Genomic DNA, 124,058 nt, shown 5'->3' on the forward strand with positions numbered 1-124,058 from the left:
TCGGGGCCCGAACCCGTTGGGAGCAGGCAGACTCCCAACCACTGCGCCACCAGAGAAGCCCGTCGGAGGTCTTTTTTGATCAATACATTATCGCACGTGTGTGAGAACTCTCAAATGTGTTATTCTACAAATGGCATTATAATTAATAGAAATTTACCAAAATAAATAATGGAGTCAATTTTCTTAAAGCACCGTATCCATTCATTACAGATATGAAAAACTGTAGTAAGCACAGAGGTGTAAACGGGTGGTTAAGTCAAGTACTGACTTTTTTCCCCTATGCTGCTCCGTCAAGTTTAAGCATTTGGAATTCAAAAATTGTTTTAAACCCTTTACAGAATTGGAAGAAGTAGCTTTTCAGACCGTGAAGTGAGTAACTGACCAGTTGTGAATATCTCATATCTTAAGCTACCTTTTTTATCCGTCTTGCGCGGATCTTCCAAGAGCCGAACTGCCAACGCTCCCAAGTTCTAGGCTGCAGAAGCACTTCCGGTCCTCGGCCCGGAGGCGAGCGGATAAGGAGCCTGCCACGCATGCGCGCCCAGGAGCAGCTTCTGCTGATCGCCCCGCCTCCTTACGTCCCCTCCAACCTCGCTAGAACGGCAACCGGCGGGAGTTTTTCAAAATGGGAGCGCGGAGGCGCCGCCCAGGCCTCGGAAGGTGCCCGGGACACCTTTCGGTGGCTGTGGTGTCGTCGCCGGGAGCGGCGGCCTAGAGAGCCGAGCCTGATGGACGCCAAGACACGCTGCCTACTTGGAGCGCTGCCTCGAAAGGACTGCGTAAAGGGAGTTAATCCAGGGAGCACGGACCGCGGCCTGGAAATATGGCGACCTGCATCGGGGAGAAGATCGAGGTGAAAAGACTCGGCAGTCCTCAGTAGGGCGGGTGGGAGTCGGAGTGCCGGGACTCGTCGAGACCCTGGCAGGAAGGGGATAGAGCGCAGCTAACGGCTGCAGGTTGGACGCCGAAGTGCTTTGGGAGGGTCCCAACCGCCGGGGGCCCGGCTGTTTGAGGGCGGAGCGGCCCGCCCCTCTGAGACGCGGGGATGGTGGGACAGGTGTGTTGCTCGCGGCCCCGCCCTTCTGTCCCTAGACACCGCGGCTTCAGGTCAGCGATCCCGCCGGAGCTGCCGCGCTAGAGCAGGGCAAGGCTATCTTCCCCTTCTCCAAGGGGATGGCGGTTACCTCCGGCGGGAGTTGCGGCGGGATTCCGTTCAGGGTCTTAGCTCTCGGGGGCAGGCTGGGGGTGGGACGAGGATGCTGAGGCTACGCTGAGGCTGAGGAACCAGACCATTAGGGTGCTCTATCCAGAGACCAGCCTGGAAGCTCAGAGACCCGCAAGGCGTCAACATGCTGTCCACCCCAGACACCTGCTGTATCGAGGTGTGATACCTGCTTGAATTTTGAATGCAAATAATCCTCCCGATCCATTTTAGCCTCTTTTTTCCAGCCCCTTCCTATTTTTTCTTCCTTTCTGCGTCGAAAATCATTACACATATTCTTTAATTTTAACTTTTAAGGATTTTAAAGTTGGAAATCTGCTTGGTAAAGGATCATTTGCTGGTGTCTATAGAGCTGAGTCCATTCACACTGGTTTGGAAGTTGCAATCAAAATGGTAAGAATATGTTAATCAGTTTCTCACTTCTACTTTGCAAGTAACTAGAGAGGTTTGCTACTTGAGATGTTAGAAACTCCTTACCTGCCAGCCTTTTCTTTATGCTGTAAAAAACCCATTGCTTGGGCAGAAGACAGTAGTTCCAACAGTTAAACTTAAGGATCTCTTAGGAGATCCTTAACCATGCTTAAATAAGTGTTCTGTCTTTACTCATGTTCATTAGATTTGGTATCTGTTCTAATTATATGTACTTAGAGTAATTGGTAGCAGTAAAAGAACAAACAATTTGTTTATAATAAGAAGAATACACTGTGCATAGTTCTGTATTACACTGTAAAAAGCTAAAATACTATTCTTGATTGTTAGAAGTCAGTCTAATAGGGGTAACATAAGGAAATTAAGAAACACCTAAACCAGTAGGAAAAGGGAAGATTTGTTTTAAAGCTTTGCTAAATTTTATTTGTTGTTAATGATGGTTGAGCTATTAAATTCTTTAAGTTGGTAGAGTGTATTAGAATGCATTGGGCAAGTTTATTGAACGTCCACCCTGTCAAGCACTTTGCTAGGTGCATGGGGAAAATAGACAACGAAATAAATTGATCTCAAAAAGAAGATAAAAGGACTTCAGAATATTTTATAGTATACTTTCTCTTTTCAAAGTTAACATGACAACTTCACATTTGAAAGTCTATCATCAACATTTAAACCTCTCATGTTATTTTTAGATAGATAAGAAAGCCATGTACAAAGCTGGAATGGTACAGAGAGTCCAAAATGAGGTGAAAATACATTGCCAATTGAAACATCCTTCTATCTTGGAGGTAAGATACAAATTTTATAAAAGTGGCCAAGGGCATTGAATTTTTCTGTATTATAATTTATTATGCCCTTTTACATTTCAGCTGTATAACTATTTTGAAGATAACAATTATGTGTACCTAGTATTAGAAATGTGCCATAATGGAGAAATGAACAGGTATCTAAAAAACAGAAGAAAACCATTCTCAGAAAATGAAGGTAGGCTGTGCTTCTTTTTTTCTTTCTTTCATTTTTCTTAAAAAAAATTGTTTTTGGAAAATACAAATTTTACTCTTTGTAGTTTTGAAGAATGTACTGTTTTATAATATTTAGTAAAACTGTTTCAATTATTACTTTGGGCTATAAAAAGAGATTTTCCCCCCCCAAATTAAGAAAGTTGTTAATTCATATAAATAATTCAGGCATTACAGAAATAAAGTAGAAGAAGAAATTTGCTATCCATCTTTTGCCAAAACAACATTTTAAATTAAGTCATTGGTCACAGTTGAATGTGTATCTTTTCAAATTTAGAAAAAGCTTTTTAGGATGCTGTTGATGACTATAAAGTAGTTTCTAAGTCAAACACAGTACCTGTTGAAACCATTTATTTTAGAAAATGTCAAACACTTAAGACAGTAATATAATGAGCCCCTATGAACTTACCACTGAGCTTCCAAAACTATCAACTCATTGTTTCATCTGTACCCTTCTTATTCCCCCAGTTCCTCAGAGTATATTGAAGCAAATCATAGACATCTTTTTATCTTTAAACAATGCACTTTAAAAAAAAAACAAAAAACGTAAGCACAAAGTCACTATCACACCTAATAATTCCTTACTGTCAAACACATTGTCAGTTTCAGCTTCCCTAGTTTCTTATAAGTAACTTTTTTTACAGTTCAGATCAGGATCAAGTGTAAGGTCCATATATCATCACACAAATGATTGTTTTCAAATTATCTTACCCTGCTAACTGACATTGCAGGCTAAGATTGAAAGCTAAGAAAGGTGGTTGCTGATAGGCTTTTTGTCCATTTGATCTATATTTAACCCATTTGGAAAACAATTTGGTCATATGTGTTAAGAGTTAAGGAAATGTTCATATCCTTAGACTGAAAATAAGAACATAATACATAATAAGAAAATAAATTCATATACATATTGATGATGAGTACTGCATTTTTCATAATACTGTATAATAGTAAGGCCTTCTTAAATAAGACAACTTGCAAAAGATAGGAAGGAAATGAATTACCAATTTGACTAATTAAAATTAAGAATGTGTATGACAAAGGATACTGTCAACAAATTTAAAAGTTAAAGATAGGAAGAAAATATTTGTATAACAAATGGCTGTCCAATTAATATTTAAAATATAAGGCATGCCTTAAAAGAAAAGATAATTGTATAGGAAAATGGACAGGGGATGTAAGCAGACTGTTCACAGAAGAGAAAGTATAATTGGCCAATAAACATACGAAAAGATGCTCAAAATCAGTAGTAATCATAAGAATGCCAACTAAAATAACGAGTACCATATTTTTACCCATTGGATTGAGACTACCTAATTTCAACAAGGATATGCTTGAAAATAACAGCCTTTTGGAGGGCGATTGGCAAGGTATTAAAATACTAAATTTTATCTTTGAACCCAGTGATTCTACTTCTTGAATTTACCATAATGAAGCACCCCATTTATATGCACAAGAAAACAAGCATGTACAAGAATGTTTATTGCTATATTTTTTTATAATCTTGAAATGACCCAAATATTAATCAATAGCAATTTAATAAGATGGCGATCTATGTGTACTGACATAGAAATATCTCCAAGAAATATTGTGAAGTGGCAAAAAAAAAGTAATAAACTATATTTTTATACCATTTTTATATTTTAAAAACATTTATTACAGTGTATTTCTATAGATTTAAGTATACATAAGCACATGGAAGAAAAGTTTAAAAGAATATATATAAACTGTTAATAGTGACTACTTTTTAGGAGGGTTTGGGAGAACATCAAAGGAAATTCAGCTTGCTTTTCTTTTTTCTCTTGTTTACAATTTGAATTATTTATGAATTGTTTATAAATATTTTCTCTTTCTATGGACTTCTGGTTACCCTAGTTAACTCTGGTCACTCCCAGTTCCTAATAAAATTAAGCTTCCCTTAACTGTATTTAGAAAACTCATTAGTTGGAAAGGACAGAGTTTAAAAGGAGTGCCTAGTTGTCTTAATAGGAATTATTAAAGAATATTATGAAATTATCAGAGTGGTATTTTGGCTGGTAAAACTAAGCTACAAACCAGTTTACTAATTGTCATACTGGCATATGTACTTGGGTTTCATAATGTATTCTAAATACTGAATCTTCAGATTTTCTAAATTGTAAGTTTTAATTTTTGCATTCTAATAGCTCGACACTTCATGCACCAGATCATCACAGGAATGCTGTATCTCCATTCTCATGGTATATTACACCGGGACCTCACACTTTCTAACCTCTTACTTACGCATAATATGAACATCAAGATCGCTGATTTTGGGCTGGCCACTCAATTGAAAATGCCACACGAAAAGCACTATACTTTATGTGGAACTCCTAATTACATTTCCCCAGAAATTGCAACTCGAAGTGCACATGGACTTGAATCTGATATTTGGTCCTTGGGCTGTATGTTTTATACGTTACTTATTGGAAGACCACCTTTTGACACTGACACCATCAAGAACACGTTAAATAAAGTTGTATTGGCAGATTATGAAATGCCAACTTTTTTGTCAAGAGAAGCCAAGGACCTTATTCACCAGTTACTTCGTAGAAATCCAGCAGATCGTTTAAGTCTGTCTTCAGTATTAGACCATCCTTTTATGTCCCGAAATTCTTCAACAAAAAGTAAAGATTTAGGAACTGTAGAAGACTCGATTGATAGTGGACATGCCACAATTTCTACTGCAATTACGGCTTCTTCCAGTACCAGTATGAGTGGTAGTTTATTTGACAGAAGAAGACTTTTGATTGACCAGCCACTCCCAAATAAAATGACTATATTTCCAAAGAATAAAAATTCAAGTGATTTTTCTTCAGGAGATGGAAGCAGCCTTTATACTCAGTGGGGAAATCAAGAACAAGAAACCAGTAATAGTGGAAGGGGAAGAGCAATCCAAGAGGCAGAAGAAAGGCCACATTCTCGATACCTTCGTAGAGCCCATTCCTCTGATAGATCTGGCATCTCTATTAGTCAGTCACGAGTGAAAACGTATACAATGGAACGATGTTACTCAGCAGAAATGCTTTCAAAATCCAAAAGATCAGGAGTAGATGAAAATGAAGAAAGATACTCACCCACAAACAGCAATGCTAATATTCTTCACTTCTTTAAAGAAAAGACATCCAATGGTTCTGGATCTTTTGAAAGACCTGATAACAATCAAGCACTGTAAGAATAATTCTATCAAAAAGCATTTTACTTTTCAATAAACATTGTATTAGCACAAACATGAAGCTGCATCTAACTAAGGGTGACCTTTTTTCTAACCTTGTCAGATACTCCTGGGGCACTTTTAACTATGACTTCTGTTTTTTAATAGGAAGAGAATCAGAATGATTTTGAATTGTGGTTAAGAATCTCTTAAAATGAGTGTATCTGCTCATGAATGTATTTGTAGTATGTGTTTAATACTTGGGAATTTCTAGTGTCATTTTAAATTTTATATGAAGCAGGTCTCCAGTGCAATGTATCATATATTAAACATGTCTGATTCCTAAAGTACTCTTAACAGTAACTGTACACACACACACACACACACACACACACACACACACACACAAATAGAGAAAGAGAAGTTGACCCTAAGTGATGAGTAATCATATTGACTGCTTCTCACATGAAGGCAAGTTTTTAGTGACTAGTGTTTTTCTTTTTCTGATCTTTGATTTTTACGTTTAAATTAAAAGAGGACAGTAGCCATATAGAAATGTTGTCACAGTGCCATGGGCATTTTGGCATGGGAATTTAGCTTCATAGACACAATTTAGTTATGCAAATGTTGGGTTCTACAGTTAATGTAAAAATTTTTAGGTATTCATATCAGAAGAGCGCTCCCTTTTTTAGTGTTTTTTTATCTTAAAAGGTTTCTACCTTTTAATTTTTCATTAGTTTATGGGAAATTTTTTTTCTTTGTTTAGCTCCAATCATCTTTGTCCAAAAAATGGAAAAACTCCTTTTCCATTTCCAGACCAGACAGCTCAGACTGAAATGATGCAACAGTGGTTTGGGAATCTGCAAATAAATGGTGAGTTTTTAATGGACTATTTAATAAAAAGTTAATGACTTGGCCACTTACCAAGCATTGCAGTTTTCTATTTGGGTTTTCTTAAGAAAATAGTACATTTTCAATAAACTGTTACAATAATAGTAATAATTACTGTTAACACAGTTTGAGTATTTACTGTATCAGCCACTGTCCTTAATGCTTAACATGTATTATTAACTTATTAATAATTCTCACAAAAACCATATGAGGAAGATACTATTATTAGCCCTGTCTTACAAATGAGGAAATAGTAGTACGCAAAGGTTAATTTGCCAAGCTGCACTGTCCATAAATACAAGAGAGAGGAGTCTAACCCAAGCAGTCTGGCTCAGAGACTTTACTCTTAACCCCTCCTCTCTTGCAGCCTCTCTGTAATAAGTACCTACTATCAGTGCCTATAAAATAATCAAAAGATGGTTGACTTTATTTTTAAGTAGAAGGTGATGTGGACCATCATAGTGTACCAATGGGACCTCACATACACTAAAATACACAGCTACTAAAACCTAAATATTTTTAAACAGCTTTCATCCAAGTCATTATTTATAGATACAGAGTTTGAAAGTTAAACATTTCTCATTATTGAACATGACATTCACAGAAGGTGGGTTGGAAAATAATGATGGAAGAAAGAGAATAAAAAAGAAACATATGGAGAGGAGGAGAGAATTTTTTACTAAGTATCATGTTACCTCAGACAAGTGCGTAATATGGCTGTAATTTAAGCAGAGTTGTTATGTCACCTCAAGAGTCTATTTTTTTCATGTATATTATTTTCAAGGGCCCAAAAGAGAATTAATCTTCTCATGTGTACTTGTTAAAGATGATAATTCAAGTTTATGTTTTTTAAAACTACAGAACTGCCATGTGCTTAATCTTACACTTAACCTTCTATTGTGTTTATAGATACTTTTATTTGGTAAACATGGACATGTCTGAAGTAACTTTGTTTATAATACTCTAGTAGTGCTGCTACAATTTTAAAGTATATTATTTGATGTAGGATATTTTCTGTCATAATGGGAGTTATGGAGGGAGGCACTTAAAAGTTATTTAAGGGGAAAGCTGAGATAAGATTTTTATAGTTTAGCATTGAAAAATTGCCTTACAAAGTTTTATATAGTCTAATCATTTTAAGGGCTTTAAAAAAAATAATGTTCCCATGTGAACGCTAAAACTGTATAAAATTTAAATGGATAAAGTTCAAGAACTGTTTTAGAAATGTGGGTACAAATACATTTATAATATTAAGTATTAATAATAAACCTATTTCATATATTTTAGAGTGTTTTGGTTTTAGTTGCATATTTTGTAAGTAAAGATGAAATAGTCCGTAGCTTAAAGAGAGTGAATTTACATGTTATGTAGAATGATTACCTGGGAACTCCTCTCAAATCTATTATTTGTTGCAGCATTGGCAGTTGCTTTAGTATTAGTAGGTGACCCTAGGTGACTAGTTTTTGCTTTGATTGAAACATTAATTTCATATTAATATCTTTTCTTTCTTAGTCTTAGACTAAAGGTATTCCTTTGCAGTCTGGCTTAAAATGTCCTTTTAAAGTCACTATTTTATTATGCCATATCTTTTTGTTGTTTTCTTTTTTGGCCAAGCCGTGCAGCTTGTGGTATCTTATTTCCCCAACCAGGGATTGAACCTGGGCCCTTGGCAGTGAAAGCGCCAAATCCTAACCACTAGACCACCAGGGAATTCCCTTATGCCGTATCTTAAACTGAAAAATTACAAGCTTTTTTTTAAAACTAGATTTATTTTGTTCCTCAGGAAAAAAGAATGCTATTGTAACCAGCATGACATTGTTTTGTGTAGACTTGACTTCTTAATTATTCACTAAATTGCGTTATTCTATGTATATTATAGCTCATTTAAGAGAAACTACTGAGTGCAACAGCATTAGCCCAAACAGAGATTTCCAGGGCCATCCAGATTTGCAGGACACATCAGGAAATGCCTGGACTGATATAAGAGCCAAAAAGAGCCCTGATGCTTCTGATAATGCGCATTCTGCAAAACAGTTGAATACCATGAAATATATGACTGCATTTCACAGTAAACCTGAGATAATTCAACAAGAATCTATTTTTGGCTTAGATCCTTCTTCTGAACAAAGCAAGACGAGGGGTGTGGAGCCACCATTGGGTTATCAGAAACATACATTACGAAGCATTACATCTCCTTTGACTGCTTACAGGTTAAAACCAATCAGACAGAAAACGAAGAAGGCTGTGGTATGTCTATTATTTTTCTAAATCACTGGATGATATTTTCCTTGAGTATATGGTTTCTGGTATCAAACATAATAATATCTTTTCAGTTCCCTATAATGTCCCTGTATTTTTGATACGTACTTGATAAACTCACTTAAAAGAGACTGGGTATTTATGGAAAAATAGCTATTGTTTCCTTCTGGGTACTTTAAGAATGGTGAATTGATAGTAATTTTTGAATTTTGAATTATTGATAATGAAAAACATTTAAAAGTAATGCTGGCTAAATACTGTGTTAAATATTATCCACAATCCTAATAACTAAGTTAATATTTAATACTATCTTTTGCTTTTGTTTTCATTGTTTCTACATTTAATCTAGTCTCAAAAAGATAAACTAGAAAATATCACTTTTTTTAACATCTGAAACTATTTAAATAAAAGGAGTATGCACAAAATTAAGTATAGCATTTTTTTTAAATATCATGTGTGCATTGGGAATGGTGATTTTGATTTTTTAATTCTGTCTTCATCCTGTTTGTCCCTGTTTTCCCTTTCACCCAGTCTTGCCTTTATTTGGCGTGCTATTGTCTTTTCAAGCCCTTAAATTCTCCACCCTACCTTCTGCTTTCTTTCTGTTCACTGGTTATCATTTCACACTTCATTATACCTTCTTTCCTTTGCTCCTTATGTTTCACAGTTGTGCTGAAATACACCTGTGGTCTAGACAATTGTAGTGAAGCGGCTATTTGATTTTTACTTTAATTTTTGTTTCTGCCATGGTTAAGTACTTTTCTCTTAACTAATATGTATGTCAGAACTGTTCTGGTAAATAAGAGAATTGTTACTGATTTTAGTTTTGTTTTTTTTTTAGGTGAGCATACTTGATTCAGAGGAGGTATGTGTGGAGCTTCTAAAGGAGTATGCATCTCAAGAATATGTGAAAGAAGTTCTTCATATATCTAGTGATGGAAATATGGTAATGTGGATTTCCTTTATTATCTTGCAGCTTCATCACTTAAGCATTTATCATTCCATTCGTTCTATAACGATATTTAAAAAACAATTTTTAGTCGCTTTTCCTGATATGATAGTATCTCTGGAATTCAAAAACTAAAATAGTATACTACATACCTTTAAATAAATTAGTGTGGTGTAAAAAATAATTATAACCAGGAACAAAATCTAAACTTTAGCCTTAAGTTTAAAAAACAAAAAAATTACTTTTAGAGAACATTTAGCATTTTCAATAAAAATAATATACATGTGAGCTCTTTTTATAATTTTAGTAACAAAATATAGTGCTCTAACTTAATGGCATATAATCAGAATTCTTAAAAATTTTTTGCCAGATCACTATTTATTATCCAAATGACGGAAGAGGTTTTCCTCTTGCAGATAGACCGCCCTCACCTACTGACAACATCAGTAGGTACAGTTTTGACAATTTACCAGGTATGTAAATTTACCAGGGAATAAGTTTAGATAATGGATTTATATATACATAAACTCTATACTGTGGGTATCATAAATTGTAAATATTTTGGCTTCAGTTGGGATGCAGGTTATGTTCTTATAACTTTATATCTGGTGAGATGTGCTATACCTTACTAATCCAATATTTAGTCATATTCTGTGTTATAATGGTATTTTATTGTTTACTTAAGTAAAAACTAACTCTAGAATATTAGTCATGTGTCACACAAATTTAATTTGTACACTTGTATAGTTACAATTTGTCTAGAATCATGTTAAAAATTCAACATGAAGTATCTGGTTTTTGACTTTTGAAATCATTACTGTGCTACATAATGATCACTTGTAATTGTGGTTAACCAAATTTGGCTCCCGGTTTAGCTTCTGGATATTATGAATTGGGAAATTACCTACTGAGTAGTAAGACTTCCCTAAGGTAACTTAGAAGCAAATAAGAGAACCTATCTAATCTAACTCTGTTAGAAATTAAGACACATAGACAAGACTATCAAAATTATAAATGACCATAGTTACAGGGAACTGCTAAAATTTACTACTCTATGTTTTACTAATATAAAAAGTGCTACATTTCTTTTCCTAAAGTCATTTGGTTCTGATATCTCAGGTAGAACTCTTTTCATTTCATTTATTAAAACTTTCCTGGAGTCATTATCTTACTTTTAATAAGGAGTCAGTGATTCAAAGTAAGAGATTTTTAAAATAATCATGAGACTGGGACTTCCCTGGCGGTCCAGTGGTTAAGACTTCACCTTCCAACGCAGGGGGTGCGGGTTCTATCTCCTGGTCGAGGAGCTAAGATCTCACATGCCTCATGGCCAAAAAACCAAAACAGAACAGAAGCAATGTTGCAACGAATTCAATAAAGACTTTAAAAATGGTCCACATCAAAAAAATCTTTAATAAATAATCATGATACTAATCATCAGATTTTGTTATATACTTCTTAGGAATTTTATTATACTGTCTTTAGTTTTCATTAAAATAGTAGGCTTACATCTCTAAAATATTTTTATTTGGGTAATGGAACTGTTAACTTTGGGTAATGGGATTCTTAACTTTCAACTTGAATTTTTGAGGAAGAGTAGAAATAAATGTTAGACTGTTATGGAATTTATGTCAACACTTTATTCCCTAATGTTAGGTAACTTTTTTGTTTTCTCTCCTTAGAAAAGTACTGGCGAAAATATCAATATGCTTCCAGATTTGTGCAGCTTGTAAGATCTAAATCTCCCAAAATCACTTATTTTACAAGATATGCTAAATGTGTTTTGATGGAGAATTCCCCTGGTGCTGATTTTGAGGTTTGGTTTTATGATGGTAAGTGCCATTTAGAAATGGTAATTTTTTTCCCTTTAGTTTGTAACTTAGTAGTTGTGGGGGTTTTTGTTTTTTTGTTTTTTGTAAACTCAACACAATGAGATTTATTTATTTTATTTATGGCTGCGCTGCATGGCTTGCGGGGTCTCAGTTCCCCGACCAGGGATTGAACCCAGGCCACAGCAGTGAAAGCTCTGAATCCTAACCACTAGACCACCAGGGAACTCCCCAACACAGCGAGGTGTGTGTGTGTGTATCCATACATAAAAATTACACAGCACAGTATATGATATGTCAAATGTTAATCAAAATTTATATATACTTGCTTGTAAACAATTTATTTTCTAATACGTATATTAATTCTCTTTCCCCTTTTGGCTCCAGTTTAACAACATTCTGATTGATATTATAAAAAAATAACATGAAATAAATAATATTCTGTTTCTTACTAGAAATTTAAACGGACACATACCAAATTTTTAGGATAATAAATATCACAAAAGGATAAGGTTGAACCAGAGAATTTTATTTTCTAAATCTATAAAGATGTTTACTTTTTAATCTGTAAAGTTTCCTTCTTTAAGGGACACATAGTACATACACTCACACAGTACACATAATTATAGCTGTCTTTCACTTATGTTTTTGTATGAGAGTAGTGGTTTTTTAAAAATATAAAAGTATCAAACTTAAGCCAGTTATATATGGAAAAGAAAAATGGCCTATATTTTTTGAATACTACTTTGAGAGCCTCATTTTATTAATGGCCAATAAGTGAATATAAATGTTACCTTGATCTGGGAGTCATTATGTACTGGGTATGATAATGAATATAAATCTAGTAATATTTAAAGAAATAATAAAGGGTTTTCTGCTTAATTTTTAAGGAGCAAAGATACACAAAACAGAAGATTTAATTCAGGTGATCGAAAAGACTGGCAAATCTTACACCTTAAAAGGTGAAAGTGAAGTTAATAGCTTGAAAGAGGAAATAAAAATATATATGAACCATGCTAATGAGGTATGTACCGACTTTTAGTAGGTTTTTTCTTACCAATTAATAATAATACAAATGACATAGATGAAGTAATGACAGAAAGCACTCTTTTGAAATAGGGCCACCGTATTTGTTTAGCACTGGAATCCATAATTTCAGAAGAGGAAAAGAAAAGTGGAAGTGCTCCCTTTTTCCCAATAATTGTAGGAAGGTAAATGTTTGAAAATTTATTAAATATGGCTAAAATGTGTAGAAATGTTTTTTTTAAAAAACAGTTTAATGTTTACATTATGAACATTCTTTTGTTTTCTATAAATTGAAAGCTTTAAAAGAATGTATTTGACATATCTTTCTCCTTCAGAAAACCTAGTAGTACTAGTTCACCTAAGGCCTTAACACCTCCTCCTTCTGTGGATCCAAACTACCCAATGAGAGAGACACCATCTCTGAATAGAATGATCATAAATAGTGCAACTTCTCCAAAACAGGCACCAATACTTAATCCTTCTGTAAGTAAATATATGTCACTTCTGTACTTTAAACTCTTCAATGATTGCCTAATGTCCTTGATATCAAACTAAAACACCCTACTGTGGCCTTACTATCACCTACCTACTTTTCCAGTCTCATCCTGAGCTACCCCACACTCTCTGTGCCTAGTTCCTTGATTAAGCCAAACTCTCAGGGCCTTTTCACATGCTCTTCACTTGACCTGGAACTCTTTTCCTGAACGTCTTAATGGCTAATTCTTTCTCATCTTTCAGGACTCAGTTTAAATATTACCTCAGCAAGGCCTAACCTGACTCCTCTGGGAAAAAGCTAAATATATTAACATATATATTGTTTTATTTTTACTAGTAAAATATCATTAACTGCCTTAATATCCATGATAGAATCATGGTTAAACAAACTTATATTTTTACTCAATGAACTATCATGCCAATAAAAACTATATAGCAATGTAATAAAATGCAAGATTAAAGAAATAGATCTGTTTGTGTATATGGGTATGTGTGTATTCACACACACAAACATACATACTATAATTGAAGCTATGAAAAATTATACCTTGGGAAAAAAAGACAAAAGAAATCTACCAAAATCAAAACAGTAGTTCTGTGATTTTTTTCCCTATTTTATACTTTTCCAATTTTCTGTAATGTGATTGTATTTTTTTTAATTTTTGTCTTTTAAAAATTAATTTAAGATAATGAAAATCTGGTCATCATCTACTTTTGCTGAAGTTGGCTTATTAGAATGCTAAGGAATAATATCTTTCTTTCTTTTATTGTTTGTAGATGGTTACAAATGAAGGACTTGGCCTTGCAGGTGCAGCTTCTGGAACTAACAGCTCTCCTAGTAGTCTAAAAGATTGTCTCCCTAAATCAGCACAACTTTTCAAGTCTGTTTTTGTGAAAAATGTCGGTTGGGCTACACAGGTGAGAAGTTAGATTTCTCTTTGCAAGACAGTTTTTACACTTTTTGCATTGATTATATCATTAATAATTTTCACATTTTTTTATTTGTATACAGATGGAAAGCTCTAGATATTGTTGGTAACAAATTGCCTGCTAGGGCCTAGGTGACCTGTTCTTGCCATTTTTTTTTTAATTAATTTATTTTTGGCTGTGTTGGGTCTTCATTTCTGTGTGAGGGCTTTCTCTAGTTGTGGCAAGCGGGGGCCACTCTTCATCGCGATGCGTGGGCCTCTCACTATCGCGGCCTCTCTTGTTGCGGAGCACAGACTCCAGACGCACAGGCTCAGTAGTTGTGGCTCACGGGCCTAGTTGCTCCACGGCATGTGGGATCTTCCCAGACCAGGGCTCGAACCCGTGTCCCCAGCAGTGGCAGGCAGATATTCAACCACTGCGCCACCAGGAGAGCCCTTGCCATTTGTTTTTAAAGTAGAGGTCATGATGATGGCTAAACATTAGGATTTGAGAATGCCCAGGGCATCGTGGGAAAGTATTTGTAATCTATATTAATAGAGTAATTTTTATTTGGCAGAAAAGAATTTTTGCATTTAAAAATTAGGTCTACATTGAGTTTCAAACTTAAAGAATTTTATGTAGGTGTAAACTTAGATTTGTATATTTTCTGAAAGCTTGAACTTTGGAGATGTTTGAGCACAGCACATGTAATTTTTACTTACCAGTGAAGTAAAATATAGCCTAGTTCTTTATGGGGGGTAGGAAATATTGGGAAGGGAACTCAGCATTTGTTGAGTACATGCCATGTGGTACCATGTTTTCCACATACATTGTCTCATTTCCCAGAATAAAACCTAGTAAAGTTGATGCTATCTCCTTTCATAGATAGTAAAATTATGGCTCATAATGGATGGTTGACTTGCACATTCCTACTAGTTAGTTTGCAGAATCTGGATGTAAACCCAGGTCTATTTGATTCCAGTGTCCATGTCTTCTCTGTACTCTGTTTGGAGTGGCACATTGTAAACATCAGTGACTAAAGAAACCAATTTCAAAAGCAAAGATGTAACATTCTCAAGCAGAATAGAAATTCTTTTGGCCTAAGAACAAAGAATAGAGGGAAATTCTAATTTAAGAAAGTGTTGCTTGGTTATTTCCTAAATCTCTTCTTGGTTAGAAATACTATGGGAAAGGAAAAAAAAAAAAGGTTGCTCAGATATCCTAGTGGAAACGAATGGGAAACAGGATTTATGTAGAATAATTTTAATTTATGATGCCCTATCCATTAAAGGAATAATCTGAAAAAGATACTAATATTCTCAAATGTTACTACCATCACAGCCCCAAATTTGTAGTTACCTGAAGGGTTGTTTTGTTTTCTTTTTAAACTATATGAAAATCCTTTTAAACATGAGTACCTTTTAAGAACTTCATATCCTCTGTAGTAATTTTGCTTGCTTATTACTTTTCTAGTTAACTAGTGGAGCTGTGTGGGTTCAGTTTAATGATGGGTCCCAGTTGGTCGTGCAAGCAGGAGTATCTTCTATTAGTTATACATCTCCAGATGGTCAAGCAACTAGGTAAGTTCTTAAAATACTGGTTGAGATTCAGCTCTTTGCTCTAATTTTGTTTTATCTATATGATGAAATAAATGACTTAATAAAGTTACTGTTTTCATGTTGACAAAGTTCATATTATTATTTAAACTGTTAAATATTCATAGCAGCTCATATAGTCTAATGCATATTTTATGAGTATTTACAGGAATGCAGGGTAATTGGTATGGATTATCCACTCCAAGTGGTTAGACTCCTTTAGCCTTCTTATTCCTTCAGTCTAACTAGGTTGGCCCTTTTCATAAGTAATGGACTTCTAAGTTCAAATATACTTAGACAATTTACATAAAAGAACATAGAAACAAGGAAGCTTTCTTTTAAAAGGTAACCAGATTATTTTTCCCAAGTGAAAGGCTGTATCCCCTGATCTAATGTAAAGTGATTAATGTTAAAAGACTTTTTTGAATGTATATATTCATTCTAAATGAGGATGTATGCCAGGCTAATAAGTATGCTAACAAGGAGGATCTGGGAATAGTAACAATAAGCAGTAGTTTGGTCTCCATATTTCAAACCATAACTTACTGAAAAGAGGTAGGGTGCCGACAGTGCCAGTACAAACACGCTACTTTATGAAAAGTGCATATTGTAGAGAAAATACTTGGTACAAATATAACTTGTGGATATCTACCAACTGCTTTTGTGTGTATATATGCAGTACCATCATTTAAAGAACTCATAAAGTGAGAGGTTTTGTTAAATCAGCTCTTTCAAATGATCCAGAAAGTGGAAAGGTACAGATATAAAATGGGTAGAACCCATGTTCAGAAGATAAAAGTTCAGATTTTACTTGATATGGTCATTTGGAAATTTTTAATATTTAATAGAAATGTATTTATAATGTGTTTAGCTTAGTATTTTCTTTAAATTAGGGTCTTCAATTTAATGAAGAATCCAGATTTTCAGCTTGCTTTAGAAATTATAAAGTCTGTTCAAGTTTTTTGACCTAATTTTCTTTTTATTATTTAAATACATTTAGAAATTGGTCTATTTTAAAAGGAAACAGGGACTTCCCTGGCGGTCCAGTGGTTAAGACTTCACCTTCCAATGCAGGGAGCTGTAGGTTCAATCCCTGGTCGGGGAGCTGGGATCTCACATACCTCGCAGCCAAAGAATAAAAACATAAAACAGAAGCAGTGTTGTAGCAAATTCAATAAAGACTTTTAAAAAATGGTCCTCTTTAAAAAATAAGTAAAGGAAACAAATTGAGTATGCTTAATTTAAGTATCTAATAATTTTGTATGATCTCTCTGAAGTGCCTTTGCCATTGAAGAATTACTGAAAAATATAATGTGACTTTTGGTACTCTTACAAACCAAGTGACTAAGTTATAATTTTATCTTTTTCTCTTTTGCTTCACTTAGGTATGGAGAAAATGAAAAATTACCAGAATACATCAGACAGAAATTACAGTGTCTTTCTTCCATCCTTTTGATGTTTTCTAATCCAACTCCTAGTCTTCATTGATTAAAGCTCCTTTTAGATATATATATGTTTAATAAATAACGTTTTTGTTGGCTTTCAAGTAAAGTGACTTTTTTCATTTTAAAAAACTTCTTCAGAAAGCCTTTCTATAAAAGAGAATTTTAATCTATACCATAACAGATGTATTCTAATGAGAGAACAAAGCAGAATGAAACTTGAGTCACTTACAAAATGTGGTCGTAGACTAAAATAGGATACCTAACTTTGCTCTTAGAACATATACTCCTAAAATTACTGTGTTGACATATTTGTATTGAACAATCTTTTAAAGCAAAAATATAAATGGTGTGTGGTATATTTGTGCTTTTATTTTTTTCCCTACTTCTTAGACATGTTAAGAATCATGGACAAAACGTGCTGGAGTTTCTGAATTTTGAACATGTAAATAATGTGTATTTATGTTACAAGTAACATATGTAAACATGTATATTTGTTTTATATTTATTTTTGTAGCACTAGTTTGTGATGAAACATTTCTGAAAATGCATTTTATTAAAAAATAATAAATACAGTGTTACTTTATCTTTTGATTTATTTAATTAAATACTTAATATAGGGACTTCCCTGGTGGTGCAGTGGTTAAGAACCCACCTGCCAATGCAGGGGACATGGGGTTCAATCCCTGGTCCATGAAGATCCCACATGCTGCGGAGCAATTAAGCCCGTTCACCACAACTACTGAGCCTGCGCTCTAGAGCCCACAAGCCACAACTACTGAGCCCACGTGCTGCAACTGCTGAAGCCTGCACGCCTAGAGCCCGTGCTCTGCAACGAGAGAAGCCACCGCAATGAGAGGCCTGCACACCGCAACGAGTAGTAGCCCCCGCTTGCTGCAACTAGAGAAAGCCTGCGTGCAGCAATGAAGACCCAACGCAGCCAAAAGTTTTTTTTAAAAAAGAAAAATATATAATTTAAAATAATTTACATAGTAAACTCATTTTTAGTTTTTTTGCCTGTTTAAGACCCAATTAAATTTTTTTAATTAATTTTTCAAATGGTAAGTACATTGTTTCTCTACCTTTATCTGAAAATATCTGTATATTTTAATGATAAACATTTTAACACTGAAGACCTCAACAATGCAATTAACTAACATGAGGAAAAAGAATATTTGATAGTGGGACAGCAATTCTTAATGAAATACTCAAGGTAAAATAGGAATAGAATGAAACTACTTAAATATAAAGACTGTTAATGCTTCCTGCTGATTTTTATAATCAGAGAAATATTGGAGCCAATTCCATTAAATAGTCAGGAATACCCAATGTCACAATTATTCAGCATTGTTTTGGAGGCTGTTACCTACAGCAGTGAGAAGAAAAATAATAATTTGTAACATAAGTTGCACAGTTAATAAGAAAAAGACAACCCAATAAAAAAATAGGCAAAAGATATGAACAGATAATTCACAAAGGAGAAAATCCATATAATGAATCAAAATCCATATAATATACTCAACCACAACTGTAGTTGGAGAAATACAAGATTAAAACAAAAATCATTTCCCTTTATGAAAGATTAGTAAAAAATAATAATAGTGGTACAATGAGCAGGGCTTTCTCAGGTGGTGTTGATTACGGTGTAAATGATAAAGCAATTTGGCAATATCTATTAGAATTATTTTAATACATAGGTAATCCAACTTTGAGGAGGAAAATTATGTAAACCCTTCTCTTAGGGATAAAAATATGATTAGAAGAAAGAATTTCCTCTTAAAAATGGAAATAATTCAAGGAAGTCCTAGCTTAATTTTGAAAGCTAAAGACTCAAATACATTTTGCTTTGACAGAATTTAGGTGTATTTTTTTTATCATCTCCTTAATAAGTCTTAATGTGTCTATGTTTCAGGTATTTCTCTTATATATACTATACAGCTGAGTTTTTTCAATCCAATGTAATAAGCTCTGTAGTCTACTTTGTTTACATTTATTATCATTTCTGATTTATTTTCACTGTTTGTCATTACAGTTCTATTGCATTTACTTCCCATCTTATTCTGTGTTTTCTACTAACCATACTTCTTTGCTTTTATTTTCCTTTCCTCCCTTCTTTCACTTTGAATTTCCTTTTCATATGCATATTTAAATTTTCTTTCAGCAGATTTTTCTTGAATTAAAGTTTTTAGAATTTGTTCTGTTTCATTGCTTTTGGTTTTCTTCTTCAAGGACTTCTGCTATATGTATGTTAAATCACCTGTGCCTAATTTTTATATCCATCACTTTCTCCACATCATTTTTTTCTCTTTATTTTAATTTTCCTCCATCTTTAATTTCCCTTAAGAAGTTATCTATGGCATCTTATTTACTCTTGTGTTCCTTCTAATTTGTTCTTCATATCTGAAATTATTTTTTAAGTTTTGTATTCTTTCCTGAGCTCGGCCAGCAATATTTTCATACCTTCCTATTATCTTCTCTAGTTCATTGGGAAATTTTCCCATTTCTCAGTTTTTCAAATTACAATGTTATTTTTTAATCTTTCCATTACTTCATAATTTCTTTCATCTCATTTTATAACACATTCTGTTTTTATCTGTTTTATGGGCATATCTGTCTGGCATGCCTTTGTTGTCTATGACAACATTAGTTCAACTGCACTTTTCCTGTTTCTCCTCAGTACTTATTCCAGTAAATGGCATCTGCATCACTAGCTGTTCATGTCAGAATCCTGGAACTCATTCTTAACACCTTCTTTTACCTCATCTAATCACCAGTTAATCCAAGTCTACCTCTAAAATATATTTTACATGCTTTAAATTCCCAATTCCACTGTCAGTTCCCTAATTCAAGTCACCAGCATCACTCATCTGAACTACTGCAATAGCCTCCTGCTCGTCTCTAAACATCTATGCCTCCTATATGAGTCAGGGTTTTTACTTGCAAACATCAAAATCTAACCTAGTTAGTTTACACAGAGAATATATTTATTAAAGGATATCAGCTCACAGACCTTCGAGGAGGGAAAGAGATTCAGGCTTTGCAGCTAAAAACAATGGCTGAATCATAACGTAGGAGCTTCCCCAGAAGAAGACATCCTAACAACGCTGCTCAGCACAGATCCCACAGCCATGCTGATGAAGCTAGGGGACTAGGTTCTGGGAGCTCTGACGGCTTTCTCGAGAATTTAGCCACTGACCTTGCTCCCTCACTAAAGTAAGTTTTGCTTATGTTGCTCACTTCCTCCTTTTGCTCAGTTCCTTATGAAGTTTCACATTGGAGGAGTGTACTGGCAGAGCCAGAAACACAAGCTCATGGCCTGGCTGCAAAGGTAGAGAGAACAAATGCATTTTGGCTTCTATCTAAAAGGAGAGGCTCAATGTGAGAAATTCTCCAAATGTAGAAGGGTCTGCAGGAAGTGAAGAGTGGTCACATACATGATAAATGTCCTCCACATCCATTCCAATTCATACTTCACACTGCAGCCAGCTCATTCTAAAATACACAGCTGATTATGTTATTAACTTACGTTAAATTAATTGTGGAAATTTAAAAACAGAAGTACAGATATACCAGGATAAGGAACCTCCATGTGTCTCCCACCCAACTTCAACAAATATTTTGCCAATCCTGTTACATCTCTCTTACTGATATCCTTCCCCCACTGGAGTATTTTGAGGCAAATCCCAGAAATCATATAATTTCTATCATAAACTCTTTAGTACCTTTAACAGATAAGGAGCTTTTAAAAGCATAACCAATAACACACATCTCAGAATTTACAGTAATTCCTTAATATTTAATGGTAAGTCCAGTTTCAAATTTCTCCAGTTACCTCAAAAATACCCTTTTACATTTGACTTAAAACAAGATCCAAAATAAGATCTATATAATGCATTTGATTTATATATCTCTGAAGTTTCTTTTCATCTATGACTGCTGATCTCTCAACTTTTATTTTTTCCACGGCATTTTTTTTTTTTAATTTTAAGAAACTGGACCATTTGTCTATAGAATATATCATCTTCTGGGCTTAGATGATTACTTCCTAGAGGTGGCTTTTAGTTGTATCTTTCGTATTTCCTATAAACTGGTAGTTTACATCTACAGGCTTGATTAGATTCTGACTCAATGTTTTTCGGCAGGAACGCTTTCATAGGTGGTGCTGAGTACTTGCTGCATCAAATCAGGAGGCACGTAACGCTTACCCACTTTTAATGATGTTAAGAGTGGTCAGTGCGTTCAGGTGTTGGCTTCATCCATCCTTTGGAAAGTTCCTCAATAATCTTCCACCTCACTAGTTTTATCATTCACTGATGAATGGTGCCCATATCTATAATATTATTTCACTAAAGGATGCTAGATGGGGGTTTTTCTAATTCTATTATTCCCTTGTATTTATTAGCTTGGATTATTCTATAGGAAATAACTTTCCCTCATCAATATTTTATTACCCTGAAGTTTAGATACAGGAAAGGCAGAAGAGAAGCTTAAGTCTTTATTTCCTGGTTTTTAGAGTAAAGAGTTAAAGCCCTAGCAACCTCCAAAGGTGACCAGTGTGTTTCTTACTTTTAATATCATTATGAACTCACAGATTTTCACACATTTGATGTGTTTAAATTGGCTGCAGTTATTATTCTTCTCAATGCTTTAATTGTCCCATTTTTGGCTAGTATAAGTCCCTTTATTTGATTCCTGGGTCCTTTTGGCAAGACAAGCCACAAAATGGAGAATGCCTAAAAATAAAGTCAAACAGAGGTACACAATGAAATATATCACCTCACGCTTGTTAAAATGGCTATCAAAAAGATACAAATAACAACTGTTTGCAAGTATGTAGAGAAAGGGAACCCTCATGTCCTGTTGATAGGAATGTAAATTGGTGTAGCCACCATGGAAAACAGTATAGAGGGTCCTCAAAAAATTAAGAACTACCATGTGATCCAGCAATTCCACTTCTGGGTATATATCCAAAGAAGATGAAGGCAGGATCTCAAAGAGATATCTGCACTCTCATGTTCATTGCAGCATTATTCACAACAGCCAAGATATGATGCACAACCTAGGTGTCCATCACCAGATGAATGGATAAGGAAAATGTAAGTAAGTGTGTGTGTATGAATATTATTCGGCCATAAGAAAGGAGACCCTGCCATTTGTGACAAGATGGATGGACCCTGAGGCATTATGCTAAGTGAAGTAAGTCAGAAAGAAAGGGACAAATACTATATGATATGACTTGTATGTGGAATCTAAAAGAGACAAACTATTAGAGGCAGAGAGTGGAATGACAGTTGCCAGTGGCTAGGCCGTGAAGGAAATGGGGAGATGTTGGTCAAAGAGTATAAACTTCCTGTTATAAGATGAATAAGTTCTAGGGATCTATTGTACAGCATGGTGATTATAGTTAATAACACTGTATTATATACTTAAAAGTTGTTAAGAGAGTAGATAGATCTTAAATGTTCGCACCACGAAAAAAGAAACAGTAATTATGTGATATGATGGAGGTGTTACCTAAAGCTATGGTGGTTATCATTTTGCAATACGTAAGTATCAAATCAATATGTTGTACACCTTAAACGTATACAATGTCATATGTCAATTATATGTCAATAAAGCTGGAAAAAAACAAATGACAAAGGGAAAAGATAACCATCTACAAACCAAGGCGAGGCCTCAGAAAAAAATCAACCCTGCTGACAACTTGATCTCAAGCCTTCTAGCTTCCAGAACTATGAAAAATAAATTTTTGTTATTCAAGCCACCTCCCCCAAAAAAGGTACAACAAACAACATAAAGTGCAAATTATAGTGTTTACTCTTAGATTTGAAATATTTATAACTTAGCGTAGGAAACATTTGGAAAAGTATTTAGAAATATTTTTGCATTTTTGGATAATACTGATTATCCATATAGATAGTTCTGTACTAGTCCCTTTTAGCAGCATTCAACTTATGTGAGGTAGTAAAGTGTACATAATGTGATTTAGCCAATTTCTAGTAAACTCGGTAAACTGTTAGATTACAGCTATTTTACCTCAGATTTATTAGCCTGCCTATATTGGGGCTGTCGGGCTTATCCAAATTTAAAATTCTGCAGTTCTGAGTAGCTATGCAGACACAGATTGAAAACCATTGGGTCTTCCCTACCACTACTGAGAGAGAAAAAATAAATAAGGTAATAGTTTTTCTCTAGAATTTAAGGGAATTAGAAAATGCCAATAATTTTAAGTTTGCTGTTCAGTATATGTATAAAATAACATATATCTGGCTTATGTTTCTAAAGTGAATTATTTATTAGGACTTGAAAGAAAAAAGTAGTTATCTGTACTACAGGTAGCAAAATCCATCTTAATCTCTTAATCCTTTTTATTGCTCAAATATGAGCATTATTCATACATATCCATTAACTTAGGGGTTAATTAGTAAGATCCTGAACTAAAATAAGACGGAAAGTGTAGTATTAAAAATCATGACTTATAGAAGCTAAGGGAAGATGGCAGGCATGGTAAGTATAAAATTTAAGTCATGATTTTACTTCATAAGGAAAACTTTATAATAACAGAAAATGCATTTTTTAATAAATAAAAAGGAGATAGCTGTGAATAAAAGTACCTCTATTAGGTAAAAGATTTCTATAATTTCATTCTATTACAGGTAATTCATACAGAACTCTCCTTATGATTTCACTGCATATTCTCTTGTTATTTTAATGACGCCTCTGCAGTTTGACTTGAGTATAACTTCACATTTATAGACCACTGTCTATTCACTCATGACTTTATGCCACCCCCCAAAAAATGTCATATGAAGACTATTTCTTTTTTGAGATAAGGAAACTATGATCCAGAATTTTTATATTATCTTGCTATTCATAATTACACACAGAATTTCCTATTTTATTCAATATATGTTCTTGTTATTCAACATATGCAATATCTACAACCTGACTTTAGGAAACTGACTCTTAGCAATCATCTAGCAGAGCCTTAAAAGAGAAAGTTCCACACAGCAAGTACTTTCCACCACAGTCTTAGCTAGGTTATTCTTGAATCCTTCCATGCCTTACAGAAAAAGCAATGAGTCTTCTGTAAACCACACCCAGGAGTGTGATGGCGAGCACCACCATTCCACACACCAGGCTGAAAGCCCATCGTGGACCCCAGGCAGCGTACACTTGGCTGATGAAGACAGGTCCAAGGATCCGTGCTGCACTTCCAGACGCTGTTAACCAGCCCATGTACACACCCTGTTGGGGGAGAAGCAAACTGATACTCAGGTGTAGTTATTTTAAAAGCAAGGATGATGCTAATATTACCAAACTATGACAAACACAAGAATCACTTCCTCTGTTATTTTTAAATTAAAGTACCTCTCTATAAATACAGCAAATAATGAGCAATAAACTTATCTGATATACTGTTTAGGAAAATAAAAGTATAAAAGAACGAACACTGTCTGCTGAAATGATTCATAAATTTACTTTTTAAGGCTACCATTTATTCTGTACTTGCTATTTTCCAGACACTGTGTCAGGTGCTCTACATATATTGTTTCCAACGTTCACAAATTTCTATGATTGGTTTTATACCCACTTAACAAATGTGGAAGCTAAAGCTCAGAAAATTCAAGTAACTTATCCAAGAGATATGAAGCCCTGTTTGGCTGACTCCACTGTAGTAATTTCCACTATACCACAATGTCACTGCTCCAACTACTGTATCCAAAACTATAGCCCATACAATATACCCAAGAACGTGCAATGCAGCATTACTTTTAATATCCTCCAATTGTAAATAACCTGTCAAGCGTGGATTAAGTAAATAGACTATGGTACATTTAATAAATGGAATGCTAAACAGTTGCTTAAAAGAATATGGTCTTATACAGAATAAGATCTTATAACAAGAATAACATCTCTATACACATTGACATGGAAAGAAGACCACGGTATATTAAGGGGAAAAAAAAATCCAAGGTGTAAAAAAGGTTTATATACATGAGATATAATTCATTTTATCTTTTTTTAAAAAGGCATGAGGGTGGATATGTTTGAAAAGGCATAAAAAATATCATGACGTGTACAAATGAAGTAAATAGTGGTTGACTTTAGTGTGATGGAGGTAAGGAGAGCCTTCCTTTTCTGCTATATACATTTCAAATTACTTGAATTTTGTTACAACCATCATATATTGTTTTTGTAATTAATATGCTTTTATTCTTGATTTTGAAAATGTGAAAATATAACTTTATAGATTAAAAAACCCAGAAATTACCAAATGTTTTACCTATTATTATAGCTTTAATACACTGATGTTAAAATATTTTTCTTTGCTTTATTTCAATAAACATTAATTTCTACCTTGAAAATGTAAAACTATCAATTTAATTTTTATAAAGAACAAGATACTATTTTCATTTTGTTGCCATTTAAATAACTGCTACTAAAAAGAAAAGTCAGAAGTAAAACCTGGAAATAAGCTAAATATATAATAATAGGAAAATGACTAAATAAATGATGGTACATACATAAGATAGAATATGTCTCCATTAAAAATAATTCCCTAAAAGAAAATTAAATGTCATGGGAGAATATTTACAGCATATTGTTATATTTCTTTAAAAAAGCAGATTACACGGACTTCCCTGGTAGCACAGTGGTTAAGAATCTGCCTGCCAATGCAGGGGACACGGGTTCAAGCCCTGGTCCCAGAAGATCCCACGTGCCGCGGAGCAACTAAGCCCATGCGCTGCAACTACTGAGCCTGCACTCTAAAGCCTGTGAGCCACAACTACTGAGCCCATGCGCCTAGATCCCATGCTCCACAACAGGAGAAGCCACCCAGTGAGAAACCCGCACACCACAACCAAGAGTAGCCCCCACTCGCAGCAACCAGAGAAAGCCCACGCAACAAAGACCTAACACGGCCAAAAACAAAACAAAGAAATACAGAATGGTCACAAAAAATGTGAGTGCTTACAAGTATACCTCATGCAATTGCAGTTTCATGCTAGCTGACTCACCTGAGGTTTTGGCCCCAGAATTTTTGAATATAATGTATATGACATAACATTGCAGGATGGATAGCCTATTCCAATTAGCACAGCTGATGTGAGGAACTGGGCCAGATGGATCATGGGGGTGTAGAGGCACCAGGCTTGTTCAACTGGGCAACCAGTTGGTCCTTCATTGTGATCTTCTCTTGGAATCTTCCAAAGAGTAATAATTATTTCTCCAAATGTGGTATTAGGGATTGAATTATTATGTAAATCTGTAAGAACAAAATCAGTACAGTGTATTACTTGTTAATTTAAATGAATAACAGGGGCTAACATTATAGAATTATGTATAGCTATACCTTCCCACTGTATTTTGGGAAACTGATGTCCCCAAGGTAACAAGATAAAGAAGCCAACCCATACAACAATGAGTCCTCCCAGCAGAATAGCACGCTCGCCAACCCTGTTAAAGGAGAGAAACTGTTACTAAAAAATGAAACATTGTATTATAACATAGCTTCATTACTTTTAGAATTTTTAAGACTATAAATAAAATAATATCTTGATACTTTTAGTGATATACTAATTAAAACGAATGCAAAATATAATTTCCCACTAAAAGGAACCAGGACTCCTCTGAAAACTGGCTGATATCAGGTCTGGGACAGAAAATATATAAGATGAGCCTGGACATCTTATCATAACAGGAAGAACAGAAATTACCAGTGACTACTAGGTTATGATTACAAGGACTCAGAGGGAATTCCCTGGAGGTCCAGTGGTTAGGGCTGTGAGCTTCTACTGTAGGGGGCACGGGTTCAATCCCTGGTCGGGGAACTAAGATCCTGCAGACCTCACGGCGTGGCCCCCCACCAAAAAAAAGGACTCAGAGCCAATTTGAGGAAGCTGGCTAAGAATATGACAACATGAACACCAAAAAGAACAGTAATGACAATGGCTTGAAACACATCACAATGTTATTTATAAATTCATACTATATTAAAATAAAATACTCTTGGTCATTTTTAGAGGATGTTAGGGAACCCACTCAGTATTTTAAAAATCAGTTAATAAAAGAAAAGGATCACCCTATCTCTCCTACAAAAACTGTACCTCAGGATAACCAAATAGGTAGTGATGGAAAAGTTCTCTTTATAGAAAGTGTTCCAGCAAATAAATAAAGGAATGATAGAATTAAAATACCAGCATTTTACACTGATCTATTAATAAATTAATGGATCTAAGGAATGGTCAATGGCCACTTACATCATAAAAAGAGATAAACAAAACTTTACATTTCTCCTGATGTAAGCACATACCACCACCTATAAAACATTCTTGCCAAAAAACTGAACTCAAATCTCATCAAGCTTCTAGATCTAAGTACCAATTTTCAAGAAATATAGTAAACACAGGAAAATATTAAAAAACAAACAAAGACACCACAGGGATTTATTCAACAAGATCCAAAATGTGGGAAACTATAGGGCAAACATCTTGGTTGCTTCAATTTGTAAGGGAGAAAAAGAGGGAGATGGAAGAGATGGTAAAGAAACTTATAGATTAAAAGAGACTTAAGAAACGTAAGAGCCTGAGTCAAGTGAGTAAGCTGTGAAATAAAACAATATAAAACAAAACAAATTTTTTTTAAAATTTGAGACAGTGGAGAAAATTTGAATACTCCCTGGATATCTGATGATATTTAGAAATCACTGTTAATTTTTTTAGATGTGATAAATGCTGTCATCATTAACTTTTAGAGATACATACTGAAATATTTATGGAAGACATGAAATGATGTCTAACATCAGCTTCAAAATAATCCAGATGTAGGGGATAGGCAGTGTGGAGTAGGTGGAGGTATAGATGAATCAAGATTGTCCAAGGTTATAATTGTTGAAGCTAGGCAATAGATATTAAACATTCAGTACATGATTCTCTCTGTACCTTTGTATATGTTTGAAATTTTCCATAACAAACAATGAAATATACAGGGACTTCCCTGGTGGCACAGTGGTTGGGAATTCAATCCCTGGTCCAGGAGGATCCCACATGATGTGGAGCAGCTGAACCCGCGAGCCACAACTGCTGAGCCTGCGTGCCACAACTACTGAAGCCCATGCGCCTGGAGCCCTTGCTCTGCAACGGGAGAGGCCACTGCAATGAGAGGCCCGTACACCGTGGCAAGGAGTGGCCCCCACTCGCTGCAACTGGAGAGAGCCTGCATGCAGTGACGAGGACCCAATGCAGCCAAGAATGAATGGATTAATTAATTAATTTTTAAAATAAAATATGCAGACAAGAGCAAAGATTCCTAAAACAAAACAAACAAACCCAACACCTCCCATTACCCTCAGAATACCTACAAGGCTTCACATCTTTCCAACCTGATCTTCTCCCATTTGCCATTATTCTCATTCTTCTCTGGCCAAAACGGCCTTTCTGCTTCTTCCTTAAACGTACAAAGCACAGTCTTCTGGGGCAAGAGAGTTTCAGGCCACTGCATGGCTGTTCTCTGACTTCACTGAGGTCTCTGCTTGGATGTAACTTCCGTTTGAGCTGCCCTCCATGAGCAGTCAATCAAAACAACACTTCCCCTCTCTCCCAACCCTGCCTTGCCACTTTTTATTCTCTTCCTCTGCTCTATTCTTCATAGTACTTCCCATGACCTGATTTCACATTTGTTTATTGGCTTTCCCTCCAGTAGAATACAAGCTCTTTGAAGGACATGAAATTGGATCATCTGTAAGAATGCCTATCAGCAGGACCACTCTACTTCTGTAGCAAGATGTAATGCATGTACTATTATTTAACTTTGAATATGAATCTATGTCTATGTCTATATCTTGGCCCCTCTACTTGGCTCTATAAGGATAGGAATCTTCGTAGTATTCCCCATAACACCTAACCCTACACACCGACTCAATATTTGTTAATTGATTTTAGAACTTTATTAAAGTTCTAAAGTATTGTTAAAATATTTTAGGAATAATTAAATCATTAGAACTGTCTAAATTTATCAACTAATGTTCCACTCCAGAATATATGAATGAACTTAATTTTATACAAGTATTTTTCTTAGTGTGCTCTTTACAGTTATACTTTTACAAAATGCTTCTTTTAAAAAGTGTTCTGTGATCAAAGTTACAAAAAACTTTGCGAAATGCTACGTACTCTTGTCATTAAGGTGATATAGTATATATACTGAAGATTTAGAAGTTTTAGAGTAAAGAAGTTTGGTGATTTTAACCAGAATTTTCCACACTTAACCATTAATCTTTCACAGCAGAACAATGTTTTATGAAATACGCTTATAGAAATACTTTAAATAAAACATAATATACAAAAGATACGTTAGAAGACAATTATTCACTTTGTAAAATATCTTGCTTTACCAAAGAATATACTACATGGTACAGAAATATGCTCCCTTAATAAATTTTAAATCTGTTTGCAAACATTCAAGGACTAAAACTCATGCATAATGACAGAAAAGCTTTATATTACTTTACTAATATATTCATTTACATCATTAGGTCTGTTTCATGTTTCACTTTAAAAAAAAAAAAAAGACTTGAAATAAAACCAAAGACAAATAACCTACTTTTTGGAAAGTAATTTTATCCCCATGAAAATAATAACTGCCTCAACTCCAAGAGCAGCAAGTATTATGCCATCATATAACACAGCTTGTTCTCTGGTCCAGGCATACATATCCATTGTTAATGGAGTAACAATTCTAAGAAAAATAAAAAAGAAATTATTCTTCTTTTATTTCAATCATAGGCATTGTTATTTAAAGTTGAAATAGTAAGATTTAATAATGATACCAACACATTCAAGAATCTGCATCCCTTTTAAAAATGACACCAGATCTACAGAAACAAAAATTTTAAGACATTTTAAGTACATTTTGTTGTAACATGCACAAGCTACTAAGTTTGGCTGTTTGCATTTTTATTTTTTAATATTTACTGTAATTATATAAGTAACATGTCCAACACTGCAAAAAGTTTGAAAAACAGGAAAAGGAAACAAACCAACCATAATTCCTACCATTCTAATATAATTAAAAAATCATGGTTGTGTTTTGATTTAAACTGGTCTCTTTTCAATGAAATAATGTTACTATGATTAAGTTATTAACTTACTATGATTAAGTTATTAGAAACTTCTGGGATTTTTTTTCTCTTCTCTGTCTCTTTCATACCTATCTTTGAATGTACATATTTTTCTCCCTACCTCCGAATGCTGCTCTTCCTTTATATGAATATCTGTCTCCTTCCTTGCCAAGCTTCTTTTCCTACTTTCTGTCTCCTTCTGTTAACTGGCTAAAAAAGGAATTTCAAAATATTCATTCTTTTAAAAAAAAATCACCATCTTTAATTTTAAAATCAGATGAGCTGCTTTGGAAGATAGTTCACTCATTTCTCAATAAGTGAAACACAGAATTATCATATGATCCACTTCCTGGTATATACCCAAAAGAACTGAAAGCAGGGACTCAGATACTTGTACACTAATGTTCATAGTAGTATTATTTACAATAGCCAAAAGATGGAAATAACCCACATTTCCACTGACAGATGAATGGATAAACAAAATTGGTATATAAATAACAGTGGAATATTATTCAGCCATAAAAAGGTATAAAATTCTGACACATGCTACAACATGGATGAACCTTGAAAACATCATGCCAAGTGAAACATACAAGACAAAAAATGACAAAAGATGCATGATTCCACTCGTATGAAGTACCTAAAATAGGCAAATTCATAAAGAAAGAAAGGCGAATAGAGCAAACCAGGGGCTGGGTGAGGGGGAATGGGACTTAGTGATAAATGGGTGTAGCACTTCTGTTTGGGATGATAAAAAGGTTCTGGAAACGGGTGGTGGTAATGGTTGCACAACACTGTGAATGTATTTAATGCCACTGAATTGTGCAATTAAAAGTAATTAAAATGGTACATCTGAAACAAATACATTATTATATACAAATCTGGCCTCAATAAAAACAAAAGAAAATATGGCAGAAAAGCTCTAAGAATCATAGCAGACTACAAGTTTAATACATGTCCAATAACATGGTTCAAAAATGGGAAATAAATATACAAGAGAATAAATTATATCCTTTAAATTGAAAAAAGAAGTTAAAATAGTAAGTTTATGTTATGTATATTTACCATAATAAAATAAATACCCCCAAAATCAGATGAGCTAAAAATTCCATGTATCTCAATAATTAAAAAAAAAAAAAAATCAAGTATATCTGGCATAAAATGTACTGGCATAAAAATGTAACAATATATCAAAAAGTGAAAAAAACAAATTGTCAAATGATAATATCACATATTCTTGTTGGTTTAAAGACACACACACACACACACACACACACACATACCCCTTAATACTTACAGTTGTATAGAAAAAAATGTTTCAAAACAACACACACTGAAGTATTAGCAGTGGTTACCTCCAGGGAAAGAAGTGGATGTGGAAATACAGTTGTAGTGTTTGGAATATTTACAAGAATATACTATTTTAATAATGGAAAGGTATTTTAAAAATTAAAAAGCCATATGACAAGGGACGTCCCTGGTGGTCCAGTGGGTAAAACTCTGCATACCCAACGCAGGGGGCCCGGGTTCAATCCCTGGTTAGGGAACTAGATCCCGCAGGCATGCTGCAACTTTTAAGAGTTCGCATGCTGCAACTAAGAGTGCACATGTCGCAACTAAGAAGTCCGTATGCTGCATCTAAAAAGATCCCACATGCTGCAACTAAGACCCAGTACGACCAAAATAAATAAATAAATAAATAAATATTTTTAAAAATAAATAAATATATATTTTTTAAAGCCATATGGTAACTAACAGTCAACAAAGCCTACACGAGGCAGAGATTTTGTAATATACTAGCTTTCTTCAGGATCAGAGCTTAAACAGAGTTAAAATTTCTAGACTGAACCCAACATATATAAGTAGGGTGCTGCAGGACAGAAGGGAGTGGCAGGATATATTTAAAGTGATGAAAGGGAAAAACTTACAACCAAGATTACTCTACCCAGCAAGGATCTCATTCAGATTCAACAGAGAAATCAAAAGCTTTACAGACAAGCAAAAGCTAAGAGAATTCAACACCACCAAACCAGCTCTACAACAAATTCTAAAGAAACTTCTCTAGGAGGGAAACACAAGAGGAGAAAAAGACCCACAAAAACAAACCCAAAACAATTAAGAAAATGGTAATTGGAGCATACATATCGATAATTACCTTGAATGTAAATGGATTAAATGCTCCAACCAAAAGACAAAGACTGGCTGAATGGATACAAAAACAAGACCCATATATAAGCTGTCTACAAGAGGCCCACTTCAGGGATTTTCCTGGTGGCACAATGGTTAAGAATCTGCCTGCCAACACAGGGGACAGGGGTTCGATCCCTGGTCCGGGAAGATCCCACATATTGCTAAGCAACTAAGCCCGTGACCCACAACTACTGAGCCTGCACTCTAAAGCCTGCAAGCCACAACTACTGAGCCCGCATGCCACAACTACTGAGGCCCATGTGCCTAGAGCCCGTGCTCCACAACAAGAGAAGCCACTGCAATGAGAAGCCCACACACCACAATGAAGAATAGCCCTCGCTCGCCACAACTAGAGAAAGCCCAAGCGCAGCAACAAAGACCCAACACAGCCAAAAATAAATTAATTAATTAAAATAATAAAAAAGAGAAGACCCACTTCAGACCTAGGGACACATACAGACTGAAAGTGAGGAGACAGAAAAAGATGTGCCATGCAAATGGAAATCAAAAGAAAGCTGGAGTAGCAAGACTCATATCGGATAAAATAGACTTTAAAATAAAGACTGTTAAAAGAGATAAGGAAGGACACTACATAATGATCAATGGATCAATCCAAGAAGAGGATATAACAATTAAAAATATTTATGCACCCAGCATAGGAGCACCTCAATACATAAGGCAAATGCTAACAGCCATAAAAGGGGAAATCGACAGTAACACAATAATAGTGGGGGACTTTAACACCCCACTTACACCAACAGACAGATCATCCAGACAGAAAATAAATAAGGAAATACAAGCTTTAAATGACACAACAGACCAGATAGATTTAATTGATATTTATAGGACAGCCCACCCGAAAGCGGCAGAATACACTTTCTTCTCAAGTGCACATGGAACATTCTCCAGGATAGATCACATCTTGGATCACAAAACAAGCCTCGGAAAATTTAAGAAAACTGAAATCATATGAAGCATCTTTTCCAACCACAACGCTATGTGATTAGAAATCAATTACAGGAAAAAAACTGTAAAAAACACAAACACATGGAGGGTAAACAATACACTACTAAATGACCAAGAGATCACTGAAGAAATCAAAGTGGAAATTTTTTAAAATACATAGAAACAAATAACATGAAAACATGACAACCCAAAACTCATGGGATGCAGCAAATGCAGTTCTAAGAGGGGAGTTTATAGTAATTCAATCTCACCTCAGGAAACAAGAAAAATCTCAAATACACAATCTAAACTTACACCTAAAGCAACTAGAGAAAGAAGAACAAAAAACACCAAAGTTAGTAGAAAGAAAGAAATCATAAAGATCAGAATAGAAATAAATGAAATAGAAATGAGGAAAACAATAGCAAAGATCAATAAAACTAAAAGTTGGTTCTTTGAGAACAGAAACAAAATTGATAAACCTTTAGCCAGACTCAACAAGAAAAAAGGGAGAGTATTCAAATCAGTAACATTAGAAATGAAAAAGGAGAAATTACAACTGACACCACAGAAATACAATGGCTCAGAAGAGACTACTTCAAGCAACTATATGCCAATAAAATGGACAACCTGGAAGAAATGGACAAATTCATAGAAAGGTACAACATTCCAAGACTGATTCAAGAAGAATTAAAAAATATAAACAGATGAATCACAAGTAATGAAATTCAAACTGTAATTATAAAGCTTGCAGCAAATAAAAGTCCAGAACCAGACGGCTTCACAGGCAAATTCTATCAAACATTTAGAGAAGAGCTAACATCTATCCTTCTCAAACTCTTCCAAAAAATTGCAGAGGAAGGAACACTCCCAAACTCGTTCTACAAGGCCACAATCACCCTGATACTGAAACCAGACAAAGATAACACCAAACAAGGAAATTACAGACCAATATCACTGATGAACATAGACGCAAAAATCCTAAACAAAATTCTAGCAAACAGAAACCAACAACACATTAAAAGGATCACACACCACGATCAAGTGGGATTTATCCCAGGGATGCAAGGATTCTTCAATATATGAAATCAATCAATGTGATACACCATATTAACAAATTAAAGAATAAAAACCATATGATCATATCTCAATAGATGCAGAAAAAGCTTTTGACAAAATTCAACACCTATTTATGATAAAAACTCTCCAGAAAGTGGGCATAGAGGGAACCTATCTCAACATAATAAGGGCCATATATGACAAACCCACAGCAAACATCATTCTCAATGGTGAAAAACAAAGCATTTCCTCTAAGATCAGGAACAAGACAAGGATGTCCACTCTCACCACTAATATTCATCATAGTTTTGGAAGTCCTAGCCATGGCAATCAGAGAACAAAAAGAAATAAAAGCAATACAAATTGGAAAAGAAGTAAAACTGTCACCGTTTGCAGATGACATGATACTATACATAGGTAATCCTAAAGATTCCACCAGAAAACTACTAGAGCTAATCAATGAATTTGGTAAAGTTGCAGGATAAAAATTAAAGCAGAGAAATCTCTTACATTCCTATACACTAAGAACGAAAAATCAGAAAGAGAAATTAAGGAAACAATCTCATTTACCATTGCAACAAAAAAGAATAAGATACCGAGGAATCAACCTACCTAAGGAGGCAAAAGACCTGTACTCAGAAAACTATAAAACACTGATGAAAGAAATCAAAGATGACACAACAGATGGAGAGATATACCATGTTCTTGGATGTGAAGAATCAACCCTGTAAAAATGACTATACTACCCAAAGCAATCTACAGATTCAACTCATTCCCTATCAAATTACCAATGGCATTTTTCACAGAATTAGAACAAAAAATTTTACAATTTATATGGAAACATAAAAGACCCCGAATAGCCAAAGCAATCCTGAGAAAGAAAAATGGAGCTGGAGGAATCAGGCTCCCTGGCTTCAGACTATACTACAAAGCTACAGTAATCAAGACAGTATGGTACTGGCACAAAAACAGAAAAATAGATCAATGGAACAGGATAGAAAGCCCAGAGATAAACCCACACACCTATGGTCACCTAATCTATGACAAATGAGGCAAGAATATACAAGGGTGAAAAGACAGTCTCTTCAATAAGTGGTGCTGGGTAAACGGGATCTCTACAAGTAAAAGAACAAAATTAGAACATTCTCTGACACTATACACAAAAATAAACTCAAAATGGATTAAAAACCTAAATATAAGACCAGACACTATAAAATTCTTAGAGGAAAACATAGAACACTCTATAACATAAATCACAGCAATATCTTTTTGGATCCACCTCCTAGAGTAATGAAAATAAAAACAAAAATAAACAAATGAGACCTAATTAAATTTAAAAGGTTTTGTACAGCAAAGGAAACCATAAACAAAATGAAAAGACAACCCACGGAATGGGAGAAAATATTTGCAAACAAAGTGACGACCAACAAGGGATTAGTCTCCAAAATATACAAACAGCTCATGCAGCTCAATATCAAAAAAAAAAAACCCAATCAAAAAATGGGAAGAAGATCTAAATAGACATTTCTCCAAAGAAGACATACAGATGGCCAAGAGGCACTTGAAAAGACGCTCAACATCACTAATCATTAGAGAAATGCATATCAAAACTACAATGAGCTATCACCTCACACTGGTCAGAATGGCCATCATCAAAAAATCTACAAACAATAAATGCTGGAGAGGGTGTGGAGAAAAGGGAACCCTCTTGCACTGTTGGTGGGAATGTAAATTGATACAGCCACTATGGAGAACAGTATGGACGTTCATTAAAAAACTAAAAATAGAGCTACCATATGACACTGCAGTCCCACTCCTGGGCATATATCTGGAGAAAACCATAATTCAAAGAGACACATGTACCCCAGTGTTCACTGCAGCACTATTTACAATAGCCAGGACATGGAAACAACCTAAATGTCCATCAACAGATGAAAGGATAAAGAAGATGTGGTACATATATACAATGGAATATTACTCAGCCATAAAAAATTGGGTCATGTGTAGAGATGTGGATGGACCCAGAGTATGTCATACAGAGTAAAGTAAGTCAGAAAGGTAAAAACAAATATAGTATATTAACGCAAATATGTGGAATCTAGAAAAATGGTACAGATGAACGTATCTTCAGGGCAGGAATTGAGACGCAGATGTAGAGAACGGATATGTGGACACGGTGGGGAAGGGGAGGGTGGGATGAATTGGGAGATTAGGATTGACATATATATGCTACCATGTGTAAAACAGATAGCTAGTGGAACCTGCTGTATATAGCACAGGGAGCTCAGCTCAATGCTCTGTGATGATCTAGGTGGGTGGGATCGTGGGGGAAGTGGGAGGGACGCCCCAGAGAGAGGAGATGTATGTATACATATAGCTGATTCACTTCGTTGTACAGCAAAAACTAACACAATACTGTAAAGCAACTATACTCCAATTAAAAAACAAAAAAAGCCATATGATAACTAATGGTCAACAAAGCCTACACAAGGCAGAGATTCTGCAATATACTACGTTTTTTCAGGATCAGGGCTTAAACAGAGTTAAAATTTCTAGACTGAACCCAACATACATATGTAGGGAGCTATATAGCTTAAAGTAAATTAAATTAATACACAAAGTTTTATAAGCATATTTATTACAAAACTCAGAAGAAAGGGAGAAAGACTAGTGAAACAGACTCCCTTATAAGGAAGGAAGATAAGGCAGTAAGATTACAGGCAGAGAATTAACTACATTCAAGTTAAAGGCAAAAAATTTATATATGCTTTTTACATCATGATAAGAAAAATATGCCTTACATAAGGATTTTGAGAATATCTATATTCCTGATTAATATTGCATTAAGAAATACAGGTTATTTACACAATCAGATTTAGATGAAAACAGAAAATAACTTACGTTTCAAAAAGGGCAAAGATAAACAGAATCACAAAAAACAGAACATTCGTGGCCACAACAGCAACTTGATCAATATTTCCTTGGGGGACCTGAACTTCATCTGTACTTGCTGTAGTAAACAGAAGAAAAATTATATTACCTACACAACTAATTTTTCTTATGACACTAAAACAGTGTAAAATTATACGTAGCAAATTCAATGACTAAACATTTAAAATCATTTTTTTAGGCTTTCAAAGCAATTTAAAAATTAACAATTTACATAACAGAAATAACTTTTAAATGGCATTTAAAATTAAAGTGAATTTTCTTCCCAGGACATACACTTCAATTCTGTTACCTACAGGAAATACTCAGATTTTCTATTCGGCGTCTCTCAATCAAAAACAGAAATGTATGTCCATAGAATTCTATAAAATGATCTCATACTAAATACTAAATTTGCTTTAAATTTCAGTTGCAGACTTTTTTCTACCTTACCTAAATTTTAAAGTTACACGGATTTCATGAAGACCTCAAATAGTTTATTAAATAAGTTCTCAGTTCTATGATTCACCTCAATGGATATATATTTTGAATTTCAACAGTACGTAGAATTACTATTAGTAAATATCCTTATTTTTTAACCACAATTTTGTTTAAGTTCTTACGTTATCATTTATATGTTTTGCAAAGAACTACCAAGATTTGATGGTGGTTCTATAAATTAGGAAGGCAAATGAGTTAAGATGTTCACTTATCTTGAACTATATAGTTAAGTAACACACTCAATATAAGCTATATCTGATGTAATTGAGAAATGTGAAGCCATATATGTTGATACATGTATGTATACACATCCATCATGCTACTTTATAATTTACCCACTTATTCAGAGTAAACCAGGTAAGTAATACAAGAATGTATTTATGTTATCTTTAAGTGTATGTGTGGCAGAAGTGGGGGCAGGGGGTGATTTTCCTAAGACACAATAAATTTCTATAATTTTTTCATAATAGTGCCTGACTTTATATCTCAGGATTCCTGAGGAGGAGTTCTTCCTCCAATAATAAGTGAGATTTGAAAATAGTCTGCTATAGTTGGGGGCAATTAAGCACCTTGGACACTTGACATAGGGTTATGACCTCCCTTTCACACAAAGAAAAGCAGTCACACCTTTGTCCAGTTCCTTTTCTGGGATAGACTCTGGTCCCTGTGGGCCTCAAATTATTTTGGATAGACCTCCCTGATTCTCAATCACCATCTAGAAGCCAGTCTTTACTCCTTTGAATCAAATATCAACATTGCCCCAAGTTAGACTGGAGTTTACTTTTCTGCAGCCTCCAACCAGTGCTAGCTTTAGTGGGGAGACTCAGAAATGTTGCATCCTAAACTGTGGGAACTGACTAGGTATCCTAATTATAAGAATTTTAATAAAACACTGCATATTGATTAAAAAACTGTAATTGGAAATTAAATCCTATCCCATGATAACATCTTTAATAATAGGAACAACTTGATGTTTTATCTAAACATTTATTGAAATTTAAAAATGATCTTTGTTTTATAAAAATTATTTTGAAGGACCTAGAAATCTTATGAAAGAAAACAGATCTCTCCTTTTTAAACTCCGATTTGTGCTTTAGAGCAGTGTTGTCCAATAGAACTCTGACGTGATGGAAATGTTCTTTCTCTCTACTGTCCAGTACAGCTGGCTGTTAGTCACATATACCCATTAACTAAGCACTTGACATGTAGCTAGTGTGGGAGTTCCCTGGAGGTCCGGTGGCTAGGACTCGGCGCTTTCACTGATGTGGCCCGGGTTCAATCCCTGGTTAGGGAACTAAGATCCTGCAAGCCACGCCACACAGCCAAAAAAAAAAAAAAAAAATGTAGCTAGTGAGATAGTGAGAATGAGGAATTTCTTAAATGTAATTAAGTTTAAACAGCCAAATATGACTAGTGGCTACCACATTTGACAATGTAGCTGTATGTCTTTGCTACTCAAAGTGTGGTTCATAGACCAGCAGCATCAGTTCCCATAGGAGCTTGTTATAAATGTAGATTCTCCCTCTCCAGGCCTACTGAAACAGACTCTGCATTTTAACAAGGTTCCCAGGTGTTTTCTAAGCATATTAAAGTCAATAAAGCAAGGATCTATATGGTTATCCCCTTCAACTTATGAAAGATTTCTTGTGCATCTTCCCTTTCTCAGCCCCTCAACCTCACCCTCTTTAACTCGCTCATTCTCTTTACCTTTAAAGAGGTAGAGAGATAGGTCTGTTAAGTTAGCATCCTATCTTACATCTTTTCAAAACAGTAGCTTAAACCCACTGCCGGCACTTCCTCACCACTCATTGTTTCTTTTTTTCTTTCTTTTTATTTTGAAAACTTTCAAACACATCCTTATCCATCTATGCCCTAGATTCAACAATATTTTGCCACACTTGATTCATCTACCCCTTCCTTTCCTCCTTTCTCTCACTCTCTCTTTGTTGCTGTAGTGTTTTTCACTGGATGATTCCCAAATTTCTATCTCTAGCTTTGATCTCTACTGCCAGAATTACAGATGCCTCTGGAATTTTTTAGTTGTTCTAGGGTAGCATTATATTTGGTTTAAACCAAATTGAAATCACCTTATCTTTTCAGCCAGTGTCCCTTCTTAAATTCTCCTTCTCTCATTCTTTCAATTGTCTAGAATCAAAACCCAGCAGACATCTTCAACAACCCCCTCCATTCCTTAATATTCCCTATCCAACCTGTCAGAATCTTTTTTTTTGTCTTCAAAAGCTCATATCTCATCCCTTCTCCATTCTCAGTTAGTGCTGTAGTTCAGGCCTTTACATATCTGGATTAGCCTCACTTGCAATCTATCGTCATACTTCTCCTTTGTTCAAAATTTGCTATAGCTCCTCACCACTCTGCTCTCCACCCGACTACTTTTAACTTTATCTTCCACCAGTTTTGTTGTAAAAATTAAATAAAATGTCTATCAAAGAACTTGGTAAAAATTAACAGTGTCTTTTCCAAAACTTTATAAACTCCTTGAGGACAAGGACTAAATTGCATTCTTTTGCATGGGGGGACAATCCTCAAGGAGGACATAACTAGGAGTACTTAAATAATAGTTTATTTAGTAAAATATACCTACTTATCAGACTGGGTACCTATTTATAAGTCAGAGAAAGATATGAAGGATGAAAATGGGTATTTGTAGAGTATACCAAAAGAATAAAAATACAAAAGAGAAACCATACTTATTCCCATGATTAAGTGAATAAAGAAATACTTGAAACAGAAAGATACATTTGGTAGCAATAATACTGAAACCATTCCAAAATCTCAAGGATTTTAGGATATTGGCTTTTTGGAAACAAGATGAAGTGATTTTTAGCAATGGTCTTAACCTTACCAATTGTGCACACCAAGTTACTGATATAGGCATGCCTTTAAAAAAAATCAACTTAGCTAACTTTCAACTTTGAAGATCTTCCCCAATTACCCATTGTACTATCCTCAGAGACAAAATTCAAGTGAATATCAAAGAGACAGAATCATTAGAAACACTTTGTAATATTATAGTAATTTAGTCAAACAGGTCAATAGTACCTTCTTCAAAATTAATATTTTTACACTGTCGTCCTGAGTCATCCACACGATGTTCTCTTAAAAGAAAAACATAAATATTGTATCCATGAAAGGCTTAGTATAATAGATAATAGTTTAAATTTATTACTAGCTTTCTATTTTTTCACATTCTGGTATAGTTTCTTTTACTGTCTTCTGAGTAATGAAATTATTATGATATATAACCGATAAAATTTTTAAAATACAAGTTACAATTATTATTATATAATCATATAAAATGAAAAAACCCTCAATTCATCCAAAAGCACAAATGAGCTGCCTTAATCAGTATTTGAAGTTTTCCAATGATTTTTAACATGAGTTATAAACATTTTGGACTCTTGGATAAAACACTCCAAAGAAATATAAAGTAACAAAACTTCTGCAGTTTTATAAAATTTTTTCTAATATATAAAAGAGATACACATTATGAGTAACTTTTGTATCTAAGGTTGAACCTAATCATTAATCTACTTAAAATGTTGCTTTCATGCCATTTCCCCTACTTAGAAATCTATCATTAGTAGACCAAGACCAAACCTTGAATCTTTAAAGACCTTATAATCTGTTCTTATTCATCATCTATTATTTTAGTTGTCAGTACCACATGCGTTAGCTGATAAGAAAATATGAACACAACTAGACATCAAAAACCAAATAAAGACATCATAGAAATAATAATTCTCCAACAATGATAATGCTTATTTAATTTCACAATCTACAAGAGTAGTTTTATCATTTCTATCTAATTACCTTAATACAGTAAGAATCAGAATAATATTTAAAATTCCCAGGAAGGCGCCAAGTAAAACTGGTGCTGTGTACATGTTTATCTGCAGCTTAATGGTAGCCCATGTCACGCCCTTTTCTCCAATGAGTGCGAAACAAGTCTGAAAAACTTATTAAAATAAAATGTATACAGATTAATTATTACATGGGAGGCACAGGCTAAAATAAATGTGAGAAATATTTACCACAGAATTGGAAGTAATAGATGGAATCATCCATCTGCATCAGACATCTCAACAGGGGCAAGAAAATTGGTTCTTGGTGGGGAGAGGCAAAACATTTACTCTTTTTCTGTATAAAGCACAGATATGCATACAGTACATAAAACACATACAATATAGGTCTGTGGTATTAAAATTTCATGGGATGGAGTGATTAGGAAAGAAATGTCTAAAAAGCCTCCTTAGGGAGACAATAACATAAAAAATGGGTGAGAAGCACTGATGTACAGGCATTCACAAGGGATTATACCTAACATAACTTGCCAGTATTTTCTTTTTTTAAAATACATCTCTGTATGAAATTTAAGTTATACAATTTCTTCCATAAGTAAACTATTAAAGTTTAATCAATTTCATTATAAGAAACTGTCACTTTTTTTTTTTTTTGCGGTACGCGGGCCTCTTACTGTTGTGGCCTCTCCCGTTGCAGAGCACAGGCTCCAGACACGCAGGCTCAGCAGCCATGGCTCACGGGCCCAGCCGCTCCGCAGCATGTGGGATCTTCCCAGACCGGGGCACGAACCCACGTCCCCTGCATCAGCAGGCAGACTCTCAACCACTGCGCCACCAGGGAAGCCCGAAACTGTCACATTTTGACTCAATATTTTAAAATATTACTGTGTATATGGTACTTAAATTATATATATTTAATACCACTTTCAATTTGGATCTGTGGCAAAAATCAGATTGGGTAAGTATTGGTCTGCTCTCCTGATTTAGATTCTATTATCTCGTTCTGCCAGGACTTTACATGTAACCTTAGAGTGAGGATTAAGTAAAATACTGCACCTAAAGCACTTAGAACAGCATCTAGCATATGGTTAAGCACTCAATAAATGTTTGTGCTTATTGATGTGTTTATTATTGGAAAAGTCATCTAATCTTTTCAGGCCTACATTTACTCATCTTTAATATAAAATGTTTTAGTGAATAATCTTTTTTTAAAATTTTTATTTACTTATTTATTTATTTTTGGCTGCGTTGGGTCTTCATTGCTGCCAGCGGGCTTTCTCTAATTGAGGCGAGCGTGGGTTTCTCATTGCGGTGGCTTCTCTTGTTGAGGAGCGTGGGCTCCAGGGGCGCAGGCTTCAGTAGTTGTAGCACACGGGCTTAGTTGCTCTGCAGCATGTGGGATCTTCCCAGACCAGGGCTCAAACCCGTGTCCCCTGCATTGGCAGGCAGATCCTTAACCACTACACCACCAGGGAAGCCCCATGAATAATCTTTAAAATAGATGGCCAAAATATTTACTGAGAACCTAAGCCTATACCAGGTACTGTGCTAGAAACTGAGGGTAGAGTGGTAAGCTTAAAAAGACCCAGACTATGCCCTCATGCATATAGTAAGGCAATAGGTTCAATTGTTCTAGATTTCTGCTTATATTTTATTCCAGAACACTGAACTAAAATACTAGATTCTGGTGAATGATGAATTAGGCTTTCTTCTGTTGAAGCAAAGTAATGGAAACTGGAGGTTGGGGTGTTAATGATGAAGTAAACTGAGCTGGATTCAAATTGATTCTATTTATAACTGCAATCTTAAAAGCATGGGCCAATTATATGGTTTTTCAAAGTTATGCTAGGCATAAAAAATTAATTTCTCTACTCATTTAGCAGAAAATTAATCGGCCTTAGGGAAATATTAAATCTCATTAATATATTTTTATATTCATTAAACTATGAAAGCTTGGAAAGAAGAAGAGACTAGTAAATCTTTTTTAAACTCTTTCATTTTCTTCAACCTTAGAAAAGTCTTAAAGGTATGGGCAAAAAGGGGAAAAAACCTCCTATAACTTTCCTCAAATCCTTCAATTAAAAGAATTTTGTTTCTCATAAACAGGAAAAAAAAAGCAAACTCTTGCTGAGATGTCAAGCTAAATGATTATCTGACAGAACGTATACTTTGGAATCAGACAGTGAGGTTTGAATCTCATATTTCCCATTTAATATCAGGGTGACCCTGGATAAGTTACTTAGATTCTCTGTGCCTTGGTGTCCTAATCTGTACAGTGGGACTAATAACATTTGATTTAGGGAACATGAGTTAACACATATAAAGAGCCTAGCCTCACTGCTAGATCAAAAAATATCAGTTTCCCTCCCTTTGCCTTCAGCTATGAGGTTTTATACTTGAATTGCATCTAACATTTGAACCTCAAAAGTTTTCCCAATTCAAATCCAAGTAATGATAAGTGAAGAACACCTACCTGGACCTAGAATAAAACCTAATGCTTGACATGCACTTGTGTTTGCCATGGAACTTGTTCTTTCCTGAAGAGAGGTAGCACCAGCAATATATGATCTAATAACAGCTACATTTCCTAAGAAAAGACACAATAATACAAAGTAAAAGAAAATATTCTCCAGTTTATAAAAATTCGACTTAATTTGGCTCTATACAGAAGAAGAAATATTAATCTACAACATAGTTACTGCTTCCTCTTTATGATTATACAAGGCATGTATAGTGAACAAATGTATCAATTAATGGAAAATATTACTTTTAGTATTGTGAAAACACAGTTAAAGATGTGAATGAATGAAAAAATGGCATACAGGAAACTTAAACTTTTTTCATCATTAAATACCGAGAAAGCATTGAGTGAATGGAGTCCTACTAATTGCTACATTGTTTTAAAAGAAATATGCTACACACTCTACATGTTTATAAAAAAAAAATCCTAAAAATCTGCTGAGCATTTATGTTGAAGACACTCTGCTAGGGGCTAGAGAATATTTTCAAAAGTCATAGATTGCCTCTAATTACACTAAGTTTACTAGCTAGTTGGTGATAAGGGATGAAAACAGTATATAAGCAAATGCCAGAGACATGTTGGAGAAGCAGTAGTGTAGCCTAAGAAAGCTTCATGGAAGAGGTGGAACTTGAGCTGAATCTTGAAGGATGAAGAATCATGGGAACAGAAGAGAGAAACGATAGGTAATGGGAACATCATGAGCAAAGGCAAAATGATAGGAAAGATATTTGCAATGAGACATCTGTATGTTGAATGTCGTATAGGAGATTGAGAAGAGGTGACCCTAGATGAGAGAAGACCATAAATGTCAGGATGAATGTGAGTCCAACACAACCAAAAATATACATGCATGCATATTACCTGCTCCAAATCCCACCAATCCACGAGCAACCAACATGTAGTATTTATTATGAGAAGCTGGAACCTGGACATATGCATAGAGGCAGTTGGCTGCCACCGAAATGAAAATGGAAACAGTAAGAGGCTCTTTTCTTGGTCGATAGTTAGACCACAAACCAAATATAGGTGAAGCTACCATTTGGCCAAGGCTAAAAGAAGCAATAACCCAGCCCAAAAAACTTGCATCAGCAGTGTGATCAATCTGCAGAAAAAAGTACAATGCTTTAAGAATTGTTATCCGAGAAAAGTAAAGTTAAAAATCCAAATACATTTTTTCTGACCAGGTAACATTTCTTATTAAAAAAATAAAAACAATAATTCTAACACATAAGTTTTATAACACCATTACTTACAGTAAGGAATTCAAACTTCTGACATTACAATTAAATGTGTTAACAATTCACTATACACAAGGAAAAATGTTTAGGAAACTTCATCTTTTAGAACAATTATAGAAATTCTGTCATAAAAATCTTGTTAAAAAAATCACATTATATACCTAACAATAACATCATAAAAATAATACGCCATCCTTTAATTCTTGTAAAGTAAATACAGTTATTTACCTTATGCTACTCTATAAACTAAACAACCATTAGCACTGTGAATCTATTTTTTTTAACTGGGCACAATAATCAAATGCTTAAAGACAATAATAAAATTTCTCTCATTAAGCCTACTACTAATTCTTCCTTTCAGCATAGACAATCCAGGATTCTACCAAAGAGGATTTATATATCATTAATACTGAGGTTAAAACCAAATGATTACAACTCAGAAAATACTTTCAGAAAACAGAAAATTTTAGCTTACAAAAGGGACTATGGAATAAATCAACAGATGGGGTTTTTAAAAATATGGTAGGTTATATAATAATTTGGAAAAATAAAAGCCATTAAATTTTAGGACATAAGTTTAAACATATATAGGTTAAGTGGTAGAACAACTTAATAAGGAAAACCATGGCCTTTTCTCTTCCAAAGATATTTTTAAAAAGCTTAAAATGAAGATATTTAGGTACATTTCTGTTTGTGTGGGATGAGAAATAAGAGTGAATAAGTATAATGACGTCATGTCATATAAATTTAAAAATTAATTTTCAAAAAAGCAATGAAAACAATTTTAATATTATATGTCTAGTGGTTTGAAAGCAAAAGGATAAAAGTGTCTTCTCAGGATATCAATTGATCATAATAGTCAAGTGTCCATTTCATGGACAGAAGTGAGCTGACTCTTGAAGATGGCTCTAACAATTTTAACAACATTTGCTATTTTTATTGGATACTATTCTTTACAATGACTGGAAAACTGGAATCTGCTAGAATTGTAACAGGAAAGTAAAATGGTTTGGAAGATACAGGTTCTATGCTACAACAGAAGGTATCAGTTCAGTAATTGAACTGTTATCTGTGCTCCTGTGTGTTTCTCTCTCTCTTATAGTAATAACAGCATGTTGTTTCCAATCCTCTGGCCATCTCTAATGATCTCTATCATATTGTTTTCAGGATAAAGTCTAAACTACTTATTATGTAAAACTAGCTCACAAGCTGGTCATTGTCTCTCCTCTCTAACTTCATCTCTCTGCATGCTCCCTCCCCCCAGTTCTAACTTCCAGCCACACAGAACTTTTTGAAGTTTCCAAAATGAGTCAAGCTCTTTGTTTCCAGGCCTTTGCACAGGATCCTCTACTGCCCCTTCTATCAGGAATGCCTTTCCAAACTCCTACTCCGTGGCCCAGACTGCCCCTTCTAGTGACCAGTTTCTGTAGGCCTTCCAAACTCAGCTCAGATATAACTGCTTTTGGGAAATCTTCCAGGATCTCTTTAGTCTGGATCAGCAACATCTCCCTAACCCCCATGTCTGTCTGTCTGTGTCAATCTGTGTGTATGTCTCTCTCTCCCCGAACCCCCACTCCTTCTGTCTCTCTCTGCCTCTCTGCCTCTCTCCCTCTCCCTCTAGCTCCCTCTCCCCTGTGAACACGCACACACACTCACATATCAAGCTCTTAAGACTTTTACCCACTCATATTGTATGGTCATTATCTGTAAACTTGTTTGGTTTTGCACACCTCAGTGAAAGTTAGATCCATTTCTTCTCTTAAAAAAAAAGCCCACAGTGCGCTGTACTGAATTTCAAAACATTCTTCTCTAAACATGTTAATAATATTGACAAAGTTCTAGAACTCTTAATGCTTCGCTATGGGAGCTGAGATGTGTTCCAAGCCTCCTCAACTATTTACTTATAGATTATTGCTTATTCATCCAATTAACAGTCACTAAGGCCTTCTCTGCGACAAAACCTGTGCGAGGCTATATGAATACAAATTGAATAAACACAGTTCTTGCCATCAAGGAGTTTCCAAACCAGGTTCTACTTAATTGATTCTGAAAAATCCTACATTTTTGAGTAGCTGAGGAAAAAAACCAGCATGCTTTAATTCTTTATCTGTCAAATGGGGGTAACTTCACAGAGTTGTTATGAGAATTATTTAAGCCAAGACATGTATAGTGCCTAGGGTCATGTCTGCCTATAGTATGCACTAAATGAATGTTACCTATATATAAAAAATTAATATTTCTTGGTATTTTGTTTTTACTGATATGTCAGTTTTATTATTACATTTTATTGTAACATGCATGAGTAGTCCCACTATGTCCCTGGGCCTACAGATAACCTATCATTCCAAATCAAAATCTGGGTTTAAGAATATGAGTTTTCCTGGAAATCAATCACAACTCTGGGCAACACAGGCTACGGAATCAATGGGCTGATAGCTGTCTATCAGCCAGGGCCAGAAGCACAAGTCAGCGATTCACAGCAGTGCCAAATTCCTTTCAGACAGATAACTTACTGTTTGGGGGTTTTAGAGGGGTGGTTGGGCCTAGCTTTTTATCTTTCTCACAGATGACTTTTAAGCTAAGTAATATTTGGTAACATATTATCGTAAAAGAGATAGTAGCCTTCAATTAAAAATGAAAATTTTGATAAACAGCAATGACCTACTGTATAGCACAGGGAACTATATTCAGTAGCTTGTAAAAACCTATAATGGAAATGAATCAGAAAAAGAATGTGTGTGTGTGTGTGTGTGTGTGTGTATAACTGAATCACTTTGCTATACACCTGAAACACTGTAAATCAACTATACTTCAATAAAATAAATAAACAAATAACATTTAAAAAAAAGAATGAAAAATCTTAAGACAGTAGGTAACATAGCACTGTAGAGTCAGATTTTGGTTTCAGATAGGCTTGATTCTACCATTTTCTAGCTGTGTGATCTTGGGCAAGCTACCTAACTTCTCTAGTCTGAGTTTCTTTATCTGTTAAACAGGAGTGATAATGACCACCTCACAGAGTTGTTATGAAGATTAAAAGATGATTTAGATGAAAGATTTAGTATTGTGCCTGGCACACAATGAGCTATAATATTATTATGAAATAACTTGAGAAAATTAACTCACAAGGTTTTTGGTGGAAATGTTATGCTTGTTTTGCCAAAGAACTAGTGATATGTTCATGTGCTCTCAATAAATTTACCTTTGAAGAGATTACAAATATCTGGAGAAAGGAGTGTACCTTTTCAAAATTCAACTTATTATGCTGAGTAGACCTAATTTTGTAAATACCTTTCTTTTGAAAATTTTGAGGTTAAACAAACTAGATACAGGGACCATAGAAATCAAGAGTTTTTATACATGGAAATACATATTTTAGCACAGAAGATATTGCTCCAGAATTGTTAAATACTCTGTTCCAATTCTAATAATTCTGCCAGTATGGAAAGAATTTTTAGTGTCATGAGTAATGACTTCATGTAAAATAAATTTTTAATTAGTTTAAATTAATTTTCAAAATGGCAGTGAAAATGTGGCACTAAATCACTAAAAAGTAAAATATGTATTTTTTTCCTATATTTCTTTTAAAAGATAGCATAAGAAAATAGTATTTTTAAGTTAAAAATTATAAAAACTGGGCTTCCCTGGTGGCACAGTGGTTGAGAGTCCGCCTGCCGATGCAGGGGACACAAGTTCGTGCCCCGGTCCGGGAAGATCCCACATGCCGCGGAGCAGCTGGGCCCATGAGCCATGGCCACTGAGCCTGCGCGTCCGGAGCCTGTGCTCTGCAACGGGAGAGGCCACAACAGTGAGAGGCCCGCGTACCGCAAAAAAAAAAAAAAAAAAAAAAAAAAAAATTATAAAAACTAAAAAATCTAAAATGAAATATAAGATGTCAATAAATTTCTTATAAAATAGGTATAATTTTTAAACGCTGTTACAACACTCAATAAGTATTAATGATAAAGGGATATGGAAGCACATAGGAAAACCTTCTAATGCAAACTGGGGTGAGGGACAGTAAGGAAAGGCTTTTCAGAGGAGGTGACATTGGATCAAAGCCTTGAAGAATTAATAAAAAATAGTGGAGAAGAAGGGGAGGAAGGGAATGGCAGAGGAAAGGAGAGATGGAGGGAAGGAAAGCACTCCAGAAAAAAAAGGAGGAAAAAGTGTAAAGATCTGAGGACCTTAGGTTCATCCAAGTACATGATATAATAAATTACTGGCTATAGATCTAATATTGGCCAAGGCTCAGGATCTAGGCTGAAACACACACACACACACACTCTCCCTCTCTCTCTCTCTCTCCTCTGGAGAAAACCAAAATATAAGGGGCAAGTTGATAAAGAAAAATACACAAAATAATTTAAGAATAAAGAGTTAAGAGTAATGTCATGGAAGCTAAGAGAGAGTTTCAAGAAGCAAAGAGAGGACAACAATGTCAAACACTACCCAAATGTCACCTAAAGTAAGGACTGAAAACTATCTACTATTTGGTGAGCGATTAAGTCATTGGAGACCTCATCAAGAGCAGTTGCAGGGTAGCAGAGGAGTTAATCAGATTGTAGCAGGTTAAGGAGTGAAGAGGAGTTAGGAAGCACAGAGGAACTCCTTCAAGAACCTTAACTGAAATATTATTATAGATTAATTATGTCTCTACCTTAAATACTGATTTTTAATAAATTCATTACTGGAATTTTAAGACAGAACTGACAGTTATATGTCAAATATATTTTTTAAAAAGGTAGAATTGACAGGACTTGATCATCAACTGATGATCAATTGATGTTAGAGTACCCACCAAACTTGCATCTTCTTGTCACTCCCTCCTTCCCATGTAGTAACCACAGCATCAAAATACACGTATTGTCTATTCTTTTCACAATGTCACCTGACAACCCAAATTATTCTATCAGAAAGCATCAAGTTATTCCATAGCAATATCATTTATACATTATAGGAATTCAGACTATGTCTAGCTTAGTTTCCTTTTTATTAGGGAAGGGGTATGGATGGGATGGGGAAGTGGCTAATAAGTAGGTGACCATACATCTACATTTGCCTGCGATTGTCTGGATATAATCCTATTTTCCTGCTAACGCACTCTTTTCACTTCAAGAGTGCTCTGGTTTGCACAATCAAGCATACAGTCACCTTACTTATAAGCCTCTTTTGAAGAATTATCTCAAGTTATTTTAGTAAAGATTAACTCAGAATACCAAAGAGATTCTCTAGAAAACTCTTAACTACATAAGAGTTATTACTACTACAGCTACATAAGAGACGAATAAAATGCACAAACCTTTTGGAGATATGGCCATATTGACATTATCACAATAGAAAATCCTGTGAAGAGGCAAATTCTGTTATTTATACTTATAATAATTTCATCACTATAGATACAAATTTTTGAACTATAGCATGGATTTTAAAACATTCTGAATTTACAAATTTATAACCACAAATGTCTAATTTATTAAGCAATGGAGTTTTATTTATCAGAAGGAAAATAAATATTAAAGGCTGGAAAACATATATATAATAATAGTCCCTCACCACAATTAACATAATAAAAGCAGAGGACCTATTTCTCCTTATTCACGTGTCTTTACTGTAAATGAAAATTACTGGAACTTCCCTGGTGGCAGAGTGTTTAAGAATCTGCCTGCCAATGCAGGGGACACGGGTTTGAGTCCTGGTCTGGAAGGATCCCACATGCCATGGAGCAACTAAGCCCGTGCGCCACAACTACTGAGCCTGCGCTCTAGAGCCCACGAGCCACAACTACTGAAACCTGTGCACCTAGAGCCCACGCTCCGCAGCAAGAGAAGCCACCGTAATGAGAAGCCCGTGCACTGCAACGAAGAGTAGCCCCTGCTCACCGCAACTAGAGAAAGCCCATGCACAGAAACGAAGAACCAACGCAGCCAAAAATAAATACATTTATTTTTAAAAAAAAGAAAAGAAAATTACTGAGAGCTTTGTTAAGTTTTTATAGCAGAAATGAATGGAGGTAAGGCTACTTTGTTATAGAGGAATTGCTAGACTTCTAATCTGTGTTGTTTGGGAGAGATAATTCACTGTAGGGAGGACTAAGAAGAAGGAAAATGATCTTTAAAGGGGGCAGTGGCTATAAAGAACCAGAATTTCTCAAGATGGGCATACCTTAAAAGAAAATTATCTCTGCTAGCTTTTATTGCTTGAGAACTGTAATGATAAACTCCAATGTTATTTGTCGATTTTAAATATTAGGCACATCCAATCACAATTCTATCAAGGCTATTTTTAAAAAAAACAGCTCTATTAAGATTGAATTCACAATGAATTCACCCATTTAAAGTGTACAATTCAATGGTTCTTAGCGTGCCAGATATGTGCAACCATGACTACAGTCAATTTTAGAATATTTTAGTCACCTCAAAAAGAAATCCTGGACCCTTTAGCTATACTCTTCTATCCTCTATCATTTCCCCAACAGCCCTAAGCAACCACTAATCTACTTTCAGTCTCTATAGATTTTCCTATTCTGGACCTTCATATGAATAGAACCACACAATACGTGGTCTTTTGTGTCTGGCTTCTTTCTTTGCATAATGCTTTCAAGGTTCATCTATGTTGTTGCAGTATCAGTACTACATTCCTTTTTAAAAGTCTGTTTTAAAAAATAATTTAATTATTAGTTTCATCTTAGTGTATTTTGAATTAACACATTGACTTGATGAAAAGAATCAACTAATGTTTGAAAATAAGACTACTAGCTCACAATCAAGAAGCTTGTAAACAGGTAAAATGTTTCACATGCCAATTAAAATCTAAAGTTAAAAAAATTTTTGTTGTTAAATTTGAAATTATTACTTACATTTTAGATAAATGAGTACAAAAATTAGAAATGCTTTAAATAAAAAAACAATCTGTTGCAGAGATTGTTACCTACACAACATTCATTTGCCCCCTTCCTCCTCTCTGATAGAATCCTGGTTGTATTGAGGTATCCATCACTCCTCCACAAAGCCACAGGCTTTAGAGGACACTGTGTCCACTCCAAATTCCAGAGGGTAGATCCTGATTAGATCTCACCATCCCAGCTGATGATGGGTTTAGAAATTAACAGGTAACCCAATTCTGACCAGTGAGAAATAAGGGGAGGTCTACTTTGGGACCTCCCAGAAACGACTCCTCCTCTCTTTGGAAGTTTAAAAAATAAGTCCCTTTCAATCAATAAAAATTACTGTGGAAGGATGTGGCACGTGGAACTGCTGCTGCATCCCTCCTATAGCCTAAGAATGAAGGCAATATGCAGAAGAGAGCAAAACCAAAAAACTTATTCAGAAGCAGAGCCAGTGAACTTCACCTGGAGTTGTCCCACTATGGATATCTCATAAGAAAATACAAATTACTGTTCAAGCCAATTTGAATCAACATTTTTTCCTGATATTTGTAGAAAGCATAATAATAGATATACAATCCAAAAAACTGTTGAAAATACCCTTTATTTTGTACTTTTCTTTAGTTTTAGCTTTATTTAAAGTCTATTTTTGCTCAATGTTGAATCATAAAGAAGATTGGCAAGAGAGAGAGAACAAGAGGGTGACCTGGGATAAATGGAAAGGATATGGAAAACAACTTAGTCAAATGACCTTCACTAAATCCATCTCAGGAAAGAAACCATTTGTAAAATTAATGCCTATGGACTTAGAGTCCATGATTGGAAAAAAAATTGATTCCCTAAAACATTCCTTTATAAACTATCACAGTATTGAGAATTCCTATATATTTTCATTCCTTACCATTTTTAACATAATTACAGTTCTTAATATTAAAAATTTTTTTCCTCATAAAGGTTAACTTTTTCAGTAAATATATTTTCAGAAATAATGTTAATAGGTTAAAATAAGCTATACAGATTAATATTCTTGGACTTTACTATTGGTATGTGTCAATATAAAAGTTAAATGAGGTTCACAGGCAACAAAAGTAAAAAGCAAATACATTAAACTACATCAAAATTTAAAACTTCTGTGAATAAAAGGGCACAATCAGCAGAGTGAAAAGAAGAGTCACGGAATGGTTGAAAATATTTGCAAATCATATATCTGATCAGGGATTAATATTCAGAATATATAAAGAACTACAACTCAACAACAAAAAACAACCTTATTTAAAAAATGGGCAAAGGACTCGAACAGACATTTCTTCAAAGAAAATATACAAATGGTCAATATGCATGTGAAAAGATGCCTAACGTGAGTAAGGAGAGTAAGTGAGTAAGGAGATACAAACCAAAGTCACAATAAGCTACTACCCGATTAGAATGACTATTGTCAAATAAACATAAAATAAGAGTTGGTGAGGATGTGGAAAAATCTGAACCCTGACTGTTGATTAGAATGTAAAATGCAGCAGCAGCTATGGAAAAAAGTATAGCAGTTCCTCAAAAAGTTAAAAATAGAATTATCATATGATATAGCAATTCCACTTCTGGATATATACCCAAAAGAACTGAAAGCAGGATGTTAAAGAGATATTTGCACACCCATGTTCACAGCAGCTATTTGTAAGAAACAAGATATGGAATCAACCCAAATGTTCATCAACCGATAAATGGATAAACAAAATGTGGTATACTGAAGGGGACCAGAACATTCTACCCCAAAATATGCTGCTTTGGCATATTGATTATTTTGAGCTGAAGGCAACTAACGAACAGCAGACACAGAAGGGCTTTCTGTCTTCCCCCTTTCTGCCTAAAAACTCGGCATAAATTTCCCCTGAGAAATGTGCTCTTCCAGTACCAGGAAGAAGAAAATATTCTTATCACTGCAGATGGAGCATCAATGCTGAGATGAGTCTGCACAAACAAACCTTACTCAAATAACCCTCATCCTCCATTAGTTTCCCCCATGTATTTCCTAGTCACTTTCCCACAATTTACCATCCCTAGAAAGCTAACCCCTTTTCTTTGTCTAGTCACCTCTCCACAATTAGAGACCCTTGTTAAAATAGTATATAAGTCCCTGAGTCTAACCCTTTCTTTGGGGTTTTCACTTTTCTATGAAGCCCCGTATCTCACATAAAAATATTAACATCAAATAAATTTTTATGCTTTTCTCCTGTTGATCTGCCTTTTGTCAGTTTAATTTGCAGGCCCCAAATTAAAAACCTTTCCTTTACTTTCTTAGCTATAAAACCTAAGAAAGTAAAGGAAAAGTTTTCCCTCTCCTACAATTTATACAACAGACTATTATTCAGCCTTAAAAAGGAAGGAAATTCTGACACATGCTACAACATGGATGAACCTTGAGGACATTACGCTAAATGAAATAAATTAATCACAAAATTAAAAATACTGTATGATTTCATTTATATGAACTATCTAGAGTAGCCAAGTTCATAGAAACAGAAAGCAAAATGATGGTTAATGGTGGTTGAGGGAAGGGGAAATGAGTTGTTGTTTAATGGGTATAGAGTTTCAATTTTGCAAGATAAAAAAGTTCTGGAGATTGGTTATACAACCATGTAGAGATATTTAACAACTCTGATCTTAGAAATGGTTAAGATGGTACATTTTATGTTATGTGGTTTTTACCATAATAAAAAAATAATTTTTAATTAAATGACATTAAAATATGATATTTTATCTAAATTTTTAAAATTATGTATAATTTCTAATACTTACCTACACTGCTAAGAAACATAGTAAGATACAGAATCCTAATTGATCTCCATCGGCTCTTATAATGCTCCTCAGTTTCTATAATATCCCATTCTCTAGGTATAAAGAAGAAAAATGTAGTATAAAGTTATCTCAGTACATGCAAATCTTTCTGTGGCATAATTTTATTTTCTCTCTCCTAAAGTCATGAAAATGATATGACAGAGGTATAGTTTACTAATACTGGTTTTTACTATACTAATTCATCTATAAATATTATATCTTTTAATTTCCATGGATTATATTTATGGATCACTGTGCATAGGAAGTTGGGAGACATGAGGCAGCTTAAAAAGGCAAAACATTTTGTGAACCAATTATTTTGCTATTGTTGGCATGCTATAAACTTATGAATCAAGCATGTTTAAATTTGCTAAACTGACAAAATGAATAAAGTATATCAAAATAAATAAAATAAACTAGCTACAACCATTAGATCTCCTACAGGTGGGATATACAACTAGTAACTATTAAACGATAATAACTCTCATCATTATGACATGCTCTACTCGATGACAGCAAATTAACTTTGCTGTAGGAAGCTATTTTAGTTGGGTACTTTCAGCAAAATTAATATAAAAGTGACACCAGGAAGGTTTGATATGACCTAAGACATTCATAGCCCTGGAACCTCCTGAAACATTTGCCTTTGCTCCAACACAGGTTACCAGACAAGCTCTGTTAGTGGACCAAAGAGAGACCAAGGCCCCTCCAGACTGGACTGACCTTTCATTATCACCCTTGACCTGGATTAAGGGCAAGTATGTTAACCACGTAGCCTACCTCTGTCAGGTGATAACATTAGCATGTGTACCCATTACATTTTCACATATGCACACAAAAAGAGTTAACAAATTTACCCTAATATAAGCATTATATGTTTTCAAATAATTAAAACAAGCACAACAGACAAAATGCCATCTTATGTTCCAACATTATTTTCTAAAATAGACTTAGTACTGTTAGTCTTCAAAAAAGAAACTATGTTTTTTTTAAATGTGACATGACTGGCAATGTTAGAGAGGGAATGAAGAAGAGAAATAACATTTATTAGATCTATTATGTGCCAGATAGATCAGTTCCTGATATAATATATATGAAGTGATTAACACTGTATATGCTGTTCCACAAAAATACTGTAATGTCGCGTACCTGAAAAATAGCAGAACCCCAGATGCTCGTATTTGCAAATCAATATATTGAAATTTGGAATACATAATGCAGATACAGGAAGTCCCCTACACACGAACCTTCAAGTTGCAAACTTTCAAAGATGCGAATATGCATTCGCATGTCCAATCACATAAGTTAGTTCACGTGTCTGGCAAACATTGTCACATGTGTGCATCCTCTAAAAGTGGTTGTGCTTTTGTGTACTTTACTGTACAGTACTGTATAGAGTACAGTAGAACAGTATCTTTATTTCAAGCCCAGGATGTCCAGAAGCAAGCGTAAAAGCAGCGGTGATGTGTCTGGTACCGCTAAGAAGTGCCAAGTGATAACGACAGAAACAGAAGTGAAAATAATTGAGAGAGTGGAGCGAGGCAAAAAGATGGTTGACGTCGCTCATTCTTATAACATGAATCGTTCAACCATCAGCACGATTCTAAGAACATGGACGAGATCATGGAATACATGAAGCCTGATGTGCCAATGATGTCGACAATAATATCAAAGAAGTGTGGAAAAATGATGGAGATGGAGAAAGTTCTCAGGGTGTAGATGCAGGATCAGTATCAGTGTTGAGTCCCACTCAGATTAATGCTGATTCAAGTGGAAGCCAAAAGACTTTATGAAGACTTGAAGAAGAAATACGGTGAAGAATCAAAGGGCGCATCTTTTAATGCCAGCCATGGCTGGTTTCATCAGTTCAATGCTACAGCCAACCTTCACAACGTAAAAGTAAGCGGCGAGGCAGCGAGTGCAGATACGGTAGCTGCCTGGGAATTTCCTGAAACGCTTTGAGAAATTATTGATGAAGGCACATACTCACCCAAGCAGGTTTTTAAAGTGGATGAGACAAGACTGTACTGGAAGAGAATGCCAGACCAAAGTTACATCAGTAAGGAGGAAAAGTCAATGGCAGGCTATAGAGCAGCAAAGGATAAGCTAACTCTGTTGTCTGGTGGAAAAATATGACTATAGGCTGTATAGTACATGATATTTTGAATTAGTAGTGTATTTCTAGCTCTGGTAACAGTGACATAGCTGTGTAAAAGAATGTCTATGTTTTGGGGAGATGGAGGCTGCAGACTAAAATGTTTAGGATAAAGTGCCATAATGTCTGCAACCTACTTTTGGGTAGTCTGGCAAAAGAGGGGTGGTTGTGTGTGTGTATGTGTGTGTGTGTGTAGAAAGATTTGAGCAGTGTGGAGAAGGCTAACAATGACAGGGTAATCAGGTATTTATTGCACTGTTTTTTTCAATTTTTCTACGGATTTAAAATGTTTCAAAATAAAAATTTTACTTTTCCTTCTTTTTTAAAATAAATTTATTTATCTATTTATGTATGTATTTATTTTTGGCTGTGTTGGGTCTTTGTTGCTGTGTGCGGGCTTTCTCTAGTTGCGGTGGGGGGGGTTACTCTTTGTTGCAGTGCACGGGCTTCTCATTGTCGTGGCTTCTCTAGTTGTGGAGCACGGGCTCTAGGCACGCAGGCTTCAGTAGTTATGGCACATGGGCTCAGTAGTTGTGGCTTGCGGGCTCTAGAGCTCAGGCTCAGTAGTTGTGGCACACAGGCTTAGTTGCTCCACGGCATGTGGGATCTTCCCAGGCCAGGGATCGAACCTGTGGAGGTTTCCCTGGTGGTGCAGTGGTTAAGACTCCGCCTGCCAATGAAGGGGACACAGGTTCGATCCCTGGTCCGGGAAGATCCCACATGCCGTGGAGCAACTAAGCCCGTGCGCCACAACTACTGAGCCTGCATGCTGCAACTACTGAAGCCCGCGTGCCTAGAGCCCATGCTCTGCAACAAGAAAAGCCACTGCAATAAGAAGCCTGCACACTGCAATGAAGAGTAGCCCACGCTCTCCACAACTAGAGAAAGCCCATGCACAGCAATGAAGATCCAACACAGCCAAAAAAAAATAAAAATTAAAAAAAAAAGTATAACTTTGGTGAAGAAATGTATCTTTCTTCTTTGTTGGAGATAGTAGGAACATAGGAGAATATAACTGTCCTTCAATCAAGTTACCATTTTTATTACATTCCAACATGATTTGTTTAACATTTTGATTCCTTTCTATTATCATTGCTGTATTCTGGTATTAGTTCTCCATTTGAGATTCTCCTTCAAGTAAAGTTGCAATGCTAAAGGGTTTTGTCCTGTCCAAAATTTTCATTACAAACTATAACTCAAATGATAGCATGGGGCTTCCCTGGTGGCGCAGTGGTTGAGAATCTGCCTGCTAATGCAGGGGACACGGGTTCGAGCCCTGGTCTGGGAAGATCCCACATGCCACGGAGCAACTAGGCCCGTGAGCCACAACTACTGAGCCTGCGCGTCTGGAGCCTGTGCTCCGCAACAAGAGAGGCCGCGATAGTGAGAGGCCCGCGCACCGCGATGAAGAGTGGCCCCCGCTTGCCACAACTAGAGAAAGCCGTCGCACAGAAACGAAGACCCAACACAGCCAAAAATAAAATAAATAAATAAATAATAATTTTTAAAAAAATGATAGCATGTTTATCAAAGTTGCGACTCAAAAACTATGAGGAATACACATGGATTTACTGAGGGGAAAAATAAAATTGTACTTTTACCAGAGAGAACATCTGTGAACTACTGAACAGAAAAAAGATCCCATATTGAAAGAGGATAAGAGAAAGCAGTGTGTGGTCACTGACAAAATAGTGTAATGGTATAAAAGTTATAGAAATTAAAAGACAGAAATAAATTGAGAATGTCCTATAAAAGTATCTTGTATACAACCATAAGTTCTAGTAATATTTGTTTTACAGAGACTAGGCTAACGTTGCAAAGAAAAATTTTAAGCACCTATAATACTTTAGGATATTCTAAGAGAGGGATCAGCAAACTACAGTCTAATAGGCCAAATCTGGCCTACCACATGTTTTTGTGTAGCCCATGAGCTAAGAATGGTTTTTACAGTTGAATATTTGTAATCAATTTCATGACAGAAAACATTAACTTTGACAATAACATTGACAATGAACAATAACATTCATTATTAGACTTGTATTACAAAAAATTGTACTCATTTATTATTACATTTTAAATTTCATTACTACAAAATTTTGTGGAAATTTATTTTCTTTCTTGTTATCTAAGTATCTATATAATAACTTTGATTTTGCCTCCTGGCCTGCAAAGCCTAAAATATTTACCATATGGGCCTTTACAGGAAAAGTCTGCCAACCCATGTCTCTTAAATTCTATGGATAAGGTCAGTGGGGATTCCTGAGGACTTGATGAAAGGCTGAGGTTGGTGGTGAACTAGGCTCATCTTTTTGCAATTTACTCAAAGTGAACAGGGCTTGCCAGTTAGTTTTACATATGTTCCCTTTACTAGGGAATCTACGTTTTTAAAGACAGTACACTTATTGAATTATTCTCAAAATACTCCCTTTTTATTTTAAAAATGCTAAATCTAGAAATTAAATTCAGATAGGCAGAACATCTGAATTTAAATGGACCCTAATGAGCATCAATTACTTGAACAAAAGAGAAAGAAAAAAAATCCCCTTTTAAAGTAGGTTTATTTGGACAAAGTGACAGAATGTACCATAAGAATACATCTAACCATAACTCAAGGATTCTGAAATCTATCTGGAAAACAACCAAGAATTAGGAGGAAGCAAAAACAATGCTGAGAAATCCAAAAATCACAAAGTCCATGTACTCAAGCTCATGCACTTGATTAATACGAGAGACCTTTAGCTTTCGGTCAGAGCTTCCATGTTCTAACTCCCTACAATTCTATTAAGCTTAGATACATGATTTCAAAGCCACAGCAAACTAGAAGTCCCAAAGAAAAGTTGGGAGAAGTTTGCAGACAGCAACAAAAACAGAGGCTGCCAACAGATAACAAAAACATGATGAGGAATAGTCTGCCAGAAACAGAATAGGCTGAAAAATGAAAAATAGATGTGAAAAGTATAGCACTGTAGAACAAATCAGTATAGCAGCACATAGTCCCAAATGCTTTATTAGGCCCGGAGGATGTCACTCTTATCACAATATATTTCAGCAGTGACATTAATTTTAATGATCTCAAGATAAAACGTAAACAAAATTACATTCCATATATTCCATTTAGTAAAGCAGGGACCTGACAAATACATTTTCCAAAGGGTTTCAAACAAAGTGATTTTTAAAAAAGGTTTGGTGCTCATACACAGAAATAAACTCAAAGGATTAAGGACCTAAATGTAAGGTTGGATACTACTGTATAAAACTCTTAGAGGAAAATATAGGCAGAATACTCTCTGACGTAAATCACAGGAAGATCTTTTTCTACCATCTCCTAGAGTAATGAAAATAAAAACAAAAATAAACAAATGAGACCTAATTAAACTTAAAAGCTTTTGCACAACAAAAGAAACCATAAACAAAATGAAAAGACAGCCCTCAGAATGGGAGAAAATATTTGCAAACGAAGCATCTGACAAGGGAATAATCTCCAAAATATACCAACTGCACATGCAGCTCAATATCAAAAAAACCCACAAACACCCCAATCAAAACCTGGGCAGAAGACCTAAACAGACATTTCTCCAAAGAAAGCATACAGATGGCCAACAAATACATGAAAAGATGGTCAACATCATTAATTATTAGAGAAACTACAATGAGGTATCACCTCACACTGGTCAGAATGGCCATGAACAAAAATTCTACAAACGATAAATGCTGGAGAGAGTGTGGAGAAAAGAGAACCCTCCTACACAGTTGGTGGGAATGTAAATTGGTACAGCCACTATGGAGAACAGTATGGAGGTTCCTTAAAAAACTAAAAATAGAGCTATTACATGATCCATAAATCCCACTCCTAGGCATACATCCAGAGAAAACCATAATTCGAAATGATGCATGCACCCCGATGTTCACTGCAGCACTATTTACAACAGCCAGGACATGGAAGCAACCTCAATGTCCATCGACAGAGAAAAGGATAAAGAAGACGTGGAACATATATACAATGGAATATTACTCAGCCATAAAAAGAAGGAAACAGTACCACTTGCAGAGACGTGGACAGATCTAGAGATTGTCATACAGAGTGAAGTAAGTCAGAAAGAAAAAAACAAATATCATGATATCACTTATATGTGGAATCTAGAAAAATGGTAGAGATGAACCTATTTGCAAAGCAGAAATAGAGTCTCAGATGTAGAGAACAAACTTATGGTTGGGGAGGCAGTGGGATGAATTGGGATGTTGGGACTGACATATCTCCACATATATACAGCTGTCACAGACAGCTGAAGTTTACCTGGGAATTTAGTTAATTTACTGTAATAATTATATATGTTTAAAATAATACTTAACTTCGTTTTCCTAAAGGTTTAAATACATAACTGCAGAGTAAGAAACAAACTAACAACTCCAGGGTCAAAATAACCAGAATAATAAGGGGCAAAATACACTTCATCCCTTAAATGCTTAAAAATTAGTCTTTATTTATACATTTGACATAGGACAAAGGGGAGCTCATCTTAGGTTTACTTGCAAAAAAGTATCAAGAAGTTATCAGGCAATTAGTTAAGTGAATACTGAGACCGGTACATTCAAGTCTCGAATAAAACTGTGTGAAACGTATAATCAGTTCTGTAAAGGGCCAAACGCAGAGGCTTGGTTGCTGCATCAGTGTTGGTGTAAAGGTACAAGAGGCAATTTCCGTTTCTTCAACACTTTCAACAGAACCCGCCGGCTCAGGGCGCCCCGCGGAAGTGAAAGCGCATCTCCAAGTCTCGCGCAACCTGCCGCCGGCTCCCGCCACCCTGACACCCCTCCTTCGGCCCACAAAGCCTGATGCAGGGAAAGGGACCAGTCCCAATAGCGCAAGAGGGTCAGAAGGCCTTCTCCCAACATCCGCTCACCTGCTTCCGGGTATGCTGTGGCCTAAGAGCGGCTCCTGCTCAGCCTCTACTCCCAAGCTCGCCATAATTACTGCTCCCACAAGGCTTGGGGCCAACTCTCGCGATACCTCCTGCTCCCTCCCATTCCAGGCGGCCTGAAGCTGTCAAAACAGGCCAGCAAGTGCGCGTGCACGCCCAGAGACCAGAGTGGGCGGAGCACCCCAGGTCAGAGGCGGGGGCCCGCGGGAGGAGGGGCGGTGCCGAGAGGATGATGAGTGTTAAGGGCGGGGCCCTAAGTCCTTATCCTCCTCCAGGGTACTCGCCTCTCCGCCTCCAGGAACAAGGCGCGGAAGAGCCGGGGAGGGTTCAGGGGCGTGTCCAAACAGCCACCCCGCCCAGGGTTCGTCCTCCTCCCCAGCTTTCCTGTCAGCTCGCCGTCGCTTCTCAGTTCCTGGAGAGGCTGCTGTAGCTGCGTTTGGGGCTCAGAAAGGAGACGAGTCCCGACAGGCTAGAGAGCCGCGGTGTTCGGAGTCTTGGCCAGCTGGACAGCAGGCGCCCACCAAGCGGCCATTGAGTAAGTAGACGGTCCCAGCCGCGCTTCCCAAGCCTCTTGCCGCGCTTGCCTACGTGCCAGTAGGCAGGACTGAGAGCGCAAGGCTTGGCGGGAGATGCGGGGGTCCCGGACCGAGTGAGGTGGGCAGGCGGGCTGTCCCTTCTCCCTGTGGAAGGTGGAGGTGGCTACGCGCTGTGGTTTTCTTGCTCGGCTAACTACAAAGGCACCTTACCCGTAGTGCCTTATTAGGACCTGGGATGAAGATGATCCTCAAATTCGAACCCACCGCCGCTTGCGTGGACTGAGAGCTTCCGCCGTGCAAGATGCCACTCAGCAGAGCCTGCTGCTGTAACCTGGGGGTTAGAAAAGCCACAGCACCAGTTTGACAATGACCAGATCTTTTCATCACAAGGAAAATGACATTTTTAGAAAATATGTTCTGGGTTGTTTTTGTTTGTTTTCAGTAGATCTTGGTGCTGCTCCTTTCCTGGTGCTTACATATTAACGTCTTACCCCTACAAGCAGGCTTGTAAGCTAATTGGTAGCAGTAGTCATGTGTGTCACAATTACTGTTTTATTAGCACTAGATACATTCTTATGTGATTTCATTTGATCACAACTGTCCTATGACAGGTAAAGCAGACACGTTTCTATTTTACAGAGAACTAAGGCTTAGAAAAGTTAATAACTTACCCAGAATCACTCAGTGTGAAAGTATCAGTTGAGACTCAAATTCAGTTGTTTTCGATCAATATTTAGGAGCACTTATCCTATGCCAGGCACTATACTGGTTATATGTTGTATGGTATATGACATCACTCTGATCTTTGTCTTGTTTGTGACCTTGTGTGTATCCTGTTTGACACATTCCACTGGTGAACAGCTAAACTTGAAGTGTGTTTTCTACTAGTTCAGAATTATCTTCTGAATCCAGACCTGACATTGTATACTTGGATTCAGTCTTGCAAATTTGTTTGTAACAGCTCACAAAAGCATATCAGATTCCTGTGATTGTTTCCAAGAAGGTACATGGGTAAAATTAGTATTTTTTTGTCATAATGTTGCTTTACTGTATCTTCAGCTTCTTTTTAATCTCTGGAGTCTAGCACAGAGTATGGCATATATATATATGTATATTTGGTAAAGGAACTTTTAACCAGTATTGCACCAAGCAGAATGGTTACTAAATAAATATATGTTGAATGAACACTTATTGAATTACCTCATTTCATCCCTACAACAATCCTCTGAGGTGGGATTGTCTCAAGCATACAAGGAAATTGAAAGTATGGAGATTAAGTAATGTGCCTAGGGTCACACCTCCAATTAGCAACAGAGCTAGAATCTAAGAAACACAGGACTCCTGACTGTAAAGCCTGTGCTTTTCACCACCAGCCTTCCTATGAAAAGAATGTCAACATTCTTTCCCCATATCTCTTAAAATATTTCAAAACAAGTAATCAATTTTTATATAAATGAAATAATTTGCTATTATGTATTAGGCCAGCTATTATTCCCCCTTTATAGTTTAATGTGGCTTATTCAAGCCACCTTCACACTGCTCGTGAAGAACCCAGGTCTTCTGACACTGCTATTTTCCATTGTTGCCTCCAAGTGATGACTTCAGATGGCAGAAGTACATGGGATGAATGCATGTACAACTGGTGAAATCTAAATAAGCTCTGTGTATTGTACCAATAAAAAAAAAGGAACAAATCATTTCTTAGAAACATACAACATCCACAGTAAACATTAAAAAAATTTGTTTAAAAACCTAATTATTTCTTTTAAAGCCCATGGAAAAGAAGAACTAAATTTGAAAAGAGATTCGATTATTTGCTAAATGTTTCACATAAGCATATGAGACAGTCCACCTGTGGTATTTCCTTAGATGACTGCTTAGAATAGAATAGATAGATAGACAGCTAGAATAGATACCTCTCCAAACAAATAAACAAAGTTCCTGTTTTCTTATTCTTCTCCAAATTAAGATGGAAGGGAATTAAATTTGTTGAGGTAGGGTAATAGATTTTAATAGTGGATATCGGTGTATCTAAACCCTAATGTAAGTTGCTACTTAAACTTGCATTGAAAATAAGTGATTTAAAAGTGAAGTTATAAGATAAAAATTAGGTCTGCATTTTTGTGGAGTAAAGTTCTTGTACATGGTGGTATTTTTTTAATTTCATATATGCCTTTGAGATATGTATCAACTATATGAGGATAAAAGTCCAGAAACAATTAGTGTTGCACTTAAATGCTTAAGTACTTGAGTGATAGGCGATAAAAGTACTAGATGGCATAAATAGACATTGAGTGTCATTTTAGCAATAGAGCTAATTTCCAAGAAAGACTTTTCATTCCTTGGCACTATACTAGAACTTCTATATTTGTTTCACTTTGTTTTTCTTTTTTGCATTGTCTATATAAAAGTATAGATGACAATTGTGTCAGTTTGGCTTGATACACACTGCAAAAGTGGGTCCTGTTTCTGCAGAAGCTCACTGGTGCCAGTTCAGCTTAATGTGGGGACTTTAAAAAGTATCTGATGTGGCTCCAGATGGGGCTCCCTCTTGGTATATTGGAGTTATCTTTACCCTGGGCTTGGATTATAATCTGTTCATGGTGGCACTGGATAGTAGTTAGCCCTGCCTAGAAAGACCTACATGTTTAGAGCATCCCAGAAAACCTGGTATTATATATCATTCTTGGGGCTGAAATGGAATTTAAGAAGATCCGTGTAACCCAGAACGAAGATTATCATAAGCTATGTGTGTGTTTGATTTGCTTTCTGTTCATGATTGGTCAGTTGTTTACTGTCAGGTAAATGTAGCAAGGAAAATGCTGGCTCTAGATTTGGAGTGCTGACTTTTATGGCCTATATTACATGAAATTAAAGTGATTCAGCATCTTTCCTAGTATAGGTTTGAAAATTAGAAATGCCTAAACGATTTAGGCACCTAATAAATATAGAACTTTACAAAATACTTGAAGAGTTCATTTTTCTCAGGTCTTTTCCTGTTCTCTGGCAACTTTGTACTTTTGCATGTTTGTCTTAGCTTGTTTATCTATTACCACCCCAGAAGAATACTGTGTAGAAAAATGGGTTGTCTCATGAATAGTTTAGTACTTTTCTTCTTACTGTAAAACATGAGTGTTGGGATTTTGTTGTTTTTTACACTAACATGGAATATGCATATTGCTTTTGAAGCCGTGGATGTTACAAGGGAAGATATTGGCCCCCCATTCTTTTCCTACCACTGTAGAGAAAATAAGTAGTCTATAATACTTGCAAAAGATAATGAAGTCCTATGTTGTAATGACATGCCATTGTTCTCCTGCAGTTTAATAAATGTACATGAAAATGTATCAGTGCTATTTTTTGAACAATTCCAGAAAGACCCAAGTGAAACAGGAGGGAAGGGGGCAGAGCACAACCTTTAAAAGAATGACAGAGCCTGAGGACATGACATAAACTGATTAGAACCAAATAGGTCCAAGATGGCAGACTAGTCGACTTCCACTAGACCTTAAGCCTTAGGATACGCTCATTTTACACATCAGCAAGCTAAATGACACACCCACAGGCACCATGACAGTTCCAAGGCCGACCATAAAGGTCAAAAAGTAGGTAGGGGCCCACTTTCTGGAAATCCCCACCCCTTCCCCAAAATAGCTGGAATACTCCTCCCACTCACTAGCCTAAGGAATTACCTACCCTTATAAAAACTGACAACCCCATACCCTGGTGCCTTTCTCACCTTCTGAGATGGCCCACACTCTGTGGATTGTGTTTCTCTCTAAATAAATCCACTTTTTACCTTTCACTTTGTCTCTCCCTGAATTCTTTCTGCAATGAGACATCAAGAACCTGAGCTTCATTAAGTCCTGAGACCAGGTGTGTGATCTCAGTTAAAAGACTGTGGGTTCGAGTCCCAGTCTGGGTTTTGGCTGGGTTCAAGCCCTGGCCCATGGGTTCAAGTCCCAATCTGAGTTGCACAGTTTCACAAAGAGTAAAAAATTAAAATCATCATTCATCACTCGGAATTTTTCCTTATGCTCTAGAACCCCCCTGAATAGAGTTGCATATCTTAATATATAAAAAGAGTTGGTCTCTTATTTGAAATACAGAACACTAATTCAGAATTTTGCTATTTGGGTAAAGAATAAACTGTTCCATTTCTACCACAGCTGGGTATACTCAATTGAACTCTATTGAGTTAATCTATGGGTGATATTAATCACCCATAGATTAACACTACAGGAGTCAGTGCAGATCCCACCAGTTAAAGTTTCAGTTCTCCAGATGCCATTGCTTCTGATGCCAGCCAGATTTTGACTGACTTGGCTACAGATTTGGGGCTTCCTGTAACCTCCTTGGATCAATAATTTGCTAGAACAACTCAGAAGAACTAAGTAGGGCTTCCCTGGTGGCGCAGTGGTTGAGAGTCCGCCTGCCAATGCAGCGGACATGGGTTCGTGCCCCGGTCCGGGAGGATCCCACATGACACGGAGTGGCTGGGCCCGTGAGCCCAGCGCGTCCGGAGCCTGTGCTCCGCGGCGGGAGAGGCCACAGCAGTGAGGGGCCCACGTACCACAAAAAAAAAAAAAAATATATTGATCACGCTTTGTGCCAGGCTGACGAAATGGTGGGGCAGGTACTTGGTGCAGTTGGAGCTTTACCTGAGGTCTTCACAGAATTGGAAATTTCCTATTTCCTGCTTAGACGCCTTCTAGGTGTACTCACTGAAGGAGACAAGAAAGCAGCAAAAGTGCAAAAGCTGTCTAAGAATGAAGTACTTATGGTGAACATAGGATCCCTGTCGACAGAAGGAAGAGTTAGTGCAGTCAAGGCTGATTTGGGCAAAATCGTTTTGACTAATCCTGTGTGCACAGAAGCAGGAGAAAAAATTGCCCTTAGCCGAAGAGTTAAGAAACACTGGCGTTTAATTGGTGGGGGTCAAATAAGAAGAGGAGTGACAATCAAGCCAACAGTAGATGATGACTGAAGAATTAAATAACAGATTTGGATGAAGTCGGAATTTCTCTTAACAACCTAGGGGTATATTTTCAAAGCAATAGTGAGGAATTAATTTCATAGCTCATTACCTTAGGAGTAGCTGTAAGGATATTCTCATTTTTTGGTGATGAAAATTTAACCTCTAGTACTAAAATAGGGTCTACAATAAATGTAAAAATTGGTGTAATGTTAGATTGAATCTACATTTTACCAGAAATTAATCATTCCCAAATAATGTCTAATTTATACATCAGTGCAGGTTTGAAAGGAAACTGCTACAATCAGCCTTTGCTGTAGCACACATACCACTGAACCTGTTTGAAATAAAATTTTTCTTCTTAAAAAAAAAAAAGTACACAGATTTCCTCAGCTTTCACAATCAGTTATAGAGCTATCATTTAAGGATTAGAGATATTAGTATACTTAAAGTTATAAAGATAAGCAGTAAAAAAATATCAACTAAAATTGGGTGGTGGGGAGAAGGGATCAAATATATCTCATTAGTTATCACCAGGAGTTAATAAATATTATATAGAACATGGAAATACAGGTTTGAGTATTAAATAGAGTTATAAGGATAATCAATAATAATGTTGCTATTATTAGTAAGTATAGCACTTAAATTTGCAAAGTGCTGTTTAAGTGCTTCAAGTATAGTAACTCATTTATTTCTCATACCAATCTGAGGTAAGTACTGTCATTATCCCTGTTTTACAGATGGATTACAGAAAGGATAAGTGACTTGCTCAAAGTCACATAGTAAAGGATTCAACCAAGGGAGTTTGCCTCTAGAGTATATGCTTTTAGCTGTTATGATATATTGCATCTTAAATGTATCATTTTCAAATGTACATACACTCAAATGTAAAACAAATATGAAGATAAAAAAACTGAAGTCAATAAAACAAAAAAAATAGAAAAATTATCATAATAACAAAAAATATAAATAGGTTAAACTCACCCATTAATAGAAAAAATGAGGTAGGCCTGTATATCCTGTAATTGAAAGATCTTTGCAGATATTTATAAATAATCAGGGTGAGGAAGAAATGTCAAAAAATACAAATACTGTAGTTGATCTCTTCTGTGTTTAAAGAAACACACCAGGACTTCCCTGGTGGTCCAGTGGTAAAGAATCCGCCTTGCAATGCAGGGGGCGTGGGTTTGATCCCTGGTCAGGGAACTAAGATCCCACATGCCTCAGGGCAACTAAGCCCAGGTGCCACAACTACTGAGCTTGCGCGCCTCAACTAGAGCTTTCATGCTGCAAACTACAGAACCCACGTGCCCTGGAACCTGCGCTCCACAACTAGAGAAGAGAAAACCCCAAACCCGCATGCTGCAACTAGAGAGAAACCCGCACACCACATGAAGACCCTGCACGCTTCAACAAAGATCCCGCGTGCCGCAAATAAGAGCCAACACAGCCAAAAATAAATTAAATAAATAATAAATCTTTTAAAAAATAAAATCGCTAAAAAAAACCCACACACACCAAAATCCCTAAAATATGTGTATGTATATAAATGGATAGAACAAGGGGTCACAAGAGTACAGCATTAACAGCAGTTACCTTTTGGAAAGAGAGGAAGCTTAGCAGAAATGAAGAGAGACTTTTTAGCTTTACTCTGTATTTTTTTTTTTCCTGCGGTATGCGGACCTCTCACTGTTGTGGCCTCTCCCGTTGCGGAGCACAGGCTCCGGACGCTCAGACTCAGCGGCCATGGCTCACGGGCCCAGCCGCTCTGTGGCATGTGGGATCTTCCCGGACCGGGGCATGAACCTGTGTCCCCTACATCGGCAGGCAGACTCAACCACTGCGCCACCAGGGAAACCCATACAGTGAACATTTTTTAACTAGAAAATGAAGAAGAGAATATGTGATCAATGTCACTTGCCTTTCTTCTTGTATAAATTATCTGTTCCTGTGCTTTATTCACTAACTAGATAGTTTTTAACAAATTTCGTTGGAACATAGTACATGAATAGACTTCAGAACTTATATGATTTTAATGAGATTTGCAGTTTAAAGATTTGGCAGCTCTTTTTTGTCATGTAGGTCTTGGTTTAAATGTTACCTCTTTGGTTAAGTGAGGCTTTTTTTGACCATCAAAGGAGCCCTCTGGTCTTTATCATGTTGTCTTGTTATATTATAATAATAATGTTGTCATCATCTAGTCTTGCTTACTTTTTTTCCTAAAAATAATTTGTTTTCTTTCCCTGAGGTATAAGATCCATGAGAGGAAGAACGTGCCTTGATCATCTTGTAGCACAGGACCTAAAATAATTCTTGGCATATAGTAAGCACTTAATAAATACTGTTGCATGAATGAAAAAAGTAATACTCATTCTTAAAAATTCAGAAACTTACATTTAGGCCATCCAATAATGGCTGAGCTATGGTGAACTGATTAATGATAATTCATAGGAATCTAGTAATCAGAATACTAGTTTGTTTATTTATAGTAGTAGATATGAATAGTGTAATAAACAGCTGGATATGCATTATGGGTTTTTTCCTAGCATTATTATGCAAAAAGCAAATTTAATCAAGAATAAAAAATGAATAACACGTGGAAATTGGGGAAAAAGAGAGGTGGGCAGTTTTTAAAAATACTAGATACTATACTCTGGCTACTGATTGTATTGCCTAACACAGGGGTCCCCAACCCCTGGGCTGCGAACCGGTACTGGTCTGAAGCCTGTTAGGAACCAGGCCGCACAGCAGGAGGTGAGCGGCGGGCCAGTGAGCAAAGCTTCATCTGCCGCTCCCCATCGCTCACAGTACCACCTGAACCATTTCTCCTGCTGTCCGTATGTGGAGAAACTCTCTTCCACGAACCGGGTCGCTGGTGCCAAAAAGGTTGAGGACCGCTGGCCTGACAAGTATATTATCTAGTAACTGTTTATTCTTGGTCCTGAGAATCGTAAGAGGCAGTATGAATGATTTGGTTTTGCTGGTCCAGTCATAAAAATAATAAAGTGCCAGTCCGATTGATGGTGGATTAGATCGTACACTTATGCAAACAAAGAAGAGCATTAAGTTAAAGTTGTAGTTTGTTACAAATCAAAGAGTAAAAATATGACATAAATGGTGGTTCCCCAAAAAGCATTCAAAGTAATAGATAAGCCCTTATTAAAGCTCACTGATGGAGCTGCAAATTTCCATTTTCCATTTTTCTAAGTAGAATAAACCCTGAACCTGAATCAGGTTTTGCCTGGAAATCAAAACTACACCATTCAGTTTGAAAAGACAGAGGCAGATATTTTTTTAAAACTTTAGAAATGTTTGGGAAAGGTAGATAAGTGGTACATAAGTAGTAGCACTGATTAATTACTACTTTTCATGCACTGTAGAGTAGAAGACAGGCAGTGTAGTACAGCAGATCTTCAGCCATGTGCCTGAGGTTCAGTCTTAGGTCTGCCCCCCACTTGTTGTGTGACCTTAAGTAAATCATATCCTCTCTGTGCCTCAGTTTCCTTGTCTTGGGGTACTATATCTTCATAAGATTGTTGGGAGGTTTAAGCAAGAACGTACGTGTGTGTGTGTGTGTGTGTGTGTGTGTGTGTGTGTAGTTTTTAAATGGTGCCTGGCAGATAAAATAGTACTACATAGGTATTAGCCACTCCTATTCAACAAATATTGAATATTTACTGTCAGTCACTGTACTGAGGATGGGAAGGTCCTGCCCTAGAGGAATTCAGAGTTTACTGTAGCTCAGGGCTCTACTTCTTCTCTACTTTTATCCGAGTTCTTTTTCCTGTATCTTGTATCTTATTTCCAAGAGAATACATTCAAAGTTCTAGTTTAATCTCATTTTAAAATTTTCCCCCAGTTTTATTGAGATATAATTGATAATGTTGTATTATTTTAAAGTATACCACATAATGGCCTGATATATGTATATACTGTGATGTGTTTACCACAATAAGTTTAGTTAACATCCATCACCTCACATAGTTACAGTTTTTTTTCTTGTAATGAGTACTTTTAAGATCTCTAAGATAAATAAGTCGTGGGGATATAATGTACAGCATGGTAACTATAGTTAACAATACTGTGTTGTGTATTTAAAAGTTGCCAAGAGAGTAGGTCAATGTTTAATTTTTACCTGATATTTGTAGAGGTGGTTAGAAAGTTGACCTGCCGAGTAAAATAAAATGTTTTAAAGTCATTTAAATTTTTGTTTTATAGATGTTTGTTTGCTACTAATGGGTGTGAGCAAGTTAGATATTCTATATCGGAGACTTCTCCTTACAAAACTTTTTATCAGAGGATGGGGAAGGCCAGAGGATCTCAAAAGGTAAGCATTTTTTCTGAATGCCTCTTCTAAATTTGTTGTTTTAGTAAACATTTGAAACTTCATTTCAGTTACAAAGTCCTTTAAACATAAAGTGATTGGTAAATTAAGCATTAACTACTATATAAGAAAGAAATTGTTTCCTTTTCTCTTTTATCTAATTATTGCTCTTAAGTTTTAACCCATATAATCATAAATTGAACTATTTTAAAAGTAATTCAGACTTAAAAATAAAGAGCTCTCAGACATAGATTTTTAACTTTGGTAATTTTTTATCCATTACAGATTTCAGGGACTAAACTTTCTTGGGTAACTTGAATTTGTAATGACTGTAAAACTGTGATATAGTGTAGCTCATGGAAGTATTTGAACTTGTGAAAAATAATTTTAGGGATTTGTGCCTTTAATTTTGAGTCTTGAATATGTTAATTACTTTTGGAGCAATGATATTTCTCATGTTTTTTCTGAGATAAAATGTCAAGCTTGAAAAAAACCAAAGCCTAATTTTTTCTTTAATTATTAAAATTAAATTTTAACATAGTTTATGAACTGGACTTGCTAATTTTTAATTACTTTTCATCAGTCTCAATATAATGGGAATACTGAAGTTTTTTCTTTTTTTCCCCCCTTCCCATAATAGACTCTTTGAATTCAGAAAGATTATTGGAAATCGAGAAAGATGTCAGAATCTGGTTTCAAGTGATTATCCAATATACATCGATAAGGTATTCAGATGAAAGAAATGCAATTATAGAAATTCAGGTTTTATATACTGTGTGGCAAGAGTGGGCTGAATGTTGGAGTATAATAACAATAAACTCTAAAACATGAGTACAATATAGATTTTTCATTTAATATTTTTAAAATGCTATTATGTACCCTAACTGAATGCTTATAGTAACTATATACATGTTTATATGGGAGCATATATTTAATACTTAACTAAATACAAGAAAATATTTAGGGATGGATCTTTTTGAGCCTCATCTTTTATCTTTAGGCTCAAGAGAGTTAAATTATTCAACATTCAGAAGAATTACAAGTTATACAAGGAAGTACTCTACTGAGAGAATCAGCACATGAGAAGTTACTAGCAAAACAACTGTTAAATAACATCAGGGAAATGTTATGGGATATAGTTAATTGCTGAGAGAAGGGTAGAAAGAAAATGCTATAAAATTAGAGAATATGAGAAAATATATTTGAAATAATTTTGTTTTTAAGCAGCCATGTTTTCCTGTAAAACACTTCTAGGCTTATGTAATTGGATACTTGAAGCGCTGTAGGGGAGGGCCTGCAGCTGGGTAGGCTTCACATCCCTCATGGCCTTCAACCACAGTAACTCTACTTTCGTCGCTTTTATATATTGGATGTCTTTAGCAGATTTCATTTTTCAAAAGACTTTCACTGCTAAAAACAGGATCTTATAAATTGGAAATCCCTCCTCTATACCACATAGCTGTTCCTTTTGTATCTTCTGGATTTAGAACATTTCTCCCTCAAATTTTGCTAAATATTTCCATTTTCTCTGTTTTTTTCCTATTAAAAAATCATAGGCTTGAACAAATTTAAAACATACCAAGTAAAGATCAAAACTCTAATTTATGCCACTTTCCACCTCCTAATTCCATTTTCCTCCCAAGGAGGAATTACTGTTAGAATTTTAGAATGCTTTCTTACAGATAACCTTCTTCTCCCCCACCTTCTCTCTCTTGCTCTCTCACTCTCAGTTTTTAAAGATTGAGATATAATTCAAATACAGAAAAATTACCCTTTTAAAATGTACAATTCAGTGTTGTTGTTTTTTATTATTACATTCCCAAGATGTGCAACTATCACTATCTAATTCCAGAACATTTTTATTGCCCCCAGAAGAAACCCTGTACCCATTAGCTGTCACCTCCCACTTCCCCAGCCTCCCACCTTCTGATAATCACTCATCTGTTGTCTCTGTGGATTCACCCATTCTGGACATTACATATAAATGGAATCATCCAACATGTGGCCTTTTGTTTCTGGCTTATTTCATTTAGCAAAATTTTAAGGTTCATCCATGTTGTACCATGTACCACCGCTTCATTCTTTTTTATGGCTAAATAATATCCCATTGTGTATATGTACAACATTTTGTTTATCCATTATTCAGTTGATGGGCATTTGAGTTTCTACTTTTTTTTTTTGGCTCCATTGGATCTTCGTTGAGGCATGTGGGATCTTTTGTTGTGGCATGAGGGCTTCTCTCTAGTTGTGGCATGTGGGTTTTCTCTTCTCTAGTTGTGGCACGCAGGCTCCAGGGCGCGTGGGCTCTGTAGTTGTGGCTCCAGAGTGCGTGGGCTCTGTAGTTTGCGGCACCCGGGCTTCTCTCTAGTTGAGGTGTGCAAGCTCAGTAGTTGTGGGCGCGCAGGTTTAGTTGCCCTGCGGCATGCGGGATCTTAGTTCCCTGACCAGGGATCGAATCTACGTCCCCTGCATTGGAAGGCAGAGTCTTTACCACTGGACCATTAGGGAAGTCCCGAGTTGTTTCTGCTTTTTAACTGTTATGAATAATAATGCTATGAATATTCATGTACTAGTGTTCTTGTGGATATATTTTTTTCACTTCCCTTGGGTATATACCTAGGAGTGGAATTGCTCAGTCACATGGTAACCGTATGCTTAAATTTTTAACAAACTGTCAACTGTTTTCCAAAGTGCACCATTTTACTTTTCCACAAGCAGTGTATAATGCTTTCAATTTCTCCACGTTCTTACTAATATTTCTACTTGCCCTAGCCTTCCTAGTGGGTGTGAAGTATATTTTATTGTGATTTTGATATGTCTTTCCCTAATGACTGTGATGTTGAGCATCCTTTCATGTACTTATTGGCCATTTGTATATCTTCTTTTGAGAAATATCTGTGAAACCCTTGCCCATTTTTAATTGGGTTATTCCTCTTTTTAGTGTTGAGTTGTAGCTTGCTTAATTTTAAAATCTGTCTTATATATGGCTCTGAAAGTGTTTTTTTCTTACCAAATTGCCATTTATCCCAACACTATTTGTTGAATTATTATTCCCTTTCACATTAGTTTGTGCTGCCTCCTTTGTCAAATAATTCTTCTAAAATAGATAAAAGAAAACTTTAAAACTGTAGGAGGGGGCTTCCCTGGTGGCGCAGTGGTTGAGAGTCCGCCTACTGATGCAGGGGATGCGGGTTCGTGCCCAGGTCCGCGAAGATCCCACATGCCGCAGAGCCTGCGCGTCCGGAGCCTGTGCTCCGCAACGGGAGAGGCCACAACAGTGAGAGGCCCGCGTACCACAAAAGAAAAAAAAAAAAAAAAAAAAAAAAAACTGTAGGAGGCACAAAGATGACTAAAATGTAAACACTTCCTGGATTAAAAATTTCGTATTATACACGTTAGGTCTCCTTACCGTTTTCAAAAAATGCAATGCAATCCTAATTAAAATATTCAGTTTAGAGCCAAGGTCCATAAAAGGATCCTAAAATTATTTTGGGAAGAACTCAAATATATATTTGGGAAGTACAGTCAGATCAGGAATACTTGAAAAGGAAGAGTGGTAAGTAAAAACGATCTCAGTCATATATCAATGGGTATTGTAAGGCACAGTATGATCAGCACAGCCTGACACTGGTTTAGAAATAAATGATATGCTAATGAGACCTGATAAATGATTGAAAATAATTTGTAAAATTATTTTCCAAAAAATAATTTTACAAAAAATTTATGGAAAGTTACTTCATGATAAAGTAGTATTTTAAGTCATTTGCAAAGAAAGTGTGGATTATTTAATAAATGATGCTGAAACAACTGGTTAGTATTTGTGTTTTTTAAAGAGGTTGATATATTTAGCTTCTAAAAATACAGTTTTTTGTTTCTGGTTTTAATGAAAATATGTGATGCTTTACTGCTAATTTAATTTTGACTATTGGCCTGATAAAGATTTTTTTATTTAAAAAAATAACTATTTGAGGTGGAAAAAAAAACTTAGGTGTTGAATATTAGTAAATGCCTTTGCTACATATGTAACTATCACATTTCTCCTTATTTAATGTGTTGACGTGACTCATTTCATCAATAGGTTACCTGAAAACAAGCCATTCTAACATATATAATGTCAACCCTTATTTGATTGTGGTAAATTATAATTTGTTTGTAAATTGTTTTTATATTTATATTGTTGAATTCTTGTAACAAATCTTTTATTTTGTTATTGTATGTCATTGTACAAATAAGGTTTACTTATAGTTTGTTTTCCCAAGTAGACTCAAGTAGAGAACATAGAAGGAAATGAAGTGTGTGTAGGAGCCTTTAGAAAGCAGAATGGGGCAAAAGGATACTTAGTAGGCACTAAAAAAAGTTACAATTGAATGGAACTTCTAAACAGAAAACATCTATGATAGACCTAGATACCACTGTCCTTGCGTATGCATCTTGGTTTTGCTTTTTTTTAGATTGAAGAGCAGTCAGACTGTAAGATCCTAGATGGACACTTTGTTTCCCCCATGGCCCACTATGTGCCTGATATCATGCCAGTTGAATCTGTTATTGCAAGGTAAGTATTTTTATTCAGAAAGTTAAAGTAGTAGGTTGTTTACATTCACTTATACAATTACAATAATATCAATGCCATGTTATTTCAAATTACTTATTATTAATTGCAGTAATTACTTAGCATTTTTCCATTAAATGTGGGGTGGGACGGAGTAAAAATACAGAGCTTTAGTATACATTTGAACTTAAGTTGTTATCAGCTTAATGTTCAAAATTTCAAGAAGCAAGACAGTGCTGGGAATGCTAAATGAAGCAGAGTTGTTAACGTTGGTAGTTTTGATTATGAGACTGAAAATTAAGAGTTAGTTTTCATGAGCACAAAACAGATATAATCATTAAACCATCCTAAATTTTCTTGTCTATGTTCTATTCAACAATTTATTGACAATAGATAAGTAGTGATATTTTCCCTTGCCCAGGCAAAGTAAGCTCAGAATTCAGGTTTATGTTGCCTGAGAACACAACCGCCTAAGGTCAAACCTTGAGCTGACAGAGTGCAGTGTTCTACTGTGATAATAATTCCAAAATGTCAACTGCTAAGGAAATTGAAAGGAGAAGTAAATCAGTTTGGGAAGATAAAAAAGTTCTGAAGATGGATGGTGGTAGTGATTGCATAACAATGTAAGTGTACTTAATGTCACTGAACTGTACACTTAAAAATGGTAAAAATGAAAAAAAAAAAATGGTAAATTTTATGTTATATACATTTTACTACAATGATAAAAAAAGAAGTCATATAGGAAAAAACATTAAATGAGAGGACCAAGATACTACGATAAGAAGATGAGAAATAGAGAAGACTATGTTTTTTCTGCTGTGGTTTGCTTTTACCTCCAAACATAAAAGTTTTAATAAATCAAATCCTGTTATACACTCCAAGTTGAAAAAAAGATAACATGAACTATATTATTGATATGAACAGCTTGTACAGCCAAGCATTATTCCTGCAAGGAGAAGTGGAGCTATCTAAAGAATTGTTTTTCTAGGACTTAATCATATATATTGATGTCCTTAAAAATAAGAAAATTTCAAAAAAAAAAAAAAGAAAATTTCTTTATTCATATATAAAGTTGTGGTATTGAATAAGGTAAAAATGATTGCAATAAATTCTGTGCTTATATTGTAATTGAATTTTTAATACCGTTACACCAAGCAAATTTACAGTATCTTTGTTGCCAGTTGGGCAAACATTAGTTTAATCAGTCAATTACAGTTTTTTTTCTACCAAAACATACGTTTATGTTTATTACATTCCCATAACCATTATAACAGAATTTTAATGCATTTTAATAAATAAATGATAATGAAAATTCATCAGTGCCTGAAAACTCAGATTTTTTTAAACTACTAAATGATCATGGTATTTTAAATACACAATTCTACATTGCTAATATCTATTGAAGTAGAATTTATAGATGAATAATCATGCCATAAAGCACCTGTACTTTCATCCAACAGGACATGGAAAACAGCAAGTCAATTACAGTTTGAATGTCAAAATTCTGAATGACCTTTTCTCCCAAATAATTTAATTATGAAACTTTTAAGAATTCAAAGTTTGTATTAAAAGGCTTTTAGTTTCACTGATGTCTTTTATTTTAAATAGGTTCCAATTTATTGTGCCTAAAGAATGGAACAGCAAATATAGACCCGTATGCATTCATCTTGCTGGAACAGGAGATCATGTAAGACTTTATTATAACATCTTAATCCCTAATTTGTTAAGTTACTCTCCTTAACAGATGTGGTTATTATATTTTTTAATTTAATTTAATTTTAATTTTATATTAGACTACAGTTGATTTACAATATTGTGTTAGTTTCAGGTGTACAGCAAAGTGATTCAGTTATACATGTACATATATCCATTCTTTTATAGATTCTTTTCCCATATAGGTTATTACAGAATATTGAGTAGAGTTCCCGATGCTATACAGCAGGTCCTTGTTGTTTACCTATTTTATATATAGTAGTGTGTATGTGTTAATCCCACACTCCTAATTTATTTATTATATTCTTTAAGTACATCATCTTTTCTTTCCTCAGCATTACTGGAGACGACGAACACTAATGGCTCGTCCTATGATTAAAGAAGCCCGAATGGCTTCTTTGCTGTTAGAAAACCCTTATTATATCCTTTTGTGATACCTAGAAATCTTTTCTCTTATTTATTTATTTATAGATTTAGTCATCAAAAGGAATGATAGTAACCAGCTTTTCTAAACCAGTTAAATTTAGTCAGTTCAGAAAATGCTTAAGAATTAAGGAGCAAGAATGAAAAGAAGTGAAAAATTGTTTCATGCCTTTTTAAAAGGCAATTTAAGGATTTTGCTTCTGTTGTATAATGAAGATAAACCACTCTTCTGTTTCTTTTGAGATTTATACTGGATTTTAATATTAATAAGTCAAGTGTTTGACTTATTAAGGAAACCCTCATGTTTTAAATACATTTACATTTAAGTATCAGTTGAGGTTTAGAACAGTTCTTAACTTAATTTTCAAGATTATGTCAGACTATTCCCAGAAGAAGAAATGAAACTGATGCGCAGATATAAAGAAATGTTCAGCGTTGCTGGTAATAAGAGAAATGTAAAGTTAAAAGAGCAGTTACAAAAGATTTAAAAAATAAAACACAGTAGTCATAAGGCTATTGTGAAATGGGCACTGTTATTACTGATGACTGTGAAAATCAGTTCAACCCTTTGGGAAAGCATTTTTACTATATGCATCAGAAACCTTTAAAAATCTCACATCCCTTGACATTTTGATTCTGGGAAGTTTATTCTAAGGATAAAATATTAAGAAAAGAGAAAATGATAGAAAAGAGGAAATATATTTAATAGCTTATAACTTATAATAGTAAAACATTAGAAATAGCTTAAATGTCTAACAATAGAAAAATGGTTAAGTAAATTGTGGTTCATAGCATTGGAAAGTTGTACAGTTGGTTGTGTTATGTTTATTACTTTACTACCTGAATGACCTTGAACCTGTTAGTTAACCTTTTAGTACCTCAACTTTTCCTTGGTAAATGGGAATAATCTCTTAGGTTATTCAGAGTATTAGAATAGTTAATACTGGTAAATAATAAGGATGCAGTAAATTTTAACAGTTATTATTTTAAAAGTTTACAGTAATGAATGAAAAGTATTTATAATGCAAAAAGAGGATATAAAACTCTATGGTATGGCATAGGTATGCAAAAAACCTAAAATAGAAAATCCATTATTTTCTATTTAGAAACTGTGCCTAAGGGAAAATTTTGGAAAGAAATACAAAAAATATTAATATGGTTGTCTGTAGATAAAATAGTTTTTCTTCTAACATGATTTTCTGAATTTTCTAGATTTTTTTATAAGTGAAAAAAGAAACCAATAAACTTCATTTTAAAATTAAGTTGGGGATTACACAACCCTGCTGAATTACTAAAAATATTGAATTGTACACTTTAGATGGGTGAATTGTATGGTATGTGATTATGTCTCAATGAAGCTTTTTAAAAAAAGAAAAATAATTAAGTTGAAAAACCTGAGAACTCCTAAACAGCCTATTTGGAAAATAGTTATTTCAGCATTAAATTGTCTTCAAGTTTAACTATTTTGCTTAAGTTAATGTGTTTTGAGACACAGTGTGTTTAATTATTTAAAAACTTTCTCTTTGACCCACATTCTTAAATGGCTGCAGGAAACCCAAGGACCAAATGTAAGTATGTGTTATCTTCATTTTCCAGTCTTTATACTGAATTTTCAGCCATCTTAAAATTTTTGATAGCCTAACCATTTTTTCTGAAAAACAGAATTCTGGGCCCCTTGCATTCTTGTGGTACCTGGATCTTTGCATATAATTATTCTACATGGTTGTATAATAAATAACCATTGACAAAATGAATTTTTGTACACTTTGGCAAGGTTTCATATAGGAGCTAACTATGTATGTCTTTATGTGAATTAAATTAAAAAAAATAGATTATAGGGACTTCCCTGGCAGTTCAGTGGTTAAGACTTTGCCTTCCAATGCAGGGGGTGTGGGTTCCATCCCTGGTCAAGGAGCTAAGATCCCACATGCCTGGCAGCCAAAAACAAAAGAAAACAAAACAAAACATAAAACAGAAGCAATATTGTAACAAATTCAATAAAGACTTAAAAAAATAGATTGTAACTTGGTCACTTTAGTAATAAAATCATATTTTTTATAATTATATAAGAATAGTTCTGGATTCTAAAAATATATATTTAAGTGCTTCTTATAAAGAAATGTACTTATGTAAAATCAGTTTCTAAAACAGAAAGTTTCAATTGAATTGGTGTGTATTTAAATTAATCAAAACATGTATTATAAAAATGTTCTAACATTATATTCATAAATTATGTATTTTGTGAAAATAAGCAACATTTAAGATTTCGGTAATACATGAACCTAGTATTATTTGAATTCTTTTACATTGCTATTTATTTTATTTTTTGTTGTTGTTGCCTTGTTTCTTTTTTTAAGATTTTAATTTTATTTGAGTATAATTGATTTACAACATTGTGTTAGTTTCTGCTGTACAGCAAAGTGAGTCAGTTATACAAATACATCTATTCACTATTTTTTAGATTCTCTTCTCACATAGGTTATCACAGAATATTGAGTAGAGTTTGCTGTGCTATACAGTAAGTCCTTGTTGGTTATCTATCTTTTTTTCTTAATTTAAATTTATTTATTTTTTTATTTTTGGCTGTGTTGGGTCTTCGTTGCTGCACATGGGCTTTCTCTAGTTGTGGCAAGTGGGGGCTGCTCTTCGTTGCAGTACACGGGCTTCTCATTGCGGTGGCTTCTCTTGTTGCAGAGCACGGGCTCTAGGCTCGTGGGCTCTAGAGTGCAGGCTCAGTAGTTGTGGCACACGGGCCTAGTTGCTCCGTGGCATGTGGGATCTTCCCAGACCAGGGCTCAAACCTGTGTCCCCTGCATTGGCAGGTGGATTCTTAACCTCTACGCCACCACGGAAGCCCTGGCAGGCTGATTCTTAACCACTGAACCACCAGGGAAGTCCCGGTTATCTATCTTATATATAATAGTATGTGTATGTTCATCCCAAGCTCCTGATTTATCCCTCCCCCGCCACATTTCCACTTTGGTAACTGTAAGTGTGTTTTTGATATCTGTAAGTCTGTTTCTGTTTTGTAAATAAGTTTATTTGTATCTTTTTTTAAATTAGATTCCACATATGATTGATACCATATGCTATTTGTCTTTCTCGGTATGACTTACTTCACTTAGTATGATAATCTTGAGGTCCATCCATGTTGCTCCAAATGGCATTATTTCATTTTTATGGCTGAGTAATATTCCATTGTATAGATAGATAGATAGATATACCACATCTTCTTTATCCACTCCTCTGTTGATGGACATTTAGGTTGCTTCCATGTCTTAGCTATTGTAAATAGTGCTGCAGTGAACATTGGGGTGTATGTATCCTTTCAGATTATGGTTTTCTCTGGATATGCCCAGGAGTGGAATTGCTGGATCATATGGTAGTTCTATTTTAAGTTTTTTAAGGAACCTCCATACTGTTCTCCATAGAGGTTGTACCAATTTACATTCCCACCAACAGTGTAGGTGGGTTCCCTTTTCTCCACACCCTCTCCAGCATTTATTGTTTGTAGACTTTTTGCTGATGGCCATTCTGACTGGTGCGAGGTGATACCTCACTGCAGATTTGATTTGCATTTTTCTAATTATTAGTGATGTTGAGCATCTTATCATGTGCTTTTTGGCCATCTGTATGTCTTCTTTGGAGGAATGACTATTTAGATCTTTTGCCCATTTTTTGATTGGGTTGTTTGTTTTTTTGACACAGAGCTGTAAGAGCCATTTATGTATTCTGGAGATTAATCCCTTGTCAGTTGCTTTGTTTGCAAATATTTTCTCCCATTCTGTGGGTTGTCTTTTTGTTTTGTTTATGGTTTCCTTTGCTGTGGAAAAGCTTTTGAGTTTAATTAGGTCCCATTTGTTTATTTTTGTTTTTATTTCCATTACTCTAGGAGATGATAGAAAAAGATATTGCTGTGATTTATGTCAGAGTGTTCTGCCTATGTTTTCCTCCAAGAGTTTTATAGTACCTGGTCTTACATTTAGGTCTTTAATCCATTTTGAGTTTATTTTGGTGTATGGTGTTAGAGAATGTTCTAATTTCATTCTTTTACATGTAGCTGTCCAGTTTTTCCATCACCACTTATTGAAGAGACTGTCTTTTCTCCATTGTATATTCTTGCCTCCCTTGTCATAGATTAAATGACCATAGGTGCATGAGTTTATTTCTGGACTTTCTATCCTATTCCATTGATCTATATTTCTGTTTTTGTGCCAGTACCATACTGTTTTGATTACTGTAGCTTTGTAGTATAGCTACAGTATACTACAGGAATCAGCTGGAGTCTGCTTCCTCCAGCTCCATTTGTCTTTCTCAAGATTGCTTTAGCTATTTGGGGTCTTTTGTGTTTCCATATAAATTAAAAAAAATTTTGCTCTAGTTCTGTGAAAAATGCCTAGTATTAGGTGAATTATTTTACTCTGCTTTAAAAAAATGTGCTTTATGTTCTATTGTAATTATTTTTTTCTTAGAAGGGACAACTATAAATTTTCCTTATATCAATCACGGTAATTTAATGAAAAATTGACAGTATAGAAATATTATTTTCTCATACATATTTTAACAGTTTTAAGTTATATCAAGTAAATAAGACATTCTTTTCTGGACTTCAAAATAGTTTGGTAGTTGAAACTCAAGGAAAATTATATGTTGTAGAGCAGATACAGCTTTTTTTTTTTTTAATTTATTTTTGGCTGCGTTGGGTCTTCCTTGCTGTGCACAGGCTTTCTCTAGTTGCAGCGAGCAGGGGCTACTCTTCGTTGTGGTGTGTGGGCTTCTCACTGCGGTGGCTTCTCTTGTGGAGCACAGGCTCTAGGCACGCAGGCTTCAGTAGTTGTGGCTCACGGGCTCTAGAGCACAGGCTCAGTAGTTGTGGCGCATGGGTTTAGTTGCTCCGCAGCATGTGGGATCTTCCTGGACCAGGGCTCGAACCCATGTCCCCTGCATTGGCAGGCAGATTCTTAACCACTGTACCACCAGAGAAGTCCCTAGATACAGCTTTTTTAAAAAATAAGTTTTAGGTGATTAATATGCAGAACAATGTTAGCAGCATTCCAATTCCATCCATTTATTCCATTGTTTTACTTAGCTATCTGGTCCTTTAAAGGAAAAACATGTATTCTGGCTGCCTGTTGTAAATTTGCATATATTATAATGTAAATACATAAAATAAATAATTTTCTCTTTTGTTTTGTGAGGCTAGAAGGTCCAGCTTAAAAAACGTGTCTGATCTTTTTGTGATGGGAGGAGCTCTTGTTTTAGAATCTGCAGCTCTCTTGCACTGGCTAGAGAGGGAGGGTTATGGACCTCTAGGAATGACCGGAATATCCATGGGAGGACACGTAAGCATTTTCATTTTAACTGATATTTAATTGTGGTTATGTTAATAAAATCTAGGGAATCAAGCAAGGTAATGGATTTATGGCACATCCTCCTCTGTGGGAGTCTCATAGTGTACGCATGCCAGAGAAAATTGCAGCCTTGAACCATTGCCCAGTCTCCTTACCTGTGGGCTGTGAACACTGAAAGGGGTTGTACAGTGTGGGAGGTGGGGGGAAGATCTAGGGAATCTATTTATTTAAAAATTCACTTTAGGTATAGAATTAATTTTAGTTTTGGTAAAAGCAGAAACAGATTCTAAATTTTCATTCCAATTATGAAGTAACGATATTTTTTGTATGATTCATGTAAACACTGATTATACTACTTACTCCACAGCTATATCTCAGGTGTTAGATTTAATATTTTATTAAAAGTTGATTATAAACTTAACTTCAAGTGTCAACTATAAATGCCTTATTTTGCTGTTAAATTGGTGAAGATAGCTAATTTGGAAAACACTTTTCCTTTATCTCTTCTCTCCATCAACCTGTTTTACCTTTGCTTTCTAGAGTGTACTAAAACAGCCCCTAATTGGTTTCTCTGTCTAGTCTTTTCACTCCTTAACCTTATTCTTAAGGCTTTTTCTCCACACTGTTAACTAGAGTGGTCTTCCTAAATCTGATCTCTGCTCTCTCCTGCTTAAAACCTTCCACAGGTTTTGCTATTGAACTGGACACTAGCAATGCCAGGTGCTGGCACCCATCTAGTGCCCCCTCATTCCCTTTCACCTGGCCAAATAAGAGCTTGTCCTCCCGCTTCCAGATTAGAGCTTACTTCCTGTGAGAAACTCTTCCAGATTCCCAGCCTTATCCCAGACTATACTTCGTTTCTCAATAACACGTACTTATTTCATTTTACTGTGATTACTTGTCTAGCAGTCTGTTTTCTCTATAAAGCAATTGATTCAGTGAGGGCCAGGAACATGCTCTGGTTCATTTTCTGGACATATTAGTCATACAGTACATTAAAATATATATATTGTGTAAGTCATTTGAATTATAAAATTAAGTGTAAAACCTTACTCAAATTCAAAACAACTACCAAAGAGTGAAACTAATAAGATTAGCTTCAAAAACTCAAATTCAAAACAACTAAAGACAATGAAACTGAAGAGTGGGAAAGGATTTCTTTTCCTAACTAGTAGTGTTTCCATTGTTATGACCTAGGTCGGGGTGTTATAACTGTCAGCTGGACTACTACCTATAAACTGGTTTCCCTACCTCAAATCTCACCCTCTCTAATCAATGTTATAAAATACTATTTAGCTTCATTGAATCACTTGACAATAACACTCCTTTGCTCAGGTCTCTTTATTAATTCCCCATTATCTACAGAACAAAGCGACCTCTAATCTGATCCTGATCGATCTTCCTTAGCCCTACCTATCTCCCCTACCCCCCATTGGTCACATGTGCCCTACTGACCAGCGTAACTGAAATATATTGGCTTGTTTCCCTACCAGACCCTGTGTTTCTCACCATTTTGCCTTTGATTATACTGTCTCCTTTATATGGAAGACCACACCCCATCTCTCATTTCACCTAAAAGACTCAACCATTTCATGAAGCCTTCTCTGATTCCTCTAGCCAAAAATAACATTTCCCTTCTCTAAACATATTACATCATCTTATATCAGTTTATATCAGTTATACTCTGCTTTGTAGTTCACCAAATTCTTGACATCTTTCAGTCAACCTCGAAAGCCTGAGATTTTATGGTTGAGATTTTGCTCTGAGCAGGTCACTTACATAATGAGTGTGCTTAGCCTACTGCCCAGCATCTACATCCCAGCATGTTTGCTCTATATTTATCAGTAGAAAGTAGCTTTCTGTGATGGGTCTTAAGGTACTTAAAATTTCCTAATACATTTTATTGCTTTTTTAGGGGGCAGTTAGATGTCATTGTTGAGTTTTATGGTTTGGGGAATTTGGAGAGTTTGCTAGACATTCTCATGAGTGTTTAAGAGACTTTGTGTTCATGTCTTATCTCATCAGCTACTATACAAAGTACTTCTTAATATTAAATATTTTTCATTTTGGTGAATGTAAACTTTAAACTGAATCTCTCTGTAATCATGTTACAGATGGCTTCCTTAGCAGTATCCAGCTGGCCTAAGCCCATGCCACTGATTCCATGTCTGTCTTGGTCCACAGCATCTGGGGTCTTCACTACGGTAATTTAATTGCAATTAATGTTTAGATAATTATATATAATTAACGGTAATTGTTTGCAGAGTTCCAAAATCACCCCCAGGCTTGGTGATTCACTGGAAGGAATCGCAGGACTCAGTATATAGCTGTACTCACAACTAAAACTTATTGCAGCAAAATGATACACTACAAAATCAATCAAGGGAAAAGGCACACAAGGCAAAGTCCAGAGGAAACCAGGCATAAACTTCCAGTGGAGTCTCTCATGTTGTATTTAATTCCCTCAGCAATGAGTTATGACAATATATGCAAAGTGTTGTCCATCAGTGAAGCTCATTTGAGCCTAGGAGTCCAGGGTTTATATCAGGGGTCAGTCGCTTAGGCACCCTCTGCCTAGCATGTACTAAATTCCAGAAGGAAATCAGGTGTTCAGTAGAAACTACATTGTTTGTATAAGCAGTTTAGGCACAGTGACCCACTTTATCATTTTGGAAGTTTTATATCAGGGTAAAGAACTGTTTACTAGTCAAGTTACCAGACTCTAGGCAAGGGCCAACCTCACAAGCAGGCTTGTTTAAAGATAGGAAATCTCAAGTCTGCTTTGTTAATTTTTTTCTGCACAGTAATAATAATAAAAACTATTGGACAACATGCTTTATACGTGTGATTTGATCTTAATTTAGTTTGTTATTTCAGGGCGTGCTAAGTAAATCGATTAATTGGAGGGAGCTAGAAAAGCAGTATTATACACAGACAGTTTATGAAGAAGAAATTATTCACATGCTTGAATATTGTGGAGTAAGTATTTTTAACTTCTGCAGAACATTGTGGGGGAAATGTTGATCATGTTTAATGATTCAGATTTTTAAAAAGAATTGCAGTTTTGTTTTGTTTTTTTAACATATATAACTTTTTTTTTGTGACCGCTCCACATGACTTGTGAGATTTTAGTTCCCCAGCCAGGGATTGAACCCAGCCCTCAGCAATGAGAGCACGGAGTCCTAACCACTGGACTGCCAGGGAATTCCCTGAATTGCAGATTTTTAAAAAGCCGTACTATTTTTTACTTAATAAAATTCTTCATTTAAAAATAAAATATAGAAAATCATGCAAAGCAAGTGCATAGCTTACTACATTTATTAAATGGCTAACACATTTGAATAGAACTTGACCACCCAGCTCAGAACTTAGCACCCAACCTACAAACCACTTTCATGTGTCCTAATCAGAAGACCTTTCTCCCCCTACTATTTAGTTATCATTATCCTGATTTTTATAGTGATTACTTCCTTCTGTCAAATATGCATCCCTGGACACTTCAGTTCTTTTATTTTATGGGTCTTTTAAGTGTCTTTTAATCTATAAGTTCCCTTTCATCCTTTTCTTTTCCTTATAATTTATCTATTGAAGAACTTGGGCTATTTACCTGTAGAGTTTCTCACAGTCTAGATTTTTGTTTGCATTCATTTGGTACACTTTAGCATTTTTGCCTGCAAATTGGCAACTAGGTCTAGAGGCTTGATTAAACTCAGTTTATCATTCTTTAGTAAGAGTATAGGAAGCAGATAATGTCTGGCTGCTCATTTTGTGGTGTAAGCAGCTGTTGATGCTTAATGTCTGTGTCTATTATATTGAGTGTTGCAAAATGCTGATACTCTAATTCTATACTCTTTTTTCATTTATTAATTGGAATACTTTGATTTTAAAAAAAGCCACTTCCCTTATCAATTATTTGGTTACCTCATAGTTCATTACATATACCTTAATTTACCAATTATCAGGGAAATGAGTTGGTTCTCTATTATTCTCCTAAGGTGACCAATTCTTTTCAGAAATGTTTTTTTCTTTTCATGAATTTTTAAATTTTGCACATTCAGTTTAAAAGTTACAGAGAACCTCAAGAAACCTCAGGGAAAAATACTCTTTCTACTATCAACGAGGACTTTTTATTTGTAATTCCATCAAAATAAAACTCACTCTTGTAGGGGACTTCTCTGGCAGTCCAGAGGTTAGGACTCTGCATGCCCACTGCAGGCGCACGGGTTTGACCCCTGGTCTGGAAGAAGATCCAGCCTGCAGTGCAGCTTGGTCGGGGAAGGGGGAGAGGGAGGAGGCGGTGGGGGGGCGGGGCGCGGGGGGGGGGCGGTGGGGGGAGGGGAAGGGGGAGGGGGAAGGGAGGCGGGGTGGGGCTCACTCTTGTAAAATAGGTCTATTTTGCGGAGCCTCAAAGGGCAGTTAATTACTTGCCTAAGAACTTTATTACAAAATAGCTCTCCCTGTTAGCTAGTTCCTGTGTCCCACTATACATATAATCAGAAAGATACTTATATTTGAGAGCTTATGAGAAAACCTAACATGCATTTTTTAAGGGAGGTTCATAAATTTTGGCTGTCTGAAATGACAGTGTATTCTTCTCCAGCCCTTTCTCTCTGTGACTCTTGGTGATTGTATACAAGAGTGCTTTTGTCTTAGTTAGAACTAGTTCACAGTTATGAATATTCAAGAAATATCAAGCCAGCTTCCTTTTTTTTTATTTTAAAAACTGTGTTTTCCCAATCAAAAGAAATTAAATTTGTTGATGTACTGCTCTGAATAATTCTAGGATGCTTTGATCTTCCATTTCCTGATGTTACTAAACTTCCTTTCCTTCCTTTTTATATTTCTGTGATCTGGATAGCTTTAGTGATTTGTTCTGCTAACCAGGTTGTTGTGGTTTGTTTGTTTTCCCTTGCCTTCAACCCATTTTTCGTTCTTTTATTTTTTAAATAGGTTGTATGGTCATATAGTTAAAGCATCAAAAAGCATAAAAAGAAATATAGTAAAACGATTCCTACCCTTGTTCCCAGTTTGCCTAGGTCCTATCTCTGTCAACAAATAACCCACTATATTATTTAGTATTTCAAGGAATTTTTCAAACTGAAAGAAATCTCAACTTTTCTCTCTTCCCTTTTCTTATGGACAATACACAAATGTTTCCTTTTTCTTTTTCACTGCTGCATAACAGCCTATTATATGGACAGATGTACCATGATTTATTAACCAGTATCCTGTTGATGGGCATTTATGTTGCTTCTCATCCTTCACTATTAACAAACAGTTCTGCAATGAGTAGCATTGTACATACATCAGTTCACAAGTGCAAATTCCTAGAAATGTTGTTGCTGAGTAGAAGGGTATAAGCAGTTGTAATCTTAGATTTTGTCTAATTCTAGTTGTGTGAATTTACACTACCAGCAGGAACATGTGTGTCTGTTTCCCCATAAGTTCACAAATTCAGTGTGTTATCAGACTTACATGGTTTTTTGGTCAACCAGACAGGGAAATTTGGTATAGTTTTTATTTAATTTACTTAAGTAGGGACTTCCCTGGCGGTGCCGTCCAGTAGTTAGGACTCCACGCTTCTACTGCAGGGGGCATGGGTTCAATCCCTGGTCATGGAACTAAGATCCTGCATCCCTCAGCAAAAAAAAATTACTTAAGGATAAGTGAAATTGAACATGTTTATAAGTTTTTTGTTTTTAATTTATTTATTTTTGGCTGCATTGGGTCTTCGTTGCTGTGTGCGGGCTTTCTCTAGTTGCGGCGAGTGGGGGCTACTGTTTGCTGTGGTGTACGGGCTTCTCATTGCAGTGGCTTCTCTTTTGGGGAGCTTGGGCTCTAGGCGCACGGGCTTCAGTAGCTGTAGCACACGGGCTCAGTAGTTGTGGGTCTTGGTCTCTAGAGCACAGGCTCAGTAGTTGTGGTGGCGCACGGGCTTAGTTGCTCTGCAGCATGTGGAGTCCTCCCAGACCAGGGCTCGAACCCATGTCCCCTGCATTGGCAGGTGGATTCTTAACCATTGCACCACCAGGGATGTCCAACCTTGATAATTTTTAATTTTTCTTAGTTCAGCCTGAGAAAGGGATTTGGGGTGGCTGGTGTATTACTGCCAGGATGCACTCATAAGAATTTTAGAAGTTCTAAGGTTAAAGCAAATCATGGATTTCAAAACTTTGGCAATAAAAAACATGACACAGGCGGGAATTCCCTGGAGGTCCAGTGGTTAGGACTCCGTGCTTCCACTGCTGGGGACCCAGGTTCAATCCCTGGTCAGGGAATTGAGATCCTGCAAGCTGCAAGGTACAGCCAAAACAAAACAAAACACATGTCACAGGCTAAATGATAGTCTTTACTATTTAGTAAGAAACATTCAGCAATAAAGTATCATTTATCTTCATTCTCAGTTAAATTTTGACATCTCTTTTCTCTTTTTGTTTTTATTATGGTAAAATATACACAATATAAAATTTACCATTTTAACCATTTTTAAGTGTACAGTTCAGTAGTATTAAGTATATTTACATTGTTGTGCAACCATCACCACCATCCATCTCCAGAACTTTTTCATCTTCCTAAACTGAAACTCTGTACCCATTAAACAAAACTCTATTCACCCCTCTTCCCATCCCCTGGCAACTACCATTCTACTTTCTATCTGTATGAATTTGAGTACTCTAGGTGCCTCATAAAAATGGAATCATACAATATTGTCCTTTTGTGTCTGGTTTATTCATTTTGCATAATGTCTTCAAAGTTCATCCATGATGTAGCATGTGTCAGAATTTCATTCCCTTTTAAGACTGAATAATAATCTGTTGTATGTATATACTACATTTTGTTTATCCACTGATGGATGTTTGTGTTTTCTCTGTTTTAACAAGGTTGTTAAATAAAATCCTATTTTATATTAAATGACATTTTCTTTTCTTTCATATAATCAGACAGATTCTTTCAAAATGGGACAAGAGTTCCTGAAACACTTCCCTAGCAGTGCAGACAAGCTAACTAACCTTAACCTGGTTTCTAGAACTTTAAATTTAGATATGGCGGACCAAGTTGTGTCCCAAAAAGCTGCTGAGTGCCATAAATCTAGTAAAACATCTATCAGTGCCACATCAGAAGGACTCTTGTTGCAAGATACCTCTAGGATGGGATGCTTCAATCAAACACTTTCAACCAACAAAAGTAGTTATACACGCTGTAATCCTCAGTCATACCACCTACTCAGTAAAGAACAAAGAAGAAACACTCTTCAGAAAGAATCTTTAATATTTATGAAAGGAGTTATGGATGAATGTACTCATGTAGCAAATTTCTCAGGTATTAATTTTTATATGAAATTGAGAATATTTGCTGATGATATGTAAAATATGTGAAATATTTTTAAGGATGCTTTACAAGATAATTTCATATTTTCAAGAATATATTTATTGTTGGCTCTACAATGTGTTTTCTAAGATAAGTTGGTTATGTAAATGTATCATATTTAAATTTTATCCATGAAAATCTAAGATCATTTTATTAGTTCTTTAAAAACATTGGGTTTTGTATCTTCTTTAGAATATTCATCTCAATTTTGTATTAGATAATAATAATCAGAAGTTTAATAATCAGAAGTTTTAGTTCGGCAAATGTTTTACTTATTGCATTGTATGGTGTATTTAATTTTCCAATATGATTACTAGTATTTATATAAAATTCTTAGAGCTTCTTAAAAGTATATATGTTGCATCTTAAAAAAATCCTGTACCTAGTTCCAGTTGACCCAAGCCTCATCATAGTGGTTCAAGCCAAAGAAGATGCCTATATTCCACGAACAGGAGTTCGAAGTCTACAAGAAATTTGGCCTGGTTGTGAAATCCGATATCTAGAAGGGGGTCATATTAGTGCTTATCTTTTTAAACAAGGACTCTTCAGGTAAGATGATTGGTCTAACAGGTGTCTATTTATTTGTTGTTTGTTTTGGGGACTTTTTTGGCTCAACAAATAAAAAGATTGGGTATTTTTATTATACATTTTAGCCCTCTTATTTCCTTCCTGCCTCTCACAATTCTCACACTGTGATACTGTTTCCTATCTTGTCTTTTTATTTTCTTTTCCTTCTAGAGAACTAGGAAATAGCATATGATAGGCATGCTTTGTTGTGTGGTTTTACCCTCTTGAAATATTAATAGCCAGGTGTTTTAGGGTGTAGGGAGGAACATTAGCGTTTGCAAAACTCGCTTTAGCTCATCATGAACTTTTCACTCCACTGTGATGTTCTTCTCTCAGAATGACCTGAGTATCTGTGGAATAATCTAGCAGTGTTTTTCAGTAGCAGGTGAATATTGAACCCTAAAAGAAAAGTGAAATACTGGTTTTATTTTTAATAACCTTGTATGACTCTGGTATTTGATAAAATTTATAAAGACTTTTTGCTATTATTCTAGTTTTTTGATAATTCTGTTTTATTTCTACTTCTATTCAGATTTGATTGTAACAGGTATCATTGGAATATTTATCATTAATGGTTAAATTAGTTCACACGAAGTGCTTAGGCCAGTGCCCTGTGCAGTGTTCCAAAACTGCCAGCTGGATATTGGTATAATAGAAGAATGCGTGTGCTGTATGTTTGACATGTTTTAGTTCTTTTTAACCTAAGGAATAATTCTTTGTATGTTGTTGCTTATGTAGTTCAGTTTATAGATATCACCTTTTTGAGGTACAGTCTAATTCTCCAAGTCTGTAATGTCCTCAAGAATATAGTAACCCTTTCTTTTTATAGTATGATCTTTTAAAAAATACTCATGTATCAAGCATTTGAGTCCCTGTTAGTTGGTGAGTGAGCAGACTACTTATCCAGTACTCAAGTGACCCTCTGGCACAGCAAAACTAAGACAAAAACAAACGAAAATTGTGAGTACTTAGTGTTGCTAGGGTTGCTCAAGAGTCTAAAGTTCTGTTATACATGTGAATGCAGGGAGCGCACATGCTTGTTTTAGTAAATCGTTGTCAAATTTCTTTTACTCTTTTATGTGTCTACGTGGGAGTGTGGCTGAGAGGCATTAGGAAGAATAGAAGTCAGCAGTAAAAACTCATAAGTGCTAATCTGAAGGCTTCATTTGAGAAAGAGATAAATGTTAGCTATCAACATGTGCCAGGTACTAGAGCAATTGCTTCATATGTTATTTTTAATATCACCTTTACACAGAAACACAGGAAACAAAAAAGATTAAATAACATGCTCTGGTGGAGTAACTGCTAAGCCATTTGGCCTCTCCTACTCCCCACTAGTCACTTCAAAACCTAACAAAGTTTAGGGCTTCCCTGGTGGCGCAGTGGTTCAGAGTCTGCCTGCCGATGCAGGGGACATGGGTTCATGCCCCAGTCCGGGAAGATCCCACGTGCTACAGAGCGGCTGGGCCTGTGAGCCATGGCCGCTGAGCCTGCGTGTCCAGAGCCTGTGCTCCGCAACGGGAGAGGCCACAACAGTGAGAGGCCTGCGTACCGCAAAAAAAAAAAAAAAAAAAATGACATTGGAGTAGTAGAATTTTACAAATTCAGGCTTTTCATTCCCCAGATTTAAAAATAAAACAAACCAATCCTTTATGTGCTCTAATAATTTGGGTTAAGTTATTTAGAACTGATTGATAATACAAATGAATAAGAAACTATTCAGATGATTTAAAATGCATATGTATATCTTTACTAACGCTCCTCATACCATGTACACAAGCCCAGATTGCAACCTTAGACCTCATTTTATAGATTTTTGAGCCAAATACACACAAACATTATACAAAGCTTTGTCTTTCCAACAAATTGGGAATCACAGTCTGTAGCAGGTGCCAGTTTTAAAGTTAATATCTTTTTAAGGATGTGGGGAAATGCTTAGTCAAACAAGTATAACACAGGATTATTATGATCTGTTAACATTTAAACTGGGTGAAAATACAGACATAAGCATTTTTTTAAAAAAGCTTGTAGGAAAAGATTAAATGTAGCTATCTTAGAGTGATGGGATTATGACTTTTTTCCCTTTTTCTGAATTTTCTACAATGAAAATGTATTTGACAATAGGGAAAAAAAATAAGCCTTAAAAATAATATCTTATGAACCTGGGCCAGATGAGTTTGACTCTTCCTTTCCAGTTAAAATACTACAATACCTAGTGGAGTTTATGTAGGAAACAAAGGCTTTTTTTTTTTTTTTTTTGCGGTACGCGGGCCTCTCACTGTTGTGGCCTCTCCCGTTGCGGAGCACAGGCTCTGCGGCCATAGCTCACGGTCCCAGCCGCTCCGCGGCATGTGGGATCCTCCCGGACCGGGGCACGAACCCGTGTTCCCTGCATCGGCAGGCGGACTCTCAACCATTGCGCCACCAGGGAAGCCCCGGAAACTAAGGCTTTTATAAGGCTTTTAAGTTCAGTTGCTATATCATAACCTATGCAGTAGATTGAATATTACATTTGAAAAGTTCTATAGCCAGTTAATTTGCAACAAGTAACAGAATAAAAAGAAACCAGTTCCTTTTCATTTTATCATTTCATATTTTATACATAAATGTATACATATATAAATTTAAAGGCACAAAAAAGTGCTTCATGGGAAAAGATGGCATTTATGAACCATCGGTTGGAAGTACATTTGAAGTTTTCCAGTGATGGTGAAGTTACATGGATCCAAACACTCAGCCTCACGTACCTGCCTCTTCCACAGCTATTGATATTTGGAGAGGAGGTCAGCTTGCAAGACACGGGTTATTTGGAAATAACTTATAGTAAAAACACTGTCTGTCACCCTTTTTTTGCTAATTACTTGTAGTTTTTCTTTCATATTTAATTTTAGGCGCGCCATCTATGATGCATTTGAACGCTTCCTCCGTAAATACGCTAACTAATGGGATCACGTATGTAACCAGTGCAGCCATCATGTTTCTTATGGAAGGAGTTTGATCCTTTGATGATGTGAAGAACAAGCAGACAGCACTATATATCTAATTGCTGTCAATTTGGTCTGGAATTCAGTGTTACAGATCAGTCAACTATAATCTTTAAATACATTTGAATAATTGTAAACCAATATTTGGATGAAATAATGCTGAACTATTTTGTACTATTTGTGGGAATCCCATAAAATCAATATCTAGTCTGTTGTTACTATTTATGTAAACTTTACATTTTAACTTATGAATAATTTATTAATTTAAAACAAATTTATTCATAGAAACCCTACTGGTTTTTAAAGAACTGCTAAGTCAAACTTAGTTTGTAATATGTCACCCTATATTGTATATATGACCTTACATGACATTTCTATTATTGATTTGATTCGAGAAACATGTTTATTTCTTTTACAGATCCACAGTGAATTTATAATCTTATTTTCAACTTTAATTTTCTGCCATGGATACTTATCATGTGTAAAATCACTTTTAACTTTGAATACTAAAAAATCCTTTTTGCTTTCTACTTAAGTACTTTTAATAATTAAATTGAATGTGAGAATGCAGATAAGATGCATAAGACTTGGCTAAACTTTAAAACTTTGCCAAATATTAGGTTAGAAAAAAATGCCAAACATTTTTCCGCTACTTGAAAAGATTCAATTCATGAACACTGAAATAATGAAAGACCTATTGCGTTAATTAATAACTGTTTGTTAACATTTTCTTGTATACATACTCTGAATTTGCTAAACATCTAACTTTAGGCCAAGTACTTAACAGCTTTGGTTTTTTAATTTCAGAAATTAATGGCCACATATGAAATTGATCTGTCCGTATAAACTTTATTTTACGAAAAAGATATAATAACTAGTACTTTTTAAAAATATTATATGGCTACACTTGGTGCTTTCTTTTTACTTTATTTTACTTTTAAACTTTTTTGGCTGCACCGCACGGCCTGTGGGATCTTAGTTCCCCAACCAGGGATTGAACCCGGGCCCTCAGCGAGAGTGCAGAGTCCTAACCACTGGACCGCCAGGGAATTCCTGGTGCTTTCTTTTTATGTTAAACTTCTCAAGCCAAGAACTAAAATGTTTTTAAAAGTAGAAAATATTTGGGGTTTAGAAAAAATATATTTGAGTTTTATTTTTTTGAAATGTGTGTTGTCTGTGGGTTATTTTAAAATATGTATTCCTAGTCTAGTAAGGATATTTGAATTATAAGATGCCTTTGTAGCTTTTTAAAGGAGATTTTATTTGGCCCTCTAATGCCTCCATCACCTTAATTTTTTAAAACTATTTTTAAATGATTAATGTGAAGTCACTGATGGCATACAGTGTTGTAAATTCTGTAAAACTACTTTGACATAACAAACAAACATAGTTACAGCCATTTGAGCTATAGCAATTTTACATGTTCAGATTAGAACCTTTACTTTTCACTAAAAGTATGAAATCTACTAAAGTTCTCCAACAAAATACCCTTTAAAGATAAAGTAAACCTTGTTGTTAGCTGAATTACAAGTATTTTCTTATGTATTTAGTGAGGTGATTGCTTTCTGAGCAACGGCTTTAGTGAAACCAGTACTTTATTTTTCACATAAATATTTCCTACTAAGCAATAATGTACTATGGTATGTAACTTTCTATTGGTAAAAGAATGAAATTTCATTTCAGTTTAATTAATTCTTAGGCATAACTAATTTCTCCCAAATAAATGTGAAAGAGGTGTTTTTAACATTTCTTCTCTTATCCAGATGTTCTAAGAATATATGCACACAACTACCTAAAGAAGTGCTGTCTGCCATTTTGAAGATTGGGTACATAAATTGCTAGAAATTCATTTAGCCCAGAGTTGCAAACTGGCAATCAGTACAGGACAGCTTGTCCCACAGTTGTTTTATTCAGTGTGCATAATACCTCCAGCAAAATTTTTGAATTCGAGAAGTCTTTAGACTGGGTATGCATTCCCCAGTTTGCCATAATCCACCAGTCTCCAAGCTCTTGTATTAGACTACTTCACTACTTTGTGTTTCCCACTGAGCCCTGAAGACATCTGAGCCTGACACCCCGACTTAGATCTGTGGTTAAAAAACATTTCTGAATTTCACGATTTGATAATGTTGTAAGTACTATTAAATCATTTTAGCATATGCATTTTAGATTGTTTCTTATGAATGTAAATTTTAAGGTGGTGCTTTCTTTTATAAAGATTATTGAATTATTGACTCTGTAACTGAAATTTTAAAAATAATTTCCAAATATTTTTTACTTCACAATAAAAGTCTTAAAAATTAATTACTTGTTATGTTCAAGACGTATTATTCTAAACGCAGAAAACCCATGTCACATTTGATTAATATAGCCAAACTTGAACTAAGTGTATGTTCCTTCTTAGTAATATTATGACCCAAACAACGTAAGGCAAATATAAGCAAAGGAGTCTCTAGCAAAACAGTATTCAGTATCTACAAGAAGAGCCAAATTTCCCCCCAAAATGTGTGATGTCAGGGAAACCAGCATTCTGACAGACCAATCTAAATGTTGTGTGACTCACTATTAGATATTATTACATTTACACTAGTAAATGTACTGCAAACAATTAAAATCTAGAGATAAGAACTATAGGACTGGGAATAGGGGTCCTGAGCAGAGGCTGCTGTAGAAACTCGGTTTGGAAATAAAAGAAAGGTTATGGCAGATTAGACAAAGGGAAAAGAGGTACATTTTGACCATTTTGCAGGAGCAGAGTAACCTAATTCTAGGAATACTGTTATAGGCAGAATCCTAAGAAACCAATGACTGTGTAAAGGACTTTGAAAACAGTTTTAACTAGAAAATGTTAGACCAAAAATCCAAGGATTTTCCTCAGGACTAAAAGAGCTAATAGGCAGATTCACCAGACTGTGTAAATTAAGAAAAACTGTATAAACAACTGTAAAAAGTTTAATCTGTGTATAAACTAGCTGGGATAAAAGTTTTCCTATATACAGTACCTGGATAAAGTACCTACCTAAAGTACGTACCACTTTACTGCTCTAAGTGTGGTCAGTAGATTTGCAGCATCCTCTGGGAGTTTGTTAGAAACTTAGAATCTCAGGTGCCATCCCAAACTTCCTGAGTCAGAATCTGCATTTGAATAAGATCTCCAGATGGTCCAAATACACATTATGTTTTGAAAATCACCCTTCTAAGGTCAGTGGTTCTCAAATTTTAGCCTGCATAGGAATCACCTGGAGACTTGTTAAAAAGATTTCTGGGCCCCAGTGCCCAGAGTTTCTGATTCAGTGAGTCTGGGGCAGGGCTGGGGAATTTGTAATTCTAACAAGTTTCCTAGGACACTGATGCTGTTATCTAAGGGGTTACACTTGAAGAACCTAAGAGCCATGGCTCTAATTGGATCTCAGGCCTTGGCCGCACATTAGAATCACCTGGTGGGGTGGTCCAGTGGGTAAGACTCTGAGCTCCCAATGCAGAGGGCCCAGGTTGGATCCCTGGTCAGGGAACTAGGTCCCACATGCATGCCACAACTAGGTCCACATGCTGCAACTAAAAACATGCCGCAAACGAAGATATCACATGCTGCGACTAAGACCTGGCACAACCAAAATAATAAAAATAAATAAAAATAAATCACGTGGGGGAGTTTTAAAAACATAGATAAGAATGCTCAGACCTCACCCCAAAGATTCAGATTTAGTTGCCTTGAGGTACCCAAGCTCCCCGGGCAATTCTAAGGTGCAGCCAGGTTTAAGAACCATGTGCTTCAGCAAAGGAAAACATAAACAAGATGAAAAGGCAACCCTCAGAATGGGAGAAAATATTTGCAAACGAAGCAACTGACGAAGGAGTAATCTCCAAAATATACAAGCAGTTCACGCAGCTCAATATCCAAAAAAACAACCAACCCAGGCTTCCCTGGTGGTGCAGTGGTTGAGAGTCCGCCTGCCGATGCAGGGTACACGGGTTCGTGCCACGGTCCGGGAAGATCCTACATGCCGCGGAGCGGCTACGCCCATGAGCCATGGCCGCTGAGCCTGCGCGTCCGGAGCCTGTGCTCCACAACGGGAGAGGCCACGACAGTGAGAGGCCCGCGTACCGCAAAAAAAAACAAAAAAACAAAAAAAACAAACAACCCAATCCAAAAATGGGCAGAAGACCTAAATAGACATTTCTCCAAGGAAGATATACAGATTGCCAACAAACACATGAAAAGATGCTCAACATCACTAATCATTAGAGAAATGCAAATCAAATCTACAATTAGATATCACCTCACACCAGTCAGAATGGCCATGATCAAAAAATCTACAAACAATAAATGCTGGAGAGGGTGTGGAGAAAAGGGAACCCTCTTGCACTGTTAAAATTGATATAGCCACTATGGAGAACAGTAGGGAGTTTCTTAAAAATCTAAAAATAGAACTACCATACGACCCAGCAAATCCACTACTGGGCATATACCCTGAGAAAACCATAATTCAAAGAGGCATGTACCACAATGTTCATTGCAGCTCTATTTACAATAGCCAGGACATGGAAGCAACCTAAGTGTCCATCGACAGGTGAATGGATAAAGAAGATGTGGCACATATATACAATGGAATATTACTCAGCCATAAAAAGAAATGAAATTGAGCTATTTGTAGTGAGGTGGATGGACTTGGAGTCTGTCATACAGAATGAAGTATGTCAGAAAGAGAAAAACAAATACCGTATGGTAACACATATATATGGAATCTTAAAAAAAAAAAAAAGGTTCTGAAGAACCTAGCGGCAGGACAGGAATAAAGATGTAGATGTAGAGAATGGACTTGAGGACACGGGGAGGGGGAAGGGTAAGCTGGGACGAAGTGACAGAGTGACATGGACAGATATACACTACCAAATGTAAAATAGATAGCTAGTGGGAAGCAGCCGCATAACACAGGGAGATCAGCTCGGTGCTTTGTGACCACCTAGAGGAGTGGGATAGGGAGGGTGGGAGGGAGACGCAAGAGGGAGGAGATATGGGGATATATGTTTATGTATGGCTGATTCACTTTGTTATAAAGCAGAAACTAACACACCATTGTAAAGCAATTATACTCCAATAAAGATGTTAAAAAAGAATGATGTGCTTTCAAGGACTCAAGGGAAGAGGAATACTGCTGAAGGAAAGGATATAAAGTCATTAAATCAACATAGATTTTGGAAAAGAATTCCCAATTTCTGGGTGTTATCAGCACCCAAGAGATATTAAAGTAGCCAAGAGGGCCTGTGTCCCTTTTGCTTCTATATTGCTAAGGGTAGATGTGTATTAGAACAGAATGAGCTGAGGGTGCATTTATGCACTTACATGCAGCAAAGCTTCTGTAAACCTTAAACATAAAGCAGAGACAAGTATGAGCAAGGAAGAAATGCTACCCCTTTTGCTTTATTTTCTTCAACCACAAAGATTACATCTTCCCTTCTTTTTAAAAAAAAAATTTATTATTTATTCATTTAATTTATTTTTGACTGCGTCGGGTCTTCGTTGCTGCACGCGGACTCTCTAGTTGAGGCGCGGGGGCTTAGCTGCCCTGAAGCATGTGGAATCCTAGTTCCCTGACCAGGGATCCAACCCACGTCCCCTGCATTGGAAGGCGGATTCTTTACCACTGGACCACCAGGGAAGCTCCACATATTCCCTTCTTAACCACATGAAATTGCTTTTTAAAATGCAAATATGGGTTACCCTGGTGGCGCAGTGGTTGGGACTCCGCCTGCCGATGCAGCGGGCGCGGGTTTGTGCCCGGCCCGGGAGGGTCCCACGTGCTGCGGAGCGGCTGGGCCCGTGGGCCGTGGCCGCTGGGCCTGCGCATCCGGAGCCTGTGCTCCGCGGTGGGAGAGGCCGCGGCGGATGCCCGCGTACTACCAAAAAAAAAAAAAAAAAGTAGATATATTGGCTCTTTGAAAAGTTAAAGCATTTCTTTAGAAAATTTTTGCTTTCACTTCTAGAGCAGTTACTCCTCAAGATTTTTCCATCCATATCAGTCACCAAAATAGATGCCTTTGCTATTGTATGTTTTAGAGACACTTGTCACGAACTCATAGACCTTTGATCCACTTCCCTTGCCCTGTAGATAACAACTGACTTTAACTCCTTACACTCAGGCAAAAGGCAATCACTGATCCTGGTCTGCGTTTTTACTCAAGCTCAACTGTAATCCTATACCAACAGCGTCACCTACTAAGCATTCAGTCCTGAACTAATTCCCCAACCTGCAACTCCTCTACAAAACACCAATTGGCTAGTTGATACACAACGATAACATGGAACTGAATATATTTTCTACTTGGAAATATAAATATGTTTGTACATTTATTATTTCATAGTCTTCCTTCTAGATGTCATTTTATATGTCTTAGGCTGTAAAGTGGGAGAAAATAAATTGGTAATCTGAGAGATGCATTGGGAAGACCTTTTGAGTAATAAAATCTACTTGAGAGGAGATAGGTTTGCTGTCACTTGCAGAACTGTACCGACAGGACTATCTGGGGTTTGCTCTTATTTCTACTTTAGGGTCATATCTTTAATTCACTCTTTGGTATCTCCAAAATGGATGAAGATTCTATGCAGCTGGTCCGGTAATGTGCTCTGTGTCCTGATACCTGCCAGGTCTTCAGGGTTTTTTTATATCAGAAAGTAATCATGACACTTTTGGGAACAAATTCCTCCAGAGAATAGAGCTAAGCCTCTTGCAGCAGTTAGCCAACTTGTGAATTCAAAGGCAAAGTTCTTGGAAGAAACTAAAAGTGCAACTTATCACTTATCACACAAGTGATAAGAAATTGAAACAGTCTTATTGCTGATATGGAGAAAGTCTTGGTGGTCTGGATAGAAGACCAAACCAACTACAATATTCCCTTAAGCCAAAGCCTAATTCAGAGCAAGCCCCTGACTCTTCAGTTCTATGAGACTGAGAGAGGTGAGGAAGCTGCAAAAGAAAAGGTTGAAACTAGCAGAAATTGGTTCATAAGATTTAAGGAAAGAAGCTACCTTCAAAACATGAAAGTACAAGGGGAAGCAGTGAGCGCTCATGCAGAAACTGCAGCAATTTATCCAGATGACCTAGCTAAGATAAGTAATGCAGGTGGCTTCATTAAACAGCAGATTTTCAATGTAAATGAAACATTCTTCCATTGGAATAAGATGCCATCTAGGACTTTTATAGCTAGAGAGAAGAAGTCAATGCCTGCCTGCAAAGCTTCCAAGGACAGGCTGGCTCTCTTGTTAGGGGCTAACGCAGCTGGTGACTTTAAATTGAAGCCAATGCTCATTTACCATTCCAAAAAGTCCTAGGGCCCTTAAGAATAATGCTAAATCTACTCTGCCTGTGTGTTATAAATGGAAAAACAAAGCCTGGGTCACAGCACATCTCTTTATAACATGGCTTACTGAATATTTTAAACCCACTGTTGAGACCTACTGCTCAGAAAAAAAGATTCTCTTCAAAGTATTATTCTCACCAACAATGGACCTGGTCACCCAAGAGATCTGATGAGGATGTACAATGAGATTGTTGTTTTCATGCCTGCTAATACAACATCCATTCTGAGGTCCGAGAATCAAGGAGTCATTTCAACTTTCAGTCTTAGTATTTAAGAAATAGCTTTTGTAAGGCTATAGCTGCCATAGATAGTGATTTATCTGATGGATCTAGGCGGAGTCAATTGAAAACCTTCTGGAAAGGATTCGCCATTCTAGATGCCATTAAGATAATTTGTGATTGATGGAAAGAGGTCAAAATATCAACATTAACAGGAATTTGGAAGAAGTTGATTCCAACCCTCATGGATGTCTTTTAAGTGTTCAAGACTTCAGTGGAGGAAGGAACTGCAGATATGGTAGAATAGAAAGAGAACTGGAATTAGAAGTGGAGCCTGAAGATGTGACTGAATTGCTTCAATCTCATGATAAAACCTGAATGGATACGGAGTTACTTTTTTTTTTTTCCAGCCGCACCACGAGGCATGCGGGCATCTTCACCGACATGGGATTGAACCCGTGCCCCCTGCATTGGGAGTGCAGAGTCATAACCACTGGACCACCAGGGAAGTCCAGGAATTGCTTCTTATGGATAAGCAAAGAAAGTGGTTTCATGAGATGGAATCTACTCCTAGTGAAGATGCCATGAAGATTGTTGAAATAACAATGAAGGATTTAGAATATTACACAAACTTAGTTGGTAAAGCAGTGGTAGGGTTTAACAAGAGGATTGATTCCAATTTTGAAAGAAGTTCTACTGGGGTAAAATGCTATCAAACAGCATTGCATGCTATAGAGAAATTGTTTGTGAAAGGAAGCAGTCAGTTAATGCGGCAACTTCATGGTTGTCTTATTTTAAGAAATGGCCACGCCCACCCCAGCCTTTAGCATCCACCACCCTGATCAGTCAACAACCATCAATATTAAGGCGAGACCTCCAACAGCAGAAAGATTACGACTCACTGAAGGCTCAGATGATGGTTAGCATTTTTTAGCAATAAAATATTTTTTACTTTATGTACTCTTTTAAAAGACATAATGCGGGCTTCCCTGGTGGCGCAGTGGTTGGGAGTCCACCTGCCGATGCAGGGGACACAGGTTCGTGCCCCAGCCCAGGAGGATCCCACGTGCCACAGAGCGGCTGGGCCCGTGAGTCATGGCCGCTGAGCCTGCGCGTCCGGAGCCTGTGCTCTGCAACGGGAGAGGCCACAGCAGTGAGAGGCCCGCGTACCGCAAAAAAAAAAAAAAAAAAGTACATGAAAAGATCAGTAGGGAAATGCAAATCAAAACTACAGTGAGATTGTACTTTACAGCCCTTAGGATGGCTATTAACCAAAAATGGAAAGTAACAACTGTTGGCAAGTTCCACAATTGGAACATTTGTGCATTGATGGTATAAATGTAAAATGGTGCAGCCACTGTGAAAAGCAGTATGGTAGTTCCTCAAAAAGTAAACATAGAATTACCATACAATCTGGCCATTCTGAGACAGGAAGGGGGCAGGGCACAACCTTTAAAAGAATGACATAGCCTAAGGATACGACATAAACTGATTAGCACCAGCTAGGTCCAAGATGGAGGATGAGTCGACTTCCACTAGACCTTGAGCCTCAGTATACACTCTTTGTAACACATCAGCAAGGTAAATGACACAACCACAGGTGCCATGACAGTTCCAAGGCCGACCATAAAGGTCCAAAGTGGGTGGTGGCCCAATTCCTGGAAATCCCCACCCCTTCCCCAAAATAGCCAGAATATTCCTCCCACTCATTAGCCTATGAAATTACCCACTCCTTTAAAAACTGACAACCTCATACACTGATGCCTCTCTCACCTTCTGAGATGGCCCACACTCTGTCAATGGAGTGTGTTTCTCCCTGAATAAGACTTCTTTCTCTTTACTATGGCTTGCTCTTGAATTCTTTCTAGTGGGAAGCCAAGAACCCACACTCAGAGGCTGTCCCAGGGATGTGACTTGGGACGTGACCATCCTCTCGTGCCCCACTCTCTTTCCTGCAACAATTCCACTTTTAAATATCTATTCAAAATAATTGAAAGCAGGAACTCAAACTGATACTTACACATCAATGTTCATAGCAGCATTATTCATGATAGGTAAAAGATGGAAACAACCCAAATGTCCATCGACAGATGGATAAACAAAATGTTGTATTTTTCGGCCCTAAAAAGGAATGAAATGTTGACATATGCTACAACACGGATGCACCTTGGAAAAAATTAAGCTAAGTGAAATAAGCCAGACACAAAAGGACAAATAATGTAATATGCCATTTACAGGAGCTACCTAGAACAGTCAGATTCAGAGACAGAAAGTAGAATGTTGGTTACCAGGGGCTGGGAGGAGGGGGGAATGGGATACTATTGATTGACGAGTATAGAATTTCAGTTTGAGAAGATTAAAAATTTCTAGAAATGGATGGTGATGATGGTGGCACATTGTGAATATATTAATGCCCCTAAACAATACATTTAAAAATAGTTAAAGGGTAATTTCCCTGGTGGTCCAGAGGTTAGGACTCTATGCTTTCACTGCTGAGGGTGCTGCACAGCGAGGCCAAAAATATATATAAATAAAAATAGTTAAAATGGTAAATTTCATCACAATTTTTACAAGAGTGAATGGGGGAAGGGAGGGAGATGCAAGAGGGAAAAGATATATGTATATGTATAAATGATTCACTTTGTTATAAAGCAGAAACTAAAACACCATTGTAAAGCAATTATACTCCAATAAAGATGTTAAAAAAAAAAGAGTGAAAAAAAGAGTGAGTGGGGGAGGGGCTAGGATGTGAAGATAGCAACTATAAGCTTCTCTTTGGAAAGGTATGCTAGAAAGACCAGCAGTGACTGGAGGGGGAAATGGTTTCAAATTAGATTTTGTTTGTTTGACAGTGAACACTAAAGTTTGCCTATATGTTGATGAAAATGATCCAGGAGAGAAGAGACTGTTGTTGATTCAAGAAAGGGGTAATGAGCAAACCAATTCCTTGAATAAGAAAGAATTTCAAATCATATTGTAAAACCAAGTTTCCATAATTGACTGTCTTTAATTTGTCTGATTGATAACTGCATGTTGTTCGAACACTATTAAACAAGAAAACAGGAATATTTTGATTATTTTGTTGTTGAATTATCCATCTTGGAATTATATTTTTTAAATTAGGCATTAAATGTTCTAGGCAGTTTATCTTCTTAAGACGTAGATGTCAACATAACACATAGCCTTCTATGAAGTACATATTTTTCCAAGTGTCCAGTTATAGTACAGTAATGTCATATGTTATAGTAAATCCTTACACTGTCACCCAGGTTTTAAAATTAACTTGGACAAAGTTCTCAAATTAACTACATTATCTAATCATATATACTTAAAGAGATACTCTAAAATATAGTGAGTATGATTTCACTTCCTATTTATTTCTCAAAATGACTAAGGACTTTTATCTGATCTTCCCATATTTCTTACTTAGATTTAACTGACAAACGGTTGAAATCTTAAAACTTTATGTCTAAATTGTTTGAAACAAAAGGAAATTTTTAAAAATGAGTTTTCACACTATTATTCAACAAAAACAGCTAAGAAAAATTTCCCTCAAGATTTCCTAAGATTTTTGAGAAAAGATTGAACCTGAAAATTTCAAGTGAGGAGGTAGAGATTATATCAGTAAGTAAATAACCAAGAAACAGGAGATAATGGAAAATGTCTGGAGACCTATATATTTACTCCTATGAATATCATTCATTCTCATTAAACTCCAGGTACTACAAGGCAAATAATAGATTGACGTTAATTACATTATAAAAACAATTTTGTAATGGTTTTGTGAGTCACCAAAAGAAGTATTTTTATTTACTATTTTTTTTTTTTTTTTTTTTTTTATGCGTTACGCGGGCCTCTCACTGTTGTGGCCTCTCCCGTTGCGGAGGACAGGCTCCGGACGCGCAGGCTCAGCGGCCATGGCTCACGGGCCCAGCCGCTCCGCGGCATGCGGGACCCTCCCAGACCGGGGCACGAACCCGTGTCCCCCGCATCGGCAGGCGGACTCTCAACCACTGCGCCACCAGGGAAGCCCCCTATTTACTATTTTTAAATGGACAAAATTTTTACGATTTTGATTGACTTATGAACAGTACCCATTTGTCAATTTCTTTTTTTTTGTTTTTTTTAGTAGTTCATTCCTTTTTATTGTTAAATAGTATTACATTGTACAGATATACCATAGTTTGTTTATCCATTTACCTATTGATGGACATTTGGATTGTTTCCAGTTTTTGACTATTACTAATAAAGCTGTTGTGAACATTTGTATACAGGTCTTTGCATGAACACAAGTTTTCATTTCTTTTGAGTAAACACCTAGGTATAGAATGGCTGGGTCATATGGGAAGTGCTTGTTAAGAAATTGCCAAACTGCTTTCCAAAGAGGCTGCACCATTTTACATTCCCACCATTTGCCCTACATTCTGACGATACTTGGTTTGGTCTGTCTTTTTGATTTTAGCCAATTTAGTGGGTGTGGCTTTCATTTGCATTTCCCTGATGAGTAATGATGTTGAGCATCTTTTCATGTGCTTATTGATCATTTGCGTACCTTCTTTGGAGAAATAGCTTATCAAATCTTTAGCCCTTTTTTTTTTCACACACACACTGTATTTTATTTTTACAAGAGATAAATAAACTGACACTAAGCATTGTAAATGGATGACGTTTGTCAATTTCTAAATGATCCAACTGCTACAGAAGAACCATAGCATGGGGACTTCCCTTGTGGTCCAGTGGGTAAGACTCCACGATCCCAATGCAGGGGGCTCAGGTTCGATCCCTGGTTGGGGAACTAGTTCCCACATGCATGCCACAACTAAGAAGTCCGCATGCTGCAACGAAGATACTGAGTGCTGCAACTAAGACCAGGTGCAGCCAAAAAAAAAAAAAAAAGAAAGATAAAAAGGAACCATAGCGTGATCTACATACTCCCTTGATCACAGATGTTATATTAGGTCAACAATAATAAAGTTGAACAATGGCACTAATAGAACAAATTATTCTTACTGGGAATGTGTTTTGGTACTTCCATCTGGATACATATGAATTCACCTCACAAAAAATGAGGGAGGAACTCAGATTCAAAACCACTTAGTAGGGTCTAGAAATCTTTAGTTTTTTATTAGTAGTTTTATCTTTACACTGATATGTAAAGATATCCAAGAGTTATTGAAATAATATACAGTATGCAAAGAAAAAGGATATATAAACATGCATAGAAAAAATTGGAAGGATATAATATACAAGGAACTATGACTATTTCTGGGGAGTGAATAGAAGGGAAAACTTAAACTTTTCAATTAATGACATTGTTGTTTAAAAATTTTACCATTGCATGTATGATTTCAAACATAAAAAACAGACAGTCATTTTTTAAATTTTCTTTGAGATTAATGGCTTATGATAAATTTCTAGCAGTGGAATAATTAGGCTGAAATACCTAAGAATTTCTATGGTGCAAATCTTGTGCCAAATTGGAAAAGATGCTTCAAATGTTGCAGATACAGCACATCTTAAAGTGTTTATAATTTCAGCACACAGTCTGGAATTCTGATAAACCTTCTTCCTATAAAGAAGTGGCAGAGCCCTTTTTCACAATATAGCTGATCTGCCCTGTTTTCAGCCACCTACCTTCTTATAGCAGGTGAAACTCAGATGTATTAGAAAATGCATTAAATAGAGAAATAAACTGATGTACCCATTTAAAAAAGCTTCCTTAAAGCCATGACAAACCAATCTATAATTTAAGATTAAAAAAAAAAGCAAGTTGCAGATATGGTTTTATAGTATTATATAATATTAAGAAAAACCTTAGAAAAGAATATATATTTACAAAGCAAAATGTTATGATGCTGAGAATGTTCTTTATACCCTCAAGGAATTGGAAGAATTTTGAGAGTGGTAAAGGAGTTTGATAATAGAACAATCCTGAACTACATAAAGGAGACAGCTCATTAGTTAAAGAATAAATACTAATCATCTGTAAATAAATTACTTATAGAAATAAACAACAGAAAACAAAACTAAGGATAGGTACAGTCATACAGGTCAAATATAAATGAAGAATCATATTTTCTTGATAATATTTTTAATGCAAATTAACCAAGGAAATATCAGATTATACAGAAATAACTAATCACTCTAAAGTCAAACACAGCTAAAGTGAAAAAAGTTATGAATGTATCAAAATTTCTTGACGAAATTTAGAACTGCAAATTTGACCTAGGAAACTCAGTCAAAACAAAGGTCTTCAGGGAGTTCCCTGGCGGCCTAGTGGTTAGGATTTCAGGCTTTCACTGGCATGGCCTGGGTTCAATCCCTGGTTGGGAAACTGAGATCCTGCAAGCACTTGGCACAGCCAGAAAGAAAATGAAAGAGAAAGAAAGGAAAAAAAAAGTCTTCAAAGAACATTCACAATATAAAATTAAGAGGGACAAGAATTGGCCTCCCATTATTTTAGTTAAAAATTAACATAAAAATGAAACTAGCTTAACTGCTCTATAGAAAAATTGATCAAAGAGTCAATTTTGTTTAGTGGAATTTGCTCCTGAAAATATTTTATAAGTGTTATGACTAGGGCATGCATTGTCCTGAAGGTTAGGTTAAGGATTTTGGTGTTTATGCAAAACTACAGGAAGGCATTAAGGGTTTTTTTCAGGTGGCGCAGGTGGGGATGGTGTGGGGAGATGTGGAGTTGTGGGAGATTGAATATGATTGAATGCATTTTAAACAGCTCATTCACTCTGGCTGCAGTGAAAAGAACTAGTTGTAGGGGGCCAGCAGTCTATGCAAAGAGATCAACTGGCAGGCTATCAGAGTGGTCCAGGTGAGGGATGATGATAGCTAAAATTATGACGGCAGTGGATACAGAGAGAGTTGGATGGATTCCAGAGATGGATTTCAGGTGATGGATTGGTGATGAGTTGGAATAGAAGATAAGCGAGTGGTGCCTTTTCAAAGAAATAGAGAACCCTGGAAGAAGACCAGTGTGAGGGAATGGATCTAGAGTCTAGTCTGGCATGTACAGATTTTTGATGTCTAAAAAGAGACAGTAGCATATATGAATCTGAGGCTCAGAGAAGAAGTTTGGGTAAAAGAAAAAAAACTTGCAATCACTGGTGCTTATAGGGTAACTGATATTATAGGTACGGTGAAGATTTTGAGGAGCCTAGGGAAGAAAGAGAACAACGGTTCTCAAACTTTTTGGCCTCAGGAATTCATTTATACTCTTAAAACTTGGAGACCCTAAGGAGCTTTTGTTTATGTAGATTACATTTATCAATATTACTACATTACAAATTAAAACTAAGAAATATACACATATTATAAATTTATTTATTTTATTTATATTATTTATTTTATTTTTGGCTGCGTTGGGTCTTCGTTTCTGTGCTCAGGCTTTTCTCTAGTTGCGGCGAGCAGGGGCTACTCTTCATTGTGGCGTGCGGGCCTCTCATTGCGGTGGTTTCTCTTGTTGCAGAGCACGGGCTCTAGGTGCGCGGGCTTCAGTAGTTGTGGCTCGTGGGCTCTAGAGTACAGGCTCAGTAGTTGTGGCGCACGGGTTTAGTTGCTCCGTGGCATGTGGGATCGTCCTGGATCAGGGCTCAAACCTGTGTCCCCTGCATTGGCAGGCAGATTCCTAACCACTGCACCACCAGGGAAGACCAAGAAATCTTTTTAAATATTGATTAATGTTAAAATAACAATAATAAACTTATTACATGTTGTATTCGATTTCTAGGGTTGCTGTGAAAAAGTAACACAGACTGAGTGGCCTTAAACAACAGAAATTCTCTTGCAGTTCTGGAGGTTAGAAGGCCAAAATCAAGGTGTCCACAGGACCATGCTCCTTCTGAAGGTGTTCCAGTGAAAGATGTGTTCCATGCCCCTCTCCTAGCTCCTGGTGGTTGAAGGCAATCTTTGTCATGCTTTGGCTTATAGATGCATGATTCCAATCTCTGCCTCCTTCCTCACATGGCATTCTCATTCCTGTGATCAAATTACTCTCTTCTTATAAGGACACCAGTCACTGGATTAGGGCCCACTCTAATCCAGTATGGCCTAATTTTAACTTGATTACATCTGCAAAGACCTATTTCCAAAGATCACATTCACTGGTACTGGTGGTTAAGACTTGAGTGTATCTTTTGGCAGACACAATTCAACCCACGAATGCTAACATTTATAACGTTTTTAATAAAAATAACTTTGTTTTCCAATACACCCCCCCAATTTTTTTAGTGAGTAGTGTAGCATTACTTCAGTTTTGTAAAACTTTTAAATATCTAACTTCATGGAAGACAGCTGGACTGCCATATCTGCTTCCCCGCATTTAATCTGTTCTGAAAGATTAAAGTATATGAAGAAAATCTGGCTGGAAAAAGGAAAAGTGTTTTCCTTTTCAGATAACTGAGGATATTCTTCTTTGATACTACACCCAAATACTACAAGTGATAGTTTCTTAAACGTTGCAGTGTGGTATCTCAAACCATATTAACTTTTCATCCTTTGATTCATTAAAAACCATTGTTCTGTATCCTGGAACAGAAAGAGGATATTAGTAGAGAAAGTGGTGCAATCTGAACAAAGTCTGTAGTTTAGTTAATAGTGTTGCACCAATGTTAATTTCTTAGTTTTGACAGGTTTACCACAGTTATGTAAGATTTTAGGGGTAGCTCAGTGAAGGTCATATGGGAAATCTTGCTACTGTCTTTGCAACTCTTCTATAAATTTCAGATTATTTTGCATTAAAAAGTTTTTTTAATGGATGCTCATATTAACATGTTTATTAATGTTTTGCAATTTAAAAAATATTTTCACCTCTTATCTTGCTTTATCATAACAAATGGGTTGGCAGTAATGGCTGGAATTACTATGGCCATTTCATAAAAGAAAAAACAGTGAAAGAAGTTCAGATACTTGATAAGATTCTCACTGTTGAATGGTAGAGCCAGAACTCTTCCCCTTCCTCTCCTTCTGTCTCAGTCTTCCAGAGAGATTCCCCTTAGCCTGGGCTAAGGACTCTAATCTTTTATTCCTGTAACTTTTGTCGTAGCCCTTATCTCATTATATTTATTTATTTTTTATGTGGACCTTTTTTTTAAGTCTTTATTTAGTTTATTACAATATTGCTTCTGTTTTATGTGTTGGTTTCCTGGCCCCAAGGCATGTGGGATCTTAGCTCCCCGACCAGGGATGGAACCGGCACCCCCTGCATTGGAAGGCGAAGTCTTAACCACTGGACCACCAGGGAAGTCCCTCATTATATTTAAATAGTCAACTATCTGTGCCCCACCCTTTCCAAACCCGGTCTGTGAAAGAAGCAGTTCTGATTCATTTTTTATGCATGCATAGTTCAAGGACTACCAGATGGTCCATTAAAGTTTGCAGAATGATTCCAAGGGCAGTGTTCTTTCCACTATACCGGGTTATAATTTTAAACTACAGCTGACCCTTGAAAATCAGGGGTTAGGTTGGGAACGCTGACCCTCTGCGCAGTAGAAAATCCTCCTGTAATTTATAGTCAGCCCGGCACTGCGTATACTTGGTTCCTCCATATCGTCTGTTCTGCATCCCCATATTCAACCAACCCTGCTTGATCCTGTACTGCTGTAGTATTTATTATTTTAAAAAATCCGGGTGGGGCTTCCCTGGTGGCGCAGTGGTTGAGAATCTGCCTGCTAATGCAGGGGACACGGGTTCGAGCCCTGGTCTGGGAAGGTCCCACATGCCGTGGAGCAACTAGGCCCGTGAGCCACAACTACTGAGCCAGCGCGTCTGGAGGCTGTGCTCCGCAACAAGAGAGACCGTGATAGTGAGAGGCCCGCGCACAGCGATGAAGAGTGGCCCCCGCTTGCCGCAACTGGAGAAAGCCCTCGCACAGAAACGAAGACCCAACACAGCCAAAAATAAATTAATTAATTAATAAACTCCTACCCCCAACATCTTCTTTAAAAAAAAAAAATCCGGGTGTAGTTGGACTCAAGCAGTTCAAACCCCTGTTGTTCAAGGATGACTGTATATTATTTAGATTCAGCAGCTGAGGAAAGCAGGAGGCGGTCGCCTTGGTGGAAGATCCTGTTCTTCGGGGTAAACTGCAATCTGCTAGGTATACTTCTGCAGGTTCCAGTTAGAAGTGAGACGTCCAAGGATCACTCTAAAGATAAAGAAGTCACCAGGGAGTAAAGTGAGAAGCACCGTGACAGGGGTAAAATTCAGAACAGGCACCGCGCTTTCAAGGATAGCAGCAGCGCTGGTCTTCGTGCAGCTCTACCGCTCACCTCGGCAGCAGCCCCGGCTCGGGCGCTCGGTAAGTTCCAGCACGTCAGGCACCTCCGGCTCCAGCAGCTCCTCTGCTGGTCAAATCCTTCTCCACACAGATATGACAAGAGGTGGTGCTCCTCCTCCCAGTCAAACCACCCAAGAGAGATGGAAGAGGACTGGGGTTCCCCCTGTCCCAACCCCAAAGGGTGCCAAGCATGGGAAAGCTCACCAAAACTGTGACCAAGGCTCATGGCATGGAGATATTCTCCATCTGTGGGAAAATTAAGATGATTGACACACCTGTAGAAGGGAAGCACCCTGATCTATTTGAAGGCCAAACATAGTAGAGTTTGAGAATCCATTTCGAGGCGAGAAGGCCCTGAAGCATATGGACAGAGGATACATTGATGACCAGGGGACCAACGCCACCGGTGTGCTGGCCCCCGGCCTAGGCAGCCCCCCAGGTGAACTAGCCCTCCCGGGAGAAAGCTGCTACTGGTTCCCCAGTGGCGCAGGTCATGCCCCCCCCGAGGCTCAGGTCTCTGTGCGCCAGTGACCCCCTTTGCCAGCCACGCCACAGTCCCAATTCCTCTGGGTAAGCGGGGCCACTGAAGTTCATGTCCCCTGTAATCTATATCCCACACAACTCGGTTTTGTCACTGGTCTACAATGGAAGATAGGAAAGAAATCATCTCAGAGGCAGGCTTCTAAAGCAGCAACTGAGGCTTTTCCTGTGAAGGCTGAGCTCTGGCTGCAGGAGTGCTGTTGGTTTGGGATGGACCTCCAGGTTCCTGGCTAGAAAGCTCACACATTTCCAGCTCCTGTGACAGAGTCGGTTCAGTGGCAAAGCCAGCAGGGACAAACAAGGCTCCAGGTGGCAGTGTGGCCCCTGCTTGGGTGCACATTTTTCCTTTCCACAGATGACCTGGGGCCACACTGGTGGCCTGGTCATACTCTTGCTTGTTACCCTGAGAGATCCTTCAGGAAAAGGGGGGAAGCTTTGCTGCAGCTGCCTTTTCTGTTAGGCCTGGCCCCTTGCTCCCCGGCTTGAATCCTTTTCTGACCTCTAGGGTCAAAACATCCAAAGAGCCTCTCTCTGTTATCCCATGTTAGTTGACATAAATGGTTGTTTTTACACGTACTCATGCACATATACGTACACCCTACATCTCCCTTTCTCTCTCTGAAATAGGTGAACAGGTCAAGAACAGCTCTGCAGAGTCATCACGGACCCCCCTGTGGCTGGTATACATGGTGGTCCTGCAGGTTACCATGGCAGCATCTACATTGTTTTGGCTTTTATTGTATAGTCAGTATAATGGGGGAGAGGGGCTGGAGGTTGAATTAATCACCAATAGCCAATGATTTAATCAATCATGCTTAAGTGATGAAACTTCCAGAAAAATCCATAAGCAGTGGGATTCGGAGAGCTTCTGGGTTGGTGAACACATCAAGGTGCTGGGAAGGGGGCGGTGACATGCTGGGAGAGAGCCTGGAAGCTCTTGAGTTCCTCCTTCCCCTTACCTTGCCCTGTGCATCTCTTTCATCTGGCTGTTCCTGAGTTGTATCCTTTAAAACCAACTAGTAAATGTTAATAACGTGCTTCCCTGAGTTCTATGAGCCATTCGTTCAAATTATCAAACCTAAAGAGGGGGTTGTGGGAACCTCTGATTTGTAATTGGCTGGGCAAAAGTGTGGGTGGCCTGAGTATCATGTTTGTTGCTGCTGTCTAAAGTGAGGGCAGGGACTTCCCTGGTGGTCCAGTGGTAAAGAATCCACCTTCCAATGCAGGGGACATGGGTTTGATCCCTGGCTGGGGAACTAAGATCCCACATGCCGCAGGGCAACTAAGTCCATGCACCACAACTGGAGAAGCCTGCACGCCGCAACGAGGGACCAGCACAGCCATGCCCCCTACCAAAAAAAAAAAGAGGGCAGACTTGTGGGACTGGGTATTTTAACTTGTGAGGTAGTTAGTGTCAGAAGTGAATTGAGGGACTTCCCTGATGGCCCAGTGGTTAAGACTCGGTGCTCCCAATGCAGGGGTCCTGGGTTTGATCCCTGGTCAGGGAACTAGATCCCACATGCCGCAACTAAGACCCGGCGCAGCCAAATAAGTAAATAAATACATGTTAAAAAAAAGAAAAAGAAGAATTGAATTGAATTGTTGGACACCCAGGTGGTGTAGGAGAATCAGAAAACTGGAGAATTGGTGGCTGGTATCAGAAAACACTCCCGATCTATCATCAAAATCTGTTCCAAATATTCACCTATAAATGCTGATCTGTAATGAAATTTTACATATTTCAACTTCGAAAATGACTTTTCATGTAGATGGGTACTGCCAAATAACTAATATCAATATAAAGCAAATGCTTTTAATTCAACATATTTACCATCCTTTGCAAGGCAGTTATAGCATTTTATTAGATTCTTCTCTCTTATTATCTATCTGGCTTTTATCTGTACAAAGTGATGACAACACCACATATGGTCTCTGTCACAACTACTCAATTCTGCCATTGTAGTGCGGAAACAGCCACAGAAAATACATAAATGAATGAGTATGCTGTGTTCCAATAAAATTTATTTATGGAACTGGAATTTAAATTTCATATAGTTTTCATGTATCACAAAATATTCTTTTTCCTTTTCCTTTTAACTATTAAAAGATATAATAACCAAGTTAAGAGGAAAATTAACTAAGATTCAGGCCTTTGGGCTGGAAGATCTGGTTAGAAAAGATGTATAGGTCAGAGGGAATTGTACTTTTATTCTGAAAAGCTGCTCAATTATACAATTGGCTTTATGGCTTTGGTTTTCTTGGAGGGGAAACTTGAAAAGATGTCTAGGGTCCACCATTTTTAAAGCTTGTATCAAATATATTCTAGACTTCTCAATTTTTGTGCAAGATGCTATTATCAAGTTGATGGAGGTCAAATTTTAAGCTAATAGCTATTGACCTCAGCCATTATCATATTCATGCTGCAACTAAAAAAGATCCCGCATGCCGCAACTAAGACTCGATGCAGCCAAATAAATAAATAAATATTAAAAAAAGAAAAAGTGAATGGAGAAAAGTGTTTTAAAAGTTAGGCTTGGGGCTTCCCTGGTGGCACAGTGGTTCAGAGTCCGCCTGCCGATGCAGGGCACATGGGTTCGTGCTCCGGTCCGGGAAGATCCCACATGCCGTGGAGCAGCTGGGCCCGTGAGCCATGGCCACTGAGCCTGCGCGTCCGGAGCCTGTGCTCCGCAACGGGAGAGGCCACAACAGTGAGAGGCTCCCGTACGGCAAAAAAAAAAAAAAAAAAAAAAGTTAGGTTTATAAGTCTAGGGATCTAATATACAGCATGATGACAACAGTTAATAACACTGTATCAAATACTGCAAATTCACTAAGAGGGTAGATTTCAAGTGCTGTCATCACAAAAAATATATGGTAACTATGTGAAGAAAAGATATGTTAATTAGCTTGACTACAGTGTCATTTTGCTATGTATAGCAAACCGTCATCTTGTACACCTTAAATATGTGAAATTTTTATGTTTATAAAATACCCCAAAATAAATAAAAAAGCTAAAAAGTGTAAAAACCACTGAATATTCTGTAATAACCTATATGGGAAAAGAATCTGAAAAAGAATGGAGCTATATATATATATGTATAAATATAACTGAATAGCTTTGGTGTTCACCTGAAACTAACATAACATTGTTAAACAACTGTAATCCAATATAAAATAAAAATTAAATTAAATTTAAAAAATATTCTTAGCTTGCACCTGTATAAAGTAAGTGGTGGACAGGATTTGACTGATGTGCTATATAGTTTGCCAAGTCCTGATCCAGATAATCCATATAACCCTGAATCATTTTCTTTTTTTTAATGGAAGGTGGGGTCTCTTTTTAAAAAATATTTATTTATTTATTTGGTTTTGGTTGCATCAGGTCTTAGTGGCACGAGGGATCTTTTGTTGCGGCACTGGGCTCCAGAGCGTGCAGGCTCTGTAGTTGCAGTTCGTGGGCTCTCTAGTTGTGGGCTGCAGAGTGTGGACTCCAGAGTGTGTGGGCTCTGTAGTTGTAGCACTGGAGCTTAGCTGCCCCTTGGCATGTGTGATATTAGCTCGCCAACTGGGGATCGAACCTGCGTCCCCTGCATTGGAGGGCGGATTCTTAACCACTGGACCACCAGGGAAGTCCCGATTTTCTAGGTAATATATTTTCACTAATGCTTATGATTGCCTTGGAAACAAGAAGTTTTGGAGTAATAAATATGTTGTTCTTATTTAAGGAACATGTAATAATAATAACAACATTTAAGTCAGAAAAAGAAAGCCAATGGTCTTACGTTTTGTCTTACCAATGTATGATTTTGTAACATTTTTAGTCATTTGAAAAATATTGGCTCACTGAGTTATGCAGACCTTCCAAACGTTGACACACTTGATTACACAACATTTAAAAAATTACATTCATTAATGTGAATACAGTCTCTAGATTACACAACAGTATGGCATCAATGTCAATGTTCTGTCTTCTATAATTTTACTGTGGCTATGTGAAATGTTAACATTTGAGAAATCTGGGTGAAGAGGATACGAAAATTCGTTGTACTATTCTTGCAACATTTTGTAAGTCTGAAATTATTTCAAAATTAAGCATTAAAAAATAAAGAAAGTGTTTATAATGGCAAAAAAAAATTACATTAAAATCACTACTGATCTCATCAGAAATAATCTTTAAGCATTGGGAAGCTATTGAACTCATGGTGGTAGTTACAAGTTTTTCAAACTTCTAATTTTCTCTTGAGAGCCTGAATTTTATCACTGGCAACAAATATCGTCAGTTGTTTCCATTGACATGAAAGGCTCACTTGATTTTTAAGAAAATGTCTGCCAAATTACCTAAATATGAACAAACCTAGTTTGTTGTCAGGTGTTCTTTCCAGTACAAATGAATTCCATGAGAAACATAGCTAGTCCACTTAAAACTCAAACAATCTCAGCACTTATCCTCAAGACAATCACCATACTTTGATATACAGCAGAAATGATTTTTATATACTTCGTATTTCATCACATGGAATATTAAAAACACATGCACGGTTAAGTTTTAATCAAATTAATAATTTTTACTGCTCCATCAAGGACATTCTAAGGGGAAGCTTACAATTAAAAAACAAACAAACTGTGAATGTGTGACAGTGAAGAACACAATGACGGCTAGTACAGTTTGGTGCCACTGCCTCGATTCATATGCTAAGTAGGCATAGATTTATCTACCATTGCTTTTGTGCCATCAGTGCAAGTGTCAACACAGGGAAAAAGGCAAATAATGTCTTAATATTGTTATGAAAATAGTTTTGACCTCATAGACTCCCTGAAAGGGTGCCCAAGGCCTAGGGTTTTGGGGAGCACATTTTGAAGATCTGCTATCCTAGGACATAGCCTTGGACACCTATACCAACAATTAACGTTTAGGCAAAGAAAGATTAAAACGGTAGACTGAGAAGAAGTAGAAAGGCAGAAGGAAAACAATGAGAACATGGTATCGTGGAAGTAGGGAAAAGAGGAACAATCAGGAACTCATGGAAAAACAAAAACTGTACCAGAAAAATCAATAACCATATATATATGACTTTAACTAAGATGTAGTAAAGGGCTTCCCTGGTGGTGCAGTGGTTAAGAATCTGCCTGCCATTGCAGGGGAAATGGTTTTGAGCCCTGGTCTGGGAAGATCCCACATGCCGTGGAGCAACTAAGCCTGTGCTCCACAACTACAGAGCCTGCATGCCTAGAGCCCGTGCTCCGCTACAAGAGAAGCCACTGCAACGAGAAGCCCACGCACCGCAATGAAGAGTAGCCCTTGCTCGCTGCAACTAGAGGAAGCCCACGCATAGCAACGAAGACCCAACACAGCCAAATAAATAAATTAAATAAATAAATTTATTTTAAACAAATGAAATGTAGTAAAAATTTGTTGATTATCTTACACTGATGGAATATAAGATATAAATCCATTTGATCTTGTTTCTAGGGGATCCTGACATTGACAACACAGAGAAGGAAACGCAATCTTGGCACACTACATTGTTCTGCAGTGAGGAATATCTACATACTCATAAGAAAACATAAATCTGTTTATGGATTCTTAAATTTTAGAACCAATCTATGAATAAACCATAAAGAAGTGCGTTATGGCTACACAATAGAATATAAACAATTAAGCTTGACAATGTAAATGAAAGGAAGAAATGCTGTCCAGGATGTGGCAAATTCTCAAACACTGCCAGTGGGAGTATAAATTGATACCAGAGTATGGAAAATGGTTTGGCAATATCCACAACAGATGAGATATGCATACCCTATGACTCAGAAATTCTATTCTTAAAATTATACCCTAGAGAAATTGGCACATGCACACCAGAAAAGAAAAATTTTACCATAGCAATATTTATAATAATAGCCCCAAACTGAAAACAACCCAAATGTCCATGAACAATAGAATAAATAAAAAACTGTGGTATAGTCATACAATGGAATATACAAACTATAACAAAATGAATGACTTACAGCTGCTTTAAACAACTTGTATGAATCTTAAAAACAATATTGAATGAAAGATGACACAGGGACTTCCCTGGTGGCACAGTGGTTAAGAATCCGCCTGCCAATGCAGGGGACACAGGTTCGATCCCTAGTCCAGGAAGACCCACATGCTGCGGAGCAACTAAGCCCGGGCGCTACAACTACTGAGCTTGCGCTCTAGAGCCCACAAGCCACAACTATTGGGCTCGCATGCTGCAAATACTGAAGCCCGTGCGCCTAGAGCCCGTGCTCCGAAACAAAGAGAAGCCACCACAATGAGAAGCCCACGCACCGCAACAAGGAGTAGCCCCTGCTCGCCGCAACGAGAGAAAGCCCTGCTCAGCATCGAAGACCCAACGCAGCCAAAAATAAATAAATAAATAAATTAATTAATTAATTTTAAAAAATAGGCAAACCTATGGGATACATACTTCAGTGATAGGCCATAAAGAAAAACAAGGAAATGATTACCTCTTAAGGGGGAGAAAGTGCTGTGAATGGGAAAGGATACACGCAGGTTCTAATTCTTGACCTGGTTAGCTGTTCACTTTATCCATTCATTTGTATATTTGTTGCTTTTGATTTGGGGGAGGCACTTTTCTGTGTATGCTATATTTCACAATAAAGAAGGTTAAAATGTTAAAAACAAACAAAAATTGAAAGAACATGGGGTAGGGTGATATATTCTCATTTTACAGAGTGAGGATATAAGAGATTCTGTCTAAAATTGATGGAGGGAATTTCCTGGCAGCCCAGTGGTTAAGACTCCGTATTTTCACTGAGGTGGTCCGAGGTTCAATCCCTGGTCGGGGATCCCACAAGCCGTGAGACATGGCCAAGTAAATAAATATAATGAAAAGTTTTTTTTTTTTTGCGGTACGCGGGCCTCTCACCGCTGTGGCCTCTCCCGCTGCGGAGCCCAGGCTCTGGACGCGCAGGCCCAGCGGCCATGGCCCACGGGTGCAGCCGCTCCGCGGCACGTGGGATCTTCCCGGACCAGGGCTCGAACTTGGGTCCCCCGCATCGGCAGGTGGACTCTCAACCACTAATGAAAAGGTTTTTTTAAACTTTTTAAAAGGGCTTCCCTGGTGGCGCAGTGGTTAAGAATCCACCTGCCAATGCAGGGGACCCATAGTTCGAGCCCTGGTCCGGGAAAATCCCACATGCCGTGGAGCAACTAAGCCCGTGCGCCACAACTACTGAGCCTGTGCTCTAGAGCCCGCGAGCCACAACTAGTGAAGGCCGCACGTCTACAGCCTGTGCTCTGCAACAAGAGAAGCCACTGCAATGAGAAGCCCGCACACTGCAACGAAGAGTAGCCCCCGCTTGCCGCAACTAGAGAGAAGCCGGCACGCAGCAACGAAGACCCAACACAGCCAAAAATAAAATAAATTTAAAAAAATAATAAATTTATTTAAAAAATTAAAATTGATGGAGTAGTAAGTAAACATTCAAAGATGTTCCTTAAACAGATAAACGATAAATATCAAAAATAGGGAGGAAAGGGAGGATGGGCTAAAGTAAGTGTGCTCAATCCTCATGGTTTATAGTGGCAAGTCAAAATTTGAGAGATGGTGACTTTGGGGACTAGGACTCAGTGAGGTAGAATATTTTTTCCCATTATAAACACTATAAACAATATTGTACCATTTGGTTTTACCATATGATAGAGTAAGTGGATTTAAGAAACAAAATAAATCACCGCAAGATATATTTTTTTAATATTTCTGAACAAGCTTAAGGAAAAAGAAATGCAATATAGTGTAGTATATTGTTAAGCATATGAATTATGGAGAAAATTGGGGCCAGATGGCTTGGGCTCAAATCTTTGCCTTGGCACTTTCTTAACTGTATGATCCTGGGCAAGCCATTTATCCACTTGGTTTCCTTGTCTGAAAATGGAGGCAATAATCATTTCTATTTTATATGGTTGTTTTGAGGATTAACACATGCAAAGCACTTAGAATGGTGTTAAGTATATGTGTGTTAATTATTAGCTATCATTGAGTATTTAATTCTAATAAATGAAAGATGAAGGCTGAAAATTAGTCAGTGGACTTATTAACATGTAGGTCATTGGTGATTTTAATGATATGATTGAGTGTGGAGTCAGAAACTGGACTGAAGATGAAGCAGAAAAGAAATAGAGATACATACTGAAGTGTCTATAGGCAAAATTGTCTCAGATTTATTTTAAAATACTGCAGGAGAAAACGACTGTGTGTGTGTGTGTGTGTGTGTGTGTGTGTGTGTGTGTGTGTGTAAGTTGTAGCAGGCAGAATAATGATCCTGTACAGATGTTCTAATACTTGGAACCTGTGAACAGGTTACCTTATCTGGCAAAAGGGCTTTTGCAGATGTGATTACATTAAGGATCTTGAGATGGGGAGATTATCCTGGATTATACAGATGGGCCCAATCTAATCTTTTTTTTTAAAAATAAATTTTATTTATTTATTTATTTATTTTTGGCTGCATTGGGTCTTTGAGCGGGTGCTACTCTTCATTGTGGTGCGTGGGCTTCTCATTGCGGTGGCTTCTCTTGTTGCGGAGCACGGGCTCTAGGCATGCAGGCTCAGCAGTTGTGGCTCGCGGTGCTAGAGCGCAGGTTCAGTAGTTGTGGTGCACGGGCTTAGTTGCTCCATGGCATGTGGGATCCTCCTGGACCAGGGCTCGAACCCGTGTCCCCTGCATTGGTAGGTGGATTCTGAACTATTGTGCCACTAGGGAAGCCCCAATCTAATCTTATGAATCCTCAAAAGTAGAAGAGGGAGGCAGAACAGAGGCGCAAAGGGAGATTTAACTACATTACAGAGGAGGTTGGAGAGATGTGATGTGAGAAGGACTCAACCAATAAGTGCTGGCTTTGAAGGTGGAGAAAGGGACCCCTGAGCCAAGGAATGTGTAGGCAGCCTCTAGAAGCTGGAAAAAACTAGCATCTGCATAAAGGAACGAAGCTCTGACAACACCTTGATTTTTATCCTGGTGAGACCCCAGTTGGACTTCTAACCTATGAACCACAAGATAATAAATTTTTGTTGTTTAAAGCCACTAACTTTTTGGTAATTTGTTATGACTGCAATAGAAAACTAATACAGGGGTATACATAAATGAAACAAAAGTGGCAAAATGTGGTTAACTGTTAAAGTTGGATGATGGGTAAATGAGAGTTCCCTATATTATTCTTTCTATTTCTGTTTATATTTCAAAGTGAAAAGAAATAATAAAAGAGATCTGCTTTGATGCACTTGGAGAAGTTGATGTATTAAATACCAAATATAGGGACTTCCCTGGCGGTCCAGTGGCTAAGACACCATGCTTCCACTGCAGGGGGCATGGGTTCCATCCTTGGTGGGGAACTAAGATCCCGCATGCTGTGCCTCAGGCTAAAAAATAGAAAAAACAAATATAAGTTATTATTTTTCAATGAATATTGTTACTATTAAATTAATTAGACTCTGATCTTCACTGATCTACATATCCCTTCTCTAATAGGCAAATCTTGGTGGGAAGCCAGGTTTGGCTATCACAGAATCAAGAGCAATGGGGAGCAAGTACAGTTAGTAGCTATCTTCATGCCTGTGTACTTTATGATGGACAGATATGTCCATCACTACTTTGAGATGTTCAAATTCAGAAGACAGGACACTCTAATTTCAAGAAAATACTAGCGGGAATTACCTGGCGGTCCAGAGGTCAGGACTCCTGCTTCCACTGCAGGGGACACAGGTTAGATCCCTAGTGGGGGAAGTAAGATCCTGCATGCCACACAGTGTGGCCAAAAAAAAAAATACTAGCAACATATTAATATATATCATATCCAATTATTTAATAAATTTCTTAAAGCACTCTCTTTTTAAATTAATTAATTAATTAATTTTTGGCTGTGTTGGGTCTTTGTTGCTGTGTGCGGGCTTTCTCTAGTTGCGGCGAGCGGGGGCCACTCTTCATTGCGGTGCGCGGGCTTCTCATTGTCATGGCTTCTCTTGTTGCGGAGCACGGGCTCCAGGCATGCAGGCTTCAGTAGTTGTGGCATGTGGGCTCAGTAGTTGTGGCTCATGGGCTCTAGAGCTCAGGCTCAGTAGTTGTGGCACACGGGCTTAGTTGCTCCGCGGCATGTGGGATCTTCCCGGACCAGGGCTCGAACCTGTGTCCCCTGCATTGGCAGGCGGACTCTTAACCACTGTGCCACCAGGGAAGCCCAGCACTGTCTTTTTTCTATTATCACACACCTGTAGTAACAACAATAGCTAATATTTTGATAGTTTTTAACATCATGGACTAGGCAATGTATCAAGCATCTTACATATTTTAACTCTTCTAATTTTCACAAGAACTTTATAAGGTAGGTACCATTATTATCCCCATTTTATATATGAGAAAACTGAGTACATACAGAGAGCAATTATTCAAATATAAGCAAACAATTATGATCCTCTGAGCATTCACAGGCAATCACTTGAGTCATTTAGCATGAATAATTGATCACATTCCAC

At 36.5% G+C, this 124,058-nt stretch overlaps 3 protein-coding genes and 1 non-coding gene across 14 annotated transcripts; 3 read left to right on the forward strand and 1 right to left on the reverse strand.

Moving 5' to 3' along the window:
- The first annotated feature begins 587 nt into the window (after nucleotides 1-587).
- On the forward strand, nucleotides 588-17,804 carry PLK4 (polo like kinase 4). Of its 3 annotated transcripts, none has more exons than XM_065877468.1 (16): nucleotides 588-853; nucleotides 1,520-1,615; nucleotides 2,341-2,436; nucleotides 2,518-2,632; nucleotides 4,830-5,853; nucleotides 6,603-6,709; nucleotides 8,838-8,974; nucleotides 9,828-9,932; nucleotides 10,306-10,408; nucleotides 11,618-11,767; nucleotides 12,655-12,788; nucleotides 12,884-12,975; nucleotides 13,126-13,273; nucleotides 14,063-14,203; nucleotides 15,668-15,774; nucleotides 17,175-17,804. In XM_065877468.1, exons 1-16 carry the CDS (start codon nucleotides 824-826, stop codon nucleotides 17,275-17,277), a joined length of 2,688 nt encoding a protein of 895 aa, XP_065733540.1. In that variant the 5' UTR covers nucleotides 588-823; the 3' UTR covers nucleotides 17,278-17,804. The 3 variants fall into 3 exon arrangements, with proteins under 3 accessions (XP_065733540.1, XP_065733538.1, XP_065733539.1); XM_065877466.1 differs by having other exon boundaries at nucleotides 824-853; nucleotides 8,607-8,974; nucleotides 17,175-17,277; XM_065877467.1 differs by lacking the exon at nucleotides 2,341-2,436 and having other exon boundaries at nucleotides 824-853; nucleotides 8,607-8,974; nucleotides 17,175-17,277.
- Nucleotides 17,805-23,030: 5,226 nt separating this feature from the next.
- Nucleotides 23,031-62,413, reverse strand: MFSD8 (major facilitator superfamily domain containing 8). Of its 7 annotated transcripts, none has more exons than XM_065877581.1 (12): nucleotides 62,326-62,413; nucleotides 55,231-55,322; nucleotides 50,857-50,900; nucleotides 45,178-45,418; nucleotides 44,269-44,382; nucleotides 41,806-41,950; nucleotides 41,035-41,090; nucleotides 37,447-37,555; nucleotides 29,835-29,969; nucleotides 26,590-26,693; nucleotides 26,255-26,502; nucleotides 23,031-24,479 (listed from the first exon to the last, which is right to left on the reverse strand). In XM_065877581.1, exons 1-12 carry the CDS (start codon nucleotides 62,388-62,390, stop codon nucleotides 24,273-24,275), a joined length of 1,560 nt encoding a protein of 519 aa, XP_065733653.1. In that variant the 5' UTR covers nucleotides 62,391-62,413; the 3' UTR covers nucleotides 23,031-24,272. The 7 variants fall into 7 exon arrangements, with proteins under 7 accessions (XP_065733653.1, XP_065733650.1, XP_065733652.1 ...); XM_065877578.1 differs by having other exon boundaries at nucleotides 24,273-24,479; nucleotides 26,243-26,502; nucleotides 62,326-62,390; XM_065877580.1 differs by having other exon boundaries at nucleotides 24,273-24,479; nucleotides 44,263-44,382; nucleotides 62,326-62,390.
- Nucleotides 62,414-72,089: 9,676 nt separating this feature from the next.
- ABHD18 (abhydrolase domain containing 18) lies at nucleotides 72,090-95,092 on the forward strand. Of its 3 annotated transcripts, none has more exons than XM_065877778.1 (12): nucleotides 72,090-72,181; nucleotides 72,819-72,903; nucleotides 76,630-76,730; nucleotides 78,300-78,414; nucleotides 78,776-78,860; nucleotides 80,404-80,431; nucleotides 84,067-84,205; nucleotides 86,329-86,418; nucleotides 87,092-87,193; nucleotides 91,156-91,534; nucleotides 91,969-92,131; nucleotides 95,041-95,092. In XM_065877778.1, exons 1-12 carry the CDS (start codon nucleotides 72,090-72,092, stop codon nucleotides 95,090-95,092), a joined length of 1,431 nt encoding a protein of 476 aa, XP_065733850.1. The 3 variants fall into 3 exon arrangements, with proteins under 3 accessions (XP_065733850.1, XP_065733851.1, XP_065733852.1); XM_065877779.1 differs by having other exon boundaries at nucleotides 78,336-78,414; XM_065877780.1 differs by lacking the exon at nucleotides 87,092-87,193 and having other exon boundaries at nucleotides 78,336-78,414.
- On the forward strand, nucleotides 84,269-84,405 carry LOC136123968 (small nucleolar RNA SNORA42/SNORA80 family). Its single transcript, XR_010655923.1, has one exon. It is a non-coding gene; the product is annotated as a small nucleolar RNA SNORA42/SNORA80 family (small nucleolar RNA).
- Nucleotides 95,093-124,058: the final 28,966 nt, after the last annotated feature.

This window comes from Phocoena phocoena, chromosome 5 (assembly GCF_963924675.1).
Source record: "Phocoena phocoena chromosome 5, mPhoPho1.1, whole genome shotgun sequence".
In the NCBI taxonomy this organism is placed as follows: Eukaryota; Metazoa; Chordata; class Mammalia; order Artiodactyla; family Phocoenidae; genus Phocoena; species Phocoena phocoena.

Bases quoted from the DNA above. Each gene is read 5' to 3' on its own strand.
- PLK4 (XM_065877466.1), top strand. From the start codon at position 824: ATGGCGACCTGCATCGGGGAGAAGATCGAG. The intron at 2,437-2,517 runs GTAAGATACAAA...TTTACATTTCAG, and splicing joins AACATCCTTCTATCTTGGAG to CTGTATAACTATTTTGAAGA. The intron at 6,710-8,606 runs GTGAGTTTTTAA...TGTATATTATAG, and splicing joins TGGGAATCTGCAAATAAATG to CTCATTTAAGAGAAACTACT.
- MFSD8 (XM_065877578.1), bottom strand. From the start codon at position 62,390: ATGGCGAGCTTGGGAGTAGAGGCTGAGCAGGAGCCGCTCTTAGGCCAC. The intron at 55,323-62,325 runs GTGAGCGGATGT...CTTTATACCTAG, and splicing joins CACAGCATACCCGGAAGCAG to AGAATGGGATATTATAGAAA. The intron at 41,951-44,268 runs GTAGGTGTTCTT...TATTTTAATAAG, and splicing joins AGGTTTTATTCTAGGTCCAG to TTTTTCAGACTTGTTTCGCA.
- ABHD18 (XM_065877778.1), top strand. From the start codon at position 72,090: ATGGGTGTGAGCAAGTTAGATATTCTATATCGGAGACTTCTCCTTACA. The intron at 78,415-78,775 runs GTAAGACTTTAT...TTCTTTCCTCAG, and splicing joins TTGCTGGAACAGGAGATCAT to CATTACTGGAGACGACGAAC. The intron at 78,861-80,403 runs ATATCCTTTTGT...CCACATTCTTAA, and splicing joins GCTGTTAGAAAACCCTTATT to ATGGCTGCAGGAAACCCAAG.